Genomic DNA, 144179 nt, shown 5'->3' on the forward strand with positions numbered 1-144179 from the left:
TTTGGAGTTTATTGTGAGTCCCTACTGACTGAATTAGAATGTCATGTTCTGTGATGGGATAGTAATAGATTTGATGCTTGTTCCTCTCTCCTCTCCTGGATAAAAAAGGGGAAGTTCATTCGTGAGTTGCTTCATTCAGGGGCCAGGCCTGCCGTGGTGGTCGGGTAGGTACGCTCTGGTTCTTTATCCCCAGGTATTTGTGCTCATGCCTTCATATCTGTCCGGTGACCTCAGAAGATGATTTCTAATAGTTTCAGAATTTGCTAGACAACTACACATAGGAGGAAATGAAGAAAGGAAGAAGTTTCCAGCTCTGAAGGAGCAAGGTCTTTCTTGGAGTAGGAAAGCAGTACCTGAGGAGGTGGCCATTTAAGAATAGGGTTGTTCTTCCTTACATAAATTTGGAAATCCATAATTTGGGAGAGGTTTTTGTTTTTTTAAAGTTCTCTTCCACAGATAAGAAAGAATAACATGTTTCTATATGAAATCTAATAAATCTGAAAGGCTTATACCACCCAAAGCCTTTTTGAAAATTATTAATTTTTAGCAAGTCTAGGTCACATAATTCCCTTCTTAATGGTACACTTGTGACAGTATAATTTGGTAGACCTATCTCAATCAGTTCAGTGGTATTAGAAAAGGTGAAAAAAAAGATGAGAATTCAAAAAATTCAAAAAGGGGGAAAATGTGAAAAAGTTTTGGATGAGACAGTCTATGATAAATTATTGTACTCCCAAATACAAACAAGGTAATTCCACTTTAAAACTGGTTTAATAAAGTGTTTCACTTGACATCACACTGTGATAACTGAAAGTAAAAATTCTGGATTAGAACTATTGCCAGGCTTCAGTACGGCTCTCATGTGCTTCCATAACAATTGCTCTCAGCTAGGATGCTCAAATTTGATGAGCTCCTGCTAGTTTGCAACCCAACCTAACATTGTGATGTTACAGTTAAAAAATAAATTGGTTACATACCCATGCCCTAGCTGATATTGTTTACTGATAATTAAAGAAAAGTATAATTAAAGATAATTAAAGAAAAGTATAAAGTAGCTTGGAAGATTATTTGTAATTATTGCATTAAGAGGTAGGTACACATGTTGTTGTACCCCCATCCCCCACAATTCCCTTAGAATACCATTGTTATTAAAATTTTAAAGAGCCTTGAAGTGAAAAAGCATGAATACTTAATTGCCTTCCTTGGTTTTCTTGAGCTTATAGAATGTATTTTCATCTTTTAGTCATAGTTCTGTTTTTAAATAACTCTGTTCTGCTCCATGAGAGACATTTCAGTTCTAAATGTATGCAACCAAATTATCTTTTAACCCTCATTTTCAAACTGCAGTTCAATCAGTATACTCCAGATGGCACACAATGATGATAAAATTATGCATATGTTACATTGAGGGATTGAATATGCAAACAGAAGGAGCTGGTTAACTAAGGTTTTCAAATTGCCTTCAGGACTTTACCGTTCTCCTACATAATGACAAAAAAAATGCAGATACCACTTTGCTTGGTTTTAGGATTTGACATTTTTTAATATGGCAAATGAAATGCAATTACAATCCATAATAGTCCACATGAAACTTTGCCAATGTCATTATAAAAGCAAATGTTTTCCTCCACAAGTCAGTACGTAAGAATACATTTTTACCTTAGTTTATTACCAGTGTTTTGCCGATAAAACCATGCTCATGAGAAAATATATGGGGAGGAAACAGAATCAAAATGGATACTCCATACATTAATAAGCATGGTTTCTTTGTTTATTCTAAGCATAGGATTAGGGAAGCTGGTCATCCATTTTTTTCATCATTTTGGGAGACCATAATAATATTGGAGGGAATAAATGGAAAGCTAAACAAAATAAACATAAGTGAATCTTCTCTGATTACCAAAGAGTTATCAACTCTTCTACTACTGAGTACTTCCTTTATAGCTCTATAGTTCTATAATGTGAAAGCTACTTAGCAGGATCCTTGTTTTTGGATATAAGCACAATTAAAGAAGTGATATATTTGTCAACTTAGCATTACAATATTATTCTCAGCAAATCTTCTCAATTCCAATGGCAACAATTCTTTAGTAAAAAGTATGTTCATCTGTTTTAATTATTTTTATGCAATTTATTTAAAATAAGAATAAGAAAAAACTATTCTCCCATTTCACCAGGTATGCCCACATATTTTAGGTAGCTGTTAGTTTTTAAAGATTCAAAAAAAAAAAATTGATAATGGCTCAGTAGTACAGTTTTCTGTATGAGGGTTAACATACTATTTTATACATGATTTACCTGAAAGGCCAAGCAAGAAGCAACAGCACACTATTTTGTTAGCATTACTGATAAGACTAAAAACAGAGATATGTATTATTATCATATTTATATATTTCTCTACCTCTCAATATCCACTTGAAAGTTATTATTTGAAAATGTTTAGTCCTACTGCCTAAGGAGGATTTGTATATATTGACGACACATTTTTCCCCCCCAGTGGTCTAAATTGGGGAAGTCCTTTATTCATACTGGAAACTAGGTGTTTTTCTGGTTTTGTTTTTGTTTTTTGCTATAGTTTCATACATTGATTTTGATGAACATTTCATGCTAAAGGAGTTTCCAAAGTAGAACAATTCAGAATCCATGAATAGTAATTGAGCCCTTTAGTTCTGCTCTGAACTTAAAACCATTATTCTCCATTTAAAGCAGACAAATCATGTTGCTCTACAGAACATTGCTCTGTCATTTTAGGTTTTTTTTTGTTTTGTTTTGTTTTTTTTTTTTTCCCTGTGGTGGTTGTTTCCAGTGAGCTGGGCTGGAATATTAAGCTCTCTTTGCTTCCTATGCTCTCTCTTGCTGTGCTGGGCACATTTAGGGTTCTGTCTGAAATGGGCAAAAAGCAATTCTCTTGTTCATAAAGAATAACTTGTAAGCTGGTGTGGATGCCTGTACATTTTTATTTTGTGAAGAGAATGTGCTATTTGCCAGGCTTTGAATCTCTGGCAACTGGCTTGCTGAAACTCAGCTTAAATGTATTGTCGTGCATAAACAATCAAATGTAGAACATAATACGTCTCCTCTTCTGACTGCACCTCTCATACCAAGCACATCGGCTCAATCCATTATTCTATGTATATGGAGTTGTATCTGTCAGAAGCTAATTTAAGTGTCATGTGAAAACACAAAGTTAATAGAAGTTTAACATGGTAAAATATTGTTTTTAATATTAAAAATGCACTTGTAGCATCTGAGAAAATATAGCTATTATGGTGCTTGCAGAGTGATGTAGCCAAATACCCCTGTGCTGAGAGCCCACTGTAGGGCAGGGCGGGGCGGGGGGTGGGCAGTCATTTCCTACCATCTGCTCTCACGCTACAAAAGTGAATGAATACATGTTTGGATTTTCGTGGTCTGTTCTGTTTGCCTGGTAGAGGAAAAGTTTAAACATTCTTAACAACAAACATGCTTCTTTATTGAAAAGAATAATTTGTACTAGAAGCAATATAGTAGAATGATTTTTAGACATACCGTGGTGTAACATTTATTCATCCAAATTTTGTACACTACATTTTTGTCCTTTTGTATTTAAAATACTTTATGTCAGAACCATAAGAGACTCTTAATCTCACAAAAGAAACTGAGGGTTGCGGGGGGCGGGTACGGGAGTAGGGAGAGGGGGCTGGGGTTATGGACATTGGGGAGGGTATGTGCTATTGTGAGTGCTGTGACGTGTGTAAACCTGGTGATTCACAGACCTGTACCCGTGGGGTTAATAATACATTATATGTTTACTAAAAATTTTTTTTAAAAATTATAAAAAAATAAAATAAAATACTTTAAATACACTTTAAACACATTAAACAAATAATGTATATTTTGGTGATCTGTTTTTAATTTCAAGACATTTCTATATAAATTAACATTTTATATCATCAGTATGTATTCATCATCTTTATTGAAAACTATTTGGAAAGTAATGATATTTCTGAATACTAGAGTTCTGAAAGCTTGTTTTTCTTTCCTCCCTCTCTCCCCTTCTTTGTTCATTCCTCTCTCTTTCCTTCTTTTCTTTCTTTCTGTAAATGCCTTTTCCTAGGAATATGATACAAAGTAAAGTGATGCTTTTGGCAACAAGTTAAGTCTGTTATGGAAATTAAATAAAAAACTATTTTTGATGACCATCAGGAGCCAGAGGCTATGATCTGTTTCTCATGCAACATGGCTCCAACCTCAAGCCTTCTACTTCATTTAATGCTCAACAATAGCATAATAGCATTGTCCTTTAATGCGGCAAGAAGAACAGACTATAATGGATTTGCTGAGAGACTGTGTAAGAGCTTCTAACTGTGACATTCTAATAAATCTTTAAGGGTATTTTTTTTAATTTTTTATTTTTTATAAACATATATTTTTATCCCCAGGGGTACAGGTCTGTGAATCACCAGGTTTACACACTTCACAGCACTCACCAAAGCACATACCCTCCCCAATGTCCATAATCCCACCCCCTTCTCCCAAACCCCCTCCCCCCAGCAACCCTCAGTTTGTTTTGTGAGATTAAGAGTCACTTATGGTTTGTCTCCCTCCCAATCCCATCTTGTTTCATTGATTCTTCTCCTACCCACTTAAGCCCCCATGTTGCATCACCACTTCCTCATATCAGGGAGATCATATGATAGTTGTCTTTCTCTGCTTGACTTATTTCGCTAAGCATGATACTTTAAGGGTATTTTTGACTGTTAAAGAATTCTGCCATAGTTTGTGGATATAGACCCTAACAACTCTAGTCACATGTGACTCCACAGTAGAAATAAAAGCATGACAGATTTATGTGGTGATTTACATTGATGGCATAATATGGAAGTATAAAAATGAAGTAAAAACTACACTGGGGACTTCTGCCGTTCTGTGTGAGTGAGGAAGATAATGGAAAAGAGGTTAAAAGCAATTGTTCTCTTCATGCAACAGATTCTTTGAATGAATTTGGGCTACATGAGAGGGGTGTCAGATAAAATACAGGACATCCAGTTAAATTTGAATTTCATCTAAAAAACCAAATAATTTTATTATAGATATGTCACAAATATTTATTTGTGCTATAGCACTTGTGCTATAAAATTATTCATTGTTTATCTGACATTCAAATGTGATTGGATGTTGTGCATTTTCCTTTATTAAAGCTGGCGGCTGTAGGGTATGGACATCCTTGGGGTGGAAGGGGAAGGACGAGTGAATAAGGTCTGGATGGTCCTCAGCCTCCCCTGCATAACTCCTGCTCCTTGTTCCACACTCTGTCATGAAAGAATGGAGTTAGGGCCAGGAGCCAACAGATTTAAGGAGGACAGGCTGACAATCCTTATATCCAGGAGCAACTATATAGAAGATTTTGGGAGATAAAGGTCAAAAAGATGCAACATCAGCATGTGACTTATTGAATTACCAAGGCTGTTGAAATAATATGCAGGTTCCACCCTCAAAGAATTGTCCTATGCTAATCAGATGAGCACTTACTAAGAGGCAATACGGGCTGGATTAGGAATAAAAACTGAATAAAACCAGAAGAAGCAGAGACTGTAACTCAACCACCTTTATGCAGTACTCCCTATTCTCCTGTGCTGCTTCTCTAAGACTTTTCTTTTTTCTTCTTTCTTCTCTTTTTTTTCTTTTTCTTTTTCTTTTTTTTTTTTTTTTTTTTTTTTTGAATGGAGGAGGGTGGGGTAGAAATTTTCAGTTTGGCACATTTCCATTCCTTTTGGAGACTACATCCCAGTAAAAGTTCCATTACTATCTTTGTGCTAAGTTACATCGTATTTAAATCAAGTTAATTCTGTACTTAAAAAGTAACTCTTTGGAGTGCCAAGAATAAACTGAGGAGCCTTGTAAATCCTCTAAAGGAGTTACCTTCATTTTCACATGGACAGCAAGGCATAGAAAGGTTCAAATATGTCCAGGATCATAAATCTAGAGAAAGGAAGGAGCGGAGATTAGAATCCTGCTGTAATAAGAAGACTATTACTGCTGTTTAACTGCATGAGGAAAAAAAAAAAATCAAAATTACCCCACCATAACTTGAACTATATGTGGTTAAAGTGTTTCTTTGGTCACTTTTGGTTACTCTCTGAAGTTACCCAAATATGAATCTTAGACGTTAGGTACAATAATTCTAGGGTTTAACCTAAAACAAGAACCTGGGATAAAGTTCTGGAAAGATATTCCTGTTTAGTTGCTAAGTTTGCACACGATTTGCTGTCAAAATTCATATTCTACTTATCAGTTAGTCTATTTAAACAATGCGGGTGGTAATGCTGACTACCCCACTGAGATATTTTAGGAATAACAATGCAAGCAAAAAACATGCCCCCAAATAATGCAAAGCTCCTTTTGTATGTATGAACTATGAGGAGCTATATGAAGATGAAATGCCAACAATAGCTCTCTGATAGACATAAATGTAGATGTTTCTATCCATTCACCCACTCTGCAGATAATTACCAGGAAAAACGTGGCTTTTATCCTCAGTGAGAGGGCATATAAATTCAAAACAGGCAGATGTGACTTTTTTCTAAAGAAAATTACTGAATTCATACATTTTTTAGCAACAGAGAAGTTAGATGAAGTTACTTTAAAAATTAGTTAAAATGCAAACCCTGGCCTGCCACACAATCAGTTTCAGAAAAGTAGGAGCAGGACTTTAGAATGTAAAGATTGTAATTCGAATGAATATTAATGATCAAGTGTGTGGAGCTCAGAGGTAACTGACCTCAGACCTCACGCGGTGTACAAAGTAGCTGCTTAGCTGGGAAAACCAATTTTTCACCTTTTTTTGTCAGAAATAGGAGACACTCCACTATAGGCTGGATTTTGTTCCTTGTAGAGGTCAAATCAGTGTCTGCTTGAAAAATTCATGATCCAGAAAAGGTAATTTTTAATGAATATTTATGAGCGATGTCCTTTCTTATCAGAGCTGTGCAAGTTTTCTGAAGCTTGCCACTAAGACTGGCTTGTGATTTTTAGCAAAAAACCTCTGAATCAAAATGAGGAAAATGGGCTTGATATACTTTCGTCTGACTCATTTTGGCTTCTTCTGTTATGCATCGTCATTGCATATAAAACAACATTGTTCAAGGCTGTTCATATCACCACTGTTGCAGTATTTTTTCCCTGCCTTTTAGGATCCAAACACCAACATAAAAGAACATTTAAAGGACATTATACTCTTTCTATATTTTTTTAACCTTAAAAATATTTTGCCCATAAAGTTGCTAAAGACTCAGACCAAGTAATAATAGGAGTACGGAGTTTTCCTCTGTGGGCTGGCGCTCTCATGTTCGGTATGTGAAAATAAGAACTTCAGAATACTGAAAAGGCTTTATAGCCAAATCTTGATTTTTTTCTTGCACTTTCTCTTAAAATCAGTACAAGTAAAGAGATAAATCTCTAACAAAGTATCTCTAAATTTTCCAGAATTAGTATTTATTAATATTTGTAATGATACAGCTACATATTATTGTGTTAGCATAGTTAATACATGTATTGACCATGTATAGACAAATATATATACATTCATCAAGAAAAATGTTAGATATTAATTTATAAGTATAAAATAACATGCTACATTTTCATTTGTTCAAAGAGTAGTGAATATAGTCGAAATACTTATGTTATTCTTAATCTCATAGGTTGTAGAAATACACCCACATCATGAAACAATTCAACCTGCCTAGAAACTGGTAAAGGTTTCAGTGTTCGGCCTCTGCCATTTTGTAATATGAAATATCTTTAGAGCATGAGAGTACTACTTACGGATTTTCCCCTCAAGGTAGCATGTAATAGACACATTATCATAGCATTAGTCTTCATATGGTTCTATGAAATGTTGCTCTGATGAGTTAGGATGACAACCTATTTATCATTATAAACATTAGAGGAAGACATGATGAAATGTCATATCGTACCATACAGAATCAAAACTCTGTCCATGAGAATTATATCATTTGCTTTCGTGAAGATAAAAGTGTCTATTATAAATGCCTAAATACCAAATATAAGTAAATAATGTTTATTATTTTCAGTATCTGTTGCTTTTTAGCTTCCTGAAGCATTGGAAGTCGAGGCTGACAAAATACCAAAAAAAAAAAAAAAACAACAAATACATGAAGGGAAGCACCAACCAAGGCTGCATCCCTAACACTCCCTTGACTCCAGGCCTTTGTGTCAGTTATAATGCTTTGCCTGGGATGCTCTTTTCTGCCTGTGCATGACTCAGTCACACTCCAGACATAAGCTCTTTTAACTCCTACTCATTTTCTAGGTCCTTGACCAGATGATATTGTCTTTGGAGAGCCTACTTTTGGGGCTCCAGGTCATTGGAGCTCCTTATACTTGCTCCAGTGATAGTGCATTTGCCTGGTGGTTTTTACTTTGTGATTGTCTGGTGACATCATCGTCTTTCACACTAACGTGTTGTTCCATGAAACCCAGGACTGAGGTTTGTTCACTGCTGTGCTCTATGCAGTCATTCATTTTGTCTTTATTTAATGAAGGCCTGCCAAGTGTCAGGCAGTGTTTGTGTTGCTGGAAAGCAAAACATTTATTAGACAGGTAACATACAAGATGTACAAGATAGGTTAACAAAAAAAAAAAAAAAAAAAAAAAGGAAAAAAAAAGGAAAAAAAAAACCCATAAGTTCAGATTCATATGTTTTTCAAAACATATTTTCTGAATAAAGAACATGGACGTAATACAAGGTGACTGGATGCAGGTGTGATGGTATATTTAGGTCGATGGCGGTATTCGTCAACGGGTAGTGATGAAGTAGGAATCAGTAAGGCCAGTGAGTCATATGGCCCCTCTTCTGCCTCTTGATCTCTCAGGCTCTCCCAGTCTGAAATAGCTCTTTAGTGCTCTCCCGATTATCATCTTTCTGTCACCTCTAACAGATAATCCACTGAGTGTAAAATTTTAAACTTACGTTTGTTTTTGAGTAAACCCTTTCAACAGCTCTCTTAAGAGTTATAGAATACAGATTTAGAAATAATTCATAAGCCAGAGTTTCTGATTTAAATACTTACTTGTTTTAAAGTAGACTAGCTCATTGGTAGAATCAAACATTTCTATGATATCCGAAATACCATGGTACCTGATCGGAAATTCTTACCGGAAGACACAATGTTACTCTACTGGTGAATACTAATGACCTCATACTCATTTTGTCATTGAAACTCCTTTATCTTACTATTACTTATGGGTCATTTTTCTTATTTATGAACTATATTAGAATTTGCATTCGAGGTAACATAGGAGTGTCATATAATAAATGGAGTCCTGGCTCAAATGTGTTAATGGATCTCTCCAGCAGTCCTTTTCTCAATCCCAAGTGCATCATTGAAATGGACGTATTTGGTGGTTGGCAAAACCCCAGCATCATTTTCTTTGCCTACAGTATTAGGGCTGACACAGTAAGGGAAGTCAAGTGGAAGTCTTTCAAATCGAGCCCACAGCTAATCTAGTAAATTAAAAATAGTAATATATTAGTGACACTTTTAAAGGACTAAATGCAGATATGGTGATTCCCACTCTACTTTCATTTAATTTAGTAGTCCGGCCACTACCCAGAACTGGCAGATTCTGAAGTATGACAGTGTGGGCTCTTGTAAACTCAGGCCAGTATTTGTCCCCACTGCACCTGCTGTGCTGCATGTGATATCTTGGTTGGAGCAGATTAACGTGGACTTAGGTACTTGGCATGTGGCTATTGGTTCAATAAATGAATGATTTTCTATCCTTACGAGTAAGGAGGACTAGAAGTGGCTTTTATTTACATGTAGAAGAGAAGAGGGTGCCTCTGTAGTCTTGCCTCGGGTGTATGGATACTCTCCCTCATCCTATCATAATGTAGTTTGGATCACAAGGACATTCTGCAGAACATTACATTGTTCTACTCGATTGATTATGTCCTGCGATCAGATCAGATGAGCAAGATTTGCAAGTGTATCAAAGACTTTTTAAAAAAAAGATTTTATCTATGTATTTGAGAGAGACAGGGACAGAGATAGTGTAGTGCCTGCCAAGCAGGGAGCCCTGGGTGGGGCTTGATCCCAGGACCCTCGGATAAGGACCTGAGCAGAAGGCAGAAGCTGAACCTATTGAGCCACCCAGGCACCCCTATTAAAGACATTTTAAACCTGTGTGCACTCTTAAGGTGGAAGATAAATCTGCAAAGAGTCAGGGGGCCCATCACATGTGCTTTGGAATATGCTAGGGGATGCCTTCCAAAGTTAAGAACAATTTATTTCATTTCACACTTCCCGTCACTAAGAAGAAAGCAAGTACTTTGTAGGTCTCTTTGGGTTTGATAGTAGCAGTTTCTACATTTAGAAATGCTGATCTAACCCATTTACTGAGTAACATAGAAAGCTGCCAGGTTTGAGAAAGATCCAGAGAGGAATCTTGCAGCAGGTCTGGCCCATGGCACAGATGGCACTTTTGCCTGGGCTACAAATGAAAAATTTTTGCACTAGCACTCCAGTCAGGGAGGGCATTAGTGACTGACTATAATGACAGATTCTCTCAAGGTACCTGGTGGCTGAGTTGGTTAAGTGTCTGGGTCTTGATTCCTGCTCAGGTCATGATCTCAAGGTCCTGGGATCAAGCCCCACATCGGGCTCTCTGCTAGAGGGGAGCCTGCTTCCCCACACCCCCACCTGCCTGCCTCCCTGCTTACTTGTGATCTCTCTCTCTGTCAAATAAATAAACAAAATCTTAAAAAAAAAAAAAAAGATTCTCTTTCTCTTGCCTTCTCCCTGTTCCCCCACCCCTGTTCGCCCTTACTCTGACTCTTAAAAAAAAAAAAAAGACTTTCTCAATGAATAGAGAGCTTTAAATTTTAAATTGTGTAGCTGATGATATACTTTAAATGGAAAGATAAGTTGTTTGAGATAAATATATACTAAATAGTGGGTCATGGTGACTAGTTTGTTCAAAGTCCTGGAAGGAAAAAAGCAGGGAATATCAAGGTCAGAGGAAGAGGCATGGAATTGGGAGTGTATTAAGATTTTTATATGATGTAGGGCGCCTGGGTGGCTCAGTGGGTTAAAGCCTCTGCCTTCGGCTCAGGTCATGATCCCAGGGTCCTGGGATTGAGCCCCACACTGGGCTCTCTGCTCAGCAGGGAGCCTGCTTCCCTCTCTCCCTCTGCCTGCTTGTGATCTCTGTCTGCCAAATAAATAAATAAATAAAAATCGTTAAAAAAAAAAAAAAAAGATTTTTGTATGATGTATTAACTCACACCAGAGATTACTCACCAGGAAAGACACACAAACCAATGGACAAAAATGACTCAATCAGTTGATGTCCAACAGCCTCTAACATACATTGGCCAACTTAATTCTGGCAGAATGGGTGCAGGAGTAGATAGCCATGATATCAGGGATGCAAATATGCATGGGCCCAACCGTTTGAGCTTCACACACCAAAGCTAATCTGGCATTGCTAACATCCGTGTTCTAGCAAAAGAGACCAAGGCTGACCCACTTATGGCACTATTCTTTGAGGCCAACTAGCCACTTGGTAGCAAATTAATTACATTGAATTCCTTACTCCCTGAAAAGGGCAGTGATTTGTTTTGCTTATAATCAACATGTGCTTTTTTGTGGATTTATCACTCCTGCCTGCAGTCTGTGACTAATTTCCTGGGCATGAGACCCGTGTAGTCACATCGGGGTCCAAACTCAGAAGGGTCCCATGCTTGGTTTAATGTTATTCAGTTGCCACTTTGGAATTCTTAATTTTCAAGCAAGAGACACCACATTTTCATTTTACATGGGCCTAACCAATTCTGTAGCTAGTCCTGCTTCAGTCTGGCCAGTCTCTCCATCTGAAGCCTTACAGAGTGTTTACTACGTTAACATAGAAGCAATCTAGTGACCTGCATCACAGCAAAGAAAGTGGCATCCACTGGTCCTGTCATCTACCACACAACTCAGAGGCTGCTGGTTTAACAGTGCAAGACTAAGGTTAGTACAGGGAATGGGGCACCAACTTTCAGTGCCCCACTGAAAGCTCTTCACCAGTACATACACACACACATATACACACACAAATTTAAATAGCTATATATAAATTTTCACTTTTAAAAAAATATTCTATTCATTTATTTGAGAGAAAGAGAGACAAAGAGAGTGAGAGAGAGCTTTAGCAGGAAGGAGAGGGAGAAGAAGGCTCCCTGCTGAGCAGGGAACCCAACACTGGGCATCATGACCTGAGCCAAAGGGAACATGAAATAAATGAAGATATGCATGCCAGCAAAGACACAGGCAAAGAAGGTGAGATTCTGAGAAAGGAGAAACCAAGGAAGACAATGAGAGAGAGAGTGATCAGAGACAGAAGGTAGAGTCTTTAAATGTTAGGGATTGAATAAATTCCACAGGGATAAGGATCTTCCCTTGGTTCATTTATGTACCCCAAGCATAAAGAGTAGTGCCTGACATGTAACAGGCACCCAATATGAATTTATTAAATGGATGAATTTTAGGTTAAACGTAAAGGTTTGAGCAGCTAATGACACAGTGAGTACATGCGTGATACATTTAGAGAGGAGCAACCTACAATTATACTGTACTTTGCACCTCTTATGTAACTGGTCCCTGCTCAATGCTAGTGACACCAGCTGTAGTAAAACATAACTCCTGTTCCACAGGGGATGGTAGTGAGTGAGAAATTTATGCTGATGCCAATCAGAGAGGCCAGTCGACTTCACAAACATGTGTTTGACTTAAAGGCTATACTTTCACGGGGATTGTTTTTGCTTCCATGTGTGTTTTAGAAGTTTTGAAGTTTCCCAAAACAACTTTCTGCGAATTCATTTAAAATTGATGTTGTACAGGCTGGGACTGACTCACATTAATACAATGTATGAAGGACCAATGAATGAATCAGGCTTATCTCATGTTAACCTGAGGATCTTTCCAATTCCCAGAATATGTGCCTCTAATATGCTTATGTGTGCCCTCTTTAGTATCAGGGTTCTTTGGAACTGTTAAATAGATAAATCTGAAATCAAAACAAAATGGAGGTGGTCAGTATTAGGGAGGAATTTCTTGTCCATATAGGATAAAGTCTAGTGAAACATCCATGATCATAACAAAATGCCTTTCAAATCATCTAAATGTTCAATTCCCCAAGTCTAGTGAGTTTCTCCTACTTTGTGGAGAAGATAAGCACAAATACTATCTTGCTTACCTATTTCTCTAAGCTTCATTTTGATGACCTACTTCCTTAATTATCAGTCATATGTGAGTCCTGCTGTTTGACTGACTATTCATCGGCCTGATTTTTATGTAGAACTCCCTGGTCACCGTGGCTAGGTTTGGTTTTCTTCCTGTCTTCTCAGCCATACATTTAACTATATTGCATTCAGTTATTTCTCAGATTTGTTCCTGTTATAAATTCCCTAGAACTTGTAAAATTATCATTATTGGCTTGCTGAAGAAAAACCTGCTGTGATGGCCCCAGTTACACATCATCTAATATGTGATTTGGAAATTTATGAATTGATATTTACATATCAAAATTATGAAGAAACACTATCTCATATAGGGCAGAGATCATGTGAGCATTCTGCATTGTGCAGACTTGATAAATATCAAATGGCTACATGCAAATTAAAATAGCATTTTCTCACATCCTGGGTTTATATAGATAGGTGTGTTTTGTTCTTGCAGATGAGAGGTTGACTCATGATCATGAACTTTGACATCTTTCTGGCTGACTGAAAATAAATTGTGCATGTCAAATGAGTCCTTATGTAGGTATGAAATTTAACAATTTCCTGTCCCTGGCTATGGGGAAGAGTTTTGTTGCTGATGTTTTGGGCAATGTTTATCTAGTAACCCCTGGTGTTACTAGCAATTACTTACTAGTGAACCAACCAAGCTCCCAGAAACTTCTCAGCTGGGGAAGGGGAAACAGTGGAGTAAACAAAGAAGCATAATTCACTTGTCATTAAAGATATATCACTACACTGTGTACTTAAATTGTGGTTTTCTTTATTAAGGAGTGAAAGTAAAAATATAAATAAATAAATGGTGTTTAGACCCCAGAGATAATTCAGATCTTGATGGGGAGCTAAGGTAGAGAATGGCTAATTATCTACTTAGGCCTCTGAGCACCACATGAATAGCCAGTTAGGTTTTTGCAGTGATTGAAAGATGTCAAAAGAAAATGTTTTTATCATATAGAAGAACTCTGTATTAGGCCTTCAGTCAGGAAAACTACCACATTCAACTTTATAGATACTATTAAAAATTCTCCCAAACCTGACTCAGAACACCTCCCAGTTTACAGGAAGTAATCCCATAATCACTGTAGTTTTTCAGTATGTGAGATATTTGATATTTCAAGTTTAGTTTTCACTTAATTTATTAAAATTTTTCTCTACTGAAAACTTATCTGTCTGTAGTTACTTATATCATTTATACCTCCGTTTAACAAAATAAAGGATTCAAAAGGAAGCCTTATTTCCAAAGTCAGTGGCCTTGCAGGAATAACTTACCCATATTTCCCTCATTTAATGAAGATGACTTTCACGTTACTCAGTGATGTGTTGAACATGTTAATTCAGTTCCAAATAGCAAGCGATGTATAGTCAATTTGCTTACGGAGGGACAACAGTCCACCTGTATTCAACATGGCATCTGTCAGAAGAGAAATCAGAATAAACCTGAGAATTCCTGAAAGCTGTACTAATTCCAAGGTGACTACTCTGATATTGAAAAACAACAACAACCAAAAACCCACAACAACTTTATGGGTAAATATCAATTTTGACAGAAGAAGCTTTACAAATCTTTGAAACAATCATCATGTCTTTGTTTAAAACAAAACCAAAAAAAAAAAAAAGTCAATGGAATCTGAATTCAAATATAGAAATGAAAAGTATCAATCCCAACTCCGTATGTACTAAATGATAAATTGAGTTATTTATACATACACTGATAAAAATATGAAAATCTTCCCAACACTTTCATAGTTCCTTATTTTACTGATATTGTAAAATTGAACTAATCAAACAATCGAGATAATTAAGAGAATACAAATACTGTATGGTAATACATGGCCTTCCAAAAGTTCAGATCTTTTCAAAAAAGGCAGATGGTTTTCTGAATTTTGTATTAGAAAAAAATAAGCATATGTAAATAGTTTGTAATTGTGAGGGAAAATATTTTTCTGGAAAATAGTTTTTAAAATATTCCCTAAACATTTCATGTATTTCAAATTCCCCAGAATCATCATTTCTATAACCTAAACATTATGACACTCCTAAGTATGCTGTTTTTCTTTTGTGACAACATATGAATTCCAAGTACAGGTGTGTGTCTGTGTTTGTTTACACATATATGAGCCCATATTCTCATGTTTTATAAGAAAATTACTTGCCAATTCTTTTCAGATTTTCTGCTCTTCCAAGTATTTCTTTCCATTCACTTTTGTTTCTTTTTTTTTTCCCCCAAAGATTTTATTTATTTATTTGACAGATAGAGATCACAAGTAGGTGGAGAGACAGGCAGAAACAGAGAGGAGGAAGCAGGCTCCCCACTGAGCGGAGAGCCTGATGCTGTGATGCTGCAGGGCTCGATCCCAGGACCCTGGAATCATGACCTGAGCTGAAGGCAGAGTCTTTAATCCACTGAGCCACCCAGGTGCCCTCACTTCTCTTTTTTTATGACATTTAATTTCCTCTTCACTCTTTTCTTTCATTAAAACCATTAAAAATTAGAAATAGCAACTAAATCATTTCCAAACTGTTAATATTTAAGAAACCTTGGAAAATGTAAAGCAGATATTAAAAATGATGTTCTCTCTCTCTTTTTCTCTAATGGGAAAGGCCATGAAAAATTGAGGCAGAAGTGAAACATCAATTCCCAAAAGAGTTAGTTTTCTCAAAATGCTGAAAGTCAATTCAACAAGTATTTATTGAGCTTCTACCCCTGCCCTTGGGGACGCTGTGATATAAAATCAAGAATTTTCCCCACAGGTAAACACTTGATTCATTTTGATTTAAAACTGGCAGCTAAGAAAGTCTACTCAAGGTTGCATTTGCTCTTTATATATAAACATTTTTCTACAGTTTGAGTTTTTCCCAAGATCAGTGCTTGAATTTTAGAACCCTTTGTCATTTTTTTTCCCCTAGAATACTCTATAAAGAATGAAACTTTGAAAATGGTAGGAATTAAAAAGTGATCTCTATGAGAATCTGGTGATTCTTTGTAATTTAGAAAGAAGGATTTAAGTTTGAGAAAGGGTAGATTCTGTATCTATAAATACTTATTTTTTTCTTTTTTTAGAAGCTTAAAAATGTATTTACTCTTTTGCTAATTAAATGAGAGTTTTTGTTTTTATTTTATTTTTTGCTATGAAACATTTTGCTATATTGATATGGTAATAATAAAGATAAGACAATAAATAATTATTTATTCAGTAAAAATTTAGAGAGCACCTCTACTTTTCCAGGCATTGTGTTGAATGCTAAATTTGCCAAATAAGAGTGAGCCCTTAACTGTAACCACATAAGTGAATCTTAGCTACCAGGAATGAGGACAAAATAGGAGTGATGAAGTTATGTTTTTTTCCTTCTTTTCTCTTCAAGGAGACAGGAAAGACAAGAAATAAGAAGACAGGTGTGTCTTCTTGTCTTCTTCTAACAAAATCAATAGAGAGAATCAGGGAAGAAGAATAAAAAGGAAAAGGACTAAATGTATTTGAATAAAGCCTCAGATTAAAAACTAATCATTATCAAAAACAGAAATAAAAATAACATTTGGTATCTTTGGGAAACAGCACCTTTCCTGCAGTGGGTTTAAAAAAAGAAGCTAATGTGGAAGATCTGGAGTTGTGGGTGAAGCAATGCGTAAGCATCCAAAAGTGGAAGAAGAGACATTGAAATACAGGCCTCCCACCCACACTGATGAGCACAGATTCTGTAGTTTTAAGGACAGTGAGAAATTTGGGACATTCAGGGGAAAATTCAGAGGAAAATAAAATAATCCCTTCTAACTCTTAAGGTCCTTCATGATGGTTATCTTTACTTGCATCCAATGGTTCTATCATAATCTCAGGAAGTTTTATCCAATTTGAAGGTAAATTTTAGGACACGATTGAGGTAAAGAGGGATACAGTTCATGTGGGGAGTTGATAAGAGATAAGTAGTGGTTCAAGATTCCAAAGAATGGGGTGGTCTATGGAAAAGTGAAGGCATCTAGAGGAACTTTAGAAACCAGGCAGAATTTCCAGCACAAGGACTGGCAAACCACCAATGGACTGGGGAGGGACTGCTGCTTGGTAGAAGGAGCACAGACCCAAGGATACCAAATTTGAGGTGACACTAATTTCAGATTTACCCCTCCCCTGGCCCAGCCCATCCCCATCTCATCTGCTGTGGCGAGGCTTGGCTGTGTCTCCAGACTTGATTAAGAAGGAAGCATGCAGGGGTCCTGGGGGCTTAGTCGGTAGGTTAAGCGTCTGCCTTCAGCTCAGGTCATGATCCCAGGGTCCTGGGATCAAGTCCCTTGTCGGGCTCTGTGCTCAGCAGGGAGTCTGCTTCTCTTTCCACCGCACCTCTTTTGTGATCTCTCTCTCTCTCTGTGTCTCATGTTCTCTCTCTCAAATAAATAAGTAAATCCTTAAAAAAAAAAAAAGAAAAGGAATCAAGCACCATGAAGCCGAGACAGTGAAATGTAAGAATGCATAGCATGTTCTCTAGAATCAGACTGCTTGGGTTTGAGTCCCTACTCCACTTATGACTTAAATAACCTAGGTCAAGTTTCTCAACTCTCTAAGACTCAGTTTTCCAATATAGGATGAGAATAATAATAGTACCTACCCTCTAGGAATTTTGTGAGAATTAAGTGTATTTAATTCATTAAGATGTGGCACTGTGACTGGCACTTTATAAGTGATAACTTACTCGTTTTGCGTAAGTAGTAAAAACATGTCAGGAAGCAGGATTTGAGACCAAATGGGTTAACTTCTGTGTTATTTTTGTACTCTTCAAATCATAGTTGAGGTTTGACATAAGGAATAATAGCTTAAGTTTTGCACAGTGCCAGACACAAGCAACACAAGATAGATCATCTGCTGTCCTCACTGACGGTCTTTTCTTGCACTTCATAGAATTAGGTCACATCTAAATAGAGGAAGCATTGACTCAGTATTGTTTATATTCTTAGTAAGAAGATGTGTAAATCTTAAGAACACCAATAGACGTTTTTAATTCTTTTCAGAATGTGCATCATTGAAGATGACTATGGTTGGCATCCATTCCAGGATGTAAACATCTAGGTGATGCATAAAGCAACCTGGGCTATAAGGGTTTGGAGGAGTGTTAATTATTGAAAAGTGGCTAAATGTTCTGTGTCGAAGTAGATAAATAGAGTTTCTGAATACTAAGACATTGGCTTATTTCAATCCACAATATTGAAAATTTTCACCATCATGTCCTTGAACTCTGCAAACAGAACTTTTTACTTAGAAGTATTTTTCATTCACATGTGAGTAACATTAAAGGATACTTTTGGGTTCATAAGTGTATGCGGAGAGGGTACTCATGTTTTATATTTAAGAGATTTGGGAAGTAGCATGATAAGTAATAAAATCAACAGTGATAACTATTAATGTAATCAAGTGCAGATATTGCTTTAAAATGAATAGGACTAATGATTAGGAAGAAAACAGGCCTTGGGGTAAAAATAGAAGTAAACACAAGAGTAGTGGTAGAAAGAAGTAGAAAAGAAGCCAGTGTATTATCAACCAACGTCTCAAATATATCAAATCATAATACGTCAAGCCAGAAAATAAAATCCTGCTTCAAGCGTAGTTTTTGTCATAGAAGGATATTATGTTTTATGTATATTTGAAAAAAAATTATTTTAGGACTATCTTTAAGAAAAGACTGCAATGTGGCAAGAGGGTAGCAAAGAATACCAAACAATGTCCGGTATATGATGTGTAAGCCAAGTTGGAGCATGGAAATGAGCAGTGCATTGGGACTTCCCCGTGGGAAGGTGTGATCAAGAGTTCTCTGAAGGAGGCACTGAATGTAAACCTGGGCGGGATAGAAAATACACAAGGGAAAGAGAGGGTTATGACAGGTCTAACCCTTGTACAAGTTTAAGGACTGCTTATGTAATGTAGGCTCTTAGTTTACTACCTGCCTGTTGGTCAGAGCAAGACAGTTTCAATGGACTCATAGTGCTGCCGTTCCAACTTACCAGTATTATTACAATAAATAGATACCCAGCATATGAGTTCACTTCCTCGGTAGTACGTATGAATTGAATTAGGATTGCAGTAACCCGCTGCCATAACCAAACTGGTTTCCTTTCCTACTAAATTAAATGTGAAACCTCTCAGGACAGAAGGTAGAGAGGAAATTATCAATAAAATCAACATGCGATTTCTGAGGCTTGTGACTTTAAGGATAGGTGCTTTCTCCGTGACCTTGCTTGAGATCTACCCAAACCCATTGTGTGAAGCATCTGAAGGAAGAACAGCTACAGACACACCCAGAGAGAAACATGTCTGGGGATGCATTTGTAATGGGAGGTGGTGATTTGCTCCTATCAGTGGTCACACAGAGCCAATTTTTGTTGTTGTTATCCAGAGTTAGTAATAAGTAATTTCATGCATGTGAAGTCACAGTGAGAGGACAAGAGTGAGTTCTTCCTAATCATTATGTCAGGAAAGAGATGCTTGGGCTGTGGTGCCTAACTAAGCATATGGACACTGGGATATGACAGGATGCATGTCACCTATGTAGAATTTCCTGGTGCATGTCACCTCCCCACACTGTTCTTAGGAAAGCAATAATACCTGGTTGCTACTGTTCAGTCAGTTTAAGCACAGGCTTGCAAAAGAGTAAGAACATCTGCTCACTTATTCCTGAAGCATCTCTTACAAAAATCTCATTGAATCATGAAAGAAACTCTCAGCCAGAGAGTGGGGCAGTTTGAGTCTCGACTGTTCTAAACTTCGAATCAGGGAGACAACTCCCTTTTTGACTATTTTCCTCTATCTTTCACTAAACCTGAAAGCACTCCCACTGGTTCTGCTGGCAATGTTATACCCGACTAATAAAAATGAGGTGCACTACTCAATTTATTCGGGCCCGATTATGTTGCAAGGCAGCTAAAGGCAAAAGTGAGTCCTGTATACTGAACAGCATTGGAGCCCCTGTAATCTAGAGGGGAAAACATTCAAAGGGCACTGTGAAGCTCAATTTACAGAAATAGACTGAAAATTGCTGCCAAGCGGCCCAGCAGACAATGCTTATGCATAGCCTTCGCAGACCAGGTTGTTGCTCAATTTGAGGAAAAAAAGTTGTATAGTATCAGGCATTGATGGCTTCTGTGCCCCCTCCCTGAATACAGAGAACAGTGACCGGGTCACCAACACTTCTCTTGATTAACCTGGTGCCATTCTATGAGTTTTAAATATTTTTTCTCCCCTGATCGTTTCTACCTGTATTAGAAAACACTATCTTAAAAGTGCTCAGGGTTAAGGGAGCCTGGGTGGTGCAGGTGGTTGAGCATCCCACTTTTGGTTTGGGCTCAGATCATGGTCTCAGGGTCCTGATCTCAGACTCATGAGATTGGGCCCCATGTTGGGTTCCATGTACTAAATCTGCTGATGCCCTTGCTTCACACACACCTCTCTCTCTAAAGTATATAAATAAATCTCGGGGTACCTGGGTGGCTCAGTGGATTAAAGCCTCTCCCTTCGGCTCAGGTCATGATCCCAGGGTTCTGGGATCGAGCCCCACGTCGGGCTCTCTGCTCAGCGGGGAGCCTGCTTCCCTCTCTCTCTGTCTCTACCTGCCTCTCTGCCTACTTGTGGCCTCTGTGTGTCAAATAAATAAATGAATAATCTTAAAAAAATAAAGTAAATAAATAAATCTTTAAAAATATAAAATGCTTAGGCTGAAATAATCAGCTCTACTATCAGTTCATAATTGATCCCTGCTCTTAAACATATTGGTATGAAATTCCTTAGACGTTTTGCTCAGATATGTCAGCATTGTGCTATAATCTTGTCAAGCCCTTGGCTTCTGAACTAAGTTATTTTCATCAGAGGTATTGAGAGAGGTTATATGTCATATTATGCCAACACCTTCTGGCCATGCATTTTATCCCTTTACCCCTAATAAAAATGTCTGAGTCTTATGTCCCAAGGAACTGTTTCAAAGCTTTTGAAGATAACCTTTAGTCAAATAGGTCAACTATTATTTAAGCTTCCTCAATTAATGCCTTCCTGGGATGTCTTGTTTTGAAAATCACGTTTGACATTTTGACAGAACTTAGCTTTGATATTCAAGCCGATTTGCCCTCCTCCAGCTTTCTCAGCTACCAGGCACTTGAACTTTCACTCACATTTTTTCTGCTAAGCTTCTGCTGACGGGCCTCTCTAGATACCATTGAGTAGGCTGACTGAAATATAACCTCACTCCAGGTCAAATGCCTTTAAGCTGAAAACCATTTCCAAGAAGGATGAAAATCTTAGATATTTCAAGTCTGTCTATTTGGCAGTGTGGAGATAAGAACAATGAGTCTTGTTGTTGTTTTCTTTCATTTTTGCCATTCTGGAGCAGCCAAGAAGAGCTCAAATGTTCAGTAATATCCATTGTTGCACATACAGGAGGCACAGAATAGAAAACAGAATGGGGCAAGTTGAGTGACCAGTATGGTAATGGGCAGGTAAAATATAATATTAACAGGTTGAAGGTAAAAGGCATTATGTCAGAGTGTTTTTTTTAATTAATAAAAATAATACAATTTTTAAAAAGATTTTATTTGTTTATTTAACAGAAAGAGACAGCAAGAGACGAAACACAAGCAGGGGGAGTTGGAGAGGGAAAGTCGGCTTCCCTCCGGGCAGGGAGCCGGATTCGGGGCTCGATCCCAGGACCCTGGATCATGACCTGAGCTGAAGACAGATGCTTAACCATCTGAGCCACCCAGGTGCCCCCAAAATAATATAATTTTGACTTGAATATTTGAGTCAGTTTCAGAAGCATGAACTCTGATTGATTTAGTAACCTTAAATATGTCATAGTTAAAACAATATGCATTGATGGCTGAAAAATATCACATGAACTTATGCCTAGTGAATTTCCAAAAGACTGCCCACTGAGATGTTTGCCCTCTGTCATGCTGTCTCAGAATCTTAACATGAGAGATTCTGCTCTATTCCAATCAGGCACTGTCCTCAGAAAGTCTGCTTAAAATAAATCCGTATTATCTATAGATAAAGGGAGAAAGGAGTGGCCATTTCATTTTCCTGATAGCCGATCTCTTTGGCTAAGGACTACCTTAAAAGCTAGAGATAGTTTTTTAGGAAATAAGTCTGGCATTTTTACTGCAGAGAGACAGTTACTGGGGACATAAGATTCAGGCATTTTTACTGCATAGAGATAATTTTGGGGGACATAAGACTCAGACACTTTTACTAGGGGTAAAGAGACAAGATGCATGGCCAGGCGGAAGGTGTTGGTGTGATTTGGCATATAAACTCTCCCAGCATCCCTGAGGAAAATAACTTAGTTCAGAAGCTGAGAATTTGACGAAGATTCCAGGAGAATCCTGGTATAACTGAGTGCTTGGTAAGCACCCGAGGCAGATTGGGGACTGGCTGGGTTGGTGTTCCTGAAAGGGCACAGCCCTGGCGCAGGCGATTTGTTCAGTGAAGGAGGTGCAGAGAGTCAGTAAAGATCACAAACATAAACACAGTCTCTTCTATAATTTTACCTTAGCTAATTCTGTCTTCCTTACAAACTGAATCCCCTTTCTGGATATTTAACTCCTTTGTTTTACTTATTCTGTGTATTGACTTCTCAAAAAGAGGACAGATTTCACAAATGTTAAGAGGTGGTGGCTTTTTTCACACTTGAAAGTCATGGCTATTCTAGTTTGTAGGAAGGAAAGAGGGGCATCACAAATCAGACCCTAACAGATCCAACCTGAAGGGTATATTCATTAACTGAAACTCACAGTAGTATTATATGCAGTTTAAAATATGAGTTTAAGAAGTAATATTTCAGATATTGAAATTTGTGATTTTTTTTAAAGAAAAAAATCTTAAATCATTAAATGAGTTCAAATGGGAAGCTTTTTACTTTTGATCTTGTTCATACTCTACTTGCTCCCTACTTTCGTTAAGCAGTTACTTAAATAATTTGTATTTCTCACTTCTAGTTACTTTCTAAGTATGACATTTATCTCCAGGCATGACAAGAACTAAGGTTTTTTTTTTTTTTTTTCCATTTTAGAATATTAAATACTCTTACTTTCTCTTGAAGCTAAAGCATACTCCCTCACCCCAAATGCTCTTCATCACTAGTCATAACATTCACATCAATTCTCTCCCAAGATTTTGTCTGTCTCCCTGTGCTTCCTTATTCTGGTGTTCCCCCAGCGCACCAGTTAAACTTCCCCTGATTTCTCCTGGTCAGCACTAGGTTCCGTCAACTCACGATGAAGAAAGCTTCATCGAATTAATGCACTGAACACAGTCATGATACTATTCATTGTGTGACTGAGTTAGTTACTGGCTAAGACAGAGGGTTAAAAATATAGCACCTTGTACAAGCTAGAACTTCACTTTCTTCTTACCTGTCTAAAGTAGAGAGTAAGGTTTCTTCCATTTCATTATTGTGTCTTCTCAAGGGTGTTGCAGTCCAATCAAGATTGAGGCTGGGCTTACCACCATGCAAGCATTTTAACCTCCTACAAAAAGGAATGAGAAACTGAAGGGTTTTAAAAGATGTCCTTTTCTGGAAGTGATATATATTGTAACGTCATATTGGAGAGAACTCAGTCACATGGCCACACCGGGACACAGCACAATTTGAGGATTACTGTCTGTAGCTTGGGATGATGAAAATAGGGGGATGGGTTCTGCTCTTAAAAAGAAAAAAAAAAAAAAAAAGGAGAAACTAGAAACTGGAAACTGTCATAGCTTTAAATTTTTAGGCCTGTGATCTTATACTACATCCTGATGCTTTCCTTATTCCTCATCTTTTCATTTCCTTTGGTTAAGACTATTTATTTATGTATTCATTGTGCCTCTTTTGGAGGACATGGAGGGCACATGGCACTAGAGTGTAGTTGAATATTAAATGATATTACGTTAAGCACTCAATTGAAAGTCATTTAATTTACAAAAATGTGCTTTACCTAAATATTTAAAGACTGTATCTGTGGTCTTAGGGAAGTATGCCATGCGTGCTTCATTAATTAGCTTTCTGATTCACCAAATGATTACTCTGTGCCTTCTACATGAATAGAGCAGAGTGTAGTATTTTAGAGATGCAAAGAATTTGAACACAAAGAAACTTTCCTCGATTAATTTATAAACCACCTGAGGAAACTCAATGAAAAATGACCAAACAGAGCAGTGATACAAGAATTGTCCTAGGAAGAAGAGATGAGAGTTTGTTTGTTGTTGCTTTGCTTTGTTTGGGGCTACATAGTGTGTATTTGATGGAACCTCTCTCATCACATGCCTTTTCAAAAAATTCCTTTCTTGAATTAGTGTTTCTATTCCCTGTAGTTTATGGAATATCCCATTGTAAACATATGTAATTATTATATTAGGAAATAAAGGTGATGCTACCCTCTATTCAGGGCTGTTCATCTAAATTATATTATATAACCTTTGTTCTTTGATTCTGTTGATCATGGAAATGGCATAATTATAAAGTTCATAATGTCATAGTATTTTTTCTCCTCTTTAATGAGATAGAAAGAATGACTCCCAAAGTTTAATGTTTCTAATCAAATGAGAAGTTTGCTGAACATATGTATTTAAAGACTCTGTGGAGAGATTCTGACTCCATAGGCCTTGTATAAAGGCCAGAAACTGTCATTTTCCACAAGCACCCTATTGATTATGTGGCTGCTCTTCTCCCCACTCCTAAGAATGCTTGGTTTAAAGAACACAGTGTGGGAAGTTTATTTGAATAGATGCCACTGCTAATAAACTTTCTTTGTGGAGTTTAAACATCTTTCTTATGAAATTGTTTCTGCCACTGTGATTGTCTCTTGCAAGAGAAGGCAGTTATTCCCATTGGCCATATCAAGACAAAAATCAATGTATTTAAAATGCTTACATCTTAATGAAAAATGCAATCTCCTATAAGAGGCGTGATTGATGTGGTCTCTTTATATCTTTACTTATTTTTAGTGAGAAAAGATGTTAAGATGGGACAAACTGATATTTTATACCTGTTATTATGATATAGGTGGTATTAGTTATCTCATCTTTCCTGACTATGCGTTTTGCCTCATTCCTTCTGGATTAAATTTATATGTGAGGTTAAGGAAAAAAAAGCAAGAAAGCAAAAAAAAAAAAAAAAAAAAAGGAAGGGACGAATGAATGAACAAAGGAACAAAGGAAGGGGAAAGAAAGGAAATAAAAATAAATAAAACAAAAAAGAATGACCTTGAAATACAATAGTACTTTACCTTGAGAACCATATGAAAGACTCCATAGTGTAGCTAGGTCCTAACAGATGATAATAAGTAAAAAACATCACCGGTATTTTTAGCCTCCTCCCTCCGCTCCCAACTCTGGCTGTTATCACTGGAAAACACCAGTGTGCCGTTTTTTAGTGATTGTTAACATGGTTTGGAAGATATCCTATTAAAATTGAAATAGGAGTACCACCTTCATTTTCATTTAAACAGTATGATTTTTCCAAAAATTATATTCAGGAACACATTGTTCTGGACTCTCCAGACCTGCCTCTGCATTTTCCCAAAGCATAGTTGGTCTAATTTTAACCTTTAATTTCATTGAGTAGATAATCATCTTGCAACCACGAATACCATGCCTATTTCTTGCCAGCTCTTCCCACCTTTAACACCACCATCATTGATGTGTATTGATTTGCAACTCCTGCGTCACACTACTTAATTAATTTCAAACACAGCAGAATATTTTGGGATTTTTATAATAAGGATCCCATTGATTTCTTGTCTTGCCAGTTTTAATCAGATTCGGGAAAAGAGAAGATTATGTCAAGGCTGTTTACTCCTCTATTGGTTAAAAGTGTTTTAAGTGCAGACACTAGAAGGCACGTCATTTGAATAATGTGCCTAAGTCTTGAAGTGATCAATTATACATGCAGAATATTAACGTATTATTTACTTTAGTATATGTGCTGCCGAAGGGAGCACGTATTATTTACTTTAAACATCAGAAAGAATGTGTGCTTTCAAGATACAGCATGTATCTCACATGACTAAATATAAAGGGTATTTATTTAAGTATATAATTATATCTTTATTTTACATCTTTGTTGGTCAGACTTCCACATCAAAATGTCGAATAAGAGTCTGAAACTCATGGGGCCTTGGTATGGGTTTCTGTGCTCTGCTTTGGTGATGAACCAAGTAGTCAAATACATCATTTCAAACTTTACTCTTTAAAGGCTTTTGAAAGCCTAGTACCTGCACTGCTGTTTTGTGGTACAACAGTGACAACCAGTGGCCGCTGGATTTCATTGACAATTTATTTCGGCTGACATTTATAGCTGATACTGGGCCTGCATCTCGCTTTAATAACTAGTGCTCAGAAATAACTCACTTCTTGCTGATCTTCATTTTATCTTTTACTAAAAATAGGCACATATCCACCAAGTGTCTATTTCAGAAATGCTTTACTAACTAAGCATCTGAAATATAGTTTAAAATGTTTTACTCAGAGGTCACCGCGAATGCAGATAGGGGAGGTGACTGGAAGATTCTTAATGGGTTCATCCTATGTGATATGTAAACCAGATTCCTTATTATTACTATTATTTTCTCTTACCTTTAAAGGAAAGGAAGGAACTGCTAGGTAAATGTGAAAAACAGGTCAAAACACTCCGTGGGCAAACAGTTGGGGATTGTATAATTATTCACTACCTGAACATCCCAGATTGGTCTCATCTTCCCTTCCTAAAAGGTCCATTATTTCTTTCAAATGGAGAACTTAATGGAGTAAAGCTTTGCTAGATGTAATGAGCTGAGTAATGTGGAGTTCAACTTTGGATTATGGACTTTGGAGACTCCAAGCAGTTAAAACTAATGATTTAATCCCTGTATTTATTTTAAATTTCTTTGAACAGATCTGTTTATATATTCTAGAAGCTCTCTCTCTCAGACATGGCAATCTCGAAATACCCCCTTTTCCCCTTAGCATCTATGACATTATCACTCTGTCTCAGTCTTCTCTCTCTCTCTCTCGCTCTCTTTTAGCATAGCTCCAAACCTTCATTTCCTCCTCACTGGCACAGCTCTAAGAGTGCTTATGGCAAATTTGCTTCTGTAATCATAACTTGAACCCATCTGGGGATGAGACTGGCTACAAGCTTAGTATTTCCACTTAACATATTCATGATTAGCATGCACAGAAGGAGTAGAATTAGGATGAATGTTTTTGGAACAGTACAGATAAATCCTCATAAATGTAGTACAACAGCTCTGGAAACGCACAGTGTGGAAATGTAATGAAGCTGAACTCTATAGAGAGTTTGGTATTCTCAGTACCATGCCTCTCCTAATGAACTCATTTAGATTAGAAAATGGATTTAATATTTTATTGGAATTAACCTGAGCCAGTAAAGAGGATTACAATTTCTTTCCATAAATATAGTGATATTACAGGGTGAGGTAGCATGTTACATGAATATTAAGCACTTTATGAACATTGTCATGAAGCCAAAAGGTGTAAGGTGATTATATTTTAATATAGTGGTACTGTTCTTACAATAATTAAATTTGAATAGCAGTAAAAGGATATTTTAAAAAGATTTAAATCAAAATTTTGTTGCATTTTCAGAGCTGAAATGCCATGTGATTAAAGTTAAACCCAGGATAGAACATTGAAGTGATCAGCCTCAGCAGAAGCTGTGTTTTCCCAAGTGGGAAATAAACAACGAAGGAACTTGGTGCTGGGAGTGGGTGGGGGGCGAGGGTGACACTCAGATTCTGAGTCTGGCGAAAGAGAAGGATTATTTACTCACCTGTGACTACTTTGGTAGAGAAGGTAAACAAAAATAGAACTCTATTGCATCACGGGCTAGGTTCATTTTTCCTTTTCTGTTACCTTTCCTTTCATTCCCAAATGCATGTCCTTTGTGGATATATGTGTGTGTGTGTGTGTGTGTGTGTGTGTGTGTGTGTGTGTGTGTGTGTATAAAATTCATATAAGAGGCATATACAGTCTGTCAAGGAAGAAATTTATGAGAAATCAAAAGACATGTACTCTTTTGCCTCTCCTAACACTCCCTAGCCATAAGCTTTTTGTCTACCATTAATTTTTGTAAATCTGGGTGATGTATTATAGGCAAGGGAACTAATATCACACTTTTGTAATCTTAAGGAAAGGAAAAAAAAAAAAGAAAACCTGTAACGTGAATCTGATCCAGCCTTAAACAAAGGGCAAGCTTTGGCCCTGGAGTGCCATTTCTACCCATTTTGTAAAGTCAGCTACTGTGCATATGTGCACCCGAGCGTTCCCTGATTTTACAGGATAAGGCGCAGTGAGCACTGCGTGCTGGAGGCCGAGGTTAGGTCTTGAGGCTGTGCAGAAATCTTCTGATTAAAGCTGAACACACGCTGTAAAGTTGCTCAGGCATGTACACGGAGTAAGTTTAAGAAAAGCTTCCCACCTCCTCCTTCGTTCCACATTCACGAGTCAAACTTTTTTGCTTTAGCTGGGGAAAGTCATGTTAAGTGTGGGTTTCAGATTTCTCCAGCCCATATATGTGGAGAGTTCCACAGCTGATGCTCTTTTAAGCTTCAGTCACACTAGGGCTTTGAGATAATGCTATTAAACTGGAGTCAAGAAAATCAGCTGCTTGCTGAGTATGCGGGGTAGGGAGAGGAAATCAGGCCCAAGACGAGAGATGTCAGCAGCAGTGCGGAGAGCAGCTGGTGAAATTCTGTGGCTGGAAGGCTGGGGCAACCTCCTGGAGGGTGAGGGGAAGCCCTTCAGAGGGAATGCGCCCTGCTGGGGCACAGTTGAAGGAGACTGGAAACGTGCTGAGCTGAGCGGGTGCCGCCAGGAACCCAAGGAGGAGAAAAGGAGGGAGGAGTGGACTTGGGAAAGAGAAGGAGAACTTGCCACGCGTTTGAAATTTGCTAGTCTCACAAAAATCAGGATGAGCCACTCTGCTCTACTTCATTATTTTACTATTTGATAGGGCAAAACATGGAGTTCAAGATTTTTACCATAATTAGCGCAGGCATGCATCTCCCTGGGGTGTTAGGGCTAGGGTAGATGGGGGTGGATAGGCAGTTATTAGTGATGAGAGAGAAGTAAACAGAGAGATACCCAGAAAATCTTTAACTTTTACATTCCCTAAAAGGATCTGGCAGCAAGACATAGTAGGCTTTTAAATCAGGCAAATTAGCTTGGAAAAGGATTTTCTAAATTTTCTTATTGACCTCTTTCATATATCATCAATTAGTCTGGCTGACTTAGTTCAGAGAGCTCTCTTGGTGTGAAGAGAATATACTCTGGGTCTGCAACTTTCTATTTTCTGGTAAGAGGATAAGATACAGGAGAGAGAGAGATAATCTCCCAGCAATTTTCGTAACCCTGCAAATGAGTTAAGAAGCTGGAAGAGTATCCCCACTTTCTCCTCTTCAAGCTTTTGTCCAAATAGCAGACATTATATTAAGTAAGGTGTACCCTCTACCCAGGATGCCTTTTGGATTCCAGAAGTTGATTTGTAGGCTATGTTCTAGTCTATGAGTCAGCTTCCACAAAGGAAGCTTGACAGTTAATGGTAAACAGACCATGCCATAGATGGTAGAGGGGTAAGTAGCTACTAGAAAACCTTAGGACATTGCCCTAGAACTAGAGGAAAGAGAGATGACAGTGCTTAAAGACACTGTCCCTTCTTTTTATGCCAAGTTCATTTAAATCACTCACCATTCTTACTCAACCTATAGTGGGTTTAACGGCGACCCTCTCTGGCAAAGAATAGGTTCAAGTTCTAACCTTGGACACCAGAGAGTGTGACCTTATTTGGGAATAGAGTCTTTGCAGATGTAATAAAGACTTTTGAAATGAGATAATCCTCGTTTAGGGTGGGCCTTAAATCCAATCACTGTTGTTTTTTATAAGAGAATGGAGAGGCAGGGATTTGAGAAACACAGATACAGAGACACTGGGAAGAAGACCATGTAAAGATGGTGGCAGAGATTGAAGTTAATCTAAATTTAAAGAAACCAAGGAATACCAGGAGAATACTGTGAAATTGGTTTATCTATTTATTTCAGAAACTTCATATTTTAAACCTTTGGTAGAGAGAGTATTTAAACAAATTCTAAAGTACACAGAATAATAATAGAGTGAATGTCCATATATCCACAATCACCATTCCAGACTTTAGAATTATCGGCTCCACCAATCTTGTTTCACATATAGCCCTTGTAATATACAGTCCCTGTATCGTATAAGGTTGATTTCTCACTTCCTTATTTTTGTGGCTTTGCCTCTGCACTGTCATCTCCAAGATAATAGTGCCTGGGAATTTAGAATTTGCTGAATGGCTCTTGAACAATTATTGATAGATGTGAGGTGTGTAAGTATAGCGCCTGTGTATTGGGTCTGGAAATCTCAAAGGTTTAATTTGTACTCCTGGCCTCACTGCAGGATCATGTTAAAGCTACCTTCTACAAAACATTCCATGAAATCCCCCCTGTACTCCTCACTCCAGTTCTGCTTTCTCTGGCTAGCAGTGCTTACTCAACGAAAAGGGACCATAAATCCTTGTAACTAGGTCTACTTTTGCGAAGTTTGACCTAATACCCTCACCAACTAAGACTCTACTGTATTATCTTGAAATAACCCCCAGCATTATGGCATTTCAACTTTTGTTCAAAACCTATCTCAAAAAATTAAGGACTCAAAAAATGCATCACCACTATCGCACCTAAATGTGATGATTAAAATTCCTTAATACCTGAGATACCAGTCATTATTGTAACTTACAATTGCCTCATAAATATAATTGTTTGTTTGGGTCACTTGATATGCAAGCAAGTGTTTCATAGTGCATTTGATTTGAAATGTCTTCTTAATTTCTTAATATAGAGGTTTGTTCTCCATTTTTTCTTTCTTTGATGTTCATGAATTTAAAACACTTGTCACTTTTCTTTAGCATTTCTCACAGTCTGGATTTCACTGATTGAATCTTCATGATGTCTTTTAGCATATTTGTCTAGCCCTCGTGTCTTGTGTGCACTGGTAGTTGAATTTAAAAGTTTGATCAGGTTTAAGTGTGATATTTTTGCTACATCTCCTCCACTGGTAGTGATATGTCCTTTCATTAGGAAGCACATAATTTTGTTTCTCTGTTACTTAGTTGTCATTAATAATCAATATCTTTATTCATTAATATTTCAGGGACTAAAAACTGGTGATACTGTGATTCTTTTAATTCGTTTTTCATTTATTACCTGGGCTAATTCTAGAAAGAACTAAGAACTAAGAAAAACAAATACTTAGTTTGTCTATTTGGTTATTGTTTGGTAAAATTCACATAGAGAATGCAGGATAAATGCTTATTTTTTTCTTTTTACCAGTTTTTAAAATAGTAGGTTAATTAGTTGACCAATTTTTTTTTGTCTTTTAGTATAATTATGAATTCATCAGTTTAAATATATTTGATATGCTTTCTCCATTATAGTGATTATCCTTCTTGTCCATTCTTTGGCTGGGAGCCTTGTCATGTTGACTTGTTACTCCTTTTGATATGACTAGAGTAGTCTTTGTCTTTGAAGAGTTATGAACTTCCATGATCATCTGGTAAGTACTCATCTCCAAAGCTGGAATGGACATTTTTTCCAAGGAACCCTTTAATTTTCATGCAACTATAGGTCATTAATTTTAGGACTTATCAGTGAGTGCAGGTAGGATTACTTTTTTAAGGTGAAATAGAGCATGTATTCGATTGATTATTTCCATTGCAATTCAAAACTACTGAATTTTTATTTGACCAATTCTAATATTATTTTAGATCCCCTTTCTGCCATATAGAGAATGCCAATCCCTACCAGTGCTAGCAGTGATAGAATATTATCTGCTTTATCCCACAAAAATTTCAGAAATACAGAAATTTCAGAAAATACAGAAATACAGAAATTTCCACCAATAATCATAATTTTCACCAACAGTATGAATATAGAAATCAGTATGTTTTTGTTTTAGTCACATTACTTTATGAAAGACTCATGAAATATCTATTCTCTGGGTGGTTATGCCACCAAGAAGTTGCACAATTTTATTTGTCTATTGTTATTATACACACATACATATGTATGTCTGTGTGTGTGTGTGTGTATATATATATATATATACATATAATTTTTCAGGATTAAATGTGTGTGTGTATGTGTGTATTATGTGTTCAAAGATATATAGCTCCTGTTCCTTTGCCCATGATCCTGAACCCATGTTCTGCCTATTGGTAAAGACTTTCTTAAAAAATCTTGGTTTTTTGTTTCATTGCTTGTTTGTCAAATATAAACATGTATATTCATATCCTTTCTTAGGTAAACTGTGATATACTCACTTATTTCTACTTTGCTTTTTTCTCAACTAATGATAAATGTAAGAAAATATTCTAGAATAATATACAGAAATTTCTGCATGTATTTTTAGAGTAGCAAAGTGTTCTACCTTGTGGTCCATATTTTAATTTATTAACCAAGCCCTATGTTGATGGATATTTAGGCAAATATCACTGTTTTTGCTAATATAAAAGAGTTCTTCAATAAATAACCTTGTCCATATTCCTTTTCATATCATTGCTAGTATATCTTTGGGATACATTCCTAGAGATGGGATTGTTGGGTCGAAGACCAAATGAACCTGTAATTTCAGTAGATAATATTAAATTTTTCTTTGTAACAATTGTACTGCTTTAGACAGGTATGTTTTTGTCTACTTAAAAAAAAATCTCTTCAAATGCCTTTATTTTAGGGGAAACAATAGGTTTCATTTTGCTTTACTATAAATAAATGAGTTATGCCTATTTGATATGTATTGATAAGACCAATATAATTAGTCTTACCTCTGTCTTATTTTGTTATATGAATATGAATGAAACAGGACATCCAGTGCCTTTAGAACATAATAAAAAATTCCAACAAATATTTTGTCAGTTTTAATCATATTTGGAGAGTACACTTTTTAAGAATATTTTGGAAAACAAGAGAATTTAACCAAATATTCTGTATATTAAAGCTAGTATAAATCTATAAATCTGCTTGCTACTATATTGCATAAAAGAGAGAAGGATGCTGTTGGGTGATTCATGTTTCACGAGAAGAAATTAGTGAACTTCCCTTAAATACTATCAAGTTACTGTAGGCTAGGACTCTTCTTCCATCTGTTTCTCATATTTTCTGTTTCAAATTCTGCAGGTACCTGTGTCAAAAGCAGCAGTGAGAGTTTTCACCTAGTTGCTGTATTTCATTGTGAGGCTGATTTTATGATTCATATTTCAGTCCAAAAGGATCCATATTGGATGAATCTCTAGGCTCAGATTATCTTTTGTCATCAAATACATTTACAACCTCATATGTATGACATAACCCTTGCTGAATGTAATATTTGTTACAACTGGAGCTCTTACTTTGACTTGGTATTTGGAGCATGAGATTAGTTCTGTTCTGCAGTTCTACTTTGTGCTATCAAAAAATTTATTTGAATTCAGTGTTTTAAAACAGTTGTTATTTTCATTGTATTATACAAAATTTGAAAAGAAAAACAGATTCTGTGTGTTGTTTCTAGTATTTTCAGCAAATTTGATAATAGTACTTGCATGCAGGTATAGAGCTTATATGAATTGGATATTTTCAATTCACTTTTCTCTCCATTTCATTGTGTTATCTCACCTTTTAGGGAAACCAATATATGGACATTAAGTAAAGCAAACAAACACAAAACAAAACAAAAACAGTAAAAAATAGATTTTAGTGTAGGAAACAAATATAAGTTGGATTTAGCTGCCATTTACTAATTTTTGAAATTGTCTCTGAAACAGGGTAATGATTAAAAGTGACAGAAAATAATAAACATGTTTTCTTTGGAAATCTTCTGCACAAGGTAACTTCAATATTACTATTGGGTAAAGAAGGATTCAGTGTTGTTCATGTGTTGTATTGATATGAATGTGTTGATGTGTTTAATAATGTGTTGATTATAGATATATGATATGTGTTGATATGATGTGTTGATGTGATGCCTTTTCTGTTGACAAAGTGACCTCATGAATATGCTAACAAATTGTGGAGTTTGATGTTAAGAATGAATAGAGAGTGGGAGAGTAAAGCAAAGGAGTACTGGGTGGGTCATTTAGCAGCCCACCTCAGTGGTTGGTAGAAGAACTTGATTATGCCAGAAGAGAGAAAGAGAGAGATCAGTTGGGGCAGCTGTTTATATATTTGTAGTTCCTGATGTTTAGGTGAGAAGAGGCCGAAAGGTACTCATTGGTTTGCATGAACTAATCCATGAACATTCTGCTGAATCAATTAATGGACAAAGACACTAAGTTCCTTTTTTTTTTTTTTCCTACTTATTATTACTACCTCATAGAATTAGAATTAGAATTGCAGGGTAGCATAGAATCTTGACCAAGAAAGGGATCTTCAAAGTTATAAATGATCCCTGATAAAGTGGATGATTCTTCAGAGACCAGTCACTATCCTTTGGATCTTTGGGAATGTTAACAGGAGGGGAGAGCACAATGGTTTAAACATAGTCTATTTTGGTTTTTGATAGCTTAAAGTGTTAGTTGCTTTTTCTTATATTTTCTTACATTCCCTGCACCTTCCCTATCTAAACTCTAGTCCTCTTTTCTAGAGAAATTCAGTGTAAGGTCCTTTTGGAAGACAGGCAAGTCCTTCAAATATCTGCAGATGAATATCAAATAAGTCTTAGGTTTTTTTTCCCCCTCATTTTCCCTGGAAGTCAAGCATTCCTCAGGACAAACTCTACCTATATCAATACAAGCTTTAAAGATAATGGCATCCCAAACTGACATGATACTTAAGATGTAGAATAACACATGCAGCATTTGGTTAATATACTATATCTTTAAGTTTGGGCATCTCATTTTCATTAACCATTTGCTCTTTTAGCGCTAAGTCATATTGCTAATTCCTTTTATAATATTAGTCAACAAAAACTTTCAGGCATTTTTCATATAAACTACTTTTTGTTAAGCTTTCCTAAGAATATAATTATAAAATTGATTCTTAGAGCCCACTTGCAGGGTATTTATCTTGGTTAAATTGATTTGTGTTAGTTTGGGCCCATCACTTACCCTGCCATTTTTATTTTTAAACCTTGATAATAGCAATTGCATTAGCTAATACTCTCATGTTTGGATCATCTAAAAATTTAATCAGCATACTTCTTTCTATATCTAAGGCATTAATAAAAATGTTAACTGGCTCAGAGTCAAGGACAGAGAACAAAACTATGCCATTAAAAGCATCTGCCTAGTTACATATTGATCCGTGGTTCAGTGCTTTTGTGTATTTATTTAACAAGTATCTATTGAGGTTTTTATTATGCATCAGAGACTAATCAGAGTGCTGAGGATATGACAATAAAAGCAACCAAATATTTGTCCTCATAGACAAGGCTGTTGATGGTCTAAATTGCACCTTTGTGCAAATTATAAAACAACAACAACAACAACAAAGCACCTTGTCAGGTGAAGTCAAGCTTTTTCAAAATTATTAAATAAAAAGTACCTCTTTTATTGGAAAACAGTCAAGTGTCAGTTGAATGATTTGTTAAGAGCTGGCTGGACATCAGCTTCCAAGAGATCTGCAGCTGTTAACTTTATTCAGTGTGCAAACTGCACAACTTTCCATGATGAGCCCTGCACAGTCTGGTATATTCACATTATTCACATTCAACTCTTTTATGCCCTTACTAATTTTTACTATTAAATGTTCATATTTGTTGGACTTGCTTACAGTGTTCTTGGGAGAGGACTACTGTATTAATGAATGAAGAATGACTAATCTGCCTAAGAAGAAGAACAAGAACAAGGAATGGAGGAAACTTGAAGGTGGTTTAAAATGATGATGTAAGAAGATCATGAACTCACATTCTTTCAGGGACACAACAAATGTCTATATAGAAAAAAATCCTTCTGAAAAAAACAGAGAACTAGCTGAAACTTGCTACAAAACAAAGGATAAAAGAACCACACTTTGAGATGGGTAGGAAAGGCAGAAACATGTTCTCACCAAAAATCCCACCACCCTGTGCAACAACCTGAAGTTGAAAGGAACATCAAGGAAAAAATAAATAAATAAATAAAAACAGAGATACGTGTATGTCTTCTCCCTAAGGACAAAAGAAAATGTTGTTACTCCACATTAGGCAACTCAACACTCAGGTTCTGCACTGGTGAGATAAGCCCCAAACATCTGTGTTTGAAAATCAACAGGGATTACATGTGTGAGAAACATACAGGGTTTTAGGGAACAAAGATTCTACTCCTTTAAAGGGCTTACATGCAGACCAACTCACCCTGGGACCCAGCACAAAAAGCAACTATTTGAAAAGAGCCCAGAACATAGGTAAAGGAGGTTTACTTGCTAAACTTTAAGTGTCTGCCAGAGGGGCAGAAGACTGTTGGGACTCTCCCCAGGGCCAAAAACACTGGTGGACACCATCTTTACAATCTCTTTCTGCCTTGCTGACACTGGCATTGATAGGTGCCAGTTTTGCACCCTCATTCTAACCACCTTACAATGGCAAGTAAACAATATCAAAGAGATATTGATGATATCAAAGGGAAAATTAAAAAAAAAATTGAGACAAATGAAAAATGGAAACATGACATTCTAAAATTTATGGATTGTAGCAGAGGTGGTTCTAAGAGGGAAGTTCATAGCAATATAGACTTACCTCATGAAGCAAGAAACTTTTCAAATAATTTAATTTTATGCATAAAAGAACCAGAAAAAGAAGAACAAGTGAGGTTCAAATTTAGTAGAAGGAGGGAATAATAAAGATCGTAACAGAAATAATTGAAATAGGTAAAAAAAAAATTAGAAGAAATAAGTGAAATTAAGGACTAGTTCTTTGAAAAGATAAACAAAATTGACAGATCTTTAGCAAGACTCATGAAGAAAAAAAAGGAAGAGGGCCCAAATAAAATTAGAAATGAAAGATAAGTTACAATGGATACCACAGAAATATAAAAGATCATAATGGAATAGAATGAACAATTAATATGCCAGCTAGTTGAACAACCTAGAAGAAATGGATACATTCTTAGGAACACCCAATCTTCTAAAAATGTTCATCAAGGAATAGAAAATCGAATAGACTGATTAATAATAATGAAGTTGAATCAGTAATAAAAAAAACTTCCAAAAAACAAGTCAGGACCAGACAGTGTCACTGGTGAATTTCATCAAACATTCAAAGAAGATTTAACTTTTTTTGTCTTTCATTATCAAATTTTGAGGGAAAAGGAGGAAAACACTGAAGAGGGAAGAGGAAGGAATTTTTAACTATTTTATGAGGTCAGCAATATTCTCTGATACCAAAATGAGAGAAAAGTACCACACACAAAGGAAAATTACTGGCCAATATACCTCATGAATAGAGATGCAAAAATCTTCAACAAGATACTATCATACTGAATTCAACAATACAGTGAAATAATCATTATTCTGTGACCAAGAGGGATTTATTCCATGGATAAAAGGATGAGTTCAACATCCAAATATTGGTCAACTTGATATACCATGTCAGCAAAATGAAGGATAAAAATCATATCATCTCAACAGATGAAGGAAAAAGACTTGACAAAATTAATACCTATTTATGATAATAACAAAGTAGGAATAGAGGGAATAATAATAATAAAGGCCATAAATTAAAAACACAGCTAGTATCATACACAATGGTGAGAAGTTGAAAGCTTTTCTTCTAAGATCAGGAAAAAGACAAGAATGCCACTCTCACCACTTTTATTAAACATAGTATTAGAAGTTCTAGCCATAATAATCCAGGAAAAAAATAATTAGAAGGCATCTAAATTAGGAAAAATTACAACACTAGCTGCAGATGAAGTAATACAGAAAACACTGAAGTCTCCACCAAAAAAACTATTAGAACTAATAAATTCAACAAAGTTGCAAGGTACAAAATTAATACACAGAATTCTGTTGTGTTTCTATATACTAGTAGTGAACTCTCAGAGAAATTAAGAAAACAATCCCACTCATAATTTTATCAGGAAAAATAAAATACCTTGGAATAAATTTAATCAAGGAAGTGAAAGACCTATATGCTGAAGCCAAGGAGATAAAAGACACTTATGGAAAGAAATTTAAGAAGACAAAGGTAAGTGGAAAGATATGCTCATGGATTAAAAGAATTAATGTTATTAAAATGTTTATACAATCCAAAACAACGTGAGAGGAAAAAAAAGAACAGAGCTATCACAATCCCTGATTTCAAACTATACCACATGATTATAGTAATCAAAACAGTATGGTCCTGGCATAAAAACATACCTAAGTCAATGGAACAGAATATAAAGCCCAGAAAAAAGTCCATGCATATATGGTCAATTAATTTACAACGAATAAGTCAAGAATACTCAATGGGGAAAGAACAGTCTCTTCAATAAATGATGTTGAGAGAATTAGACCACTATCTTATACCATGTACAAAAGGTAACTCAACATGTATTGAAGACTTAAATGTAACACCTGAAACCATAAAACTTCTTGAAGAAAATATTGGTAGTAAATTCCTTGACATTGGTTTATAGTGATATTTTTCTGATGTGACTCCACAGACAAGGGCAACAAAAGCAAAAACAAACAAATGAGACTATACAAAACTAAAAAGTGTTTTTGCAGAGAAGGAAATTTTTAATAAAATAAAAAGGCAATGTACTGAATGGGTAGAAAATATTTGCAAATCATGTATCTGATAAGGGACTAATATCCAAAATATATTAAGAATTTGTACAACTCAATAGCAAAAAAACCCAAAAAACAGAAACCCAGATAATCCATTGGGCAGCTCTGAATAGACATTTATCCAAAGAAATAAAAGTGGCCAACAGGCACTTAAGAGGATGCTCAGTATCACTAATCATCACAGAAATGCAAATCGAAGCCATAATGAGATAGCACTTCACACCTGTCAGATGGCTTTTAGCAGAAACAAAAGAAAGCAAAACAAAACAACAAAAATAAGAACATGACAACAACAAGAAGACAAGAAATGACAAGTGTTGGCAAGGATATGGAGTAAAGACAACTCTTCTGTACTGTTGGTAGGAATATAAATTGGTGCTACCAGTATGGAAAGCAATATGATGGTTCCTCAAAAAAAATTAAAAACAGAACTTCTGTATGATCTAGCAATTTCGCATCTGGGTATTTATCTGAAGGAAATGAAAACACTAAGTCAAAAAGATACATGAACCCTTATGTTCATTGCAGCATTATTTACAGTAGCTAAGATATGGAAGCAAACTAAGTGTTCACCAGCAGTTGAAGGATAAAGATGATATGGTATATGTATTTACAATGGAATATTACTCAGACATAAAAAGAATGAGACCTAGTATTTTCAACAACATGGGTGAATCTTGAGAGTATTATACTAATTGAAATAAGTCAGACAGGAAAAGATAAATACCATATGATATAATTTATATATGAAATCTAAAAACGAAAACAAAAACAAAAACAAAAAAACCCAGAACAAAGAAAGAGAGCAAAACCACTCATAGCTATGGAAAACAGAGAGCTGTTTGCCAGAGATGAGGGATTTGGGGGGTTTGCAAAATGGGTAAAGGAGATCGAGAAATACATATTTCCGGTTAATGTACAGCATAGGGAATATAGGCAATATTTTATTAACTTTGTATAGATGACAGATGGTAAGTGGACTTGCTATGATCATTTTGTAATGTATATTACTATGTTGTACACCTGAAACTCATATTGTATGTCGATGATACTTAAATTTGGGAGAAAAGGAAATAAAAAGGAATAGAAGAAACTCAACTAAGGCGTGTTCTTTCCTAGAAATAATCTTTCTAAGAGAATAATTACTCTTACTGTTAGAAATTGTGGAAGCTGGAGCGCCTGGATGACTCAGTGGGTCATGATCTCAGAGTCCTGGGATCGAGCCCCGCATCAGGCTCTCTGCTCAGCAGGGAGCCTGCTTCCTCCTCTCTCTCTGCCTGCCTCTCTGCCTACTTGTGATCTCTCTCTCTGTGTCAAATAAATAAATAAAATCTTAAAAAAAAAGAAAAGAAGAAATTGTGGAAGGGACAGTTTTCTGTCTACTAAAGATTTGTGTTCCTTTTTCCATAGAATAGAATTGTAGCTCAAAGGTGGCTGATAGACAGGGGCTACATTTCCCAGAGGCTTTGTTCCTTTTCTTCAAGGGTCATGTGGTAGGACTCAACAATGGATAGCGACAGAATTGTTGTTTTCCACTTTTGGGTCACAGGGTTTGAGATATGGCTATAATTTCCTCACTCTCCTTCCCCAGCTACACATGAAAGGAAAATAGATGATGCCCTCCTATAATAGTTCTCAACACTTTTGGTCTCAAGGTCCCTCCCATTACCCCCTTAAACAATATTGAAGATCTCGAGAGCATTCATATTTATAAATTATATCCATCAATATTTATTGTATTAGAAATGAAAATTAAGAAAAGTTTTGGAATTATTTATTTTAATATATTTACTATAAAAGAAAAAACCCATTATAGGAACAATCTGTTTTTAGGACAAATAATTATATTTTCCAAAACTGTAGTAAGAGGAGTGGCACTGTTTACATTTTGAAAGTCTTTCATAATTCCTTATTCAAGTGCCTATGATATCATGCATTATATAGTTCTCAAAAATGCAGTTTTCACTTCTGGGGTAAGAATTAAAGAATAACATTTTATTACTATGATACAGCTAGCTTTCCTTCATGAATGCACTGGAAGGGTCTTGGGATCTTCAGGGGTTTTGGATCACTGCTGTCCTATGGGAATCCTTGGGAGGCATCAAATAGAAGTTTCTGGGGTTCTGAAGGAGCTGGGGTTTCTGGAGTATAGAAATCCATATTGTACAAAGAACACAAATTCCTTACATGAGTAATATACTGTACAGTACCTGAGTAACATGACTGTTACATGAGAGAGAAATAAAATGCTATTATGTTAAGCCACTAAGCTTTGCAAGTTTGAATGTTATGGAAGCTAGAATTACCCTGTCTAGAACAGAAATCCACAGAATATAACTAATTCTGATATAGAAAATTTTACTTTTTTTTGATGCCTATCCAGGAATGGCTCTTTTTTATTCCTAGCATACTTGCCCAGCAAGATCCAGCAAATGAAAACTGACATACAATATCCACAGGAGGCCCAAGAAATAATGGGATTTATTTGGTTGGGAAAAGAATTTTAACAGGAAAACTAAAGGCATTGATCTATTCTAGAAATGAGATGGCCATGGGAGCTTACTAAGTTTATGAAAGCTTATCTAGATGGTAGCTAATAATGCTGTGGTGTGTGTGTGTGTGTGTGCGCGCGTGCACCACGCGTGCACGCGTGCGTGCACACGCAGAATTTGGTAGAAATACAGAGAAGAGGCTGCAATTGCAGTACTTTGAATTTGGGTCAATCAGTAGAAATGATGACCTGATCATTATTGTTTTGAGACAAGAAATTGAGCTATTCAGAGCTCTAGAGAATATTACTCTTTAGAAAGATGAATAAAGATGTGCTATGAAGAAGTCTTCTTGAGAATGGTTAATACTTAGAGAAAAAAACATTGAGTATGTGTACATGGTCACATCTAATGATACACTCACAACAACAATGATTATTAGGTGGAAATTACTGTTACAACCAATCCCTGGGAGGGGAGAAGGAGGGAAACAGAGGCCTGATTTATGTCTCTTGGAAATTTATGCACTGTGAAGGGGAAGCATTTGTCATTTGAAGTCCTTTCTGGACTTGTTTCAGTGATTTCTTTTTTAAATTGTTTTCAAAAGCTTTTATTTAAATTCCAGATAGTTAACATAGAGTGTAATATTAGTTTCAGGTGTACAGTGTAGTGATTCAACGCTTTCCTGAACTCATTTGACGTAAGAATTGTATGAATGCCTGTAAAGCATTGCGTAAGCTTGACTGGCACCTATTGTTAAGAAGAAAAGAAAGTTTTGTTTCTAATAACTAATCTTGATACTATGAAAATTTTATTTTTCTCCCATATCTTGGTTAAGAAAAAAAGAATCAGTAATTGCATTTATTGAGCAACACATTCTAGTGCTATGATAAAAAATACTGTTGGTGGCTACAACTCTTGAGACTAAGAAATTTAAAAAGAGAACTGTAGCATTTGACAGTTCAAAAGAGTGATATGTAATTTATTTTTGGCTATTTATTATTGATAAATTACTGAATAAACACTGGAAAAATTACTGCATAAATACTCATTTAAGGATACATATAGTTGTCGTTAGACATTATGAAATTTCTCTTTAGGATTTGGCTTATGGCTTACAAAACTTGGAAAAACAGAATTATTGATTTAAAAAAGGGTATAGTCTCACTTTCCTTCCTTTAAGCCACTTTTCTCCCTGTATTCAGCACATGCACTATTATTTATAAGAGTTAAGACGCATACTTACATACTCCACTGAACACAAAATTAACTACAGAGAACAGAAAATGGCTTATTTATCCTCAAGCAAGTGCAGATTGAAATAGAACATGAAGATGGGAAAAGAGAGTCTATTTTGATTTATTGATCCTTGGTCTTTCTTGTTATTCTGTTCCTCAAATACTTCCTCTGTCCTGTCCTTTGAGTACCAAGGACTTTGGATGTATCTTTTGGCTTTCTACGTGCTTAGTTTTAAGAGATACTCCTCTCTCATTGTCTTTTTTACTGTGCCTCTGTGTCTTTGTCTCTGTCTCTCTTTTCTTCCTCCAGTTTAATATTTTACTTTCCTCAGTGCTTCTAATGCTTGGGATGGAATACTTGGTGTGAAGTGTTGGATGGGAATTGCATGCTTCTTGTGGTAAATGAGAAGGACAAAAGGACAAAAATGAGAATTGGCCCCAGTGGTCTAATGCAAATACTGGTGGTGAGACCGAGTTGAGGGGCATACAAATAGAAATATTTAATAGAAGCACACAAATATGCTTTAAAGAGATGTGAGTCCTGTGTCTACTTTCCTGGTTCATGCATGCGAGTTGTTGATCCAGTGGCAGTAAGGAAGGTAGACTAAGTCCTCCTTTTATTTGCAATTAGGTGACACTCTAGGTGCCTTAACCTGGACAGCTCACAGATGTACAAACTAAATGTATATAGTAAATGCAAATTTTTATGAATTCTTGATAAATATTGATAAATGCATATTTTTATAGATTCTGCCCATAGATTGACCAAGACTTATGGTATATGCTATTGTCAGTTTTATCATTTGTGTCCACGTTGCCATAATACACTTTAGTGGTACGTTGGGGGATATTTTTGTTATAAGCTGGGTGACGGATGCCATTTTCCAAGAGAAATTTTTGCCTCAATTTGCCTTGAATTGTAGATATGCTGGTTTCAGCTACTAGTAACTTTTAGATTTAGGCCTAGTGATGTCTTTTAAAATTGTTTCTTACTATAGGAAACCTTTCAAATCATCAGTGGTGAAAGAGATGATAAGAATGTTTGGCTTCTGGCTTAAGAAATGCTTGAGATTAATACTATGATGATTTGAAAATAGTGTTTTTTCTTTTAGAATAGAAGTATAATTTGATTTTAGAAATAATACTACTAATCATGTCCTTTGTTGGACACTCAGTAAAACTTTCTTTGACCAAAAAGTTGTTTAATTCAGATGCACAAATAAGACCTATAATTATGAGACCAAGTCCAGCAATTACTCTTGAGTTTATTCCTCTATTTTGGCAGCTCCAGGGAAAAAGAAGAAATTCAACTTCAGCTACTCAAGGGGAATCTAGTACTTTTTCAATCACTAGAGTTTTCCTGGGGATGAATCTGAACCTAGTTTTAAGGACCAAAAGGTTCAACACTATTCATTATTCCACTGTTCTGCTTCTGAAATCAGATGTACTGTTTCACTTTCAACTGTGAAGTTTTTCTAGTGTCTGAGCTTATTACCATACATCGGTTTAAGCAGATTCTCATTTTCTTCTATTCTGCCCCTCTTCCTTCCTTTTGGTTCTTCTGCATGATTTCCCTATCCTCACTGTGTCTGCTTTGTGTTTCCTTGCTCATCTTACAGCAAGCTTGCCTACTTGCAGCATATCTATTCACTTCGGGAGGCATTTAACTGGCTTGTTGTTTGCAGCCCACTGCACTCTAGGGCTGCAAATGGAAATAAGAGGAGGGCTTGTGGACATTTCCCATTGTCCTTAAATATCCAGGGAGCTACACTGTGATGAATTAACTGAAGATTGTAAGAAACATAGGACGAACAGATACGGTCTTCTTTTCTAATCCGTGTTATACAATTTTTGTGATGGATTTTTTTCTGCGATTCATGTAGTTCCCTTTTTGCTCAGTTTTGTGAAACAGGCTGAAACACATTTTATTTTCCTGCTGTGAAGTAGCTTGCACAAAAATGAAGCCCATATCATTTGTCTGGTGTTATACTAAAACACTGCAATTAAACATATATAATAATTTAATTAAGATTCATTTAAATCTGCTCCTCTTCTATTTCTTTTATTTTCATGGAAGGATCTTTAAAATGCCCAGAAATGTCAGTTCTTGTTGCTTTCTGTTTTTTCTCTTTAAGATACAATAGAGGATTAATTGCTGCATTGTCTTGACTACTCTGAATACCATCAACAATAATCACTTGTAATCTTAGAGAGTTTTCATAGAGAGCATGCCTCTTCTAAATCCTCATTTCTCTTTTAATCCTACCAGTTAACTAATTGAAGTGAGTCGCATTTCTTTTCAGCCTACCTGCCTTTGCCTGCCTCATAAGAGTACCCACCCTGTAAAAGAATACGAGTCCCGTTTTCCTCCCACTCCCACTCATACAGTGTTTCAGATGGCTATCATCAAAATTCTGCAGCTTCCTCTCTGATGTTATGTTCTTTACATGACATCTAGAGGCCAAAATTGATGTGAGCTGTAATTAATCTTTCCACGTGGCTATGCAGACCCTTGGTATATCAGGGATAAGAATCACACTGTCTGCATGCTTAAATTTACAGAACATCCCAGCACCAATCTATATTCTGAGCAAAGCACAGTTTGATCCCATCATCCTACGGATATAAAAGATATAGGAAAAGAAAGCAGCCTTATGAGGAAGGAAAAGGCTTAAAAGAACAAAACTCCTTTCTTCTGAGTTTGCATTTTATATGCAATAATGTCTGCTGTTAATTTCCACACAAATTGTGAAATAATCTAATTAGTGTTCCTGACATTTACCCCTGACAGTCAAAATCCTGCTGGTAATCAATAATGTAAATGTAAAGTGGCTGATTAAATTTCCTCTTTTTTTTCCATCAAAAATTTTAAGGGCAAAATTCATTTTACTGTCCCTTATGTGTTCTCAGAGCACTCTTCTGACTCTAGCTTTAATCTGCAAATTCACAGAAGGCACAGAGAAGCATTTAACTCATGTGAAGGATAATTGATACTGTCACCACTTGGCTATGAAGCAGTTCCCTGCATGTTTTAGTAGTCCTCCCCAAATAAGTATCAGAGCCACAGAATTGCTTTAGTTTTAATTAAGGAAATATTCTAAGCTTCCTTTTCTAAATATCTGAATATCAGCAAATTTAAATCCTACCATCTTATAATTGAATCATGAGGATAGATAAAAATGTTTAAAATCCTTATATATTGCAATGAGGCAGTGGAATGAATGTTTATGTCCTCCCCCAAATCCCTATGTTGAAATCCTCAGCCCCAAAGTGATGGTATTAGGAGGTGGAGCCTTTGGGAGGAAATTAAGTCTGAGGGTTGAGCCCTCAGGAATGGGAATAAAAAGGAACCCGGAAAATCCCTTCATTCTTTTTCCACCAAATAAGAATACAAAGAGAAATTGACAGTTTATAATCTGAAAGGGGGTTTTCACCAGAACCCAGCTATACTAGCACCCTGACCTTGGACTTCGAGCCTTCAGAACTATGAGAAATAAATTTCTGCTGTTTATAAGCCTCCCATTCTGTACTACTTTGTTATGGCAGCCTGAACTAAGACAGAGGATAACCTTAACTATGCCTTTTAAAAGTACATGTTTCATACACACATACACACACACACACACCCCACACACCTATACACACACAGTTGTTAAGTCTTCCATAGATATTTTGTGATATTTATTTTTTAACAGTCACATCTGGTCTAAAATCATATTCCAACTCATTCAGACATGTGTACATGTGCATATGGTCACCTTGATCGGTTTCCTGCCTTGCGCCCTGCTGTATTTCCCAGCCATCTTTGTTGCTCCATGAACACGTGGCTCACTGCATCTTAATGCTGTGTTATGGTCTGTGTCCACTACATTTTACTGACTGAGTCCTGGGTAATGGATGCTCTAAGATGCCCATGTTTTCTATTACCATAAAAAAAAATGCTAAGATGAGTCTGTCTATAAATATCACCACACTGATTTGTGCACGTGTTTTCTGGAATATATACTAAGACTGAGATTTCTGTGTCATAGGAAACACACATACGCAATTTTGCTAAATATTGCCAGATGGCTTTCCAGAATGGCTGTTGCAGTGTACACTGCCAGCAGGGCGTGGAAGTTCCTGTCTTTCCATATCCTGCCAATAATTGGAATTAACCCATATTCTGAATTCAACATTCTGATGAATATGAAATCCTATCTCGTTGTTAGAATTTGCAATTATTTCATTAATAGTAAGTTTGAACCACTTTACACATGCTTGTCTATTTGGGTTCTTCTGTGAATTGCCTCTTCAGATCTTTTGTTCATTTTTCTAGCAAATTTTCTTTCTTTTTCTTGGGGATTTGCAAGTACTTGTATATTCTCTTTTTTAATCATCAGTTTTAGATGTTGCAAATAATACTCTTCCAACTGCCCTCTCTTAAATGGTCTTTAATTTTGATGTGGTCAGTCCCTTGTTTCCAGTTTACTTTTTAATCTGTTTCCAGTTTTTACTTTGAAGACATTAAGTGTTTATTTCCATACATCTAGATCATGAATATCTTTCTCAGTAGCTAAATTAGCTTTATATTTACTTTTCTGTAATTGGTTCCTTAATCTGGAGGATGTATTTATTTTTTGTGTAAAGTAGGGACCTAGAATTAACTTTCATATGAAGTGTAACTTTATACTTCCCTGCAGTATGAAAAAAAAAAAACAACTATCCTCTTCCTATGACTTTGTGATGCCAGCTTCTCTCACCTTAGCTTTTTTGAGATATAGTTGACATTATAACATTATGTAAGTATAAGGTATACAAAATGATTTGATATACATACATATTGCAAAATAATTATCACAATAAGGTTAGTGAACACTTCCATCACCTCACATAATTAGAGTTTTTAATTCTTTTTCTTGATGAGAACATTTAAAATTTACTTGCCTAGCAACTTTCAGTTATATAAAACAGATGTCATACAGTATTGTTAACTCTAGTCACCATGCTGTATACTAGGTCCCCCCAAATTATTTATTTTAGAACAGGAAGTTTATAGTTTATGCCCTTTAACCAACACCCAGCTCCTAGCTACTACCATTCTATGCTCTGTTTCTATGAATTTGGTGTTTTTTGTCTCTGTTTTTGTTTTGATTCCACAAATAAATGAGATAATATGGTATTTGTCTTCCTCTGTCTCATTTCCCTTAGCATAATGCCTTCAAGTTTCATCCATGTAATTTCAAATAACAGGGGTTTCTTCTTTTTTTTAATGGCTAAATAATATACCGTTATTACATATGCTACATTTTCTTTCTCCTTTGGTCTTTGATAGACACTTAAATTGCTTCCATATCTTAGCTATTGTGAATAATGCTGCATTGAAAATGGGAGTATAGACAACTATTCAAATGATTATTTCATTTCCTCCAGATAAATGCCCAGAAGTGGGATTATATTGTAATACATTATAGTTGGATCATATTATTATAGTTCTATTTTCATTTTTAATTATTTTGAGGACAATATATTATTTTCCATAGAGGCTGTACCAGTTTATATTTCTACTAACAGTACATAAGTGTCATCTTTCACTGAAATCCACTCCAACACTTGTTATTACTTTTTTTTTTTTTTTACAATAGCCATTCTAATGGGTAAGAAGTGATGTCTCATTATGGTTTTCATTTGATTCAGTGTTGAACAGCTTTTCATGTTTGCCATCTGTATGTCCTTGAAAAATGTCTATTCAGGTCCTCTGCCCATTTTTAATCAAATTAGTCTTATAGTTATTATTATTATTTGGCATTAAGTTATTTGAATTCTTTATATATTTTTGGACACTAACCCCTTATGCAATATATGCTCACAAATATTTCTCCCAATTTTTTAGGTTGCCTCTTCATTCTGTTGATTGCTTGTTTTGCCATGCAGAATGTTTTTATGTTGGAGTAGTTAGTCCATCTTGTTGATTTCTGCTTTTGTAGCTCGTGCTTTTGGTGTCATATGCAAATTTTTGCCATGACCAATGTCAAGTAGCATTTTCCCTGTGTTATTTACGAGGAGTTTTATGGTTTCAGTCCTTATATTTAAGTCTGTAATCCTTTTGAGCTAACTTTTGTGACTGATATAATATAGGAGTTCAATTTCATTCTTTTGTATGTGAATATTCAGTTTTACCCTTATAATTTACTGAAAAGACTGTGCTTTCCACACTGGGTATTCTTGGCTCTCTTGTCAAATGTAAATTGACCATGTATGTGTGAGTTTTATTTCTGCATTCTCTGTGCTATTCTATTGGTCTCTGTATCTGTTTTTATGCCAGTACCATACTGTTTTGATTACTATAGCTTTGTGACATTGTTTGAAATTTAGCCAGTGCTTCTGGCTTTGCTCTTCTTTCTTAGTATTGCTTTGCCTATTTGGGTTCTGTTACGGTTCCATACAAATATTAGGAATTTTTTTTTCTATTTCTGTAAATAATGTCATTGAAATTTTCATAGGGGTTGCACTGAATCTATAAATGGCTTTGGGTTGCATAGATATTTTAATAATATTAATTCTTCTAATTATGGTGCCATCTTATTGTGTATCAAGTACTCATATATACATCCTACTTACTTATTTATTTAATTTACTTATTTATCTGTTCCACACTGGTGGAACATGTTTTGTGCTAAGCTTTCTAACTATGCATTTTAACTGGGTAGATGAGTCATATATCTTTGTTCTTTATCAAAACTACTCTATGTATAAGCAAACATATATATTCAATGTGAATATTAGAATTTGTTAAGTCTTAAAAATATTTTTCTCCTTGGAGCACCTGGGTGGTGCAATTAATTAAGCAACCGAATCTTGTTTTTGGCTCAGGTCATGATCTTGGGGTCCTGGAATCAAGCCCTGGAATCATGTCAGGCTCCGTGCTCAATGGGGAGTCTGCTTGAGGATTCTCTTTTCTCTCTCCCTCCTCCCCTTCCCCTGCTCTCTCTCTTTCTAAAATAAATTTTTAAAAAATTAAAAAAAAACTTCTTTGAATATCATTGAATTTATAGATTTGAGAGAAATTTAAGTGGTGCCATATTCATATGAATATGGAATATTTTTCCATATATTTAAACCTTATTTTTCTTTTAATAGAAGTTATAAATATTCTCCAGAAAGTTCTTAGGCATTTTTAACTGAGTTGGTAGTGGGAATGATGCCTCATCTTCTATTACTTTCTAGTTGGCTCTTGCTGGTAAGAAAATATCATTGACTTCAAGTTGACTATGTGTCCAGAAAGCTTACTGAACTCTTATAATAGTTCTAATACTTGATTGTTTGTGTTGGATTTTCTTATACTTTACTTTATCATCTGGGGCTAGATTCATTGGCCTGAGATCTGTTGGATATTCATTATTTGTCCCTTTAGATTAACTTTTCATCATTCTTCACCTTCCTGTGTGCCCTGAGAGGCTATATAACAGAATCCACTAGCTGGCTTCCTTGCCCTCTGGCTTTTGATTGGATTCAGTTAATTAGAGTTGCTAGCAGGAGATCAGAGAGTATCTGTCAAATGAGTCTGGGGTATTTATTCTGTTGGTTCCTTCTCAGCTTTGCCACTATCTAGTCGTGGTTGAATTTCTCTACCGGTGATCACAGCTTCTGCTAACAGCTCTTTTTCCTATAGCTATAATTCCTCCTCTGACTTTGGTAAATATTTATTTTACTGTTCAGGCTTACATGTGGTAACAGCTTCCATTATTGCCAGCCCTGAGGTACTGTCCCGTTATTTGTTAGTTTTCATTAACTCTGTTCAGAAAATGAGAGGAAAAGAATCAGCACTGGGCAATGTGCCATCCTCAGTGGAAACTAGTGCCAATTCCATACATGCCAGATAGGACTTACTTTTCTTGCTGCAGTCTGAGTAGAAGACTAAGATACGGGAGAAAGGAGGTCTCAGCCTTGTCCTGACTTCTGTGTTGAAAAGTAAAAAGCTGTGTGAGAGGGCGCCTGGGTGGCTCAGTGGGTTAAGCCTCTGCCTTCAGCTCAGGTCATGATCTCAGGGTCCTGGGATCAAATCCCGCATCGGGCTCTCTGCTTGGCAGGGAGCATGCTTGTTCTTCTCTCTCTCTCTGCCTGCCTCTCTGCCTGCTTGGTCTCTCTCTGTCAAATAAATAAATAAAATCTTTAAAAAGAAAAAAAAAAGCTGTGTGAGAGAAAAGCCATATTACCTGGATGTTTTATTATTTAATTGAGACTGTCATTGTGAATGAAAGTCACTGTATTTTATTTATAATATCTGAGTGTATCCAGGAAAAGTTGGCCTTGTCTAAAATTTCATATGTAGGCAGAGAAGAATAATCATGCAGATTGTAATAAAAAGGACAGCTGAAAGAATATATTTTGTTTTCTCTGTATCCCATGGAGTTTAATTCATTCACTAAAAAGGTAACTCACATTCTGCAAAATACGTTGCAAGGATATTTCTCTGTTCATAGAATTAGTATTAGAATGTGAAAAGACAACTTTTTGGAATCAAGGTGGAAAAATTTGCTAAAAACATGCTACAGGCAACATTGTAATTTATAGAAGATGCAGTAAAATTATGATATAAAAGTCAAAGATGTATACTGAAAAGAAAGAAAGAGAGAGGAAGGAAGGGAGAATGGGAGGGAAGGTTGGAAGGAAAGAAGAGGGAGGAAGGGGAAATCTCAACAACAAAGAGTACAATTTCAGAAGCTGACTAAAGATCCAGTAGAACTCCCTCCCCTCTGACCTTTCAGTGTCCTTCAATCAAAGATGACCAGGACTACTCCAGTAGCTGAACAAGTTTGATTTATTGCTTGTTGCAATGAAAGACAAAACACTCCAAGGAGAATGATGGGCGCATTTCAGTAAGAGGGTGTTAGAAAGTATTTATTAGAAGATTTAAACTTGTGTTAAGTAATTTTGGAGAGGTTAGGAAAGCAAAAGTTTCTGAATTAGGTAACATTATGTATATTAATAAATCTTACCTAGAAGACAGGACTAGAATGAGGCTAATGCTGTAACTGGTCAGGAGGCAACCGCAATTATTATTATTCAGTTATATGGGGATGGCTGGTCACTTTCACATCTTGGACAGTGGTCATGATTTGTTTCTTTGTCATCATTCCTCATAGTCACAGAATATTCTTGTTTGATTTTGATGTTCCCTTAAATTGTTTATATCGAGCAGGAGAACACTAAAAATGTTTTTTTTTTCTTTAATGAAAAAGTATTTTACTGACTATTAATCTTAAAAGGTTTGAAAAAAAGTTTTTTTTTTTTTTAAGATTTTATTTATTCATTTGACAGACAGATATCACAAGTAGGTGGAGTGGCAGGCAGAGAAAGTGGAAGAAGCAGGCTCCCTGCCGCGCGCGCAGAGAGCCTAAGGTGGGGTTCGATCCCAGGACCCTGGGATCATGACCTGAGCAGAAGGCAGAGGCTTTAACCCACTAAGAGTCTGTTTCTTGGTTTGTTTCTCTCTTTTTACCCCTTTGTTCATTTGTTTTGTTTCTTAAATTCCACATGAGTGAAATTATAAGATATTTGTCTTTCTCTGACTTATTTTGCTTATCATTATACTGTCTAGCTCTATTCATCATACCATTGCAAATAGGAAGATTTTAATCTTTTTTATGGTTGAATAATATGTATATATATGTGTGTGTATATGTATATATATATACATATAACACCCCCCCACTTCTTTATACATTTATCAATTGATGAACACTTGCACTGCTTCTATATTTTGGCTATTATAAATAATGCTGCTATAAAGATAGGGTGCATGTATCCCCTTGAATTGGTATTCTTGTATTCTTTGGGTAAACACCTAGAAATGCAATTGCTGGATCACGGTATAGTTCTATTTTTAACTTTTTGAGGAAACTCCATACTGCTTTCCACAGTGACTGCACCGATTTGCATTCCCATAAGTGGAAGAATATTCATTTTTATGCACATCCACACCACCACCACTTGTCGTTTTTTGTGTTTTTGATTTTAGGCATTCTGAGAGGTGTGAGGTGATACCTCACTGTAGTTTTGACTTGCGTTTCCCTAATGGCGAGTGATGTTGAGTATCTCTTTATGTGTCTGTTGACTGTCTTCTCTGGAAAAATGTCTATTCATGTCTTCTGCCCATTTTTTATTGGATTATTTGGGAATTTTTAAAGTTAAGTTTTATAAGTTCTCTCTCTCTCTCTCTTCTTCTCTCTGTATAGGACTTTCACTACTTTGGTTAGGTTTATTTTTAGGTATCCTATTATTTTATTATGTTTGGTGCACTTATAAAAGGGATTGTTTTCTTAATTTCTCTCTGCTGCTTCATCGTTGGTGTATAGAGATGCAACAGATTCCTGTACACTGATTTTGTGTCCTGCCACCTTACTGAATTTATGAGTTCTAGAAGCTTTTTGATGGAGCCTTTTGGGTTTTCTATATATAGTATTATGTCATCTGCAAGTAGTGAAAGTTTCACTTCTTACTTGCCCATTTGTGTACCTTTTATTTCTTTTTCCTGTGGCTAGGACTTCCAGTACTATGTTGAATAAAAGTGGTGAGCGTAGACATCCTTGTCTTGTTCCTGACCTTACGGGAAGTGTTCTCAGTTTTTCCCCATTAAGGATGTTGTTAGTGGTGGGTTTTTCATGTAGAACCTTTATTGTATTGAGGTATATTCCCGCTAAACCTACTTTGTTGAGGTTTTTTATCATGGATGGATGCTGTACTTGGTCAAATGCTTTTTCTGTGTCTACTGAAAACATCATATGGTTCTGATCTTTTCTCTTGTTGATGTGATGTATCATATTGATTGATTTGCAAATAGTGAGCCACCCTTGCGAACCCAGGAATAAATCCCACTGGATCATGGTGAATGATTTTTTTTTTTTTAATGTGTTGTTGGATTTAGTTTTTTTTTTTTTGATAAGTCTGGCTAGAGGTTTATCAATTTTATTGATTTTTTTCAGAGAACCAGCTCCTGGTTTCATTGCTCTGTTTTTGTTTGTTTGTTTTGTTTTTAGTTTCTAGATCTTTTATTTCTGCTCTAATCTTCACTAATGCCTAGTTTTGAGTACCAGGCCAACTCATACCAACACCAAGTTCTAGCTGATATATCAAGCAACTAATGAATGTCAGGGGATGCTTTTCAAGTTTTCATACCCCATATATTTAATAAGCCCGTTTCAAGTGGGGTCACTTCCAAATGAATCATAATAGAGAGGTAACAGGATCCTTAAGAGTTTTTAAGTGTATGCAGAGAAACTTTGTATGAAAGTAGACAGTGTTTTCTTCTAGAGGTTTGTCATTGAAGGAACCATTGAATAGGAAGAACATCTCACTGAAACGCCCAATGGATGAACAATGACATTGATATGTTGTATGTCATAAATATCCAAAATATATTTTCTCCCATAACAACCAAATAATGGCAACTCTTCATATGTCAGTATATCTAAATATACACACTCTATTTCTCACCTACCTCCCACCATTTACATAGGCCTAGGACTCAGGATCTTCACAGATTTTAACAAGATTGCAAACTCATAAATCCAGTTTCTGAATTTTTGAAGTCTATACAGAAGGAAAGGATAATATATTAAGTAGGATGCAGTATCCAGGGCATATAACAAATTGTTGTTCTCTGAAGTTTCACATTTATCATGCTTCCATTTTATCTCTTTGATGCTTTCCCTTATAAGAATTACTCTAGAACTTTTATTGCCTTCATGTGTTTTAGATTTTGATTAGGACTTCCAAATTTATTATTTCTGTACTTTTAAAAAATCAAATAATATAAGCCACGATTTAAGAAGAAATGTCATATAATCATAGATCTGGCCTTTTACAGAGACAAATTTCACCTTTAATTACAGGAAAACAATAATTTGGTCATATGGATTTTTTTTCTTAGTATAGAAAATTCTATTGTTTTGGAATATTTATGATTATACTTTGTGTTATGCAAACTTGATAACTATTGGACTAAAAGAAAGCTCACTTTTTCCCCCCTATCTTCTTTGGTTTTAACAATTTTATGGTATACTCAAAAATACCACTTAGGTTTGTGCAGACTGTGAGCTAACCTCTAATAAATAGCACTTTTAGGTTTGTACAGTGTACAAACTATATAATCATATATGGGTGTCCTGGGTTTCCTGATACCTCAAATCCAAGGATATAATACCTCTCTATGGTTATTACAGGGCCTGTCATAATAAAATAAAAGATAAAATAAAATAAAAAATAATTATCTATTCTGTTTCCATGAACATCAAAGTCTGTAAAATATGCTCTACATAATAGCTAACAGAGGAGATAATGATATTTCATAATTATATCTGCATTTAGTCACTTCAAGTATGTAAATAAAGTCATAGGCAGTTCACTGAAATATTAAATATATGTAGAATTTAGATAAAAGATGACGAGATAGAATTTAAAGTGAAGGTCTGGGTATTTGAAAACTTAAGGAGAGAGGATATATATAATGATTTATATGTGATAGAAAATATAATTCAGGGAATTTAAAATATTTTGCTTTTTCTTGTATATAACTGAGAATATGAGTGGCTATATATGAAATAAAAAGAGAGAATTTGAGTGATTAGTCAGTGGCCAGGGGCTAGATTATAACAGAGTTTCAAACATACTAGAATTTTTAGAACTAATCTCATGGTGAATTCTATTTGTTTGCTTTCTTTTGTTATGTTATAGTTTTATTTTTCAGTGGAATAACTTATAGATAAGAAAATACTCAAACCATAGGTTTGAAGATTTTTACATATGTGTATACCAACCAACTGGATTAAGTTATTACACATATTCAGTGTTTCTGAAAGCCTCTTTTCTGATACTTATATTTGTTATTTATTCTCCTTTAATATTTCACTCTATGTTAACTAGCTGGAATTTAAATAAAAACTAGAAAAAGAAAAGACGTGAGTGTTTTGGCTATAAGAAAAAATCTGAGTTCATTGTTGATGTTTGGATGTGGCAGCTTTTAAGCTCCACACTCCTTCTTCTGTCCCACTCTGGGAGAGCTGAAAAGAAAGCCTAGTTATTCTTGTGCTGATGGAAACATCATACTATACATATAACAGTATGGGAGAGGAAATCACATGTTTAATTTCTTAAATAAAGGATTACTAAGATTTTGTTTCAGACTTTTTTGAGAATACTTTGTTTAATAAAGTTTCAGCAATTACAGAAAAAAAAATTCTGTCACAATGTCTGTGGTTTGAATGTTTCTTCGTTGTAATGCTCACAGAGATAGAAGAGTTTCGCACAGATTATATCACATAGTAGCAAAAGGCAGACATTTTTTTCATAGATTCCATGTGTACAAAAATGTAACAAGCAGGCATTGTAATGAGAAGATGAAGTGGCTCCTGGGCTGTGTCATGGGCCATTGTGCATGAATACTCTCAGCTCTGGAAAATGGCAGCAACCAGCACTCTGTCACCATTTCTGATTCGTTTTTCCTCTTATGGGCCCTTTGGTGTGGTAGTCAAGCTTTTTTTTTTTTTTTTTTTTTTTAAGTTTATTTTCATAAGAATTTGTCATATTTAAGTTATTAAATCTGTTGATCTCTAGTTGTTAATATTCTGTCATTATCCTTTTATGGTATATAAAGTCAGTAATGTGCTCATGATATTGGTAGTTTCTAGTCTCCCCAGGAGCTTTTTGGTTTCATGGGTCCTTTTAAAAATCAAAATGCTCTTCCTTGTTTATTTAATTGATATCTACTTGTATTACCATTACTTTATTTACTCCTATTTATTTTTATTTTAATTTGCTCATCTTTTCCTTTCTTCTTAAGCTTAAAATAGATCATTAATCATCTTAAACTATGCTTCTTTCTGAGCATTGTCTGCATGTTCAATGATCTTTCTGAAGGACCAACTCAAAATATTTGATGTTTCAGAATTTTGTTGTTCTAGAATTTATTTTTTATTTTCCCCAGACTTTATTTTTTATTTTCCTCCATTTCTCTTTTCTCCAATTCTTAACCTACTATTCATGTATTTTTTGGAACATATGTATAATGATTGTATTAAAGTCTTTCTATGACCAATAGATGGCTCATAAAATTCTATTAGAATTTTTTTAAATTGTGAATACAATTTCTTGCTTCTTCCTCCACCTCATTTCTTTCTTTTTTTTAAATTGTATTCTGGAAATTTTTATAAAAAACCAACGATCCTTAATCCCAAATGTGTTAGCCATTTTTTCTCTGCAGCAATTAAGACACTGATTTTTCAGATTCTTCTAAGAATTAATTTCAGCTGTGGCTGGACCACACCTTGAATTAAATTGAGTTCATTTGTCAATACTCAGTACCTGGTCTCTGGTGTTGCTACCACTGAGGTTCAGATTGTTCCGATTTGTTCCGATGTTCTCAGTATTTGAGCTGGCACTATGGTAGGACCATAGTTTTAGATGGTTTTGGTGTACCAAAATCTGGTAACCAGGATCCAAACACCATGTGATATATAGAGTTGTATGAATTTTCTCTGCTTTCCAGATTTTCTCAAGTGCCTCAGCAAATTTCTGGAAATGGAAGAGTGATTGGAAGAAACAATGACTTTAATAATTATTGCTATTGCATTTGGGACTTCTCTAGTTTATAATCAATTGCACCTGACAATAGTGTTGATGAAATTAATGATTTCTCTTAGCCCACATTGGTGCCCAAACCAACTGCTTTTCTTTGGAATGAGGGTCACCATCATTCTTTGTTCCTTGAGGAATTTCTCATTCATTTCTGAATTTAATTCTTCAGGAGCGTCATGCATTTACAACTCTCTGATATTCCATATTGAGGTTTACATTTTTAATCCATCAGTTTTTTCCCTTTGTTGTTTTCACAGGCACAGAGACCTACTCTCTCCTTGTTCAGCCAGAAATGGAATTCTCATTACATTGAAGAATTTTATGCAGGTGAGCAATATGTTTAGTTTTATTAAAAAAAAAAAACTTGATATGTGGAGAGTGAGTGAAAGGAAGGAAGACAGCTAGATGAAAGAAAAGAGAGATTGCAATGGTTGTGGAGAAAAATATTCTAGCTTATACTTGGATAATGTCAAATGCAGAATATTGGGTAGATCTGAGAGCATTGTTTCAATGGTAGCATAGAAATAACTTGGTTATTGATGAGGTGGTAGGGTGAGAGAATAGCAGAGTCACAATTGATGTTCAGATGTTTGAGGCAGTAGTTAGGTCTCTGAATGTAAATTCAATGAAGGCGGGTATTTTCAGCCGTTCATGCTGTATCATAAATATCTAGAACAATGCTTAGCAAAGAGTCTGTGATACATAAATATTGATGAATATGATGGATGAAGAAGAGGTTAGAGCTGTAGGGCACATGTTGGTTTCATTTCTCTTGACTGATATTCACTAGTATTTAAATTGAAGTGTATGGTAGGTATATCAATCTGTAACCTAGAAGAGAAGCCCCAGCTGAAGACAGTTATGTTGTGGAATCATCACTCAAACCTCTTTAGATCTTTAACAATGGCTTACAATTAGATATTAGAAAGTAGCAAACATATTACATTTACATGTTTATTACAGCTAAACAAAGCCTGTTATATGAATGAAACTTTGGCATAAGTATCCAATTACTATTAGTGGCTTATTTTGTTATGCATGAGGTTTACATAGTTTTATTCACAGAATTTTATGTTATAATAGTTTCAAATGTCTTTTTTAGGGGCGCCTGGGTGGCTCAGTGGGTTAAAGCCTCTGCCTTCGGCTCAGGTCATGATCTCAGGGTCCTGGGTTCGAGCCCCACATCGGGCTCTCTGCTCAGCAGGGAGCCTGCTTCCCTTCCTCTCCCTCTGTCTGTCTCTCTGCCTGCTTGTGATCTCTGTCTTTCAAATAAATAAATAAAATCTTTAAAAAAATGTCTTTTTTAAAAAATCAGTATTATTCTATACCTTTTTGTTATCAGTGCCTGTGGAGATTCAGGTAAATGCCTTGAAATGTACATTTTAAAGTTTTGGTGAGTCCTACATATTCATGAAATCAAATATCTAGAATCATAGAAGTTGCAGCAGTAACTCATATTTTGTGAAGAGGCATGTTTTATCAATGTATTAGTTTTGATTAGAAAGTCTAAAAATAGACTGATGGCTTTAGTGAATCTGGGAATATAAATCTACATTTCCTTTATAATAAAAGATAAAAATGAAGTTGGATTTTAACATGATAATGTCGAGTTTACCAAGAATTCATTTGTACTTATCATTCTTTAAAAGTAGTAGGGGATATTGTACTACTTGTTCAGCTGTCCTATATTTAAAACTATAAAGCCAGAAATGTATTAAAAATAACCAAAATCTTTCAAGTGACCTTAATAACAATTGGAATGGTTTGTGTATGTGTCACATACATCTCACACTTACTCCTGCCTTAATAAAATTTTAGAAGTTTCTAGAGTTAACAATGGGTGAGATAGTTAGATAATTTTGCCCTTTTTGGGGGGGTATTGTAACAAATTGTTTATCATATAATTTATTTGTGCTGCATGTTGCTTATAAAACTACTTCCTGAATGTAATACTTGGTATGTACTTAACTGTTTTGCTTATGGAGGTATTTTATAAATTGGTGTTTTTAATATTATTTACCTTCAGATGAATGTTAGTGTGTATGTATGTGTGTGGTGATAGAAATTTCTTTTTGAATCTCCAAGTTTTATTGATCATTTTGAATATGATCTTAAACATTGTACTTCCTTCTGGAGGTAGTAACAAGTTATAGAATAATTTTTCTACTTTTTAATTGGCTCCCTTATATGAGTAATGCAAGATTATAAAATGTATGATAGTCTTATTTGTAGCTGTTGATATTACTAATAGATATCCATTGCTGCTATATCCAATTATCCTGTTATTTTCATACCTAAAAAAAAGTTATTCTCATTTTATTTCCATTGTCAAATAAATGGAATTTATCTGATTAAATAGTAAAATATTTGGGGACACCAGGCTCAGCCTGTTAAGCATCTGACTTTTGATTTCAGCTCAGGTCATGATCTCAGGGTCATGAGATCAAGCCCCAACTCAGGCTCTCTGCTCAGCAGAGTCTGCTTGAGATTCTCTCCCTCTGCCCCATCCCTGCTGGCACACTCACTCCTTCTCTCAAATAAATAAAAAATACATATTTTACATCGTATTTGTAGTACTCAGTATAGTGTTCATAAACTACTAGAGTTCGTATACAGCTGCTTAAAATTTAAATATGTCAAGCATTCTTCTAAATGTTTTCATTTTATATCACTAATATTTCATATTGTTTAATTGAATGGCTTACAGAAATAGAATATATTCCTATTATCAATCAATAAAATTCCTTTAAACCTGTAGTGTCTTTATTGGTGCAAGATATACTTGCTGGTATATTTTGTGTTTTCTTACCTCATTTAATGGATTTTTTTTTGGTAGATCATTCATAGTTGAAAGCCACGAGAGCTTATGTCTCTTTCCGTTACATGAAATATCAAATTTGACAGTGGTACGTTGACTAACTTAAACATTCTAAGTACCCTGCTTTCCAATATAACTATCCATTTCCCTCACCAAGTCAACAGTCTTTCTTGTAGTTTTATTTGTTCTCACTAATATTAATTATATTATTTTAAAGATGGACTCTTGATGGAATTAAGGACTAATAATGAAATTATGGCATGCCACATCAGAGCAAACCAAATGAAATAGTTACCTTTTTATTATTTGGGAAGTATAATAATATCTTTTGGAATGTTTGGTTTTGTTATTATTTGACTAAAGAATTTCCTTAAAAGGTCAGTGCTTACTTTTAACTTCGTTACTTTTTAGCTGGAGAGACAGAAGATGAACAAGATAAACAAGTCAAACACATGGTATTTTAGAATGTGGTTAATGCTGTGAAGAAACACAGTACAGGAAAGTAGCAGTGTGTGTGGGGGGGGCACATGTAGGGGCTTGAAGGTTGTAACTTTCAACAGTATATTAGTTTCTTGTGGCTACTGTAACAGATTATCATCAACAACAGAAACGTATTCTCTCACATCAAGATGTCTCTCCCTGCAGAAGCTTTTTCAGCTGCCTGGTGACTGTGGACATTCCTAGTGGCTATATCATTCTCATATTGTCTCTGTTTCACATTGCTTTACTTACTTCTGTGTCCCCTCCTCTTCTGACTGTCTTACAACTTCCTCTGTCTTTCTCTTGTAAGTACTCTTACTATTGGATTTAGGGCAATCTTGAATAATTAAGGTTTACCCATCTCAGGATTCTTGGCTTAACCATTACCTGCAAAGGTGCTTCTTCAAATAAAGTAATGTTCACAGATTCCAGGGATTTGTGTGACTATCTTTTGGGGCCAGCAATTTTTCAGACTACCGCAGTGATTAAACCCAAGAAAGATTAGGTCGATTCTGAAATGGAGGAAAACAGTGCTTGCAATGAGGAAGAGAAAAGAATCAATCTTGAGATATACTATTTTGCAGGACTCTGCAGAAATAAAAGTTTATGCCCTTGCTATTTAATTAATTAGGTAATTAGAAATAATTATGGAAAATGTGTATGCCAATGTGTATATTGGGAATCAGGCTCTCCAGGCACCATTATTAATTATATTTTCCTAGGGGAGCAGCTAGCCAGGAATCATTAGCACTATAGAATAGCAGACAGCTTTAGGCCCCACACTGCATAGCACCATTATTATAAACATGAGGGTCCGGGCTGAATGTACCAGAAAGTTTTTAAATAAAGAGGGAGGCAAAAGGCATGTTGAAATATTCTTCTATAACAAGGGTTCTTTCATGTAACAAGTGAGGCCAAAGTACTTTCTAGAGAAGCAGGCTGCAGAAGGAAACCATACCTCAGGGAGAAGATAAAATGGAAAAAAAAAAAAAAACTATTTAATTAAATTACGGTGGGTTAGTGCTACATTTAAGCTATCGGATGTGGGTGAACATCAGGGGCTTTTCAAGCAAAGGAAACACAATACAAGTCAAGTAGTAACAAAGAGCACATCATGCAGTGGTGGTGAGATTGGTGCGGAATGGATTGACTAGAGTGAATTTTGTTGAAGAAGGAAAGGTGGTAAATGCTGAAGATTTTGGGTATTCTTCTAGAAAGTAGATATTTGTGTTAAAGGTTTGACATTTCAGGGAAGCAGCCCCAAAGAAGCATAAGTGATAAAGCTGTGTTTGATATGCAAATGAAACTTGGGAAGAGATATGGTAGCTCCATTCTCACCCTCCTTTCCAAGCTGATAGAAATAGTGGTTAGCTCCCTGCTGATGATCAAAATCTTTGTTTCTGACCATCTTTCCTGTAAATATATGGCAGCTCTGTGTCGGTGAATTGGACCCTAGAACTGTGAGGCTCCAGATGATAGGCTGGCCCAGGACTTTTTACAGTGCCAAAACAGTGACAGGACAAATTAGACATCCAAACCATGTTGGAGCTTTTGAGTGTCACTTCCCAAACTAACCTGTGTCTACCAGTGAAACAACCTGTGATGAGGCCAAGTATCCATATATGGATATTCTAGGTTTCCATTTCCCTTACCTTAACCCAAACTTTTTGTTTTGTTTTATTTTTTTATTTAATTTCTTTTCAGTGTAACAGAATTCATTGTTTATGCACCACACCCAGTGTTCCATGCAATACGTGTCCTCCATAAGACCCATGACCAGGCTCCACCAGTCTCCCACCCCCAACCACTTCAAAACTCTCAGATTGTTTTTCAGAGTCCATAGTCTCTCATGGTTTATCTCCCGCTCCAGTTTCCCTCAACTCTCTTCTCCTTTCCATCTCCCCATGTCCTTCGTGTTTAACCCAAACTTTTTTTTTAATAAAGATTTTATTTATTTATTTGACAGATAGGCATCACAAGTAGGCAGAGAAGCAGGCAGAGAAAAAGGGAGAAGCAGACTCCCTGCTGAGCAGAGAACCCGAAATGGGGCTCGATCCCAGAATCCTGGGATCATGACCTGAGCGGAAGGCAGAGGCTTTAACCCACTGAGCCACCCAGGCACCCCTAACCCCAACTTTTAAGTGTGTTTTTTTCCCTTTAATTTTCTGACCAAAGAAGAGGTGAAAATGAGAAAATAAGAAAATCTAAATCATCTACAGAATGAAGTGATTGGATGACCACAAAGCTGGTTTAGAGTAGAGGAAGAAGGAGGAGGAGGAGGGGAGGAGAAGCCAGACAGATGCAAGCTGCTAAGAATGAGATCTGTAACTTGAGGACTGAAGAGTTTTGAGAAATTTTCTTATGCTCTCTACAGTCTACTTCCAGGTCAGTCTCCCATACTGATAAACATACTGCATCAACCTGAAATTTCAGCAGAGATCTGCACAATTATTTGGTGCTTTTGGAGTCAGATTATCCTTTTCAGTATGCAAACATTTTAAATTTATCCTTTTTCTTCATTCCTCCCTCCCTCCCTTCCTTTTTCTTTCTTTTCTATTCTGTCTGTCTTCATACATTTCTATGAACATTTATTGTGTTTTCTGTTCTGAGAGTATGTAAATTCTGAGATCTTATTATTTTTATGTTTTAATTTCAAATTTTCTTTTCCTCCCTTCCTCCCTCCCTTCCCTTCCCTTCCTTTTTAATAAAATTGTGTCAATAGTGAATGCAAGTTTTTACTTTTTACCTGACAAAATAATGTTAGAAATGTATGTTTGTTCCTCAGTTAATTTGTGTGTTTATATATAAAGTAATATAATTTGGTCTGTGAGATCCAGTACTGGTTCAGGTGATTAAAAAAAATCAGTGAAAATTAAAAACAAAATTACCAAGGTTTGATCAGATTAATCTTTCACAGAGAGAGCTTTGCAATGTGGACAGTGGATAAGAGAAGGCATAAGAGGTGATGGGGACAATCCTGTGGGCCAGCAAATAAAGTAGGAGTTTAGGAGTATTATTCAGGAGAATGATAATACAAATATAAACTATAAGGGGATAAAACCAAAGAGGAAAATGTGTACTGAAAGTGAGGTTGTTGTTGATGTTTTTAGCAAAATAAGCAATGTTTGCTGATAAACTAGACATAAATGATAGGAAAAAGGTAAATGTTAGAAGACTCCATCTTCAAGCTTGCATGGATAAGGGAAGAGAATCATCATAATGTAAATAGGAAGAACTGTAGGAAACACACATTTGGAAAAAGAGAGAAAGTAGTGATTATTTTGAAAGATTACAGCAGGTCTGTAGAACCACTCAACAAAACATTTAAAGACTGGGCAAAATCTGTCAATTGCAGAAGATATTAAAACAGCAAAACAAAACCCAGAAAAAATTCCCAAACTTAAAATTATCTGAAAAAGCTCTTTATCTAATTTTCATGCTAAGTGATGTTGGCACAGCCTTATCTGCTTTGATAAATGTGGAGTTTCACTCTTGAATATAAGCCTTTGTTTTCCAACTACATGCAGTTAGTATGTCTGTTTGTGTGTATATGTATGTATACTATACATACATATTATGGGTACCTTTGTATCTTACAGGCTCGATGAAGTATGATTTGCTAGAGTATGGGAAAAAAATGTGATTCTCTAGTCTCCTAATGTTAAATACTTCAGTGATTTCATATATGCTTATCTTCTGAATACAGAAGACAGTTTGAACTTTATTGACTTTTTTTTTTAATTTTTTTTTTTTTTATTTATTCATTTAATGGAAAGAGATCACAAGTGGGCTGAGAGGCAGGCAGAGAGAGAGAGGAGGAAGCAGGCTCCCCGCTGAGCAGAGAGCCCGATATGGGGCTTGATCCCAGGACCCTGGGATCCTGACCTGAGCTGAAGGCAGAGGCTTTAACCCACTGAGCCACCCAGGTGCCCCATGAACTTTATTGACTTTTTCATTTAATTTTTTCCTCCAAATAGAGTGCATTTGTACATATAAGTTGTATTAGTTTTCTATGGCTGCTGTAACAAATTATCACACATTTAGGTGCTTAAAACAACACAAATTTGGTATCTGGTAGTTCTGCGGGTTAACAGTCAACATAGGTTTCGCTCTCTAAAATCTAAATGCTGTTAGGGTTGCATTCTTTTTTGGAGAGAAACTATAAGGGAGAATCCACTTCCTTGATTTTTTCCAATCTAGAAAAGCTATCCACATTTCTTGTCTAGTGGTCGGTCCCTTTGCTCCTTCTTTAATACAGCACCTCTTGGACCCTGATTGCATTGTCCTATCTCCCTCCGACTCTCTCCTCTATTACCTCTGTTTTGCATTTTTAGGATTCAGCCCTTGTGATTACATTGAGCCTCCCCAGATAAACCAATATAATCACCCTATTTTAAGGTTAGTAGATTGCCAAACAATTTAGTCTGAAACCTTAATTCTCCTTTGTCATAGAGTGTATATAATCTCAGGTTCTATGGATTAAGATTGGACATCCCTGAGAGATCATTATTATTCCTAATACACAAATCTGCTGGGATTTGAAGTATTTGTCTGGATTCTAGAAAATATGATTAAACCAACTCCAGATCTCCGTTCATGTCTATGGGAAGCTGCCTTTAAAATGGCCTCAAAGATGACCACATTCAGTATTCCACCTCTCAAGTGTGAGCTGAAATTACTAAATTACTTTTAATCGATAGAGTATGGCAATACGATGCGATGCCACTTCTGAGACTGTATTAGATAGACTGTGACTTTTATTGCTCTGACTTGATCTGTTGCTTCCTTCCTCACTGGCTTGGAGATCAGCTCGCTGTCATGTGAACTGCCCTCTGGAGAAGACTGTGATGAGGCAACAAACTCAAGTTTCTGGCTAAACACTGTAAACATCTAAAGTTACCATTGGCAGCATAAGCAAGTCTGGAAGTTGAACCATCCTCGGGTGAGACTTGAAACTATCACCAGTAACACCTTGATTGTAGCTTTGGAAGAAACTCTTAATTTCATAAAAAAGTCACTCAATTAGGCTATGCTTAGATTTCTCACCCATGGAAACAGTGAGATTAAAACAACAACAATTTAAGCCATTAAGTTTTGGTGTATTGTTATAGAGCAATATACAAATAATGCATATTTTTGTATCTGAATGTAGGAAGTTCCCTTAACAAATACATATTATGCACATATATGCATGACTTTGGATCTAGGCAATAAGCGAAAGTTGTGAGGATTTGAGGAGGGTGTTAGAGAAAGCCGAAATTTCAATGGACAGACTATTCATAGAGATAAGGACTTTGAGAATGTCACTGAGGAGTGACACATCACTCAAAAGGAAGTGAATAACATCTTATTAGAAACTATAGGAAGGATAATCTTTGTTCTACAGTGCAGAAGGCTCCACAACACTGTGGTCTATAGTAATATGGAAAATAGGAAGTGTGCCTAATGAATCTGTTAATATAGCTAAGGATACTTAGGAGCAAAGTGTTGAAGGTATGGCCATTTCTCTTTCCGAGAGATGAATTGAGGAGGGAAGTGTTGTGGAAATAAAACAAAATAAAAGGACTTTATGGTTTTGAAAATTCTTAGTTTCTAGGTGGCAAAATTGCTATAATTAAGAAATGACTTCTGAGCAGTTTTCAAGTACAGGGCATTGCCAGAAAATTTGGCCTAGAGATGAAGATGAGTCTCTGTCTCATGATTTTCTCACTCAAAAAATATAGCCTAATCAGGGAAATACAAATCAAAACCACAATGAGATACCACCTCACACCAATCAGAATGGCTAAAATTAACAAGTCAGGAAATGACAGATGCTAGCGAAGATGCAGAGTAAGAGGAACCCTCCTACACTGTTGGTGAGAATGCAAGCTGGTGCAACTGCTCTGGAAAACAGCATGGAGGTTCCTCAAAAAGTTGAAAATAGAGCTAACCTATGACCCAGCAATTGCACTACTGGGTATTTACCCTAAAGACACAAATTTATCCGAAGGGGCACGTGCACATGAATGTTTATAGCAGCAATGACCACAATAGCCAAACTATGGAAAGAACCTAGATGTCCATCAACAGATGAATGGATAAAGAAGATGTGGGATCTATATAAAATGGAATACTATGCGGCCATCAAAAGAAATGAAATCTTGCTATTTGTGATGATGTGGATGGAACTAGAGGGTATTATGCTTAGCAAAATAAGTCAATCAGAGAAAGACAATTATCACATGATCTCCCTGATATGAGGAAGTGGAGATGCAACATGGGGGGTTTGGGAGGTAGGAAAAGAATAAATGAAACAAGATGGGATCAGGAAGGAGACAAACCATAAGAGACTCGTAATGTCACAAAACAAACTGAGGGTAGCTGTGGGGAGGTGGGTAGGGAGAGGGTGGTGGGGTTATGGACATTGGGGAGGGTATGCTATGGTGAGTGCTGTGAAGTGTGTAAACCTGGCGATTCACAGACCTGTATCCCTGGGGCTAATAATACATTATATGTTTATTAAAAAATTCAAAAAATTTATATTAAAAAAACCAATATAGCCTATAAGAAACCAAATGCTTACGGGAAGAGATTTGTGGGTGTGTCTTTTGCTTAATGCGAATGATATGATAGTCACTTTAGTATCTTCATAGAAAGTTCATTACATTAGATGCTGGCAGCTTGAATTGAAAGGAGTAGAATTTCACTACAAAATGAAAAGAGGCAGAAATGAGGCAAAATGAAAAGAGGTAGTCTCAAATTTCTGTTGGCAGGAAATAGGCTGAGGAAACTATTCATTTGCAAACTTGTGCTACCCTTCTTGAATATGGGATTCCCCACAGTGTGAACCTAATAGTGAAGACAGTTGCTAGTTTAAGAACCATTGCCAAACTTATCTTCTCTGCTGATACTGGGATGGTTCTAATTTTTGAAATACTTATTGCAATATTTTAAAATTATTTTTCCCTATTACATACTGGGCTGTGAGTTATTGGAAATGTGAATTTTGTTTTCCATCTCTGTGACCTTACCACCTATCAATATCTGGCACTAGATATAGTGCTTGATAAATATGTATTGAATGAATGAGAGAGCAAATTAATAAATATATGACCTGCTATTAGAAACAAGTGAAAAACAACTCCATCTTTGATGTTAACGAAATTTTTTTTTACATACATCTCCTAAAGCATAAACATGTTATATCTTTTATTAATATTAAAGATTTTTACTTTAAGGAGAGTTGCTTTTTATTTTATTTGAGCAGCAATAGGGGCTTCTATTTTGTTGTTTTATATTTTCTTATTTCCTTATTTCCTTTTATTTCTTTACTAAGCCCTTTCTAAACTTTTATTAGAAAATATCTAAGGATTTTTCCTCTTTGCACTACTTTTATTTTTAAGACATACTTTTAGCAAGATTGTCCTTATTATATCTTATAAATGAGATCTAGTTCAACTTTAATTCATTGTTAGAAATCATTCTGGCTTATTTGATTATCTTTAACCTATTTTCAAGTTGTGATTTGCCTTTAAATTTTAAATTTAGTAATCCTACTGGATGTCTGATAAACCTGTCATTTTAAAAATTATGCTTTTCTATCTTTCAGTTTTACATCCTGAATACCCAGTGAGGTAAGAGAGGGCAAGGCGACATTATCACTTCGGTAGCTTTTTGTTCATCGTCTTCTGTGTACCTACATGTTTCTGTTTTGAGCCTCAGGGGATGTTCTTATAACATCTGCTCTATTATTTAGAATGTATTTTTATTAATAAAAACCTAGAATTTAAACATTGTCCCAGTAAATCTTATTTATTTTCATAAAAATAGCTTAAAATATCTTTTTGGTAAAATCATTAATTTTAGTCCTATATTGTCATGAGGATGTCAGTTATAGTCTTTTAATACATGTTTATTCTCCACAGCTTATAATACAGTGCACCAGAAGAATTTATACATAGAAATCTGCTATTTCTGAAAAACTGACCACTTATTTTCTTGATTGCTTTTTCTTTTCTTTTTTTTTAAATATTTTATTTATTTATTTGAGAGATGGAGAGAGTGAGCACTGGCAGGGTGAAAGGCAGAGGGAGAAGCAGACTCTCTGCTGAGCAGGGAACCCAGTGCGGGGCTTGATCCCAGGATTCTGGGATCATGACCTGAGTTAAAGGTAGATGCTCAATGAACTGAGCCACCCAGGTGCTCCCACTTGTTTTCTTGAAGTTGGTTTATGATTTTTACAGTGTTGGTGCTTCTCTTCCATGTCTAATAGATCTTATCTATTAAGGATATGACTACTATTCTTAAGGGGTTATATATTCTATATTAAAGATAAGATAGCATCTTTCTTCTCCCTAAATACTAAAATCTTTATAACCTTTTAAAATGAGAACATAGTCTACATACAGTTATATCAACAGTAATTGCTCTTAAATTTAACAAATATGGGATGATGGGGCAGCTGGGTGGCTTAGTTAGTCAGGCATCCCACTACTGTTTTTGGCTCAGGTCTTGATCTCGGGGTCATGATCTCAGAGTCCTGGGATTGAACCCTGCATAAGGTTACATGCTGAGAGCATGCAACCTGCTTGACATCTCTCTTTCTTAGAGAGATGTCTTTGCTCCTCCTTGCCTTAAAAAATAAATATGGAATGATTTAATTACAGCATTTTCCATCTATATTTCCCTCACATGCTCATTTTTTTAAGGCAGCATTTATCAAATTAGGAGGTTATATAAAGAGTAGGTACCTTTTCTTATTATTTTTATAGTGATTAAATTGTTTAGTAATCATAAGAATAGGATGGAAGTACTATGTATAGAAAATTTAATGTCTACAGTATCATTTAGTATTATTTTAGTCACGGGTTTTCAAATAACAACTAATATTTAATTAAAATTGCATATATCTGTGCTCTATAGATAATCTACATTTATTATATATTTGCATGCTAATAGCAAGTAATTTTATTTATTGATATAACAAGCTTTTAAGGCTTATTCTTATTCTGTCTCCATGAAATTGCTTATCCAGTTATTCCTCATCATGATTCAGGGCCAGTGTTTCTCTCTGAGGAGGATGCTGGGGACTCTTTTTCTGTACACAAAGGCAGTTACTCAGATAAACAAAGACTAACAGCTCTAGTTTCAGGTTTTAGTTTTAGTAACAGCTTCAGCTATAGGCTAATGAAATACTGGTAGAACTGCAATAAAGTCCATATACTAGTATAGTGAGTGAAGGGAATGGGGTTGTGCATTTAGAGAGATAGGCAGAGACTAGTTATAAAATACTTTTAAGTCTAATAGGCATTTAAAAGAAATCTCATACTAAGGAAAATGGAGAATGATCAGACAATTTTAAGCAAGGGAGTGTATCCGTGCAGAAAATGATTTGGCAGAAAGTAATAGTGGAAGTAAGAATGATAGATAGGAAGCTATTTTATTTGTACTTGAAAGAGATAATGACTAGAATTGTGGTACTGGAGATGGAGAGAATGAAAAGACTCAAAAAATTTTGGGATTAGAATCAAGAGGCTTTATTAACAGATCGGATGAGGGAAATGAAAGGAGGAGGAAATGTCAAAGAAGACTACCGGTTTTCCGGCTGGAGAACTCGAGTAGATGGAGATGCTAGCAAATGAGATGGGGAACATTGGAGGTGGAAAAGGTGTGAACAGTGCACAGGGATTGAGAGTTGAATTTTGAGGGGCACCTGGGTGGCTCAGTGGGTTAAGCTGCTGCCTTCCGCTCAGGTCATGATCTCGGGGTCCTGGGATCGAGTCCTGCATCGGGCTCTCTGTTCAGCAGGGAGCCTGCTTTTCTCTCTCTCTCTCTCTCTCTCTCTCTCTCTCTGCCTGCCTCTCTGCCTACTTGTGATCTGTCAAATAAATAAATAAATAAATCTTTAAAATAAAAAAGAGTTGAATTTTGAAAACTTACTTAAAAATCTATGAGAGAGTGAGGTGAAACTGTCAGGTTAGTTTAGAAGAGAGGTCTAGGCAGAATATTTACATTGAGAGATTGCCAGATTGATAATATTACAAGTCATCAGACATAAGCTCATCTAATAAGATGTACAGAGATGATGAAAAGAAGAGAGTCCAGGACTGGTTATCAAGGAACTCCAACATTTATAGGTTACACAGTCATAAAAGTATGATCAGCGAAGTATACTGAAAAGCTCCTGGAAATTAAATCTATCAATAAGCTGAGAGGAAGTTGTGCAGTATAGTTTTTGTTAGTGCTCTAGAATTAAATTGAGTACGAACCCTGGGTTTCACATTAATGGGACCCAGGTTTGATGTAAGTTGGTCACTTAACCTCTTTATTTTAGTTCCCATTAGTAAACAGTTACACCTTAGTGCCCATCTTACAAGGTCATTGACAGGACAAAGAAATATATTTTGTTCATTGTTATATTTTCAGTAACCTTAATGTATAGAATAAATTGGAAAACATATAAGACCTATAGTTGACATTCAGTGTACAACATAGTGATTTAAGAAGTCTATATGTTATGCTGTGCTCACCACAACTGTAGCTACCATCTGTCACCATATGATGCTATAACAATACCAGTGATTATATTCTCTGACCTTTTATCCCAAATCTTATTCTTTCCATAACTGGAGGCCTATATCTCCCACTATCCTTCACCATTTTACCCATCTTCCCATCTCCCTCCTCTCTTGCAACCATCAATTCTCTGTATTTATCGGTCTGTTTCTGCTTTTTGTTTGTTTCACTTTTTTAGATTCTACATATGAGTGCAATCATACAGTATTTGTCTTTCTCTGTCTGACTTATCTTACTTAGCATAATACCCTCTAGGTTCATCCATGTTGTTGCAAATGGCAAGATCTAATTCCTTCTTATGGCTGAGTAATATGGCATTCTGTATATCTACTATACACCACACCATATCTTTTTCCATTCATCTGTTAATGGACACTTGGGTTGCAGGTTAGTCTGAGCCAGGTTGCATACCAAAGATCTGATTTAATTGTTCTGAGATGGGGCTCAAGGCAAGTAATTCTAATGTATAGATAACAGGAGTGGTCCTATTTACTTCATGCTGCCATGCACTGCTCCATTTTTTGCTTAAGATAATGTGTGTTCATAACAATGAAAATATAGAAAGGGAAATGAGAGAATTCATTGCATTTACTATAGCACCAAGAACCATATGATACCTGGGAATAAACCTAACCAAAGAGGTAAGGGATTTGTACTCGAGGAACTACAGAACACTCATGAAAGAAATTGAAGAAGACACAAAGAGTTGGAAGACCATTCCATGCTCATGGATCAGAAGAATAAACATTATTAAAATGTCTGTACTGCCTAGAGCAGTCTATACTTTCAATGCCATCCCAATCAAAATTCCACTAGCATTTCTCAAAGAACCAGACCAAACCTAAAATTTGTATGGAACCAGAAGAGACCCCAGATTGCTAAGGAAATGTTGGAAAAGAAAAAACTGAGGGCATCACGTTGTCTGATTTCAAGCTTTACTACAAAGCTGTGATCACCAAGACAGTATGGTACTGCCACAAAAAATAGACACATAAACCAGTGGAACCAAGTAGAGAGCCCAGATATGGACCCTCAACTCTATGGTCAAATAATCTTCGACAAAGCAGGAAAAAATATCCAGTGGAAAAAAGACAGTCTCTTCAATAAATGGTGCTAGGAAAATTGGACAGCTATATATAGAGAAATGAAGCTTGACCATTCTCTTACACCATACACAAAGATAAACTCAAAATGGATAAAAGACTTCAACATGAGGCAGGAATCAAAATCCTGGAGGAGAACATAGGCAGTAATCTCTTCGACATCGGTCACAGCAACTTCTTTCAAGACATGTCCCCAAAGGCAAAGGAAACAAAAGCAAAAGTGAACTTTTGGGACTTCATCAAGATCAAAAGCTTCTGCACAGCAAAGGAAACAGTCAACAAAACAAAGAGGCAACCCACAGAATGCAAGAAGTTATTCGCAAATGACAGTACAAAGAGCTGATATCCAAGATCTATAAAGAATTCCTCAAACTCAACACACATGAAACAGATAATCATGTAAAAAAAATGAGCAGAAGGCATGAACTGACACTTCTTCAAAGAAGACATACAAATGGCTAGCAGACACATGAAAAAATGTTCATTATCACTAGCCATCATGGAGAGTCAAACCAAAATCACAGTGAGATACTACGTTATACTAGTTAGAATGGCCAAAATCAGCAAGCGAAGAAACAAGTGTTGGAGAGGATGTGGAGAAAAGGGAACCCTCTTATACTGTCAGTGGGAATGCAAGTTGGTGCAGCCACTTTGGAAAAAAGGGTGGTGATTCCTTCAGAATTTAAAAATAGAGCTACCCTATGACCCAGCAATTGCACTACTGGGTATTTACCCCAAAGAGACAGATGTAGTGAAAAGAAGGGCCATCTGTACTCCAAGGTTTACAGCAGCAATGGCCACAGTTGCCAAACTGTGGACAGAACCAAGATGCCTTTCAACAGTTGGATGGATAAAGAAGATATGGTCCATGTATACAATGGAGTATTATGCCTCCATCAGAAAGGATGAATACCCAACTTTTGTATCAACATGGACAGGATTAGAGGAGATTATGCTGAGTGAAATAAGTCATTCAGAGATAGTCAATTATCATATGCTTTCACTTACTTGTGAAGCATCGGGAATAACATGAAGGACATTGGGAGGTGGAAAGGAGAAGTGAGTTGGGGGAAATTGGAGGGGGAGACAAACCATGAGAGACTATGGACTCTGAGAAACAAACTGAGTGTTTTGGAGGAGAGGGAGGTAGGGGGTTGGGTGAGCCTAGCGATGTGTATTAAGGAGGGCATGTACTGCATGCCCCACTGGGTGTGGTGCATAAACAATGAATTTCGGAACACTGAAAAAAATAAAATTAAATTTAAAAAAAGAAAGCTATAAAGAAAAAAGATAATCTATGTTCATATGGTTAAAATGTCAGCTGAGGGCCATAATATCTTGGGTTAGAGGTCAGTTAAGATTTACTTAGGCTGTTTCTTCCTCCTGGATTGCCTTTTCCATCATTTCTCATGTCTGACCTCTAAAACTATTTCCTGGAAGTTCTCTCTCTTTCTCCCCAGGGATTTCCAAACTGCTTTACTGACACCACTGCAAATGTCACATTTGTGGTATTCTACTTCATATTTCCTTTTTCATGTTCACATAAATAGACATAATGAAAATATATACTGAGGATATTAAATTCAGCTTTGATTCTCCTAAAACTCCTAGTACAGTATTTTTACTTAGAAAGTACTTATTAAATATTTGCTGAATAAGTAAATATGTAGGAGAATATAGTAAGTTGCATTTGACTGTTACAAGTAGTTGGCTTTTGGGATGAAATTTTATGTATTACTAAATTGCATTAAAATCTACCTATCTGGTTGATTTTCAGCTATCTGGAACAAATAGCTGAATTATCTATTTTATAATTGCTATATATTTTAGAGATCCTTATTAGATGGGTTTGACTAAAAAATATATTTTAACTGACTATTCTATATATATGCATCAAGTTCCATAAAAACTGATGGGCCTAAAAACTGTCATACCAATGAAATTAAACATTTGAATTTTAGTTCAGTGGTAAAATGTAGTTCACCTCCAGTTTTCTAACTCAAGAATTCTTAAATAAAAGTAAAATATTGGGATGTCAGAAGTTTGGTCTTCAATGTGCTAAGCTACCATTTGTTCAGGCTCCTATAATAATAACCGGCAATAGAAAACTGATATTTCCCTTCTTTAATAGCAACTCTTTTGTCAGTGTCTAATGAAATTTTAAGGGATTTAAAATGACTTAATTCTGATTGGAGTTCATTATATTTAGTTTTACCTTTGAGCCCAAATATCACACCTTCTTTGTATGTACACAAGGCCACTATGAGGATGACACTGTCAGGAAAGTATGAAAGATGAAACTAAATTTACTAGCTTTTCCTTTTTAATTTTGTTTTTAAAACTGCTTAGAGGCCCTTCAGAAACACTGCTGTTTACAAGATTACCAAATTGGTGGAAAACATTGAAACATTAAAATGTTGAACTGCTATTGTGACTCATAAACACATTCATAAAGAAAGGCAGAGCCAATTAAAAAAATAAATTCCTCATGGACTGTAAGATAAATTGCTGCAAGCCAACCAGTAAAAATAATAGAGCTGTCAAAACAATATAATTTCTGTGCACAAACCAAAGCATATCCAATATAATAATAGAATGAAGATTTCCTGAATAAATACCTAGTCAGGAATGAACTGCCAGCGAAAATACATTTATTTAGCCCTCAGTTCATCGAAACAAATGTCTGCTTATAAGTTTGTAATATTTGACAGGAGGAAGATTATAGCTCAGTCATGGCCTCCAATAACTTAAAATATTGGAAGCTTTAGACCTTGCTCAGTTAAATGAGTTACCCAAATGTTCACCTTTTACAGATTGATAATCTGGATATAGACCGGGACACTTCACTATCTGTGAACTGATGAATGATCAAGGCATTTAAGTTGATAGATCAGGGTCTTTTGCTAAATAAATTAAAGTAAATAGGAGTAACTGATCAGGCTGTTGGATGGCCTAATGGGTATTTGTCAAATTAATCTCAGTCAGTGGTTGTGAAAAGATAGGTTCTAATTCCATCTTGTTCATTAGGGGACAAAGTGTATTCTTGAATTCTGAATGTTCACAGAGCATTTACTTAGATGAGTGAATTATATACGATCACACAAAAGCAGAATTCTATGTAATGCTTCCTTTTACCCACACAGAGCTATAAATATGGGCTCAAATAATAAATACCAATATCCATAATAGGAAATCAGTTGTGGCAGCACAATAACAAAATCATTCATGCAGATCCTTTGATTTGTGAGGAGAGGGACACAGGCACACCTCATTGAGGTAGATACCAGATTTTTGGGAAATCACTTTTTTTGAAACTTATAGAGACTGCTCAGAAGAGATAACATCTTAATTTCAAATCAGCAGAAATACGTAAGAGAATTACAATTATTTAGAAGAGAAATTATGAGAATCATTTGTGTCAAGGTTTATTTCTGTGTTCCAGAATTCAGAGTATTCAGAAATACTCAGTGATTTGAAAGTGAAAAAAGAATATTCATCGAAACAATAGGGTTTCTTCTGGAAACCCAAATGTAAAGAAGAAAAAAAGATGAGTAGAAGTTATTATTTGGGACAATTATTATGAAAAAGGTGATTCAAGGTAGTTACCTTATTAAAATGTGCTGAATTGTTTATCCATTACAACTAAACCTCACTTATCTTCTATGTAAGATCTTTTTTTAAATTTAAATTTTAATTTTTTAAAAGATTTTATTTATTTATTTGACAGAGATCACAAGTAGGCAGAGAGGCAAGTAGAGAGAGAGAGGGGGAAGCAACCTCCCCACCGAGCAGAGAGCCCGATGTGGGGCCGGATCCCAGGACGCCGGGATCATGACCTGAGCGGAAGGCAGAGGCTTTAACCCACTGAGCCACCCAGGCGCTCCCTATATAAGATCTTTAACTCAGTGTTGTATCTCACTTATATGATGTATCATATGATCTTATAAGATCAAGTAAGTCTGGTTCTAGTGTTTTCTCCATCTTATTTACAACCAAAACTAATTCCTGAAACTCATGCAGTCCTAAATGTCATTACTCTGCTTTCTGTTACAAATGATCTTTATTAGTGCTAAAAGATAAATTGAGGCATATTAAACATTTTAAGAATTTACTGAGAAAAAAAAATATTCAAATTGGGCAGTATCCAATCTAGCAGATAGTAAGGAACTCTGAGAAACTATACAAAATGAAAGACTTCTATAGATTGAAGATGAATGGCAGGAGCTATCAGGCAGATTACCTAACCAGGACTGATGAGAGGGTTCCTGACTGACTGGTTTAAGATTCCACTTCTGGGAGAGCTGAAACTATAAGTTAAGTGTCAGGTTGGTGATGTGGGACTTAGGATAAGCAACACCATTTTTGGCCTATTGTCCTTTTGTTTGTTTGTTTTTGTTTGATTTAAATATTTACCCCATTTTGATAAAACTCAGCCTAACTGAGACACTTAATCAGAAATTTAAGGCATTCATGCTACTCTCAGCTAGTATTTGGGAGTTCTTGTAGTTTTTGCTAAATCTCTGTGTGGTATTCATAGGGCACTACGTTGGGGTCACATTCTTTAAGTTTATCATTTTTTTTTCTTTTTTCTATGTTTTATTTTTAGGAAGATCATTTGCTTGGTGGCTAGTGGCTATGAACACGGACCTAAAGCTTTGGGGAGATTACAGTGTATCAGAAAGACTACTGTGACTGTTATAAGTAGGATAAATCCCAATGTCTGGAGTACACTTTGAAGCCATGGTCACCAAGACCCAAACCAATCAGAATCAAATAAGCCTCTGTTGAAAGAGTCACTTTCTTAAGCCAACTGGCTTGTTCAGTGACCTAGTGTAGCTGAGTTTCAGCTTTCCTAGAAGTATCAGTTCAAGGGCAGCAAGTGATGTTGGCTCTAGCAAAACATCTCCATGCTGAGTTAAAAGATAATCAAGAACTATCCTATTATCAAGAAAAACTTTGGCCAGAGAGTCTAGGGGTCACCGCCCCCCCCCAGCTGTTTGTTTAATCACAGAATCTGCAATAGCTTCCAGAGTTAAGAAAGGTTTCTGATCAGAACCTCCTTTGCATTTACTCCTAACCAGGGGAGTAGGGAACCAAGGAAGCAAATTTTGAATCATGAGTACCTCCTGGTAATTCCCACTTGAGTGCATGGCTTGGGAGTAAAAAGGTGACAGCCATTGAGGCCAGTAAAATTTAAGTTTGTAAACCATATAGGTAATTTTATTCTAGTTATCCTAACCTTGTATCCCTTTCTTTGTCCAGAGCCTGGATGCAAGATTCCCTGGGTTTGGCTTGCTAAACAGAGATAGAGAAATGGAATCTCAAGTTTGAGACCCTGACACAATAGAGAGCGGACTGAGTTTATTATAGAGGAAATAAAGCATTGGAAATCTAGGAGGAGTTTTTCATGGGCAAGGCTATGGGATTACCCACTTAGCAAATATAACAGTTATTTGGTGGCTGGACTGGCCCACTGTGCAATGGTCTGAGATATATGAACTTTCTATGGCAGAGCAAGGAAAAAGGTGAACAAAAGAATCATAAAGACTTTCATGATATAAGAATTAGGAAAAAGATAGAGAGGGAAGGAGGAATGGAAACAAATGTTCTTGAGCTGACATCGTGGGAGAAAGCGGTCTATCTACCTCGATATTGGCTATATCTCTTCCTAATCAATTTGATTTTGAGGTCTCCAGCATTTATCAGATGTCAGTTGGTGCCTTCTTCAGTTGTAAAATATGCACCCGAGTTTCAGCACTCTGCAGTTTGGAAGCAGAAAAACTTGTTTGTGTCCTTTTCCTAATTTCACTTTTTCAAAGCATTAGAGTTAAAAAGAGCCTGTAGGGGCGCCTGGGTGGCTCAGTGGGTTAAGCCGCTGCCTTCGGCTCGGGTCATGATCTCAGGGTCCTGGGATCGAGTCCCGCATTGGGCTCTCTGCTCAGCGGGGGGCCTGCTTCCCTATCTCTCTGCCTGCCTCTCCATCTACTTGTGATCTCTGTCTGTCAAATAAATAAATAAATAAATCTTTAAAAAAAAAAAAAAAGAGCCTGTAGATGACAAATGACTAAAATGCCCATACTTAAAGATTTGATGATATATGATGGAATTGACAAAGAAATTTGGTTATATTTGTGACATACAACATTTTAAGATAATAACTGGAATTATGAATGAAAACTTTATACCAGGACTTATTAGATTATTAGAGATTTCTACATCTAGAACACATATTAATAACATATATTTATAAAATATAGTGTAAGAAGGCTTATCTCTTGATGATGTTTCCCATGTAATTTAACATATCAAACAAACCTAGTTAGTTTAATATGTCTCTTTTATAAGGTGAAAGACAAATATTTGAGATTTTCTAGGAGCCCTCTGAGAAATCTCAGAGTTACTCTGAGATCAAAAAGATACCTTTTAGAATTCGATTTTGGAGGCTGCCAAAATGTCAAAAGGTCTAAACATTTGACTAAATAAGATCACATATCATTATGAAATAATACTTAATTATCTATTTAACAAAACTGCAATAGAATAAAGGTAATACAGAAGGTTACAAAGCTGTGAACAAAAGCTAACTATTTTAACACTGAAAAGATTGGGTTTTCTTAAATAATCAAAGATCTGACAATGGGAGGCACAGAAATTATTTTGCTAAGGAACAAAATCTTTGCTTTGCAAGTAGATTACCCAAGACGTTAAGCACGTACACACACACACACACACACACACACACCCCTTTCATGGTGTGCCATCAAAAGCAGACCGATATAGTCCAAGAACTGTCGTTTTAACTGAGAGAAAACCAATTCTAATTTTTACATTAAAATTCATTCCTTAAAAACTTAAATAAATTAGTTCCAATCTTAGCTTGACCATACATAAAATTTATTTCCCAAGATTCCTTTCGCATAAAACTTCTACAACTATTTTATGTCCATTAAAATTTTTGTGCTATTTTTTTCTCATTTTGAAACAACCAGTCATAATTCTTTCCTGCCTACTTTTCATATACAGTTGTTTCCTTTCACTCTTATTATTCTTAATAGTTTTGTATATGTTGATTAGTATTTTTAACCTTTAGAATTTTTTATTCCTAATGAAAAAAAATAAAAGTAGTAATCAGTTGTGGATTGTCTGTTATACCAGCATACTCTAGATTGGCAAATTTATAAAAGCATTTTTTTAAATTTCTGGAAGTACGTTCTTTCTCATGGTAAAATTTTCAGTGTGGCATAAGACATGTTTCCTAATAGACAAAGATAATTTTAGTTCATTTGTAATAAGACAAAAGTAGATAAACTTTTTTTCATTAATTAATGTTTGTCTTCGGTTTTATTTGGAAATGAATATCCATGCTTTAGCTTCTTTCAGTATAACTTTTAAGCTTTCAAGTTACCAAGTGTCTAGAGATTGCAGAGGTGGTTTTATTCCAGTTATCTTTGCCCTGTGTCCCCTTGTACAGAGCTTGGATACAAAATCCCATGGGTTTGGGATTGTTAGCTTGAGTAGGAGAATGGACCCTCAGACTTAGGGAGTCTAACACAATAGCGAAGGGATTGAGCTTATTCCAAAAAAAATTTTCGAAAATATTTTAAAGTAGAAACATAAGGTATTGTTATTGTTGAGAAGTTTGTTTGTAAACTTTTAACTTATTGATATCTATTTAATTTATTCTTAAACAATTATGTTTAGATTACTTATGAAAATGTCATGAGACATTAAACAGCCAACCATTATTATAAATTATCTTTTTTGTCGACAAATTCTATAACAGAGATAATATGAATTTATTTGACTTTTAGTAAACCTAGGTAGAATAAAAATATATTTAATGCTGATGACACTTCTTCTTTTTCCCCTTCCCCATCCCCTTCTTTGTCCTCTTTCCCCTCCCCCCCTTCCCTCTCCTCCTCCTCCATCTCTTCCTCCTCCTTCAGAATTCTCTTGTTTCCTAGAAAGTTATCATACTTACATCTCAAAAGACACAGAGAAAGATGTGAGTTCCTCCAAGAAGAACTTTTGTTCTCTAATTCCATATATTTTATAATATCTTCCAAGCCTTTTGAGACAAATAAAGGAGGTTCTGTGATTGATTAAAAAAGGGTGTAGGTGGGCTTTGAATTGCTTTTAGAGTTGCATTTCTATTCTTAGAAGACTTCATTTGTAAATCAAGTACAGTTATTTTTAATTTCTTGGAGAATGGAGTTGCAACCTGAATTATATCAAGACTGACCCACACTTTCTTCAGTTTACCTCTTTATATCAAGGAGATATTATTCAGCTAAGGTGGAAATCAAACAATTTCTATGTTCTAGATTTAGAGCTGTGTGTCTTTGGAATGTTTTAGTAAATCCTTCAGTAAAGGCTTCAGAATGCCCACCACCATGCCATATATATTGTTTCATTTATCTTAGGAAAGAAGACATTAAAAAAGTTTCTGTAAGGCTCTGAATATCAGCTTCCAGTTGGGCCAACTCCTTACCATAGAGTTACTTAAAACAAACAGTAAATCCTTTTGGATATCTTACCGGGTTTCAACCAAGACAAACAGTAAATAATTCTTGTAATATTGAGCAACCCCATGAGCACAAGAGGATGCAAAAGACACTACTCTTCTGAGATCCAGAGTCATTCCCAAAGATAACCAAAAGAAAGACTTAGACAATTCCCTTGAGAGCTGGCAATAGTGAGTAGAACCCTAGCTGTAAATGGAGTGTAGTTCATATATCTGTCCAACTTTATGTTTAAACCCCAGCCTGACAGTTGCCAGTGTAAGCAATCAGGACACAAAATGAGATAAGATGGTAATAGCTATCCTTGGGACAGAAAGGATCTACATCTGATGGGTACTTGAAGGCAAATTCATGAGTAACAATTCGAAGATCTGAATATCACTTTTTGTTGTTGCCTGTCAATCTGAATTTGGAAAGGAATGTACAACATTAAATTTTACATTCCTCTCTTGACCAGGCATCACAGATAGAAATCTGGGAGGGCTTTGGTAACATTCTCATTTGCTGGCTTTTGCTAGTTTGCCTGGGATCCTGCTCACAGGCTGTGGAATAAATGGGATGTTTCAGCCAATCTCATCCTGGTCACTGGATATTGTTGAGGAAGAAAAATAATGTTCCCTCTACCCTTTGTGATGAGTACTTGACTGAGACCCCTTTTTCTCTAACTAAGATAAATGTATAAACTTGTTCGGGTTAAAAATTCTCTACTGTGGCCACTGTAATTCAATATTTGATAAGGTTAATTGTGTTCAGGCTTAAACAAAATTTTAGTCACCTGAGGCTTCACATGGGACTCAGTTTGGTTTTTAAGTCAGACTCAGTTTGACCCTGGACCCAAAATGGTTTTTAAGTAAGAACTAGTTTGACCCTGGACCCAGGACTAGTTTGACCCTGGACCCATATTATAATACTTAATGAAGTTGGACCTAGTCTGACTCCAGCTGGTTTCCAGATCCAGTATGGAAAATGAAATGCTCAAATAAAGTTATAACACATAGCTTATAACATAAAAGCCACATAGCTATGATCTCTGAGGGACTTACCCACTACCTCCAGAGGCAGTGAGAAAACAGTGAAGTCAAGGGACTTATCTATATCTATTTGATTGTTTGCTCCTGGGGGCTCTCTGGGATCTCTGGTTACCTCTTTTGATACTAGAAGTGTTAAAAGGTAAACTGAGGCATATAAAAGGTCCAGTTTATTTGAGAAAAAAATCAATCTTAATTGGGCAGCATCTAATCTAGCAGAGAGAAAGATCTCAGAGTTGTAGTAAACCTGAAACTTTACAGGCAGAAGGGAGAGGGAACAAGGAAGTTACACTAGATGATAAAGTGGGTTGGTTTTTACAAGATTACTTTCAGGGAAAATAATAGAATTTGCTGATCAGGCAATTCCTGATTAGTTTAAGATTCCATTTCTGGGAGAGTCAAAACTGTGAGGTCTCAGTTTGGTGACATGTGGTTTTGCATAAATGATTCCATATGGGATCTATTGTCTTTGTCTTTATTGTTGTTGGCTTGTTTATTAACATTAGATAAACTAATCTGTGATAGCTAAGTATCTTCTTAATTACCTAGGCAATATGATTTTTGAAAGTAGCTTAAGTGTATCTTTCTGGAATAATACTTAATCAATGACTCTATACTAGAAATTTCAGATTCACTGGTGATTTAACAGGGAAGATATTTGGGTGAGGAAAGAGTCTTAGTATTACATACATTTGATCTGCTATCAACTATGTCTATTTTATGCCCTTTTAACATTAATTTGAACTATGTAATTAAGTCAGAGGTGGAACTACTGATTCAGAAGAGAGCTGGAATGCTGCTCACTTCGATTTTCCACTGCTCAGCATCTCTTTCTAATCAGCTCCATGCTGGGAGAGACATTATTATCTCTGAAACTGATAAAAGATAGCCCCACCTCCTGTTGTCTGTTTCCTGTTAAGCTTCTTGTTCATATTCAGAGAGCCCACAGAGAAGATACTGAACGACCTACAGGTGTCTGCAGACCAAGCTGATCACTAGAGCGAAACATCCTAATGGCTGTTTCCGTTCCATTCTGTGTTTCTAATTGGCTCCAACATGCCTGTTACAGTCTTTTTGCCCATTTTTTTTTCTTCTAACCTTTTGTGACTTAATTTGGTTTTGTGGTACTTATAAAGAAAGATTGGAGATAGCATGTTTCAAGTCTAAAGATCACCAAGCATATTAGAGCTCTGCTTCTTTGACTTTTCTAAGAGGGCATCTGGAATAATACTTGTTTTCTGGAAAGGCTGATGTTTGCTTGGCCATCTTACCACTCTGCGAAGATTATTATTCAGTAATATTCTCTGGCAAATGACAACACATATTCTATCTCTGTGCTTGTGCTGATGGTTCTTTACACTTAATTGCTTAATTTTCTTTCACAGCTCATTAGAAACTGTTTTTCTCCTATAGTAAGTTTTGGTACCCTATTATGCATTCAACAAATATGTACTGACCACTTTCTAACTGCTAAGAATCATCCTAGACCCTGGGCTTACAATGATAGTAAGAAAATATAGATTCTGTTCCTCTTGTCATGAAGTTTTCATTAGCTGAATTGTTATTTAAAAATGTAAAATTAAAAAAAACAAAAATGTAAAATTACCATAGTTTTATGTGGATAGGGAATTTGTGTATTGACAAGTGTGCATGAGTTAGTAGATTTTACCACACCTGGAGAACAGGCAAGGCTTCAGTAAGAAAATGATTTTTGTGCCAAATTCTGGAAGCAAAGTAAAAATTAAATTAGAGGAATGGAGGAAGAAAGGCTATACATAAATGCTCTGTTGCAGAATGAAGCATGTGTTATTTGAAGAATTTATGGAAAGCAGGGGACAAGCTAAAGGTAGAGAGATTGGTAGAAATGAGATCATGAAGAAATCAGCTATTGAGGGATTTGTAAGCCATATTAAGAATTTTTGGCCTTTCCCAGAATCATAATAAATGAGTAAAGACTTTGTGCTCAGTTTGGGGAACACAATCAGAAGATTGTTCTGCCTGTAGCATAGAGACTAGGAGAAAGTTTAGATGCAGGGTGCCCAATTAAGAAGCTATTACCATAGCAGAAAGCAGACATAAAAGTAAATGAAAATAGGCTAGTGTGGTTGAACTTATTGGAAAGAAGGAGATAAATTCAAGGAATATGTAAAAAGTAGCATCATTACATGTGGGGATGGATTGGATATGGGTGTGAAGGTTGTGGAGAGGGAAAGGATGGTATTAAGGATATTGCCTAGTTTTCTGAGCTGAGAGAACACAAGGCTTTGGGGAATAGATCATGGGTTCTGTTTTGGACCATACTGAGTTTGAGATAACTTTGAGAAACCTAAGTTAATATTTAAAGAAAAAAATGGTTGTGTGTGTGGGTTTCTAATAGAGAATGTCTAGGCCACTGCAAAGTATGAACCATCTGCTTACATGTGATAATTAAACCTATGTTCTTTTGTATTAGTGATGTACAAATATGGACTCATTTAATCTTTGTGACAACTCAATGAAATACATACCATTATAATCCCCGTCTTAAAATATATGGTAACACTGAGATAAAATGAGGTGAAGCTCTTGCCATGATGACATAGCTCATGAGGGTCAGAGCTGAGATTTAACCCGGGCAGGTTGGAAAAAAACATTCATATTCTTAATCATCTGTTATGCCACCTGTCATGAATGAAATTGTTTAAGGAGTAATTATGGTTTGATTAAAGGGCCTATGACTGAGCTTTGAGGAATTCAAACATGCAAAGACTAAGAGATGAGTCCAAAAAGGAGACTAGGAAGAAGCCAGAAACGTAAGAAGAGAACCAGGAGGGTATGGTGTCTTGAAAATTAGAGTGTTTTAAGACGTAGAAAATATCAAATACTCCCAAGAATTCAAGTCATATCAAATCTAGGGGAAAACCAAACTTTGGATTTAGGGCACTGTAGTTTATTGGTGACTTTAATGAGAGTCTCCCTCAGAGTACTAGGGGGGAACCCAGTTTGGAGAGAATTGAGGAGTGAGTGAAAAAGTGTGGAAGAAGAGAGGAAAAACAACTCTTTCTAAAACTTTGACTTCAGCAACAAGATAACTAGGTTTATAACTGGAGTAGATTGGGGGCAGGGCAGATGTTTGCTTTGTTTTGTTTTAAAGAAGGGTTTAGAATGTGTTTCAGAGTCTAAAAACAAGGAGAGATTGAACATGGCTTCCAGGACATCCCACTCTGCTGGATTTTATATTTCCTCACTCAACACTCCATCTCAGTTTTTCCTTCTGGCTTCTTCTCAGCTTCCTGGCTTTTTATTGTGAGGGTATCTTAGGGATCAGATCATGAATAGTTCTCTTCTCAATCTACATGCAATCCCTTAGTGGTTTCATACAATTTTTCTAGAGCATCTAGAACTGAATACCTGATTTTTTTTTTCTCCCACATGCTTTGTCCATATTCTTTCCTATATCAGTAATGGTTATTTCACCCTTCTATGTATTCAGGCCAAAATAATTGGAGTCATTCTTTGCTCTTTTGTCTTCCACTCATTTCCCAGCTCTTCTGTAAGTCTGATAGTTCTGTCTTCTAAATCCTACCACATCCTCTGATATCACAATGGTCCAGGTCCTGCTGTCTCTCAGTCAACTTATTACAATAGGCTCCTATCTCTTCTTCTTACCTCCATGTGTCCCTACTTGTTTAAATTTGAACAAAGAAACCACAGTGATTGTGTTAAAAAGTGACCAGTCATGGGCACCTGGGTGGCTCAGTAGGTTAAGCCTCTGCCTTCAACTTGGGTCATGATCTCAGGGTCCTGGGGTCAAGACCCACATCAAGCTCTCTGCTCAGTGGGGAGTCTGCTTCAGACTCTCTCTGCCTGCCTCTCTGCCTCCTTGTGATTTCTCTTTCTGTCAAATTGAAAAAAAAAAAGAAAAATCTTAAAAAAAAAAAAAAAGTGAGCCAGTCCTGTCACCAGTTTTTAGAATATCGAAGTATATTTTACAAACAGTGAAATGCGCCAACCTTAAGTGTAGGATTTGATGAGATGTAAGAAATACAGTTGTGTAATCCATATCCCTGGGAAGAAATCAACTATTTCTATCCTTCATGACTTTTTTCATATGCAGGTTAGTATTTTGGTAATGATGCAAGGACCCCTTAAATGCAGAATTCTAGAGTGCCTGTTCTGTACAGATCCCTCTTACCTGTCTTCTCAACTTAGTGAAACCACCTTTCTCTCTTTGGGATTCCCTCTCTTGTATCATGGTATATAAAGTGCTTATCTTATAGAACATGGTACTATAAAGTCCTGTAAAGGCAGAAGAATGGAAGGATAGTGGCATTTACCTTCCTAGTTTTCCTTCACTCAACTCTGTGTTGTCTGTTGTATAACGTCTGAAAACATAGTTTCATATATTTTGTTTAAATTTGTGTTTAAATCTCTCCTAGAGAGGGGAGAGGGAAGGCTAGTCTTGTGTCAGTTACTCCATCATAACCGGAAATGGAAAATACTTCACTGTTGATGTATCAGGCTACCTCACGACCTTTTAGGTCACAAAAGGTCTCTATATATTCATATTACTCTATTACTTTTTAAAATTCTCCTGACTTAACTTTGGTACTTACTCTGACACGTGGACTTTGCATAAGTAGTATCATTGCCTGTACTTGGAGCCATAGTTCTTCATTCATGCTTGTCTCATGGCATTTAGCTCATTTGGGTAGCTAGTTATATGTGCTTGCATTATCCTTCATACAAGACCGTAAACTTTTCAACAGTAGAAAGCAGCATGCTATAAATATTTATAGGATTGAATTGAATATATCAGAGAACCAAGTGAATAAGAATGAATTTTGATGATTATGATTTTATGGTGAACTAACTGTAGGCCCAGGAGATGAAGAAATCTGTTAAATTTTTAATTACTTTTGGGATGTTGTGGGTAGCTAATACATATTTATTGGCTGACAAGCAGGACAGGCTCCACAATAAGGAACCCATGACAGTTGAGTTAAATATCCAGAAGTTCTGAGTATTTGCTGACATTCTATTCCCATTTTCACAACTAAATCCTATCCAAATACTCTCCCTTCAACAGTGTGAGTTGGGATGAAAATGACCCCACTAATTAGCCAGTGTGTGCCTGGCCTCTGTCAGGCTAATTTAATGGAAAACAATTATAAAGGAAACCATTTGTTATTGTTTCTATTGTTACTTTACTTTTGTGTGGAAGCCGGAATCCTGTTTGTCATGGAGGGGCTTGATTGGAAGTTGATAGAATATGCAAGAATAGTCTATTTAAATTGCTTTCTCAAAAGAGTTAGGCAATCCCAAACAAAATGAAAGCAAAACAAAACACATACCCTAATGAGAAGCAGAATAGAAGGAAATTGATTTTCTGACTGTTGAGCCTAACCAGCTACTCATAAATTTATCAAACTGGTCTGTGGGGCTACCTAACAATTGATTGTGTAACTCTGATATTGGTAATGTAATACATGAAAGAAATCAAATCAATGCAAAGCACCAATGTGAAGCACCACAAAATGAAATTGTCTGGTCTGCTCTGTTGTGGCCTTTATCCCATGGAAAATTTTGTGGTATTCATGGTTAAACTATTAGTCAACCCCTTTAAAGTTTATGCCACTTCATTTCAAATAGTAAATGCTTATTATTATTACTGTTTTACAATGTTGGACAGGCAGATAGTAATGTCATAATAAATGTTTCTGCTTCCCAGTTTTTAAAGTTACTAAGAATATCTTAGAAATAGATAACGAAGCCTGCCAGATTTGTAAATGAAAGCTTTCTAGAAAATAGCATTGTTTGGGACATCTTGGAAGCAATAATATGAGAAACATATATGTTGCTATGGGCTATACACATAAGTTTTTTTTTTTTCCCCATTCTGGTGTGGAAATAAATGAATAAATATTGAAATTACACTGCTCTAGAAGTGCATTTTATTTATCATGCACACTATACCTCAGGCCTTTGTCATTTAAGAGACAGAATTATATACAATTCTTCTGTGTTTGAGGTTGTAGAGTTATTCTAGGCCTCTGACCCTACTAAAGTATTCACAATTCTTGAAAGATAAGCAGTAGTCTGATCTGTAGAAGAGTAATCTGACATCTAAAGATATATTTAAGCAAAAAGAAGGGTCATACTTTAGGAAAAATTGGTGTAATTATTGCTGGATATCCTGAGTTGCTGTTGATGAGCACATATACTTGAATATTTCTTAAAGCTAATGTGTTTTGGTTGCATTTCAGTTATTACTAGTGCAAAATTCTAAAGGACATTAACTGTATTTGTGTTGTTTCCTAGACAATTACATGGAAATAAGATCCTTAATAGACACTTTTGTTATTAATGCCATCATAGAATTAACCTAATGTGGTTATACCTTAGAAAGGTCAAGAAGTTAATACCTACACAACCAAATGTTGGAAATCCCAAAGGAAAGGGAAAATGAAGAAGCAAAAGTGCTTTCTCAACAAAAGAACCTCATTAACACTGAGTAATGATTTATACAAATTGGGGAAATGACAAGTAACAGATGGGAAGATGAACAAAATGAGCACCTAAAAAAGAACATTCTAGCCAGGTAAGTCGGTGGTTCACAACCCTACAGATGGGAATATTTTAGGAAGATTTTGAAAAATACCTATGCAGAAATCCCATTCCCCACCCACTCAGTTATGATTTCATTGGTTTAGGTCCAGCTTAGGCATCTGAGGTCTTAAAATCACCCCTAGTGTTGCTAATAAGCCAACAAGTTTGAGAAGCACTGATTTATGTCTCTTTTATGAAAATGTTATGATAACTAAGATAGAAAACTAGAGAAAGAGTTTAGTTTATTTTAAATATATACATAAGTATATGAGTATCATTATAGAAAGCCAGATTAAAAAATAAAACATCAGTTTTTCCTTTTCCTAGTTAAATATGGGAGCTATTATGGCTTCCTTTTTTCTCATTCCCTCCCAGATACATTATGAAAATGAAGGCTTGAAATATGTGGCTGCTGTCAATGGATTAAAAGGCACCATGCCAAGCTAACCCCAAATTACACAGAACTAGGATTTACCATTTTTATTACAGCTCCTTGTTAATTCTGTCTACATGGCAAAACTCTTATAGAAGGGGGGTTGGGACGCCTGGGTGGCTCAGTTGGTTGGACGACTGCCTTCGGCTCAGGTCATGATCCTGGAGTCCCGGGATCGAGTCCCGCATCGGACTCCCAGCTCCATGGGGAGTCTGCTTCTCTCTCTGACCTTCTCCTCGTTCATGCTCTCTCTCACGGTCTCTCTCTCAAGTAAATGGATAAAATCTTTAAAAAAAAAAAAAAGGAGGGGGGTTATTCATAATATTTAAATTCATTGTCTAGTGAGATAGATCTGTGGGATTACACATTAGTGGAGGCATCATTGTTTTTTTCATGCATCTGTAATTTGAGGAGGAAAAAAAAAAATCTAGCCCACATAATGCAGATTAAGGTGATGGTCCAGTAGAATTTTTCACCTTAAATCTTTTCAAAATAACATCACTGCTTAATTGTGCTGATGGCTGGGGATTCATTACACTTACTTCTGTGATAGTTAAAAATGAATAAGGAGACTTTTGACTGACGTATGGTAAAGGAAATAATCTTCGAGTAGTACATCTATTTTGTTCTACAGCCTAGATTTGTCTATTAATTCTGCTTACTTTGTGAGAATTGCTGGTCTATAATGTTCACTTTAGGCAGCTTTCTTTTCTGATTATACCTCTTAAATGAGCTAATCTTACCTTTGTATAGGCAAGGAAAATTGTCCTGCTTTGTTATCAAGTTTACCTTAAAGGCAGCTGGCGGAGGAGAAAGTGAATGTCACCTAACACTGTGTATTACTTGATGGTTATTCATTTGACATGTTTATATTTCTCCCTAGGCATACCAATTAAGAGAGTTCACCTGCTTCTGTTAGAAAATTGAGAATGGGCTGCTAAAACCAACCACAATGCCCAAGGTCATTGTCTTAGAGTAAATTGCCCAATTACAGAGTCGGTTGCAGAAACAATAGGGAAAACATGATAAAAAATACTTTAATTAGTGATGTCTCACTAATAGACTGGCTCCTTCCTACACTGTCTGGACAATAAGATTTAGCTAATCTTTTCATTTCTTCAGGCTGAAGTCTTGGCAGGATCATTGTGTAGGAGAGGCTAACAAATATTTCAAGGCTGCCCATCTCACACCTACGAAATGTTTATGATAGCCAGGAGCTGTTCTAAACAGTAGACATCTTCTAACGAAGTCTTCGCAACAATCTGAGAGGGTAGAAATTAGTATTGTCCCCATTTTATAGATGAGGGAACTAAGTTATTGAGAGCAGACTAGAAAGAAATGATAGTTCAATTATTTTAGAGCTGAACTGAATTTGATTTAAGATTTAAGAGCAGTTTCTTTCTTTGATAAACAGTTATTGCTCTAGTGGATTTAATTACTTCCCCAAAAGATCTGTTTAATCCTAAACCCTGGGACCTGTGAATATAACCTTATTTGGAAGTAGGATCATTGTGTTTATAATCAAGCTAAGAGGCTATATTGTATGAGGGTGGGCGCAACATCCAATGACTGGTGTCTTTACATTTGGAGACAGACACAGAAAGGGAAGATGGCCCTGTGAAGACAGAGGCAGAAACTGGAGTGATGTAACTATAAACCAAAGATTACCAAGGATTACAGACAACCACAAGCTGAAAGAGGCCACAACGGATTCTTTCCTTAGAGTCTTCTGACAGATCATGGCCCTGTTGACACCTGGATTTTGAGCTTCTAGCCTCTAAAACTTTGAGAAAATAAATTTCCACCTTGCTTCTTATGGCAGCCCTAGGAAATGAAAACACTATTGCTATTATTGTATAGTGGTGTTTTTTACTTTATCTGTTTACCAAGATGAGGAATTGCTTAGTTTATTCATACTCATTCCTTTACTCTCTCCTTATCATCCTTTCTCTCTCTCTGGGTTTTCCTTCTTTTCTCTCCACACTCTCATCTCTTTTTTGATTTTAGAATCAGAAAAATTTCCCCTAGAAATCTAAATATACATGCAATTTACTTATTGATTTATTTTCATAATATTCAAGAGCCTCCCCGAGATAAGTGACCCGAAGGATACTCAGGGAATATTCAGGACATATGTACAGAAGAATAAATTGTTGAGTTATATCTCCCTGGGCTGACAATCAAAACCCGGTAAGGGAAGGACTCCCAGCTCAGGAAATCTTAACTTTCATTTGCCTTTGTGGCTCTGCTATTCTGACAATGGCAATACAGTACATTTCTTTAGCACAGAAACTCAAAACTGATACAATGGGCCAAAAATGTGGTGCTAAAAGTAGAAGCATCACAACTTCATACCCAGATATTAGATGGAAGACTATGGTCCAATTTTTCCCTATATCATTTCTATTTATCTTCTGACTCCACGTGATCTAATATTATCATTACAACTAAATTATGATCATTGTGCCTCTTGCCAAGACAATTTCTTAAATTCTTTTACTTTGTTTTGACCTTTGTATATATACAGGTTTTTTTTTTGTTGTTGTTGTTGTTGTTTTTTTAAGATTTTATTTATTTATTTATTTACTGGGGAGAGAAAGAATGAGAGAGTGGGAAGATCAGCTCGGAATCTGATGTGGGCCTTGATCCTAGGACTCTGGCATTATGACCTGAGCTGAAGGCAGTCACTTAATCAACTGAGACATCCAGGCACCCCCCACTTTACTTTTATTTTCTTTTACTTTTTTTTTTTTTTCCTTTTACATAATGGGTGTTTATCTATATAAACACTGCTGCTAGGTGCTGGGGGTCAAACATGAATGGAGAAATTAGCTGGGAGGATATAACTGAGCAGAGACTTTATGAACATGCTGAAAATTTATGAAAGAGAAACAACAGAGAGTTCAATCCATGTTTTCCTCCAGGTGCATGTGGGGGGCCCTCTCCACACCCCTAGCCCCCTACCGTGTTCTCAAGGTTTTGTTCCTGCAGCATTGATATCCATGTCACCTCTCAATTCAAGGCTTTTATTTCCCTCTAATCTACCTATCCAGGGGCAAGTTGGAGCTGTCCAAATCCTGATTTTCCGCTGCCTTACTCAGGTCACTGTTTTGCTCCCTCCTATTCCACTCTTGTACTCATACTCCTCCTGGCTTTCAGAAGAGTCTCTCCTTCAGCATACAAATAAGCTCAAGTTTCTTAAACCTTAGAAATCATCCTTGTTCAGATTGTCATTTTTTTTTTATAACACCTTTCTCACTTTTCAGAAATCTTCCACATGAAGTTCCTTACCTCTAATTCACCTCTCGATTTACTTTGTTCTCACCTTCCTTCCCCACCTCATACAAAGTCTACTCACCAGTACCAGCTCCCCTGTTGTGCTTCATCTCTTACTCTCCTGGTCGGATCCCCCCCCCCCTTTGTAATCCTTTCACTCTGAATCAAACATCTGTCTTACATACAGTGAAGTTAACAAAATGAGGTATTGTGAGAAGAGCATAAAGGGATCTTAATTTGGAGACAACAAGAAGATAGAGAATGGGTGAAACCAGAGTATGTTTTTCCCTACTGACCTCAGGAGATTTACTTCAGTGGCCCTAAGAGTATTGGTCAATCCAGCCATGGCTCTCAAGGAGCTGACAATGCCAAGTTAAATAGAACAGGTACATCGGATATGCTACCTGTCTACTCCACACGTGTTTCCAGAAGTGACCCCCTTATTTAAATAAGATTTAATAAGATTTAATTTAATAATAAGATTTAATTTTAATAAGATTTTGTACCTTCTTCTGGGGTGTGTGTTTGTGTGTATGTCTGAGTGATGGGATAATAAGAAGGTTTTAATAATGGACTATACAGCTACACTTTGCTAGTATTATACTCTCTATTTTTAATTCTTAGAGAACTCATGTAACTTTATGCTTTAAACCACCACCTGCAATCTGATACTAAAAATATATGTCCCTAGCCCATACCTCCCTTCTGATTTACCAATAGTTAGTGGCTTTTTTGATGTGGCAACTTAAAACTAGCTTCTGTACTCAATCAAACATTAATCTAGTTGTTGTTGTGAAGGGATTTTGTAGATGTAATTAAAGTCCAAATCAGCTGACTGTAAATAAAGGATAATATTCTGGATAATCTGGGTGGGCCTAACTTAATCACTACGTAGGAGGTTGAGGCAGAGTTGAGGCTTCTGAGAGAGGGGGAGAGAGAAGGGAGAGGGAGATAAAGGGAGTTCTGTGGATTTTGGCTGTTCTTTGCCACCCCAGTCCTTATAATCATGTAAACCAATTTCTTATAATGAATCTTTCTCTCTATATATATCTTTCTCCCTATCCATATATGTATCATGATATCTATAAACAGACACAGATACAGAGAGATACAAATATCTATCTATATAAATATATATCTATAAATATATTTGATATCCTGTAGTATATATATATATCTCTCCTACTGGTTCTGCTTCTCTGGTTGAACTATGACTGATTCATTTATTATTCACTTATTCTCCACTTGAGTGTTCCATAGATAAGTCAAGCTCAGTATATCAGCATTTAGCTTTGCTCCTGGAAAAGAGTATGTGCTTATGAATCTTTGCTGAATTAGATGTATTAACAAAAGTCCAGTGCTACATTGTCATCCTCCCCAGTTCAGTTTTCTCTTGTCCCTATCTCATTATTGGTACCATCAGCCAAAGACCCATGCTTCATATTAGAACATTTCTTTTCTTTTCCAAACCTGATCATTCAGGTTCCAAGTCCTAAAGTATTTTTCATCTTTTTTCCATCTCTCTTGCCTTAGATCAGTTTAGGCAGTAATGCCTTAACTACTTCCTGCCTTCAGGAGGACATTTTCTTCCTTGAATCTGAATGTTCTTTCTCAAGTGCAAGTCTACTGAGCCTACCTTCACATTGTCAGTGTTAAAATAGTTCCCCATACCTTATTTGAAAATACAGCTTAAACTGCAAATATACTTTGCAGTTTGGCTCCTGAGTGCCTCTAACCTCACTTATAAATTCCTCACTCAAGTTCTGAGCTCTAACCTTATAAACAGATTCCATTTTTTTGAATTCATTATGCTGTTTTCTAACTTTGCCTTCAGAGTCTCGCTGCTTTCTCTATCAGGAACACACTTCCCAATTCCTTAATTGCCTACTTTAAGGCTACTCACCCTTGAGATTCATCTTCAGCTTGAAAGCTTTCCTCAGGAAGAATTCCTTCCTTCTCTCCTCCCCAGGCATTCTATTAGCTGTTCCCTCTTTAAGAAGCAACCTGTTCCCACCTCCACTACAGCACTTCTCACACAGTTTCCCAATCAGTGGTTTCCTGATTTGTCTTCCCTATTGAAGAAATGTAAGCACTTTGAGGTTAGGAAACATGTTGAATTCAATTTTGTGTTGTCAGTGCCTATCTTAGGATTTTGGAACTTAGTTTTCACAGTGTATTTTTTTGAATAAATGAATAAATAAAATCTGCATCTTGAAAATCACTCTCTTCACCTGCTACATAAAACCATGTTCATTATTCACTGAGAAACAGAGTCATAATCTGCTCATCTGCCCTTTCATCCTCCATGGAACGTCTCTGACTTCCTCTTGTCTTACTGGAAGCAGTATTTCAGCTCCTTTTCAAGCGGATGATTTCATTTTGTATTTTTCTTCCCTCTTCCCCCCCTTCCACACAGTAATATAAATCTCCTTCCCGCTGATGTTCTTGATCTTAATTTTCATACATAAGGAGGTATTCTCTGTCCTCAAACTTAAAATCTCAGACCTGTTTTTTTGCTCCCTTATGTTTCTTGTGTCCTTCTTTCCTTCTACCTACAAGAATGTTGTCGAATGAGTTTTCTGCAGCTAGCCTTCCATTTCCTCTCTTCACTCTCCTTTCTTAACTCACTGCATTCCAGACCTCTAGTTGATTTGGTCATGGCACAAACTAACATTTCTAAAATATCTAACCAAACTAACAATTAATGCTTAAAAGGCCCCTAAGAATTTTGTGGACTGTCCATGGCCCCTCCCCCCCCCCACACCTTCTTTTCACGCTCATTTTGCATATCACAACTTACTCCCAGCCCCCCTAATCACATTCCAGGCTTTGCCTTTTCACATTCCTTTCTTTGCCTTTTCTGACCACCTTTTTCACCAGTAATTCACATTTATGTTCATTATTATGAATTTTTTAACTATGAGTTGCTTCTGCTTTCCAGACAATTTTTAAATACAAATAAGGCATTTTCAGTGTAATTCATATTGGACATTCAAACTTACATATGTAATACTTAAATTACTACCTTCTCTATTAAGCCTACTTTTTCTCATGTGTTCTCTGTCTGGGTAATAGTATACCTCCAATAGGTGAAAAATCCCCAAAATACCTTTGAAGTTTTCTTTATTTCCCCAACTTTAAATTAAGTACTATTTACTAATTCACCTCTAAAATGTTATTTAAATATGGGTTTCTTTTTTTTTTTTTTAATATATATTTTTTAAGTAGGCTCCCTGCTCAGTGTAGAGCCCAGTGTGAGGCTTTAATTCACAACCTTAAGATCAAGACCTGAGCTGAGATCAAGAGTTGGATGCTTAACCAGCTGAGCTACCCAGGTGCCCTTCAATTACATTTTTTTCTTTTTTCTTTTTTTCAGCCACACTTCAAGTTTCAGTCCCTGTCATTTCTCACCTGCACTAGCACAATAATCTTCCTCCTTGATGTCCCCTGATATATTTCACCATAACTACATTTGCCTTCTGAATTTACTACCATAATTGGACTCATTCAAAAATATTACTATTATTTAATATTAATCTGACAAAACTAATTTTCTTTATGTTCTTAAAGCACACTACGAGGTCAACTCTTTGTAGGTACTTAGTAACCAATTATTAACTTGTAGTTGCCCAGATATTAAGTGGAAAAGTAGAGGTTTAGTCTCCAGTTAGTGCAACTCCAAAATTTATTCTCTTTTCATTATATCAAAATAAGAAAGTTGTATCAGAGTATTAGAAAGGAAATTTTTCAGTCGCTCTCTGGGTAAGAGTAAATATTTAACCAATTTACAATCTGTTTCACAACCTTAAAGCTCTATAATGAGAAATGAAGTTCAGAATGGTAACACTGACATTAATAATAATAGCAAATATTTTGTTAGCCCCCACATGGTGAATACTGAACTGTACATTATTCCATTTAATCTGTAATACAGCTCTGTGTGGTAGGTAGCATTATGTAACCTTGTGGCAGAGTCTTCTACATATTCAATAAATCTATTTTCTCTTCTTCCTAGACATTTAGCCAAATGGCATGTCAGCCTCCCTTACAGTTAGATGTGGTCACTTAATAAAATTGTAATCAATGGAAGATGAGCAGAGTGATATGTGATTGACACAACTTCCACACTTGATTCTGCATTCTCTTCTCTTCTCTCATGAGCAGAATCCAGGCAATATAAGTAATTACAAATTGGAGGTGGCAGAACATTTATTTTTCTGTCAGTTCTCTACCAATTCTTGCCCATTTCTCTCTCTACACACTGCTGGCTCACTGTAAAGTTTTTCTGGCGAGATAAACACAACACCAGGCAAAGTGGGTGCAAGGCAAGATTTATTAAAAACACTCTCCAGCAAATTTTCGGGGCTCAGGAGAAGGGGAGCCAGGAAAGTTGCACCGGGAGAAGGTAGGCACCCTCAGGCAAGGTTCCACGACTCTGGAAAGCAGAGTGCCAGAAGTCACGCCCAAGGCAGGGAGAAGGGGGCTTTTAAGGAGCCTCGAGGGGAGTTCAGGGGTCTTTTGGCAAGTTTCCCTTACTTGGATATTTCGCCTGCTCATCAGGGTCCCATTGGTCCACAGAGCCCGGGTCAAGAGGGTTTTCAGATTCCTGCTTGGGTCTTTGTTCTCCTGTCTGAGCTCAGGTTTTGTGGGGGGGACTTTGCCATCTTAAGTAGCCCTTTCTTTCTGCCAGCCCAACACTCACCAGAAGCATTTACTTTAAACTTTTTCTGAGTAAGAAATAGAAATATAGTATGTAAGTTCAAAAAGAGTAAAGGGTGAAGTTTTAATTTGAACCCGAATCTACCCAACTCTTGAGTTCACAGTTTATCACTATTGCCATGAGACTCAAGAAGAAGATCACCTAATATATATTAGAAATCTTAACATCAGATTTTCAAGCACATGAATTTTATGTTTAACCTTGTGCCAACCATTTCCTTGGAAGAAAACACACAAAAAGGTTTCCAGTTTGTTAGTATTTTTTCTGTGATCTTTACATCCTCCAAAATTATCAGTCCTATGCAGGAATTACAGATTCTTTTTTGAACACAATTTTTTCCTTGTGATCTTGCTAAGTTGCTACATTAATATTTATTAAAATCCCTTTATAAGGAGAAGAGAACCAAAATTTATTTTATTTTGTAAATAAGTCTGCATTGCTTTTTCATTCAAATTAATATTTTCCTTGATTGATCTTTTTTGGCTGTGTTTGTATATTGACACAAGTTTTCAAAAAAATTTTGTGTTTTTTTTTTTAAGATTTTACTTATTTATTTGAGAGTGAGAGAGAGTGTGTGAGAGAGAGAGAGCACGAGAAGAAGGAGGGTTAGAGGGAGAAGCAGACTCCCTGCCAAGCAGGAAGCCCAGTGTGGAACTCGATCCCAGGACTCCAGGATCATGACCTGAGCTGAAGGCAGTTGCCCAACCAACTGAGCCACCCAGGCGCCCGAATTTTGTTTCTTAATGGGGAAAATTTTTAGAGAAAACGTTTTAAAAGCATCATGAAGGTACTTATCTTGATAACCAATTAGCAAATTTACTAGCTCATTTGAACCAAGTTTGTAGTTGAGCAGGGTCAGAACTAAATATTTTACTTAAGAGATAATAACTGGGGATATCAGATAGAAATTTTTTATCTATATAAATCATAGAAAAAATTATCTTTCAGTTGAGCTAGGCCTTCCTTTTGTTTCCAGATGTTGTCACTCTTATTTGATACTCATTCTTCAGAGGAGTTACTCAGAAATGAGGTACATAGTAGAGAGCATTTTCATTCATGAATAAAGAATGGAAGTACTTGCTTTGGGGAGTGTTCAGAAGAAAGTTTATGTCATTTTCTACAAACTAGAAATACATTTCAACCTAATTCTACTATCCTTCTTCCAGCAGAAGAGGTCTTAGATTTATTCTCTTTGCAAATTGAAGCATTGTTTTTGAGGCAAGTCCAGACTTACCTGAGAGTCTTAATCAAAGTCAAGATGACTTGAATAAATTATCTTTATTTTTTATTTTTATTTTTAAAAAGATTTTGTGTTTATTTGTCAAAAAGAGAGAGAGAGAACACAAGCACAGGGAGCAGCAGGCAAAGGGAGAAGCAGGCTCTCTGCTGAGCAAAGAGCCCAGTGTGGAACTCGATCTCAGGACCCTGGGATCATGATCTGAGCCTAAGGAAGACACTTAATCAGTTGAGCCATCCAGATGTCCCTTGAATAAATTATTTTTATTTTCTGTAAGATCAACCCGTATTTAAAGTTATTGAAGTATAGGTTTTACCCTCAGGTAGAAATGAGGTTTGCTTCCCAAAAACTTGATCCAAATTGAACTGGGTTTTTATACAGATTGATTATATTTTGTCAACAATTTAAATTAAAAGAAAATGTTTCTTCTTAAAAAAAATTTATTTCTTTTAGGGAGAGAAAGAGCTAGAGCATGTGTGGGAGTGCAGGGGTCAGGCAGAAGGAGAGGGAGAGAGAATCTTAAGCAGACCATGAAGCTCACATGGGGCTTGAACTCATGACCCGGTTATCATGACCTACACCTAAACCAAGAGATGTATGCTTAACCAACTGTGCCACCAAGGTGCCCCTAAAAAATGTTTCAATCATGTTGAATTTCATAGGATATTGGATTTGGTACTTTTCATGGAAAATAGAAATGTTGAGGATGTAGGAATCTGTTATTGCATGTTTTATTTTTTCCATTAAAATACTGGAATAACATAACTAGTATATTTTAAAGTATTCCTCTCATTACACATACTCAGCTAAAGTCATTTGTATTTTTTAGAAATATAAATACTGCCTAAATACTATATTTTAAAGACCAGATGAATAATGACAAAGTTTTGTCATTCAAAAAGATTCAGAACAGTTTATATTTTTTGTGATTTTCTTCAGTTGTCAGAGTACATGTAGGCCTTGGCAAGATAAATTAAATATAAAACCATTCTCCTAACTTAAAATAAAATGGGATAATGGATAGATGTAGGTACACAATAACATATAACACTGAAAATAGAGCAAATATTAGTATTTATTGCCTAAGTCATATTAGGAGTACAGTTTCCTAATATGCTTTATAGGACAGTAAAGTTTGATTGATATAATTTTGGATGTCCAATTTTTTTTTCAGATATTCCTTTTCTTAAGAAAATATTTTTCATAAAGTTATTAAGGCTATAGATTGTTTAATACATGAAGCAGAAAGAAGTTGCTTATATTTTGCTCAAAGCATCTAACCTCAGAATTAATGAGGTTTTATCTATAGAAGAAAAAAATGATTCATTAGTATTTTATCCCAGAATCACTGGCCTGAATTATTAAAAAAAAAACGTTAACCAACATCAAATGTTAAATAGTAGTAGAATTTATATCCTTGCAATTTGATTAGATGAAAGACCTCTAAGGAAGGAGGTAAGAAACCACTATATTTTGCATAACAAATATTCTTAAGTAAAAAGTGACTATAAAGTATGTTTTAAAGAAGTTGTACCTATATATACATAAAATTATATATGTATTTTAAATATTTTTGTATAATTCTCTGTGGTGTTTATACAGTCTATAGGCATTTTGTGTGTATGTGTGTGTGTGTGTAATTTATGGGTCTGTTATTCTTTTCAAAAATTCAGCTTCTCCTCTTCAAGATTTGGTCCAAATGTTAAAGATATTGGTTTGGAAAGGCTACCATGCAAATAACACTATAATTGGTTTATAGTGAAAGTAGACTTTGTGCTTTCTTTTAGGAATAATTTTGGAAACCCAAGGAGGAGAAACAAAGAGAAAGTCTCAAGTAGATACAAGATAGCATGTGCAAAGACTTGGTGCCCATTTCCTTGCTGGTGTGATTGGAGAACCCTAAGATGATCACTGTTACTACAGTGGAGAAATTGAGTCAGAGAGAATTTGTATTATAAAATGGTTGATTAGATAAATCTTACTTATCCCATGGAGTCATTCTGTCCTTTTCCGTTGGGACACTGATTAGGAGATAAATGTCATGGTCATGTTTGGAGCAAAGGAAGGGACAAGTGAGAGTATGTTGAGTTGCATAGCAGTTGAGGTCAGAGATAATGAGGATGTCAATGAAATAGAGATTATGAGAAGAAATGAAATAATATAATACATTGTTTGTAAAAAAGATAATTTAGTTGGTGGCCAACAAAGAAGGTAGACTGAGGAAAAGTGCCATAGACTAATGTTTCAATTTATAAACAAAAGCCATTTGTAGCCTGTTGATAGTTTCTAGTGGAATCCAGCTTGTGGACATATCATTAAGGGCTTGAGGTTCCACATAGAGTTAAAAGAATGATACTTGTGTCAGAATCCCCTACTGCTCAAGCTATTAATTTAATTTCTCTACTGGAATTTTTTCCTTTGTCTGCTTATACATGTTACCACTGTTACTTCCACTTGGTGCTTGACTACTTACGTTTTTTACCATTACTGAGATTTTTCTTGAACTTGTCCTCATTTTTAGTCTTTTTCTAGACCTCTGCCTGGTCTTGGACACATTCCAGACCACTCCATAGCTGCTGGCTTTCGTCTCCACTCTAGCCATGACAACAGGTGGTGTAGCTACCATCCAGATCCCATCTATTTCCATACCCTCTCTTACTCCTTTTCTCAACTTCAGACCTCCTTACTTTTACTTATTCTGGGGGGGTCCATATCTCACATATATAAACATATTAATAAATAATTACCTATAACTTTTTTTATTATCAAAAACATTCAGTATGTGCCTTACCATGACAACCACATTAAAAGGAGAGAGACTCCCTCCACAAAAACCAAACCAAAACAAAACACCTCACATGATGAATGTGTTTAGAAAGATGGCTATAAATAAGGGAAGTATTTTTTTTCCCAACACTCCTTTGATTAACAAAATTATGTGTTAAATTCACGTTATATTGAGGACATGTATATGAGAGACTTCAACTCCTTCAGACATTTTGAACATGTTAGTAGGTTGATGGAATGGGTGATTCAGAGTCATTAAAGGGTCTCAAAACTAAAGGGTCAGATTTATTTTTCTTCTCAGCCTAAAAGGTCAGAGTTTATTTGCTAATTGAGTGGCTAATTATTAGAAATTCATGAAAATGTACTCCCAAAAGCATTGGCATATTAGTCTGTAGAGTGTTGGGGTACTTGATATAGAGTGTTTAATCAGCAGTTTTGATTTTGGGTTGAAGAAATATTGAGTTTTATATTTGTGTTTGTCCATAGAACCATTCATCCCTGAAACTGAACCTTTGTGATTCCTGGTCCATATTATTCTTAGCAAAAGACATTGGTTAGAGGACTTTTGTTTCTTTGTGAATGTATCCCTCCATTTCAAATTCATGAGAAACATGGATTAGTGTTATCAGTTGGTAGTGTGATTCTCAGTTTTTTAATATAAATGACTAATTCTTTACTTTGCCAAGTTTAATCAATGATATTTAGGGCTAGCATTTGTTTCCTGTCCTCTGGCTTTCTGAATAGGATTCACATCCAAGCTGAATAACTTGTAATTGTTTTCACCTTTAACAGGACATCATTATTATTTAATTTCATCTCATCTGGTGTATAGACAGTCATAAAAAGTATGAAAACAAATGGAATTTTATTTGAAAATTATAGATATATAGCAGTTGTGATTTGATGCTGCCTAAAGAATATTCTGCAATGATGGAGATGTTCTTTATGTGCATTGCCCTTTACTGTAGACTGTAACAATGTGGCTGTTGATTACTTGAAATGTTGGTAGTATAACTGAGGGGCTGAATCTTTAATTTAACTTAATTTTAACTATTTTAATTTTTATTTCAAGAGTTGAAATATTGGACATATTGTGGTAGTGACTGCCATATTGGACAGTACAGATGGAGAACATTCAATAAACTTTTGACCTTCCTGTCTTCTTAGCATTTTACTAAAACTATGCTGGTATTTTTCTAATTAACATATCAAACATTGTTGAGGAGTCTACAACTGTCACTGTGGTGGTTTAAAAAAATGATCAGACTTTGAATTACAAGCCATGAAAACTTTCCAATCCTTTATCTTTAATATTCGTGCAACAAAGTTCTGTTTTCAAATAAGTGACTCAAATGATGATGAGAATAGAAGGACATATAATTATGTTACCCAAAATAATTTTCTTCCATAATTGTTTCTTTTATATGATGACTACTTTCAACTTTTAATGGCATTTCTTTTGTAAATAAATGACTTTTCATAAAGCCCTCCATTACACTTTCTAGGACCAATTGACTTCTTGCTGAATGCCTGCTTTTTAAAATACATTTTTCAAGTATTTATTTCAAGGCTTTTAATGATGAAATCTTCACTTGATTAAAATGCATGTTTCATTTGTTGGTATTTTGAGAGTGACAGACACAGTTTTATATAGCCAAAATAATTTATAAAACCTGTCACAAAATTGAGACATTTATTATTGTGTATCTAAGGAAATTCCCATCATAGGAATTGTCCCAAAGTGCTTCTGAACTGTGGGTAGAGCAACTGACATGCTGTTATTTTGAGCATATTCCCCATAATAGTGATGGATGGCATACCTTAGATCTAATAAAAAGAATTTAAATTTCATTCTTAGAATTTTTAGAATATATTTCTTCTCCCTTGTTGTTTATTATAGTCATGTTATAATGCACTATTGCTACCTGTTTTGCTCCACTGGTAAATTTTAAGGCTTCTATTTCAGAAGGGTGGAAACACAAGGGAAAAAGAATAAACTTGTCTCAATGGTGGAAAAATATAAAGAATCACTCGTTTTAGTCATGTTAAAGATACTTAGTAGATAAGGAACTGCTGTATTTAGTCACATTATATGTATTTATCCTATGATAAAAGAAATATATAAAATGGAATCTAATATTGGAAGAGTTTATATTTGCTGTTTTAAATAATACACATTTTCTATTAGGGTAAAATTTTTCTTTTTCTACTTTATTATTTAAATAAAATTGTGTACATATAAAAGTTATACAATATTATGATTTTAAATATATATAAAATCATAATATTTTATAATATTAAATCATAATATTTATATATATTTAAATGATTACTGTAGTCAAGCTGTATACTTTCAGGGAAAACCCACAAGTATATGAACTGTTTTATATATGTGTCATTTAGGATATGGGTTAGCTGAGAAATATTGAGAAAGTTTGGAAATAAACTTTCATATATGTATATATGAAGCATTAGAAAAACTACATTCCATACTGTATTACCTTATGCTGTTAGTGTATTTTTAGGTGGGTTAGTAGATTTCTTTTAGTGTTCAGGGCTAACTCTTCCATTTTTAATTTTAAAATGACAAATACAAGAATTGCTCACTGCTATAAAATGTCATATTTTTACAAAGTTTAATATATTAGCATTAATGAATAGAAAGTAGTCATTGATCCAGAAAAGTAAGCCATATTAAGTTGGACACACACTGATATTTTAAAATAATTATCTGTATTCATAGGTTTATATTAATTTTTTTTCTAATTAAAAACATACAATATGCAATCATAGGGAAAGGTCAGTCAATTTCTAATTATTTTCCCCATGTAATTAGACATTTATTCTCTGCAGATTGGAGTTTACAGGATTAAAATACTTATTATTTAAAGGTCATAATTAAATATAAGCAAAGGGCATTATATATTAGATTATATTCCTAATATAGGTCATATATATATATATATATATATATATATCTTGTATATAAAAGATGAGAAATGAAAATAAATACACTAGTTCTGCCAAAAAATAGATTTTTAATGCTTTTTTCTTTTCTACTTTTATCAAAAAAAGAGCATTAAATAAAAGCAGGCAGAGTGGAAATAATTAGACATCAAGACTGGTATGGTGAAAGACATATTGATTAATATATACATAAACATAAAATACATACACATAGTAATATTTATATTATTTATATAATTTTAATTGTATAATATTATTTATATTATTTCAGTATATATTTTACATAGGTGATTTTTTAGCCAGCCCATCTATGCTGTTTACCTGTAGAACCTGAAATTACATACTTATATTTTTACTTTGTACATCTGAAAGATTTATCACAATGTAAAATATGTGTTCAAATGGGCAAAATTGACAGTACGATGCCTTATGTTTCTGCAGGGAAGTTTGATTAATCTTATACTGAATCTAGGATGCTGGATATAGTATATTGTGGAGAATTTTGATTGTAATGTAGCTTTACTAAGCATAACTTCATCTTTTGTGTTAAAAGCTAAAACCATTTTACAGATGGTACTCATAGGAAGCAAGAGGTTTTAAAAGCCTGGTTATCATCCAGCCATGGGAAAAGTGAGTCAAGAGTGGAGGTAGATTAACAAAAGAAGAATCCAAAATCTAAATGATGGAGTAGAAAATTTACCTCATTAGGAGCACGCATGGGAATAAAAGGGGAAAAAAAGGAAGGTCAGCACCTTGGGAGGATAAGATTGGATTGTTGACTTTGATAAATTGGGGAAGTTATGAAAAACAAATGGAACTGACATTCAGTAGGAACAAGTGTAGCATAATGCAATTAAGACAGAGAAAGGAGTTGCATGAGAACAATGAGCAGTAACACAGATTGCTGTGTATAACATTTGCAGCATTCTCAAGTAGGAAGGCAATGTGAAGGTCATTTTACAGAGGAATAAAGAGACGTAGGGAGCCTTCACAACTTATCAAAGGGGAAGAATGAGGAATATTATAACTGTGTCTAGTTTTTCTGCCCAGTGATTTTTCCTCAACACCGTATTGTCCCTGAATCTAACAGGAAGAGGTTCAAGGTGTCATACTCGATTAAGGGAACTGACTCCCCACTCAGCACTATCTCATCCATCAGAAAATCTTTCAGTACCACTAAAAATGTATTCTGAATTTCATTACTTCTTTCATTTCTAGTATTTCTGTACTAGTGCAAGGCATCATCCCCCAACCCTGCCCTAGCATCCATTTTCTAATGGTAGACCGTGTGACTTCTTCCCCCTATGATTTGTATCCTGCTACTTTGTTTATAAAGTCTACAGTGGGTTAATGGCATTCTCGTTGCTAATAGTTATTCATATGATTTTACCCCCTCCTCCACCTCTTTACATTTGTACCAGCTTTCCTTCTTTCTATTTCTAGAACAAGTTAGGTTCCTATCTATCTTATGATGATGTATTTCCTGTTCACTAATGTAGAAGACTCTCAAATAGTGTGAAAAATATACAGTAAGGCCCAAGAGTCTGATACTATCTTTAAAGTTTTGCATATTTTGATGAAAATTTTCAGGTTGGATGTGAAAAATAATATACCCACATTCTTTTAATACTGAATATTTAAAATAAATTTGCAAGAAGCCACATCCCCCTATGTAAGTTAGCTAATATCTGCATGACTGACAAGAAAGAGCAGTTTCTTTGCCCAATATGAATACATCTGTATTCAAGGTCAAATTTTGTTTGAGCTTTGTCACTTTTCACATGAAATTAATTTTTCTTTGCTGACTATTGTCATAATAATTGGATATCCAGTCCATGGAAAGCAATTCTCTGATGTTCCAGTCAGATCTCTGCATTTAAATAAAAACCTAACAGAGCAGAAAACAGAAGGGAAACATGTACACTGATGAGGTGCTGTGTGTTGCGCCTGCTTCTGGGTGAGCATACGTTCTGCAGTTGAGTCAACTCAGCGATGCCTACCATCCCTTTTGTTTGGTGCCAATGGTGGCAATGATCAGGAACCATTTATCTTTTTTTGCCTCCTACTATTTCTTTGCTCAAGCTCTCAAAGCCTTAGAAGCTGCTCAAGATAGCACAGGTCTGGGGGAGCTGAGGGAGCTTCATTATAGAACCAAAATGCAACGTGACTGCAGGACTGTGGCTACAGGCAGCTGTCTGGTCATGCTTTGCCACAGCCAGGTTATTTTAAAGTTGGTGTAAATTAAGTATGTTCCTTTTATGGCAGTATCTTCTGGGCTCAGACATCTTTCAAGAAGGCAGGAAAATAATTAATTTTGGATTTGTGCATATTCAGTGTACTTGTGAGAACTACTTTGGAAGCTTTTGTAGGAAAAAAAAAAGTTATAATTTTCAGTTGGATGGGTGGAAACCAGCACTTGATTTAAACAGAATTTATATACATTTGGAAAAAGTGCATGAAATCACTACTTAATGGAATATAATAAATATTTTTGGCAATCATACTTATGTGCTATCCTGAGAAATGTGTTTCTGTACTAAAAGCAAGTGATAAGTAAAATTGGTGAGCAGATGAGTCAGAAAAGAGTTGCAGAGAATAAACTGTTCTTTTGTTGTTGTTATTGTTTATGTTACAAGGGAGAAAGTGTTCTTGTTTAGTCTAGGTTATGCCAGAACACAGCTAAATGTAAAAAAATTGTGCCAACTTTGTGATGCAAAAGCACAGGTGTTATAATAACTTTTCTACTTAGAATGATTTATTTAATAAATTATATATTTTTATACCTAGAAGGGACGTCAAATATTCACTTAGCACATCATTTCCCAAATTGTATTGCATAAAGTTTCAAAAACTGAGCAAACAAATAAAAACAAAACTGTCCAAAGTTAAACAGTTTTGGGTATCTGGAAGGAATTCAGCCATTTACACTGGTTTATCTAATGCATGATTTCACACAGTGTTTCGTACCATGACGTTCATTGGATCAGCAGCATTTCCTAAATTGATTGCTTTGGTACTGACATTAACATCCTTAGGGACCCAACTTTTCTTATAAGCAAAGGTCAGTGAGTAAATTGCAAAACAGTTCTAATAGTAAAGGAAGTAAGGTCTGAGCAGGCTAAATGGCTGTGCCAAAGCCACAGGGTCTTACTGGTCTTGCCAGGTCTTTGGTTTCTAGAGCTCTACTCTTTCGGGTCCATACTTTACTTTTCATTAGCTGAGATGACCAGCATTTTGCCTCAATATAGACACAGCCTCTTTCCCACTAAACATAAATATCATGCTAACAGGTGGTGAGATGCATTACCAATGTGAGCCAGTTCCTCCAAGGATTTTGACTTGGGCAGAAGAGTGTTTAGCTTGTAACCTGCCCTTAGGTGTCAGATCAGATATCTCCCTAGTGAGAAGCTCTTTATGGGAGTTCAAAAATAACTTTCAGCTGTCACATAAGATACTTCTCCAAAAATACAAAGAAAAATTTTATTTACAGGAAAGAATTTAACTTCTCTGGCAATTTCAAAACACCTCTCCCTATATGGTCTATAGCTATATGTGTACAACAAATGCATGCACAGAAATCTTCTGCAAGAAACTGGAACATATAGGTCCCTCAACAAGTGGGACAAGGGCAATAAGACGATTCTACAGGGATGTTCCAGAAATGTCTTTTATTCTTCTGAAATACTGATTGTTAGAACCATATACAAGATTGAACTGTCTATATTTTCCTGAAAAGGAATATATCAGAGTCACATTCACTAGTTTGGATGTTTGCTGGCATTTTAAACTGCTCATTTGGAGTTAAGAAAAGTAAGCATTGTTTTTTATATCAACAAAATTATATATGTTGTTCCAGATGTATAAACAGCTTGTTTGCCAGTAATGTTAGGTGCATTTGTTTGTTATGGGGGACTTCTATTTTTATTTCTGGGGGACTTTTAGAAACATTTATTTATTGTGAGGGACTTTTAAAACAAGCTCATGGTTAAATGATGACTTCCTAAACTATAAGGCAGTATTTAAAAGAGCCATTCTTGTCTATTTAAATGTTTGTAGTTCTGTCAAGATAATTTTGAAAGTGGTGATATATGGTTCAAAGCATCTCAAAGGCTATAGGTTTTTATTGCATATATTCTTTTTTTTTTAAGATTTTATTTATTTGACACAAAGAGAGACTGAGAGAGGGAATACAAACAGGGAAAGCAGGAGAGGGAGAAGCAGCCTTTCTGCGGAGCAGGGAGCCCCATGTGGGGCTCCATCCCAGGATGCTGGGATCATGATCTGAGTGGAAGGCAGACGCTTAAAGACTGAGCCACCCAGGCGTCCCTATTGCATATGTTGTGATACATACTCATTTATTTGCTTTAAGGGGGTTTTATTTTAAAATTGCAAAAGCAACACATATGAAAGAGAGTTAAATGGTATAAAAACATCGTAACAAAAAGTTCTCTCCTGTCCTCTCCAACCCCCAATGTCTTTTTCTAAATCTTACGGATATTCTTCTGCTTTCCCAATGCAGATAGAAAGTCTTGATGTTTAACAGGATAGACTTTACAATTTTCTTTCTGCATATTCACATGCACATCATTTTACAAGAGTGGGATTGTATCATATGACCAATGAGTTTTGAAGAAGTTTATTTTCCATTACATGCTTGCCCTTTCTCTTCTCTCCAATCAGTACATTCCTGATCACCCAAGAATAATGCACATTGATAGATTCTTCCATTTTTCTCTCTGTGCTTTGTGTGGTTTTTCCTTCCATCCTTCTTGACTATTAATGAGAGATGCTCATACATATATATGTATGTTTCTATTATGTTTTATTAAAATTTCTTTTTTGATTTTTCAGTTTCCATTTTTATTTGTATTGTATGTATTTGTTTGTATTCCTTAAATGTATTTCACCAGACTGATAAAGTGAAGTGTCCCAGTGAATGTGCTCAATATTTAGTGAAGCTATAATCCTGGTCTTAAAAATTATCTTAATCCACAAAAAACATAACATATATGTATAGATAACTGAGACTACTTTCATACAAGCATCTCTGTAATACTGATTATTTTATAATTAGTAGAATGTCCATACCCTCAAATTTGCGTATTTTTGTTAATTGATGTTAAATTCCGTATTGCCTGGTATCACTATAATTTACTATTTATTTCAATTCAGTTAATTAACACAGAATATATTATTGGTTTCAGAGGTATATAGATCTGTGATTCATCAGTCTTATATAATACCTAGTGCTCCTGTCATCACATGCCCTCCTTAAGGTCCATCTCCCAGTTACCCCCTCTGGTATCAGTATTTTAATACCTGCTTTGTATTATGTTTACTTAATATCCCCTTGTCTAATCCATTCATTTTCAGACTTTAAAAAAATCTGATTTTTTTCAACTTTTAGTGGAGAATTCAGCCTAATAACTTACATACTTGGTATTTTTTCTAACTTAAATTTATATTTATGTTTCATTTAACTTCGTTGTTGTCTTTTTCTTCTCCTTATTTTATAAGATCTAATAATGTTGTAACCCTTCCTTTTATGCCGCCCGTGTTAATTTGGGAATTTTCCTCTATCTTTTCCTATTGTCAGTAGCTGTTTTCCAATGTTCATAATGAAACCTAGTATTCCTTACTCTTATATGAAAATGAAGTTGCAACCATTGGTTCCAGCAGTAGACTTTCTTTCTCAACTCTTTCCCATCTGCTTTCCTTCCTCTCCCCTTATAAGACCTTCACAATATTTGCATGTATGATTTTTCTGTGTTATCTCTTCTCCACCAGTTAAGAATGCTGGATTATTTTCTTTTTCTTTTCCCTAAGTTTTGCTGTCCTAGATTTAGTACCTTTTTTTTCTAAATTAGCAGACGCATTTTTATTGTCACATGTCTCATCCATTGAAAAGGTTTTTCAGTACTTCTGTTAAATATGCAGAGATCTGATTTTATCCTTTTAAATTTAACTCTAAGTTATAAAGAGGAGTACATTTTTCCCCATTCTTTTATTTCTTCTTTATCTTGGTCTCTTAAGATTTCTGAGCTTATTCATTTTGCTATTTTATCAGGGTCATTTTTTTATTGTTTTCTCAGACAGAGTGTGTGGGTGGAATTTTTTATTCTTTGTCCATAGCAGATTCTTTTTATTTGTAATGCATTCTCAGTTAGCCTACAGTTCTGGAATTTTATCAGGGTTTATCTTTTTTTTTTTTTCTTTCTTTCTTTAAGTCAATCACAACTAGAACTCTGAGTTTTTGCAATCTATAGGACCAGGTCTCTGTATCTCTTTCCTCCATATTTTTCTTTGTATTCTTTATTTTTTTTTTAAAGATTTTATTTATTTATTTATTTGAGAGAGAGACAGTGAGAGAGAGCATGAGCAAGGAGAAGGTCAGAGAGCGAAGCAGACTCCCCATGGAGCTGGGAGCCCGATGTGGGACTCGATCCCGGGACTCCGGGATCATGACCTGAGCCGAAGGCAGTAGTCCAACTAACTGAGCCACCCAGGCGTCCCTCTTTGTATTCTTTAGAACCTCTTATTTACCTATGCTTTATCTCCTCTAGCTATCCTCTGAGTTACAATTTATGATTTCTATTTGGTATTTTGTTTTTCTTTCTTTTTTGAATTTTAAATGATACATCTTTTTAAGTAGTGTTAAATATAATCAAACTCCAGTATAATAGGAGAATCATAACATGGGGTCTACTGAAATTGGGTATAATCTGGACTTGGATACTGTTTTGTTATCAGATTGAGGAATAATTTGTAGACAGTGAGGCTTATCATTCTACATTTTGACTCCATTTTCATAGACTTTCTGTCTTTTTTCTTCTATTAATATATTTCTCTTCTTTTATATGAAATTGAATTTTACTCAAAATAAGAGAAAAATAAAACTACAGTGAGATACTTTTTCTCTTTTCTTGGGTTGGCAAACAATTTAAAGTTTGGCAACACATTCTACTGGCAAGACTGAGTGGCATCTTCCTTAATTACTGGTGGAAATGCAGATGATAGAACCCATTACAGTGAGCAGTTCAGCCGTCCCTAACAAAATTACGTACGCATTTCCTTTTTAAAAAATTTATTTATTTACTTATTTATTTTCATTCCTATATAATTGACATATAGTGTTATATTAGTTTCAAGTATACAATATAGTGATTTCACAACTCTGTACATTACTCAGTGCTCATCAGAATAAGTGTACTCTTTAATCGCCATCACCTGTATCACCCATTCCCCCATCCACCTCCTCTCTGGTAACCATCAGTTTGTTCTCTATATATAAAAGTCTGTTTTATTGTCTCTTTTTTCTTTATTCATTTGTTTTGTTTTTTAAGTCCCACATATGAGTGAAATCATATGGTTTTTATCTTTCTCTCTTATTTCAGCTAGGGTCTAGGTCGATCCATGCATGATTGCAAATGGCAGGATTCCCCCCCCCCTTTTTTTTTTTTTTTTGTGGTGTTACATTGTTAGTTCTTTTCTTTCATTTCTGAGTTTATTTGGATCCTCTCTCTCTCTCTCTGTCTTTTTGATGAGTTTGTCTGAAGTATTGCTTTAATATATTTCTTAAACTTAGTGTTCCAGACTTTTAATTTGTATTTCAATCTCCAATTTGTCAACTGATTTTTTCCATTTAATAAACTCTTAATTTTGGTAATTTACATAAAGTTTAATTTGAATGCTATCTAATGGTACAAGTTTCCTGTTCTTTTCTGGTCTTTTTTCCCAAAACTTATTAGCAATGTATTTTGCATGTTACATTTCTTGCAAATTTCATGGCCTGTGGCCTGACCCAGTTCTGGGCTACTTAAATCATGACACAAATAGTAGAATTTTCTTCCTATTGAGACTAGCAGATATTAACAAGCCTATTGTCAGTATCATTTAAGATGGCAGAAAACCCTTATCTTATTCCCTACTGCCACTTTCCTACTTTTAGTATTAGTGATAATGTTGTTTTACTTTTAAGGTCTCTTCAGTAATGTGAGACTAGACAAAAATGATACATTCATTCCAGCTTTGGTTAACTTTCCTCTATGGTGTCATTTTAGATTGGGGATCTACCTACTCCTCAGGATCCATTTACAATGTTCCTCAGCATCTCCTCCTGGCCAGAAAGGAATTCAGGAACATTTCTTTCCTTCAGAACTCAAAACAGAAACTTGAAGCTTCATTCATACAATCTTGCACCACCTGCCTTCCAAAGGTGCCCTTAGCTTGGCTCAGATGAGGCGATCGTTTTGATTTAGCAGAGGGACGCTAATTTAAAGTGCCATTTTCCCAGAATCTTCTTCAAATTCCTTTAAAATTTATCCATTTACATCTTTATTTGCCTATTTATCTATATATCTGTAATTTTTTCTATATCTATAAATTTATTATTCATCTATCACTTATATATATCATTCAAAGTGGAGAACTTATCATTGATTTTTCTTTACTTAGAATCCTAACATTTATTGCTTCCCATGCTATTATATTGTTTGTGTTTGTTTTGTGATTCCTCAATAAAATTTGTCTTTTCTATTAGCAATATTATTATTATAATGCAAGATCAAAAAGAGATCATTTGTATGAAGAGAATATATAAAACTGTTACTCTCATTTGCACCCATTTGAACCAGTTTTCCTTTTACTTATTCATTTTTTTTTTTTATGGTACAGTATTTTCTCGTGTGTGATGAGAAAAAAATGCTTTCTTGCCCCTCACCTTTTGATAGTAACAAATGCTTGAGAAAGTTTTTGAGGGTTCAGATTTATTCATACAATAAATAATTTAAAATTAACCTGGAAAAATAGTATTTTTATAATAAACATTTTAAAGATGGATTAATCTATCTTCATAGATAATATCTTACTGAAATAGTACTTGTTCTGTTAAATATAGACACGTTATCCAAGTAAAACTTAAGATTTCTATCTTGTCTTGCAAACTTAGGCAAAGAATTGCCTAACTGTTGTAATCTAAATGTTTACCCTTTAACATGTAAATGACCTTCTCTGAGAATTAATTGGCCATGCACTACTTTTTTGAAGGTTAAGAGGTGAAAATAAAGCCAGTTATTTATTTAAAGCCAATAAATGTGTAGAGCATTTTCTGACTCTAGTTGCCTCTGAGAAATCATTGTTAGAACCATGCATTAGGAGAAGTTTTTGTTCCTTTAAAAGTTCAAATGTATTCTGTTGAAAATGAGTATTTTTATAACTGATAGTATTTTCCTTTCTCTTTGGTCAACAAGGAGCTGAGCTTCAAATACGGGTTAATTCTAGCCACCTTGTTGGCCTTTAGTTCTTGCACATTTGTTTACTCTGACTCTCATCCCATAACACTTCCTTTCCCTTAAACCAGTTTTCACTTAGGCTTTGTAGTTGCCTTTATACTTGTCTTGTTGTTGGTTTTCCATATGTTGTGAAATTAGGGAGTGTAAAGCAAACTAGATAGGTAAGTGAAGTAGTCATTGAGAAGCTAAATAAATAGACATCTAAATAAATAGACAGCTAAAAAACAACAACTGTGGCTTAGAAAGTATTTTGACCTATGTTATACTTGATCTCTTACACTCATTAAATGAAACTTCAAGGATATACTTGAAAGACTTGAAAGCTTTTAGAGTAATTAGGGGACATTTCATCAATCATTAGCCTGGTCTTTGCTGGCAGATTGGTGCTGGTTAGATGTCTGTCAGGTAAAGAATGCAGGGACTCGCCAGATGGTGTACTATAGATAAGGTCTAAGGTCAGGGTGTTAGATTTACTGGGAAATTACTACCAAACAAACAAATGAAAAAAAAATGTTTTTGCTATGGATAATATTTCCTATTGAAACACATATAATCATATATCCACTTATTTCTATCTAACAGGTACACCATAAGAAGACAAAGGAAATAAATCATATTTTTCTAGGTTTTGTTAACCTCAACGCTAGGTAATTCTATCTTCATAGATTCTGAACTACTCTTGACTATTCATCCTTACAGTTGAGAAAGGATGATCTTTCTAAATTCAAATTTAAATCATGTAAGTTTTCTGCTTAAAGTTATTTATTGTATATTTTCATATATAACTTAAAATCCAGACTTTGTATAGTATAAAGTCCTCTATTAGCGGGTACTTGCTACCTGTCTGGGTTAATTTCTGAAACTCTCTTCAACAAACCTTGTAATCCAACAATAATAAATTATGTGCCATTCCCAATACACAACACATTCTGTCTTACTTTACAAAAAAAGAGTCATATTATCTTCTGGAACTGTCTTTTCTTTGATGTACAATCTGGTATACTCATCCTTAGCTCATAGGACAAATTTTTTGAATTTCATAGAAAATATTAGTTGTCTGTGCTTTTCTGCTATCATAACTCTATGTGCATGTTGGCAAATGGTTGGTGATCCAATCATATGTCACCCTACCCTTACATTATTATAAAAGAACTTTGATGTCCTTGCCTTCCTTAACTTCTTTGTCTGTTTACAGTAGACATTACTGTATTGCATAAATTTTTAGCTGCCTTGAATATGGACACACATAAGGCAAACATTATCAGAGAAGATAACCTTGGTTAGAAGAGAATGTGGGGCAGGAGGAGGACTGTGACAGCGAGAGGATGAGTGCGAACTACCTTCCACACCGAAAATATTATATAACAAATGAAGGTGTATGGAAAATTACCACGATTGCCGTGCCCCCAAGAAGAGACAGAACATGAACAGGGAACCTGTATAAAATCAATGGAATCATAATTAGAGGGAGTAGGGACGGAGATGTGTGTTTTGACTGTTGTTTTTGTAATAGGGGCCACTCATCCTTAAACACAGTTTTGGTGCAATGACTTGGAGACAACAATAACAAATGCCATAGACTCTAATAAATTTGAATCTAGAAGAACTGAATTTTTCTACATGTAGAGATGGTCCTATACCTGGGGAAATGCAATAGGAGAGAGATTCAGCTTACTTCTAGGATAGGGCTTACATTTTGCATTAAAATTAATAGTTTTGTCTCCCTTTACATAATTCCTTTAGGGAGAGTGCCTTGACTATTTACTTTTATATCCTTAGAATCTTGTGTAATATTGAAATGTTGAGTGAACGTATGTACGACTGAGTGAAAAATAATAATTGAATAAATACATTGTGTTGGTAATTGTTTCTGCCAGCAGAGGGAAAAATATTAATGTTTCCTAAGAACTGAAGTACTTGGAGTATTTGATTGCTAGATTGCACTGCAGATGGAATATGGATCCCACTCAGAAAAGTAGAATTTAACATAGCATAGAATAATCACTAAGATGATATGAGAATAGATATTTTGTATTACCAAGACACTGATACTTCTTCATCAATTGAAATGGTATTTAGGATTTCTGCAGAGCTTGAAACATAGCTACTAAGGCACTATTAAAAATCCATCGTGTTATCTAGAAAGGAAAATTCAAATGCATAGGATGCTGGGTTGATAATTTAGCTTCATCATACTGTGTAATGTACATGAATAAGATTCCTTTCTCTGTCATATGTATAAGCAGCTAATGTTAAAAGCACATGAAGAATAAATGCGTTTTTAATTATTGGCTGCATTTATGTTGCTGTAGAATCTCAGAGAATTTTATCCTTTTTTTTTTTTAAAGATCTTTATTTATTTATTTATTTGACAGAGATCACAAGTAGGCAGAGAGACAGGCAGAGAGAGAGGAGGAAACAGGCTCCTCATGGAGCAGAGAGCCATAGGTGGGGCTCAATCCCAGGACTCTGGGATCATGACCCGAGCCGAAAGCAGAGGCTTAACCCACTGAGCCACCCAGGTGCCCCAAGAGAATTTCATCCTTTTTAAACTAGATTATCATTCTTTAGTGATCTCTATCGTGTGTATGAAGTTAGACCTTACTGAAAGTGTTAATTTGGAGGACTAAAGTGATGATAAATATGGCACACACTTAAATCTTTATTTTTTGTTTTGTTTTGCTTTGTTTTAAAGAATTTATTTATTTGACAGAGAGAGAGATTACAAGTAGGAAGAGAGAGGGGGAAGGCAGGCTTCCTGCTGAGCAGAGAGCCCAATTTGGGGCTTGATCCCAGGACCCTGAGATCATGACTGAGCCGAAGGCAGAGGCTTAACCCACTGATCCACCCAGGTACCCCTTAAATCTCTTTATGTAAAGTCATTCTTTGTAACCACAGTATTAGCTTTTGGCAAAAATGGCATCCTTCTCTTGGGGCGCCTGGGTGGCTCAGTGGGTTAAAGCCTCTGCTTTTGACTCAGGTCATGATCCCAGTGTCCTGGGATCGAGCCCCTCATTGGGCTCTCTGCTCAGCAGGGAGCCTGCTTCCCCCCCTCTCTCTGCCTACTTGTGATCTCTGTTTGTCAAATGAATAAATAAATAAATCTTTCAAAAAAAAATGGCATCCTTCTCAGTGCCTTTTGTATCTAGATGAATAGAGTATCTAGATGACTAGAGTAATTCTCTCACTGTTCAACATATAAACTTTGTAGGTAGTCTACCTTAATCTCATGATCTGATTACTTTTGAAGATAACTACTACTGAAGTAGAGTTGACATATAATGCTGTATTAGTTTCAGTTATACAACAAAGTGATTTGGAAATTTTACACATTATGCAGTGCTTTGCCACGAGAGTTGTAGACACCATCTGTGTTCATATGCTACGTAGGGTAATGTTGAGCCTTGAGAGATAACCACAGAAAATGAGAGATGTAGTATGTAGTTGGGAGTTTTAAGACCTGCCAATCTGTTCACCAGTCACATACCAGTAATACTATTTGTTTCTTAAAGATTCTCTAACTAAAGCAAAATCAGCATTTTGAAATAAATTTCACAACAAATATTCCTTTATATAAAAAATTGTAGAAATGGAGCCTTTGGCATCTGAGTGATGCATATTAAAAGTACATCTCATTGTAGTGTGGCTTTCTTTCTGTCTTTCTTTCTCTCTTTTTCTTTTTTTGATCACGTGTGCTTGTGGGCAGTGGAGAGGAGCAGAGGGAGAAGAAGAGAGAATCTTAAGCAGGCCCAATGCTCAGCACAGAGCCCCATGCAGACTCAATCTCACAACCCTGAGATCATTGAAATCAAGAGTCATTTGCTTAATGGACTTGAGCCATGCTGGTGCTCCATGTGTGATTCTGAAAGTAGTTACAATAAAGTGAATTTCTGTTAGAAAATTAAGAAAAAAAAAACAGTTTTCATTTATAGATGAAATAAAATTTATTTATATCTTTATTCGTAATTTACCATGAATGTAGAATAATGACATTTTAAAAATAGATTTTATTTATATATTTGGCAGAGAGAGAAAGAGAGAGAGTGCAAAAGCACAGGGAGCAACAGGCAGAAAGAGAAGTAGGCTTCCTACAGAACTTAATCCCAGGACCCTGGGATCATGACCTGAGCCAGAGGTAGCCATTTAAGCAACTGAGCAACCCAGGCGTCCTGAGTAATAACATTTTGTTACATTAGTTATTATATCTCTTCTTTTGCTTAGAATTTGTTTTGTTTTGTTTTAGAGACAGAGGGCCCATGGGCATGCAGAGGGGAGGTGGGGCAGAGTAAGAGGAAGAGAGAGAATCCCAAGCAGGCTATGTGCTCAGCACAGAGCCCCACCTGGGGGCTCCATCTCAGGACCCAGAGATCATGACCTGAGCCAAAACTGAGAGTCAGATGCTCAGACAACTGAGCCACCCAGGTACCCCTAGAATATGTTTGAAAAGAAAGACACTGGCTCATATTTTTCTTTAAAATCTTAACTATGAAATATCCAAACTCACATTACACTAGAGAAATATTTAATGAACAGATATATGCTTAAACCTATTTATTTATTTATTTATTTAAAATATTTTATTTATTTATATAGAGAGATCACAAGTAGGCAGAGAGACAGGCAGAGAGAGAGGAGGAAGCAGACTCCCTGCTGAGCAGTGAGCCCGATGTGGGGCTCGATCCCAGGACCCTGGGATCATGATCTGAGCCAAAGGCAGAGGCTTAACCCACTGAGCCACCCAGATGCCTCTTACTTAAACCTATTTAATTCCTACATTTGGATATTTTTGCTACTTTTTTGTTGTTATGAATGTATTTATAAGTAAAGATATCATGGTGTTTTATCTTTAATCTTTTATTAAAGATAAAGATAAAAGATAAAGATAAAAGATAAAACATCTTTTATCTTTAAATATCACATATACATCTATAATAAATTTGAAAATCTCTGATATAACCACAATACTGTTAGCTCATCTGAAAGTTTAAAATATTTTCCAAAAATGATTTACTATCCAGTCTATATTCAGATGTTACCAACTATCCCCAAAATATATTTTATAGCTGTTTTATTTTATACTGCTTTTTTAAAGTTTTATACTTTTTTATTTTATTTTTTTTATTATTTAAAAAAATTTTTTTAAAGATTTTTATTTATTTGACAGAGAGAGACACAGTGAGAGAGGGAACACAAGCAGGGGGACTGGGAGAGAGAGAAGCAGGCTTCCTGCAAGGAGCAGGGAGCCTGATGTGGGGCTCGATCCCAGGACCCTGGGATTATGACCTGAGCTGAAGTCAGATGCTTAACGATTGAGCCACCCAGTTGCCCCTAGTTTAAATTTTTTATTTATATACTGTTGTTTATTTTATATTTTTAAAATTTTTATACTGTTTTAAGACTAGCATCTGTACATTTTATTATATCTCTTTAGTCCTTTAATCTAGAACAGTTCTAACATGAGATTTTTTAATGATAGTCACTGAAATATTATAAGGGGGAATACTTTATGATGATAGTTGTACCCTTCATCTTGTTAGGATGGTTGGTTGTTGTAGCAGCTGCCACAGGACATTTGCTCAGACCTTCTCAACACAGAAACCTTGTGGTGGAGAGTATGGTCAGCTGACAGCCTTTAGTTGCTGTACGTTTAGGTTTCACCTCAGCTTTCACTCAGAGGCCTTACTCTCTCTTCCCCGGTTTCTTCTAGCCGATTTCTTACGTATCTACTTCTGTCCTGGTGACTTTTGGAGGTCCTGAAATGATTAAAAAAAAAAAATTTGGTGTGAGAAATGTGAAAAATTCTCTTTACACTCATTATGGTTTCTATCTTTCTTATACGCACACAGACATACGTGTATATACACATATGCATATATATATATCGGTAATATATGGAAATGAATGGAAAGCAACAGCATTCTATTGTATTTACGGTATTTAATATTTTTCATTTTATTGTCATGCAGCACTAAAGTAATACATAATGGTTTAATAAATTATTTTGAAATATGGGAATTATGACTGCTCCTTGCCCGAGGATTCTCTGTGTATTTTCACTCCACAATTACAAACCACTAATAAACAGTAAATAGTTCAGAATAAAATACTGAACGGTAGCACTTACTCTCATCAGAGGAATGCCATCTTTAATCATCGAACTAGGACTCTGTTTATTTTACTAATACGTTGATGAGAACAAAATTATATGAAGTTATTCATTAAGCTTCAATTTTTGTTATCGAAATACAAAATGTGGGAGATTTAAATGTGCTTTTATTTCCTCATGGGATTCAGTTGAACAATTGAATTTACTTTCATTTACTCATTTACTCAAACAATTCATTTCTTCATTTAATTCTACGAGTTTGGGTAGCATAGACATTTTCACAATATTTATTCTTCCAATCCAGGAGCATGGAACATTTTTCCATTTCTTTGTGTCTTCCTCAATTTCTTTAATGAGTACTTTATAGTTTTCTGAGTATAGATTCTGTGCCTCTTTGGTTAGGTTTATTCCTAGATATCTTATGGTTTGGGGTGCAATTGTAAATGGGATTGACTCCTTAATTTCTCTTTCTTCTGTCTTGCTGTTGGTGTAGAGAAATGCAACTGATTTCTGTGCATTGATTTTATATCCTGACACTTTACTGAATTCCTGTACAAGTTCTAGCAGTTTTGGAGTGGAATCTTTTGGGTTTTCCACATATAGTATCATATCATCTGCGAAGAGTGATAATTTGACTTCTTCTTTGCCGATTTGGATGCCTTTAATTTCCTTTTGTTGTCTGATTGCTGAGGCTAGGACCTCTAGTACTATGTTGAATAGCAGTGGTGATAATGGACATCCCTGCCGTGTTCCTGACCTTAGTGGAAAAGCTTTCAGTTTTTCTCCATTGAGAATGATATTTGCGGTGGGTTTTTCATAGATGGCTTTGATGATATTGAGGTATGTGCCCTCTATCCCTACACTTTGAAGAATTTTGATCAGGAAGGAAAGCTGTACTTTGTCAAATGCTTTTTCAGCATCTATTGAGAGTATCATATGGTTCTTGTTCTTTCTTTTATTGATGTATTGTATCACATTGACTGATTTGCGGATGTTGAACCAACCTTGCAGCCCTGGAATAAATCCCACTTGGTCGTGGTGAATAATCTTTTTAATGTACTGTTGAATCCTATTGGCTAGTATTTTGTTGAGTATTTTTGCATCTGTGTTCATCAAGGATATTGGTCTATAGCTCTCTTTTTTGGTGGGATCCTTGTCTGGTTTTGACATCAAGGTGATGCTGGCCTCATAAAATGAGTTTGGAAGTTTTCCTTCCATTTCTATTTTTTGGAACAGTTTCAGGAGTTTGTACTGAATTCCTGGACAGTGAAAGATTTGCCATCATTGAATACTTGTCTCAATCCTCAGGTTGTTTCATGGAATGAATAAGTTTGAAAGAGGAAAGAAGTTTTGGAAGCTCAGAGGAAGGGTGTAGGGATTACAACCGGAGAGGCCAGAGAAAGCATCCAGCTTTGCTGCTGTACTATTTTGCTCTTTGGGTACCACCTCAACACCGAAGGGCCCAGTAAATATGTGCATCCTGGATTGTACAAAAAACAAACCTACCCCCGGCCTTCCCGTCAGGCCAAACTGCAAGCGGGATCCCAGGCCACCTCCCCACCAGCGCTCCACCACGGACAGTCCTGTTTCCATTTTATAAAGATAGTGGAGTGGGATTGCTGCAACCTTGGGACTAACGACTATCTAAACATTGCCTAAAAGAAGATTTCTGTTGACGTGGAGCAGAATACATCTATTACCCACTGTCTGAGAGACTTCAGCAACGCAGAAACACTGTGTAGTGAACAGACCTGTTACTGTCAAATGTGCTGGAGGAAGCAGGAGGCCCAGAAAAGGATGAGAGTGAAAAAGCTGCCCATGATTTTGGCCCCGCACCTGAAGCGGTTCAAGTACATGGAGCAGCTCCACAGGTACACCAAGCTGTCTCACCAGGTGGTCTTCGCCCTGGAACTCTCCCTCTTCAGCACTTCCAGCGATGTCGTGCAAATGGACCACATGTACGACTTGGTGGCTGAGGTGGTTCACTATGGCAGTGGTCCTAATCCCCGGCATTGTATTACTATTGTGAAGAGTCGTGGCTTTGGGCTTTGGTTTGATGATGACATTGTAGAGAAAAGAGATGCCCAAGTTATTGAGGAACTCTATGGCCTGGCATCAGATGTATCAAAAAATTTAGAATCTGGATATATATATATATATATATTTTAAAGATTTTATTTTTTTATTTGACAGAGATCACAAGTAGGCAGAGAGGCAGGCAGAGAGAGAGGAGGAAGCAGGCTCCCTGCTGAGCAGAGAGCCTGATGCGGAGCTTGATCCCAGGACCCTGGGATCATGGGATTATGACCTGAGCTGAAAGCAGAGGCTTTAACCCACTTAGCCACCCAGGCGCCCCATTCTGGATATATTTTATTCCTTTTTTTTTTTTTTTTTAAGATTTTATTTCTTTATTTGCCAGAGAGAGAGAGAGCTCGAGCGCACAGGCAGGCAGAATGGCAGCAGAGGCAGAGGGAGAGGCAGGCTCCCCACTGAGCAAGGAGCCCGATGTGGGACTCGATCCCAGGACGCTGGGATCATGACCTGAGCCGAAGGCAGCCGCTTAACCAACTGAGCCACCCAGGCGTCCCCTGGATATATTTTATTCTATCAGTCAAGAGAATAACTTAAAGAACTGCAGGACTAAATCAAATGGGGGGAAACATTCAAAGCACTCTTACATGGTTCCCCTACAGACTTTCCTCCCCAGCAGCCCTCCAGGGGTCCAGGGGTAGGACTCCACGTTGGATGGCCTGGCTGTGTTAGACTTTCTCTCCCTTTGGTGTTTTTTTTTTTGTTTTGTTTTGTTTTTTACATGCAGCAGTATTTGTGGTTTTATTTTAGTCTGAGGTAGAGTTATCTGCAATCAGATTGTAGTAAGATTTATATGAGTAACAGTTGCTAATTTTAGGATCGGGTGAATGCTCCACCACTGGCTGTGTTGGCTGAATCAGAGTGACATTTCCTGCAAATGTCTACAGTCTGTTTTGTATCTCTGCAGAATTGACGCCCTAAATACCTTTCCGGATAGCATTTCAATGCATTCCTTTAACTTGTCCCTGGAAGCACTCCTACCCAATTTTAGCTGTTCTGCCTCTTTTCTGAGAAAAGGACAGAAGAATTGGGTAAATGTTCACCTTTTAGGGCTGCAACTACAGCTTTAAGTTTGTGCAAGTGAAAATGTTTAAAAATGAGTAACTTCAATACTAAAACCACCCTCCATGTGGAAAAGGGTGAAGAGAAGCTGTTTCTGGTGGCTAGCGCCTGCCCTGGGCTGTCCTCACCTCACCTTTAGAAACCCTGGGACTAAGAAGGTAGGAAGCTCAGGGCAGGCAAAGCCAAGCGGAGGAAGCTTTAGTGGACAGTGTAAAGTTACTTTTCTTATCTTTCTACCAAAACCATGGGTCAGGTAAATAACCCTATGCTCTTTGTTTTCAGTGACCGTCTACTTCCGTGACGTCCTGTGAGTTGTATCTGTCATGTATTAGGTACTGCTAAGTCTTCCTGGGTGTCATTCCAAACCTGCTGGGGTTTTGCAGTCTGTGGTCGCAGGGCTGAGACACTGTGGTGACTGCTCCTGGCCCAGCCTTCCTTAGCCGGTCAGCACCCACATCCTTCTCTACCAGGAAGGACAGAGCACTGCACCTTCATCACCATTGGCCATGTTGGACAACTGTTGGCTTTTTCACATTTCCGACTGTTTACTGAGGAGCTGGTGAGCCCTGGGGCTAATATGGAACCTTCCCTAGAGGGATTAATAAAGTTAGCTGGATGTGAAGGTAGATAAGAGGAGGTGTCAGTGTATGGGTGAAGGAATGAACAAAATGGTGGTTTTTCTTTGGCTCAGACTCTAGCATGCTTGATAAGACAGTTTTTTGAAGAACTTCATCTCACTATCGTTACTTTTACCTTTTTCACTTTTGTTATATATGTATTTTTTTGATTATTTGAGAATTGGTACCTTTTATTAAAAGCGTGAATTTGGGGGGGGAAAAACAATAAAACCCCAAACAAAACAAAACCAAAAATATAAACCCACCAAAAATCTAAGGTTGAATTAAGGTAGAAAGATCACTGAATAGGATAGAGAATGCACACAGGAGTCTGTACCAAAGAGGAACTTAAGTTTTTCACCATAACTCCGGATTACATATTGGCTGAAGTTTCCAAAATAAAAGCAGTACTTCAAGAACAGAAGTTTCTATTTTTGGAAAGGGTTGCATCTTTATAGAAAAAGTGGAATGTGGGTCACCTATTGAATGCCCCAAACTCAATTAACTGTCTTGAAATTAACACTTAAGTCTGGCCTGGACTGCCAAAGCACAAGTGATGGTTGTTACCTGGTATTAGCTGCTACTAGAACCTTAAGCACTTTTCCTGGGAAACAGTAGCCTTCATAGGTTTGGCCTTGCACTTATAAAGCCATTAATCAAGGGAGAACATCTTACTCCAGGCAATTAGTTTTGACAATGGAATAGTAAATAGACCCTAATTAATGACTTTTTGTAATTATTCTTCCCTATGTGGACATTAACTGGTGTTCAGGCGTTAATTGTGACATCAACATGATTGCCTATCAGTAAAAAGACCATTTTGCAGCTTAATTATGTATTTCAGGGACTCATATATCTTGTGGCTTTCAGAATAATTTTAACCAGACTTTCAGTCTTGAAAAGGACTAAGAAGTCTGAAAGAAGGAGTCTCATTCATTTTCATTTTCTTATGCCATGTCCACCCAGACTGCCATGATTCATACCTCCCACTGACAAAGACCCATACAAACACTGTAGGATCATGCTGTGCAGTACAGAAGCTACTAGACACAGGAAGCAGTTTAAATTTCTTAAAATTAAATAAAAGTAGAAATTTTAAGATTTAGTCAGACTAGCCACATTTTATGTGCTCAATAACTGTATGTGGCTAGTGGCTAGCTCCTATATTGAAAGTACAGACAGAAAACATTTTCATTATCATAGAAAGTTCTAGAGGCCTGCATAGCATATAGAGAAAACTTCATGAGGGCTAAGTTTTGTCTCTTTTGTTCACTGAGGTATTCCTCTAGCCTAGAATATCACCAGCCACAGAGTAAGAGTTCAGGAACCATTTGATTAATTGAATTTCTGCTTACTTTCTCTTATTTTCTCCTCATTTGTTTTGGGATTACCTAGAGACACAAACTTCAGAAATACCAGGAGACAGCTAAGAAGTACTCTCTGACAGGGATAAGAATGAACAATGGAGGCACTTACTCATTTGAGCTCTCCTTTCTATCTAAAGTACCAGAGAGAGTGCACTAATTAGGTTTGATAAAATGAGTGCTTCCAGAAGAAGATGGTATGCATTATTTTACCAATTATGACAGATTCATGAGAGTAAAAGGGCAAAATATAGACTACAAAAAAAAGTCAGCAGGAATTTTATTCAGTTATATCAGATTACAATTAATTTTCCACTTTTTTGGGAAATATATTTGACATATAATACTGCGTAAAGTTAAGGTGCACAGCGTATTAATTTAAACATTTATGTATTGTAAGATGGTTGCCCTTGTAGTGATAATTAACACCTCTACCACATTATATCAGAGAACAATTATTTTATCACACCATGGAAACATTCTTGAAAAAACAAACTTCTTATAAAAGGATAAGTTGATAATTAGACAGTGAGGGGAATAAAATTGACCAGAATAAGATAGGACCTGCCAGAAATGAAGTCCTAGACTAGTATATTTTATACACCACACACAGTGTGCACACGCACACACATGCACGCACACACACACGCACACACACAAAGATTTTATTGGAAAAAGTTTTAATAAGTTGTTTGATGCCTTATACTTAAATGTCAGTTGAGAATTGTAATAGTAACCATACATATAATGAAAGGAATAGTGGAGGAAGCCAAACATATCTGTAAATGACATTTTGCAGATATTAATTGTCAAAATCTAATACATACATACAACAATGAAGTGAAATGGAAGTTTAAGTGAATTGCAAATAATGAAGGTGAGATTTATAAGATGATAAAATAAGTGAGTTACCAGTTCTCCTATTCCAATTAGTGTTCCACAGTACGATTAACAATATTTTAATAATGTCCTTAGGAGCAAAGTTATTTAGAAATATTATGATCTCAATCAATCAATAGTATGTTTATGCTTCAGAGAAAGTTCAAGTCAGATTTATTTTTTCTATACCATAATAAAATTTGGGTAATATTAGTAGGTAACAGACTAACATACAAAACAATGTCTAAATATTAACCAGACAAAATTCAAATGGATAACATTCAAGAAAGGGATTCTCCCAGTTGTGGCTTAAGGAAATGTTTAGCTCTGACTTAATACCAAAGTACAATAGTCCAAAGCTTAGAAGAAGGAGTTAATCAGCACAAATGGTCTTAGCTTAGAAGAGGACTACACTAGAAAAAATACATTTTCTCTTAATCCTCTGGTTGGGCTGCTTCCATTTCTCTGTTTAACTTAATTAATCAAAGAGTTATTAAATGCCCATTTGGTTCCAGAGGCTGTACTATGTACTGGAGACCCAACATTGTACAAGTTGAATATATGATCCCTCTCCTCAAGGAGCTTGAACTCTATTGAGGAAGATAGATAATTCAGCATATTCTTAAGGTAACTGTACTGCTATTCCAAAGGTGGATTGGTATGGTCTGAGTGGATGAATGGGATGGTTGAAGTTATGATTAAGATAATGAGAACTTATTGCTTATGTAAAATGTTTGCCTGTGCATCAGAATTTGCTTAATGGTTTCTAAGCACTAATTATTTACATTACACCATCTAATTTATAATGGAGGCCAAGGTGCCATCTATTAAATGTGACATTGAAAAATAAAAATTGGGTCTCAAATGTTTATATTTGAGTATTTTGAGAAGGTAATAAAAGTATTCACCTAAATCCTCAAAATGGAGTTACATCTTTCAATCATATGTTAGATATTATAATGAAAAATTAACTTGCATTCCATAAATCTGCTAATTTTTAATATTTAAGAAAAAATCCTGAGAATTTTTGCCCCAAACAGAAAACATTAGAAGTTAAACTTATTTTTATTGCATATTAACTTAATTTAAAGTTTCTCATGCTACAGTTGACTTAAGTTAATCTTCAATGTTTATAGTGTTTGGTCAGTATAGCATAACTGCAGAATTCAGTTAGATTCTAAAAATGTCCCAGTGGACTTTCAGGTGAGCAGAAACCTGGAAAGCTCACCTTGCCCTCCACAGCATTGCCTCTTAAAGCTCTTCCCAATTAATAAACCCAACATTTAACTGTAGGAGCATACTAATGTTGTAATACATTAGGGAAGAGCTACCCACTCTGCTTAAATTAAGAACTGACCTACACCCTTTTTCCAGGGTTGAGCCTAACCACTGGGAAAGAGTAATTTCACTGTTAAACCTTTGCAGACCTAATTAGCTCCTTATTCTAGCCAATGCCAGTGTCTCCCTACCCAGAGACAAACTAGCTGGACTAGAAAAGTTTTAGAATCATAAGAGTTGGTACTTCATAGCAAAAGAAGAAAAAACAAACAAACAAACAAACAAAAAACTCTGTGAAATTCTTTGTGAATAATCCTAGGAGAAATTTAACTTTTATCGGAACTGTATTAATAATTATATGTGATACCTCAGTAGGCAAATAAAACAAATCCTTCAGGGTTTTTTGTTGTTGTTGTTTTGTTTTTGCCCTAAATATTTAGAGAATTTAGGAAAAATTTATTTTCTGTAGTTATATTACTCAACATGCGGAACAAGTTTTGACCTCTGTTATTTTTACTAATTCAAAATATCTATGACTTCAACAACTCAGGGTATGTGAAGGGAGAAAATATCCTGATTTCTGAATCATCTAGTGGACATTTGATTTGCATTTAAAAAATTTTGCCTTGTATCCCATCAATTACTTTAATTTTCCCACCCACTTTATACGTGAGTTTTCTGAAAATTCTAGTTCTTATGAATTTAATATTTCAGGGAAAAGTAGATATCTGTTTATGTTGCTTCCCACAGAGCTCACTTTCTCCAGGCTATTTCATGAAACCTGCTTTTGAGTACTGTGAAAATTCTGTGAGGTAATTTATCCTAAACTCTGGTATCCTTACAGTACAGGCATACCTCAGAGATATTGTGGGTTTGGTTCCAGACCATTGCAATAAAGTAATTATCATAATAAAGCAAAATCACAATAAAGTGAGTCAAATGAATTCCTTGGTTTTCCAGTGCAAATAAAAAGTACGTTTACCTTATAATGCAGTTTCTTCTGTGTGTACTGACATTATGTCTAAAAAGAAAATGTACATTCCTTAATTAAAAATTACTTTTTAAAAAAAATGCGAATCAGCATCTGAGCTTTCAGTGAGTCATCATCACTGATCACAGATCAGTATAATAAACATCATGAAAAAGTTTGAAATATTGTGAGAATTTCCAGAATGTGACACAGACATGAAATGAGCAAATTCGGTTGGAAAAATGGCACCAATAGACTTGCTCAACACAAGGTTGCCACAAACCTTCAATTTATAAAAACAAATGCAATATCTACAAAGTGTAATAAAGTGAAACACAATAAAATGAGGTATGGCTGTATATACATTGTACATACATTACCCAAATCAAGTAGTTTTCAGGACACAGGATGCATTTCAGGCTGGTGACTATAGGTAGAAAATTGAATATTAGATGGTTGGGGATTGAGGTGGTATCATTCAAATTTATTTTCTCTCTCAAATTTCATTTGCTCTAAAGACTAGCGAATGCTCTCCTAGAACTATGCCTCTGTCATCTCCTTGGTAATTATTTGCTTTTGCAACTAAATATTTACTGATTTTTTAGTTCCTCTGCCAGAGAACTTCAACATATATTCAGTGTGATGTTTAATTTTTATCAGTTCCCTACTACCCAATACATTGTAAGCTCCATTAATAAGAAGATTTTAATGAAATTGATTCATCTCACTTCAGATCAGTTCAAGAGATCACTTAAGTGCCTACTGTATACGAGGTATTAAAATACTGTATCCTTATAGCTCCAGCAATGTGTTATTATAGAAACTCAGAAGTCATCACTGAATGAGTAAATTGAATTGAGGTCATTAATATAGCAAAGATTTTTATATAATACATTCAGTGTTTATAATAGCTAAAATTAATATCATTATTTTTAATTGTTGGAGTTTTTAGTGTAGCAACAAAAGTAAATTAAATTGATCAAAATTGTTCTACACACAAGGTCAGACTATCTTCTCTTTCCCTACCTAAATTAGCACCTTTTATTCTGCTATGGGATGAGAAGGGTTAGATACGGTTTCCAGCAGAGCCATTAAATTTGAATTCTTCCTCTTCTCAAAGTTTCCAAGAATACATGAATGGCTGTGTATGGCCTATAGTCCTCCTTGGGCATAGACAGACCTCAACTGTGATTATCTTCCCCTTTAAAACAGCTAAATCGAAGCAGAGCGACAGGGAGGAATCAGAAGATATTTAGGGAGAGAGCAGCTCTGCCCTCATAAGCAAGCCTCTGAATTCATTTTGTTTTGGTGGTCGAACAAGGAGCATTTTGTTTTTGTGGCTGATCAAGGAGCCCAATGCAGGATTTGATGCAGGACACAATACCCGGACCCTGGGATCATGACTTGAGCTAAAGGCAGATGTTTAACCAACTGAGCCACCCAGGTGTCTCCCAGGACACCCTGTCAAGCCTGTTTCGTGTAACTCAGTTTCTGAACTTTAGGATTAGGACAGTGAGAGACATACACCTCAATCTCCTTAACCTCAACTTAGACCAGAGCATTCGGAAGCAGATCACGGAGAGTCTTCTTGTATACCTGCAGCTGCCTCTGGGGTCTTTGTATTTCCTTATCCAGTAAACCATGTCTGCTAGCATTTTGTCCTTACTGCAGAATTGTGAAGAACTATGAAAGCTCTGAGATTTTAACCTACTAACAAGCTAATCAGTTAGCCTGTTCCAATTTTATCAGTGCTGAACGAAGACAAAATCTTAGGTCAGGGATAAAGGACTTTATATCTCAAGTCAGGCAAGCAACATGTGCATCGGCACATTTCCGTCATTTTCTCTTGCCTCCAAGTTCTTTGAGGGTGATGCAAATGGCTCAGCTAAATACTTGTACATGCAATGGTTTGTGTTACAGGATGGGACTATTGAACTTCAGGAGCATTGTGATTCGGAAACCCAAATCTTTTATGATGGCATACACATGACCCTTCTTTCCTCTAAAGGAGACACTATGTCTCACTTCTAAGAGTGTTCAAACGTCATTGAAAATATAGTCTGGGACAAAGGATAGAGAGAGGTAGGACCCAATTTTTTTTTAAAAAATCTCTTGAAATTTGTATTATATAAATGTATTATGGGGGTGCCTGGGAGGCTCAGTCAGTTAAGCGACTGCCTTCAGCTCAGGTCATGATGCTGGAGTCCCACATTGGGCTTTCTGCTCAACAGGGAGTCTGCCTCTTCTCCCTCTGACCCTCCCCTTCTCATGCTCTCTCTCTCACCCTCTGTCTCTCAAATAAATAAATAAAATCTTTTAAAAAATAAATGTATTATGTACTTAAAAAATAAAAGTTGAAAACCTCATGTGAAATCAATATCAATTTAAAGCAGTTCCTCATTTTAGTTTTGAAGATTCTTCTGCTAAGTTTATATTCCAGAAATATGGTCCCTAATTGAATAAAATAATATTCTTCAATTCACATTCCAGAAAGATATATTTACTTTGCCACTTTTCTTATATCTTTACATATCAGGAAAGAACCTACTGTATTCTAAAACTACTGTGATAAAAATACACTTGCATAATTAGATTTAAAGGTAAACCTACCTTTAAAATATATATATTTTAAAATATATATATATTTTTTGCATATATATATATTTATGCTTTAATTGTGTAGTGAACTGTATTCATTTTTATGTGTAATGTAGGTTTAACCATCACATATTAGTGTTTTAACTGTCTCTACATGTCCTAGAAAATTTTCCTTACTGATATTGTTGTAGAGAGGTGGTTTAATTTCATGCGCCCTAACTCAGAATGAAAGTAATATTTTAGCATGCAGAATCGGGCCACTAAAGAAAATACATGTTTTATAGAATATTTCATTAGTCAAGCTTAGTCCTGTCTAGGCTTGTTGCTCATTATATTGTATTTTCTCATATCTTTTATTTAGGAAGCGGTGAAAATTTTGCTTCAGGTACAGAAAAAGAAATTAATGTACATAAGGAGAAGTAGTATTGTTAGAATATGAAATATTTACAGTGGCACCTAAAAGTTATGTGACTTCCTATCATGAATAGGATCTATACACCTACCTCAATGCTAATATGTATTAGAATGATGAAAGTTGCATGAATCATAGTATAATTGGATAAACTGTCTTTTTGTCCCTATTCTATTGTATTAAAAGAGGTGCTTTTTCGTAATGCTTTAACAATTCTCCCACAGAGCCTAGGACAATGATTGATTAGATGATTTGTCAAATAATCATACCTGAGGCATAGTCACTACTAAGATTAAGGTAAATAGTTATATATGCAGTTAATCTAACAGACTGTAGCACTGAGAATCAAATATAACAACGATTCTATATAAAATCATATCAACTTGAGAAACAGTGAAAATGGAATTATTAAAGTAGCAGTTACATTTCTATATTCTTGTTTTTTTAAAGATTTTATTTATTATTTATTTGACAGAGAGATCACCAGTAGGCAGAGAGGCAGGCAGAGAGAGAGAGGGAGAGGGAAGCAGGCTTCCTGCTCAGCAGAGAGCCCAATGCGGGGATCCATCTCAGGACCCTGAGATCATGACCTGAACCGAAGGAAGATGTTTAACCCACTGAGCCACCCAGGTGCCCCACATTTCTATATTCTTATATAATTTTCATGACTAAATTATTTTGAGAAAAAAGTAGAAGATTTGTAGGAAAATATGTTTTTATTTTTTAATTACCCTGTTTATACAAAACATTTTTTTCTTTGTCAAGGATATATGTGTTTATTCAATAATATAAAACATAAAATAACTTCCTTTAAGGATATTGTCTCAGTTTTTACCTAAAATTGTGATATTTATTGTAATTATCAAGAATACTAAGGAATGATACTTCTCAAAGAAAATAAAATCATCCCCAAATTAATTTTGAGTTAAATACCACTTTTAATAGTAAAAAGTTAGCATATGTTATGCCCTTTTGTTTAGATGAATGTAACTTTATAACTAAAAATATGAACCACGAGATAAAAGGAAAATAAAATCTATCAATGTCTACTTCTTTCACAAATAAACCATGCCAGTGAACTATTATGCATTTATGTTTTAAAGCAATCTCTAAAAGAGAGTATATCTTAAAACTACAATCCTGATTTTATAAAGATAAAATATATATCATACTTAATGTAATTTCAATGTGTAAGTCTGTGCATGATTCAGGAACTATTCCTTCTAAACATTTGGTTTAGGGCAAAGAGATGTGGGATGTGATGGTTTCCTGAATTGAAAAAATGCAGGGGGAATATTTAAGCAAAGAAATTGCTTCAAGCAAGGCTTGCTTTTAGGACTCTAACCATGTCTTGAAAACCCAAGTTTTCTTTTCCTCGTCTTTTCTCACTCTCTTTTCTGTGTGCCTCTTTGCTGTCATTGGACTGTACAGGTGTGCATATTTTGCCGCCTGAAGCTATATTTCTTTGGCAAATTGATAATTTTATGCTGATTATATTTAAGAAAGTACAGACACAAGACAGCTCTGAAAATCAAGTAGGAGTTATCCTTCTGTAAAAGATACATACATGTATAAGAGGGATCTCCATTTAGAAGAGTGTCTCCTCAGAGATGTATAGGGAGCAGGGGTGGGAAGGACTTTAAATTTCTAAAAACTTATCAATGGAAAAGATATACTTACATCTTCATAAAAACCTTACTCTTATTTCCTGTGCTTTTCCTGGTAACCTGCCGTAACTGACTCCTCGCTCCTTACTCTTCCTCTCCTTTCCCCCAATATCTTCTTTTGTCTTTATCTGAAGATGTTATTTAAAGTGATGGCTTCAGCCATTTTGAGGAGTTATTCAGTTTTCCTGGGTCCCTCCCATGTATACAGGAGACATACATGTATTAAAGTTTTGTTTGATTTTCTTCTGTTGATCTGTCTTCTGTCCGTTTGGGTCTTAGACCACTCAGAAGAACCTTGGTGGATAGAGAAAAATGTTTGCCATCCAGCAGAATTAACCAAGCTTTTTCCACATTTTATCCCTTACAACTTCAGGCATAAATTCACAGATCTCCCAGGCACAGTAGAAAAAGAAATCCTTTCCTCCAGATTACCCAGCTACAATCCTACGGATATGTCTGATTAGACTGACTTGAGTCATGTGACCATCACTGACCTATAGTCAGAAGAGTGGAACATATGGTCTGCAAAGGGCGGAGTCCACTGCCTTTCTCAGTTAAGATGGGGGGGGGGGGCGGAGAAGCGGTGTATGTAACATTTAAATCAAGATGAAGGGAGAGTTGGGAATAATTCCCTGAGGAAAATGTAGGTTCATCCACAAGGTGAAGGGGAAATGGTACTTGAATTACAAAACTCAAATGTCTACTCTAATTTGTTTCTAAAATAGGAAGTTTAATGTGTAAGAAATTGGAGAAAGCCATCATTGATGGGAGAAAGTGATGAGAAAATATGATACAAAAAAATCCTGTGGTGCTTTTAGGTGACAGGGAGTATCAAATCAAACCGGATCTGAGAATTTCTTTTCTGGGAACAAGGATCAGAGTGGCAGAAAATTGGATCAAAGCTAGTTTAAGGAAGGACTGGAAAGCTTTAACTCATCATTATAGAGATGATTTGAACACTTCTGTGTGTAAAAGTAAAAATAGGGATACTATTATTAATTGCACAAAGGAGGGCAAGACTTTCCTTCTACCCTAAGTTCTATAGCTGAGTCTATGAAATAAACTGACAGCAGGCATTAATATTAATAAGAGAGAAAGTCTATAAATTTATTTTTTTTAATATTACATGCATGGGGGCATCACAGGGGAAAAGAAGAAACAAAATAGCAAAAATCACAAAAAAGCCTGTGAGATTTAAGAGCTTATATATTGCCTTAATAGAGGATGGGGTAACTTAGGGTAGTGTAAATTATTTTTAGGAATGATGAATGGGCCCTTAGAAGAATAGATAGAGAGTAGATAATTGATGACAGTTTGTGTGGGTATGGTGGTGACTTCTTTGTCTCCTTTCCTGTGATAAGAGTCAAACTTCCTGGTTGATGAAACACTTTGTGGGGGGGGTATGACAATTGATTCCCATTTGGAGGATCCTTCTTTAAGCAGAAAAAGGGAGTTTAGAGAAAGCCTCTCCTTACATCTGTTGTTTTTCAACTGCCTTCAGATCAAAATAATCAATATATCAAAGCATCAGAGCTTGAGGTGGCATGTCCTGAATTTCTTCAATTGGCAGTAGAAAATTTTGTAAAGTATATAAGAAGAAACCTTTGATTTCATTAAATGGATATATGAATGTGTATGTGATGCCAGGCTGGGTAAAGTAATTTATCCATACCTGAGATATTAATAACTCTAAGTGTCTTCATTTCTGGTGTTACTCTGTATAATACATTGAGATAGTCTCAAGGCACTATAACTAATATTGCCTGACTTTTCCCCTCCCATTGTAATCTTCTTTAGGGGAATATGCCTTTCTTAGTTTAAAAGTAAGATGGAGTTCCAAAAAAATGCTTATGTAATTATTTTAAGATTATTCTTCCTCAGGACTACAAACAGTGAAATTGCTTTGGTTGACTAATGGCTATAATTTTGGTAGTGTCTGAATGAAGAAGTAAGTGGAGTATAGTAGCACTGTATCCATCTACAAACCTTTGGGGGCAAAAAAAAAAAAAAAGCAAAAAACAAAAAACAAGTGACATGCTGTAGAATATTTTTTAAGTTATTAAAGTTGTGAGGATGCTAACTGGGTACCACCATGAAGACGATTAAATATATATATATATATATATATATATATATATATATATATATATGAATGTTACACAACACATCACATACACATAAATCTAACGGCATTAGGAGTTCTAAATGTGAGCTTATGAGTCGAGTGTTTAGGGCAATAATCAATGGAGAAAACTTGCATTGAAACAACTATATCAGAATATAGTGCAGCAGACCATACACCATGCCCCTGTTCATGTTCTGATTTTGTAGGTACCTAAATATAATGTAAATTTTAAGCTACAAATATATGTTAGCAACTAAAAGTGCTATTGTCTTGCATGCATTCCTGAGTATGCCCTGAGTCAAAAACTTATTTCTAGTTGATTACCATATAGAAAATAATAAGTGCTTCAACATTTCTTGCCCCAGACCTTAGCTCTATTAGCATGATGAAACCCAGATGGATTTGGCTCAGGTCATGATCCCAGGGTCCTGGGACAGAGCTCCGCATCAGGCTCCCTGCTCAGTGGGGTGCCTCCTTCTCCTTCTGCCTCTGCCTCTCATGAATAAATAAATAAAATCTTAAAAAAAAAAAAGAACCTCATATGAAAAAATCTTATCTTCTACACAAGTGGCCAGTACTTCATTGATAAGGGACAAAAATAGGTGTTTTTTCCCAATTTGCATGCATATACATGCATATAAATATATACATGTATGTACACATAGGTACACATATATGCACATTTATATATACATAGGTAGTATGTGTGTATGTATACATATGTATTTTTTTTTCCCCCAAAATATATACAGAGAGATGCCTGAAAGAAGGGGAACACCTTTATTCCTTTGATAGAAAGGTCCTTTGATCTCATACTAACTTTTTGGAATATAAATACATATTTCCAAGGACTGAACAAATGCCTACTTTCTCTGGCTTTTATGATCTAGAGATCTCTCTCAGCTCTGTACTTCATTCTTTGGGAATATAACTATTTAGGACGACAGCATTCCAGTCTCCTAGCACTTGGGTGAGTTAATGTAAAAACCTAGTCTGGCTTACAATCACTTGACTCTCTTGGGGAGATAAAAGAACACTTATCCTTTTAGATCAGAGCAATTGACCCTCTAAATGATGGCATTGTCACAGAGGGAAGAAAAGTTTTAGGGGGAAAAAAAAAACAACAAAATGTTTTATTGGTTTGCTTATACTTTTCTTTGTTACTTTATCTGAAATACATATGACCTACGTTAGTGAATTTGTTTGTATGATTAGCTTTCAGAGAAAAGTTAACAGTTCTTTTTTTTTTTAATATTTTCTGGGTAGTTTATATTAAAATGAGTTTGACAGTGTTATCTACTGACTTCCTTGCCGTACAACTAATATCTGGATACTTAATCCAAGAATTAAAAGAAAGAAATAAGGGAAGATTTGATAATAAATTAAATACAGTATAATATTAAAAAGTAGTACATAAAATTTCATTGAAAGGAGCAAGTTTTCAATAAATTTATTATAGTAATATTTATAATCAAATTATAAATAACACAAACTCATTATTTTTCAAGGGATAATTTTTTATAACTATTGGATTTTTGGTACGCCTTTCCCAGCTGTCCCATGAAATAATCTGAAATACAGACTCAGGGCCCAGATTTTGCTCTCCACTGCTCTAATGCTGTTCTTCACTAAAAGAACCAGGATTCTTAGTAGAATAACTGATTCAGTATTTCAGATAGTAAAACTCAAGATGAGCCTTGCCAGAAGGAAAATATTTTTTCATGGGTACTGAAGATTGTATTAAGTAGGATCAGATAGAAATTTCAACTTGTAGGAGAGAAATCTAGAGGCCAAGAGGGACAAATTGAACATTAAAACAAAACCAGACTCTCGCTTTTGAGTTAGGTGAAGTTGGTCTTGGCAAGGCAGTGCTTTCTCTGACAACTACTAAAGAAGCCTGGACATGTTCCAAACACTGTATTTTTAAAGCCAAGAGCAGTGGAAGCTGTAGAAGGACTAAAGTGAACGAAAGCCCCAGAGAAGGGAGAATTGTTCATATGTGAACTGACAATTGGCAGCTATTATTTTTCTGTGTAGGCAGTTTGCTGATGCTGGGCATGGACTGTAGATTGGAGCATGGAGCAAGCCAAAGGCCTCTCCTGGATCAAGATCCAAATCACCAAATATTTTAATGGTAGTATGAATTGCTAAAATGATAAATTTGGAGACTGGAGGGCTTTTTTTTGGGGGGGGGGGGTTCTCTTGTTTGTTTGTTTGTCTTGTCTTATTTTTCCAGCTGAGCATGGAGGGCTTTGAATATATGGTTAATTTTTTATACCAGACATTTTCTGAATCTCAAAGAGCGAGGGAAATGACCCAGTATCTCTCAGTGCTTAGGAATAAAGGCCCACCCAACTCAGGGGAAGGAGCCTGAGAACAAGAGAGACTAGATATGATAGAAGGTAGGGGTGAATTGACACTAAGATTTAAAGTTCAATTTTGTTGGTACACATTTACTTGGGGGCTACTTAGAGTCTGAGAACCAGGAATAGTCCTCGTCAAAAAACACAGCTGAGGAATAGAGATCCAGAATGTTCTTTGGCCTTCACATGGGGCTGAAAAGACATGTGAGAGACCTCAAACATATCTTTTTTTTTTTTTTTTTTAACCTCAAGACTTTAACCAAACTTTGAAACAGTGTGAGGATAAATGTTTAAGAACTAAACTAAAAACTTCTGAAGGACAAAACTCAGTATCCTGCAGTCATGCAGTGATGAGATAAAGATCCATAAGATGTCAATTAGAAGCCCAAGAAGAAAAGTAGTGCTTGAGAACAAAGGAGCACCAGAAGTTGATGGAGTCTTACTAGTAGAGAGCCCTTCCCTAACTCATAACTAAATCTAAAGAAGGGCATGACATAATGATAAAGAGTTCAATTCAAAAGGAAGGTATCAGAATGCTAAATCTGTATGTTGTGTGACTATTATGCCAACTGCAAAGATTTAGAAAATCATAAACGTATGAAACAGTACTCAGGGGAGTATTCTAGGGCTTAAAACATTTGAGCAGAATGAGTATTCAGTTAGAATTAAATGTCATATATTTTTCTAATACCTCACAGTATTCTGAATTTTCAGCCAGTTTTTGTTTTGGCATCCAGAACAACAATGAAAACAACAAAGTAGATGGTAGTGGTAATCTTTAAAAAAAAAAAATCTATTTAGAGAATGATAGTAAGAAAACAACATAGGTGACCATGTCTTTTGTAAAATCACATGTAAGTGCTACGTAAGTGGCTGGGAAAGTTAAGAAGTAAACATTTATTGAGACCACAGAGGAACTAATAAGTTCAGCAATAGAGGGATAGAGAAAGTTTGAAGGGAAAAAGTGGGCGTTTTAGGTGAGTTGCTATGGGATACACGCTTGCTGGTGATGTTTATTTGGACTGAAACTATGAACAGAAGAACATCGTGGTGTCACTGAGAAGCCATGGTTGGGGAGCTTAAGCAAAATATAGGGGAGGGTTGAGGGATTATAAGCCTGAAATATACACAAGCTGATAATTAAGAAGGAAATGGAGTGAGAAGTAAGAAGTGGTAGTCATGGTTTTGGATTTCAGGGAAATGGAAGTTGAAGCACATTTTCATCAAACCTGAATAAGCAGGGGCACCTGGATGGCTCAGTTGGTTAAGAGACTGCCTTCAGCTCAGGTCATGATCCTCGAGTCCTGCATCGGGCTCCCTGCTGGGTGGGGAGTCTGCTTCTCCCTCTGACCCTCCCCCTTCTCAGGCTCTCTCTCTCTCTCAAATAAAATAAAATAAAATAAAAAAAGAAAGAAAGAAAAAGAAAGCATAAATAAGCAGTTACTTTAGATAAAAGTAAGGAACTAGTTCATAACATGGTGAGTGCAACAGCCATGGAGGATGGTTGCTCAGGTGACTGTTCACTGAGAAAAGGGAAATTCTTAGGTATTCCCAGGATCATTGCACACAGGGTTTGAGTTGACATCAAGACCTGAAGTATCATTATGGCCCTCCTCTTAGAATGCGGCTATGTGGAGGACAGGTGACAAATGGGCAAATCCAGTTCACTATAATAGCTAAAGTCCAGTGGTGCAGTAGCTCTGTGGACCTATCTGGTGGATGTTTACCAATTTTTGAATACATAACTGGGATTGACTTTTCAGCACATGTATACATACATATAAATGTATATTACGAATATGTCTTGGCATATATATATATATTTATATAGAGATACATGTATATATTATTCTAACTTTTCAGAAAAAGAATGAGGCACAGGGAAGCTACCTAATTTTACAGGGCTGGGAAGTGACGGAGCTGGGGATCGAATCCAGGCTTGTCGGGCTCAGATGTCTGAACAGTCCACCCTTATGACGCTACCTATTCTGAAAGTATAATAGAGTATCTGCTTTTGGGTTACCAAATTGTGGAGTAAGCATTGAACTTAAACCAGAAACACCCATTTCATCTCAATTCTAACATGTATTATATAGTAAAATAAATAAATAATATAACAAAGCGAGTCATTCTGCTTTATAAAATTGCAGCGATTTTTTTCCCATCATTCAACACATAGTCTGATTCTGGCAAGTTTATTGTGCTGCTGATATGAGTGCCAACGGCCTCTTGAAGAAAATTGGCTTTTGCAAAATAGTAAGTTTTAAAGCAGTCACATTGCAAACCCCTCCAGCAGAAAGGAGTAAAAATGCTATTACATTTCTTTTGTAATTTCTCTTTGGATCTGTTCTTCTGGAAAAGATGAAATTGAGCCAAATAGCTTTCACTACATTGGAGGTCACAGAAAAGAATCCTTTTCTTATGGGAAATGCTCCACTGAGACAGCACCCAATGGCATCCAATAAAATTGCTGGAAAGGTTGAGCTGAGCCTGCACGACCACCCCCGTATTGCCACATTGCACCCCCGATGAAGGGAAACAATTTTATGACTCTTCCGACATTATGCTGAGAAGTGAAATAAGTGATCAGTTTGCTTCATCCATTTAGTTTCTCTGAGGTGAAATGTTCTCTAAGGAGAGGAATTAGAGATTAGAAAAAGAACCCTGAATAGTACCAGCCCTAATGAACATCCTGGCTGGCAGGGGAGACAGAGCCATAAACAAATACATTAAAATAATGTATATGGAGTGCTTTAATAAGATTGTGTACAAGGATGAGAAGCAGTACCGAGGAGGAAATGATTAACTGTCTCTCTTTATATTCTTCCTATACCTGCAGACTCTCGCAACTCCATCAACAGAAAGACAAAACACATAAAAAGAATGAAAATTTAAGTGGGAAGTTTATTAGCAGCTTCAAAAAATGTGTACGAATTAACTGGTAATATCTAAATTTGAATGTAGCTTGGTCATTCATTACACTTTATGTCTTCAACCACTGTCTCAAGGATCACTTTTTAAAACCTTCAGTTGTGCAAGAGATACATTCCAACTTACACATTATTATGTAATAGTTTTTCATACATTTTTAGGAATATACTTTTATTTCCCAGTGTCAAATGATTTCTCAGGATTACTGCTTAATAAATTTTATTACTTTCTTAATGAGAGGCTTGGAAACTTAAGGGTTGTTGTGTAAACTACGAAAGGATGGAATGGTGCTAAGCAGCATCTTCTACGGCGCCATCTGCAGCTAGGGTGGCCAGGAGGCCATCTGTAATGTGACCGTGGGATTTTATCATGTCTGGCCTGAAGCTTAAAATTACTGAGGCTAGTGAAAAGAACAGAAGAAGAGGATGAAATGGACATCTTTGCTTTGTTTACTCAGCATCCTGTCTGTGGGGATAACAAAATGGGAGTTAACCGCATCCCTTTTCTTTGAAGGAACTGTGGCTTCTTCACCTCAATTTTATGTTTCTGATCCACTTTCTTTCAGAAAACCCTAACCAAACTGACCCAGTATGGTGCTGCCATTCTTCTGGAGATCTAAATGTGCCCTCTTTGTGTCACACACTATTCTGTATTAAGCTCTTCATTGAATTTTCACTTAACTAAATTTTTTTTTTTTTTCTTAATGGTTCTCTGATTACCTCATTGTTATTCAACACACACACACAGAGAAAGAGAGAGAGACACAGACACACAATCTTCTTCACTCTTTTGTACATAGGCTGAGAACATGACCTGGAGTTTAATAGGTTTTCAAGTATTTACTGAATTAATGGAATGACACATGAAAAAGAATGTTATACAACACACAATCTAATTTCTTCACCTGGAGTTTTCCAAGAATTATTAGTTGGCAAGGAAATCCCGCCCCCCAACTTTTTTTTTTTTTCCAGGTCCTAAAGTTCTGAGAATGTATTTCAGAGCCATCAGACTTCATGTTTCCATGGAAAAGGCTAAGTGAATGAAAGTGACCCACATAAGAAGCAGAGATGAGATGGGAAAAGGGGATAAAAGTCCTTCTTGGATTAAATATGTGTTTTATAGTTAATGTGGCCCCTAGACAAGCCCTGGTTTCTGCAGATTTTTCTTCAACTCAGTGTTACCCCAACATTGTTCCAACAAAGTAGTTCCTTTTAGCAAAACCTAGACTTGAAAATCCAATTTTCTTGCCAAACAATCCTGATTAAACAGGATAGAAGAGGAAAGTAGTTGATTCGTGGAGTCACTGTAGATAGAAGTGAAAACCAGTCAAGTGATACTCATAGTATTTTCCACTTAAGTAGCATCTTAGAGTATAAATAGAACTTTCACATGGAGTAGATATCTGAGATTCATGATGCCTTTGTGAGGAACTCAGTGAATCAATAGACCCATTCTCTAGATGAAAATAGTGATATTCATGTAATACCTAATCATATTATAATGATAATGAGATATAACATTTATTGATTACTTAGGATATATGCCAAAATTTGCACTATGCACATATATTTAATCCTCATGACAAACCTGTAGATAAATTCTGTTATGACCTCCATTTAAGAATCAAGAAAGCTGGGGCACCTGGGTGGCTCAGTTGTTAAGCTCCTACCTTCAGCTCAGGTCATGATTCCAGAGTCCTGGGATCGAGCCCCACATCGGGCTCTCTGCTCAGCGGGGAGCCTGCTTCTCCCTCTCCCACTCTTCCTGCTTGTGTTTCCTCTCTTGCTATGTCTGTCTCTGTCAAAGAATCAAGAAAGCTGTGACACAGAAGGGTTGAGGCCTTTCATCTAACAACTAGTAGTTAGATGACCAGTCAAATTCAACTAGTTGCTGAGACGGCCAGGACCTGAACTAGTCTATTCTAAAAGCAATAATTAAATAATATCTGCTATAAATATTGTAAATACCACAATTTATTTAGGTGTGTTTTGTGGGTAACTTTTTTGGAGGAGTAATTTTATGTAACATAACTTATTTCTGTCTCAAGTGGTTTACTTCTATATCTGAACCTCTATTCCTAATCTTGTTTCTCATTTATAGATAAACTACTTGAACACTGAGTAATTCAGTTAGACTAGAGTGTAGAAGGGGTATCTGACATAAGATGGGGAAGGGTAGCTATTAAATAAGCAAAAAGGGGTCAGTTTGTGAAGGACCTTAACCATCAGGCCAAGGGTCATGGCATTTATCTCCAAGCAAAGGGGCCAGTAGGGTCTCTGGTTGGAACTCTATACTTGCTTATGTTTCAGAAGACCTGGTTCTAGAATAAATGTTCTTAAGGTCTCTGGGACTTTGTAACTTACTTTCTACTTTAATTTTGTGCATTTAATTTTTCATCTTCCAATATTAAACCACTATTCTGATCATGTTGTTCTCACAAAACATCTGTGTCTCTGCATGGCCTACAGAATAAAGACCAGGTACCTTCCCCTGGAATTCACTGACCTCAACCTAAAATTTCAGAAACAGTTGCTTTATACTGCTGAGATTTTACTTCTCCTGGAAGAGCTTCCCACATGTATTTATACTTCCATTAGGCTGCCTTATGATAAAACCTAAATTTTTAAAATCTTGATATTTCATATATTGACTGTGGCCTCTTTCCACATTCCTTTACAGGAAATTTTTCTCCATGATATAGTATCTCCTTCAAATTTCACTTTCTCTATTATACTTGTTTATATATTTCAGTGGAAATTAAATTCTCTAATACAGCTTTTCGAAATTGATAGCTCAACAAATTTAAATTTTGTGAAAGAATTGTGCTCTGTACAAATTAGTTTGTAAAATGTTGGGGTAAGCAAACTCTAATAGATGTTTCTTCTGACAAACCTCCCAGAGGCTTTTATATGATAATGTGTCTCTCTATGAATATGCTATCCAATATTTACCAAAGTTAGTTAACTATGGGACTTACCCTTTTTTGTGGACATTTCTGAATATTACTTAGTATTACTGGATTACTATTTGGAAAAAATAACATTCTGTGGCACTACTTGGTTAACATTTATTATTTGTAACTGTGTTGTAATTATTCATGAACTTTTATTCCTTTCCTTACTTGATTGTGATTTCATAGGGGGAAAAAGTTTATCTTGCTTATACAATTGACCCTTGAACAACACAGATTTGAACTATGTAAGTCTATTTTTATGCAGATGTTTTGAAAAATGGAATACAATATTGTTAATGTATTTTCTTTTCCTTATGACTTTCCTAATAATATTTTCTTTGTTCCAGCCTACTTTATTGTAAGAATACAGTGTATAATACATATAACATAAAAAATGTGTGTTAATAACTGTTATTGTTATCAGTAAGGCTACTAGCCAACTAGGCTATAGTTGTGAGTTTTGGGGGAGTCATAAGTTAGAGGTGGATTTTGACTACAATGGGGATGGGTACCCTTAACCCTGTGTTGTTCAGAGATCAACCCTACTTGTTTACCTTTAAGAACCTGGCAAAGTTTTATAGCATGTAGTCACTGTTTGTTAAGTGGTAGTTGAATTTAATGGAGTTTTTACTATACAATTATGGTTTTCAAGAACAAAACACTGTTCTTGGGTGCCTGGGTGGCTCAGTGGGTTAAACCTCTGCCTTCGGCTCAGGTCATAATCTCAGGGTCCTGGGATCAAGCCCCACATCGGGCTCTCTGCTCAGCAGGGCACCTGCTTCCCCCACTCTCTCTGTCTACTTGTGATCTCTCTCTCTCTGTCAAATAAATAAACAAAATCTTTTAAAAAAAAGAATAAAAAACTCTTATTAGTGTGTATTTTAGGTTAAACACTTTTTATACATGAATCATCGATCATAAATATTTCTTATATATAAAACAGTTTTCATTGTATATTACATATTTCATTGTATATTGTACCAGAGAGAAATTGAATATTACTCTAAGCCCACCATTTTTACAGAAACATATTAAATAACTAATAGAATATTTGGATTCTATCCCAGAATTGTTTAAAAATAGGAGATGTTCTTTTCTGGAATGTTGGGATAACTAAATAACTCCTTAAAGTGTCTTTGTAACTTTGTAATCTTCAATTATAACTTTAATTCCAGTTTATGGTCCAGTCATTAAGACTTTTGCTCCTTCACACAATGTGTAAGTAACATCCTAGTGTGAATATTAAAAATTGAATAAAAGGACTGTTTTACTCATGCAGTAGCATAGAGGTAGATTTAAGATATGTGGGCAAGTGAGCCAAACTGAAACAAACCCCCAATATATTTTATTCGTCAAAGCTCTAGTTTGCAACTTTTCCTGTCCTCTAATTCAGTGGTTCTCAACTGGTGATTTGGCCCTGGGGACATTTTGGCAATGTCTAGAGACATATTGTTTGTTTCAACTAGGGGAGACAGGCTATCGTATTCAGTAGTGAAGGCCAGGGATATTACTAAACATCCTAAAATTCATAGGATGCTCCTCCAACCAAGAATTATTCAGCTCAAAATATCAATAGTGTCATGGTTGAGAAATCAGA

General features: G+C 35.7%; 1 protein-coding gene and 1 long non-coding RNA gene across 2 annotated transcripts; one reads left to right on the plus strand and one right to left on the minus strand.

Annotated features, from left to right (window-relative positions):
• Nucleotides 1-5028: 5028 nt before the first annotated feature.
• On the minus strand, nt 5029-94145 carry LOC131825953 (uncharacterized). Its single transcript, XR_009351378.1, has 6 exons — nt 94069-94145; nt 23661-23774; nt 14552-14693; nt 7804-7902; nt 5902-5961; nt 5029-5291 (listed from the first exon to the last, which is right to left on the minus strand). It is a non-coding gene; the product is annotated as an uncharacterized LOC131825953 (long non-coding RNA).
• A 12699-nt stretch (nt 94146-106844) lies between these two features.
• Nucleotides 106845-121895, plus strand: LOC131825663 (ubiquitin carboxyl-terminal hydrolase 46-like). Its single transcript, XM_059165084.1, has 3 exons — nt 106845-106889; nt 120935-121412; nt 121861-121895. Exons 1-3 carry the CDS (start codon nt 106845-106847, stop codon nt 121893-121895), a joined length of 558 nt encoding a protein of 185 aa, XP_059021067.1.
• Nucleotides 121896-144179: the final 22284 nt, after the last annotated feature.

Source organism: Mustela lutreola, chromosome 2 (genome assembly GCF_030435805.1).
Source record: "Mustela lutreola isolate mMusLut2 chromosome 2, mMusLut2.pri, whole genome shotgun sequence".
NCBI lineage: Eukaryota > Metazoa > Chordata > Mammalia > Carnivora > Mustelidae > Mustela > Mustela lutreola.

Coding starts and splice junctions, on each gene's coding strand:
- LOC131825663 (XM_059165084.1), top strand. CDS start 106,845: ATGACGTTCATTGGATCAGCAGCATTTCCTAAATTGATTGCTTTG. Junction 106,890..120,934: donor TTCCTAAATTGATTGCTTTG/GTACTGACATTA, acceptor ATTGCCTAAAAG/AAGATTTCTGTTGACGTGGA. Junction 121,413..121,860: donor TGTATCAAAAAATTTAGAAT/CTGGATATATAT, acceptor CCCAGGCGTCCC/CTGGATATATTTTATTCTAT.